At 48.1% G+C, this 141,006-nt stretch overlaps 4 protein-coding genes and 1 long non-coding RNA gene across 17 annotated transcripts in view; 2 read left to right on the top strand and 3 right to left on the bottom strand.

Moving 5' to 3' along the window:
- Window positions 1-1,280: 1,280 nt before the first annotated feature.
- Window positions 1,281-21,855, bottom strand: Cacnb1 (calcium voltage-gated channel auxiliary subunit beta 1). Of its 5 annotated transcripts, none has more exons than XM_016007343.3 (14): window positions 21,571-21,855; window positions 18,922-19,008; window positions 15,842-15,961; window positions 13,850-13,972; window positions 13,188-13,324; window positions 12,900-12,976; window positions 11,712-11,731; window positions 11,372-11,452; window positions 10,888-10,946; window positions 10,603-10,712; window positions 10,303-10,454; window positions 5,446-5,541; window positions 4,860-5,045; window positions 1,281-3,114 (listed from the first exon to the last, which is right to left on the bottom strand). In XM_016007343.3, exons 1-14 carry the CDS (start codon window positions 21,652-21,654, stop codon window positions 2,653-2,655), a joined length of 1,794 nt encoding a protein of 597 aa, XP_015862829.1. In that variant the 5' UTR covers window positions 21,655-21,855; the 3' UTR covers window positions 1,281-2,652. The 5 variants fall into 5 exon arrangements, with proteins under 5 accessions (XP_015862829.1, XP_006971916.2, XP_076399402.1 ...); XM_006971854.4 differs by lacking the exon at window positions 11,712-11,731 and adding an exon at window positions 12,371-12,525 and having other exon boundaries at window positions 21,571-21,823; XM_076543287.1 differs by lacking the exons at window positions 11,712-11,731; window positions 21,571-21,855 and adding exons at window positions 12,371-12,525; window positions 19,186-19,286.
- Window positions 21,856-25,589: 3,734 nt separating this feature from the next.
- Rpl19 (ribosomal protein L19) lies at window positions 25,590-29,035 on the top strand. The gene is made up of 6 exons (XM_076543289.1): window positions 25,590-25,858; window positions 26,696-26,802; window positions 27,272-27,394; window positions 28,011-28,131; window positions 28,462-28,572; window positions 28,831-29,035. Exons 1-6 carry the CDS (start codon window positions 25,854-25,856, stop codon window positions 28,952-28,954), a joined length of 591 nt encoding a protein of 196 aa, XP_076399404.1. The 5' UTR covers window positions 25,590-25,853; the 3' UTR covers window positions 28,955-29,035.
- A 7,997-nt stretch (window positions 29,036-37,032) lies between these two features.
- Window positions 37,033-56,881, bottom strand: Stac2 (SH3 and cysteine rich domain 2). 6 transcript variants are annotated; one of them, XM_076543292.1, is made up of 12 exons: window positions 53,971-54,380; window positions 53,580-53,811; window positions 43,189-43,495; window positions 42,613-42,710; window positions 42,388-42,478; window positions 41,689-41,804; window positions 41,533-41,605; window positions 41,381-41,442; window positions 40,525-40,622; window positions 40,165-40,216; window positions 39,697-39,834; window positions 37,033-38,477 (listed from the first exon to the last, which is right to left on the bottom strand). In XM_076543292.1, the coding sequence occupies exons 2-12, from the start codon at window positions 53,616-53,618 to the stop codon at window positions 38,373-38,375; spliced, it is 1,179 nt and encodes a 392-aa protein (XP_076399407.1). In that variant the 5' UTR covers window positions 53,619-53,811; window positions 53,971-54,380; the 3' UTR covers window positions 37,033-38,372. The 6 variants fall into 6 exon arrangements, with proteins under 6 accessions (XP_076399407.1, XP_076399406.1, XP_076399405.1 ...); XM_076543291.1 differs by having other exon boundaries at window positions 53,580-53,895; XM_076543290.1 differs by having other exon boundaries at window positions 53,580-53,898.
- LOC143267006 (uncharacterized) lies at window positions 54,339-58,401 on the top strand. The gene is made up of 2 exons (XR_013041897.1): window positions 54,339-54,974; window positions 55,677-58,401. It is a non-coding gene; the product is annotated as an uncharacterized LOC143267006 (long non-coding RNA).
- Window positions 58,402-96,499: 38,098 nt separating this feature from the next.
- Fbxl20 (F-box and leucine rich repeat protein 20) overlaps window positions 96,500-141,006 on the bottom strand; it is a 68,401-nt gene continuing 23,894 nt past the window's right edge. For 3 of the 4 annotated variants that reach the window (XM_016007304.3, XM_016007329.3, XM_076543295.1), the window contains exons 2-15: window positions 139,242-139,303; window positions 128,018-128,072; window positions 125,346-125,420; window positions 123,365-123,459; window positions 122,055-122,123; window positions 113,420-113,515; window positions 110,365-110,491; window positions 108,842-108,916; window positions 107,350-107,480; window positions 105,368-105,428; window positions 104,010-104,054; window positions 102,973-103,029; window positions 101,488-101,700; window positions 98,186-100,191 (exon numbers count right to left, since the gene is read on the bottom strand). In XM_016007304.3, coding sequence (XP_015862790.1) covers window positions 100,084-100,191; window positions 101,488-101,700; window positions 102,973-103,029; window positions 104,010-104,054; window positions 105,368-105,428; window positions 107,350-107,480; window positions 108,842-108,916; window positions 110,365-110,491; window positions 113,420-113,515; window positions 122,055-122,123; window positions 123,365-123,459; window positions 125,346-125,420; window positions 128,018-128,072; window positions 139,242-139,303 — 1,269 coding nt within the window. In that variant the 3' untranslated portion in view covers window positions 98,186-100,083. Of the gene's footprint in view, window positions 100,192-101,487; window positions 101,701-102,972; window positions 103,030-104,009; window positions 104,055-105,367; window positions 105,429-107,349; window positions 107,481-108,841; window positions 108,917-110,364; window positions 110,492-113,419; window positions 113,516-122,054; window positions 122,124-123,364; window positions 123,460-125,345; window positions 125,421-128,017; window positions 128,073-139,241; window positions 139,304-141,006 lie in introns of all 4 variants that reach the window. The other variant, XM_006971849.4, reaches the window with a different exon arrangement.

The raw sequence follows: 141,006 nt of genomic DNA on the forward strand, positions 1-141,006 counted from the left end.
CGTTCAAGTCCTCTAGAGCCATCATCACCTCAGAAACAAGACCCAGCCGGGTGAGGAAGCTTGCAGGTGCTGCGTGAAGCAGGATACGGGTGAGAGGCCACATCCTGCCACCTGCTTGGTGTGTTCTCTTCACATGTCTCGGGGGGCTGGTCTCTACCACCTCTTCATATAAGCGGATAAGCTCCTCAGCCCTGAAGCTGGTTCTCAGAACCCACGTGGTGGCACATCTGTAACCCTGTGATCCCAGCACTCAGGAGGCCAAGGCAGGAGAATTGCTGAGTTTGAGTCCCACCTCAACTACATGAGTTCCAGGTCAGTCAGGGCTACATAGCAATCTCTGTCCCAAAATAAAATGTTCTGGCATGGTGGCTCACACACACCTGGGACCCCAGCATCTGGGGAAGCTGAAGCGTGTCCAGGCCAGCTGGAGACACAAGGTGAACTCCAGGTGAGCCTTGTCTACACTGTGAGACCCTGACTGGGAGGGTGGAGGGGATCCAAAACCCAAAAACTGGTTGCTGAGGGCAAGGTGATCTATGCCTTTAAACTCAGCACTCGGGAGGCAAGGCAGACAAGCCTCGGTGAGTTCCAGTTGAAAAGTAAAAAGAATCCCAGAGCAGCTGAAGGTCACCCCTCCCTGGTGAGGTGAGTTACTAGGGTACTGGGAGATTAAAGCAGAAAGGGGGAAAAAAAAAAAAGAGTGCATGTGTCTTTAAGATGTGAACCAGGCAGTGGTGGCGCACGCCTTGAATGCCTTTAATCCCAGCACTCGGGAGGCAGAGCCAGGAGGATCTCTGTGAGTTCAAGTCCAGCCTGGTCTACAGAGCAAGATCCAGGACAGGCAGCAAAACTACATAGAGAAATCCTGTCTCGGAAAAACAAAAATAAATAAATAAATAAATAAATAAATAAATAAATAAATAAATAAATAAATAAATAAATAAAAATAAATAAAAATAAATAAAATATGTGAACCTGTGGGTCTGGAGCCCACCCAGTGAGCAATATCCCACTCAGCATCACCCCCACCCACTTCTGCAGGGAAGAAACAGATTAAGATATGAGCTTGTAGCTGAATGAAGAACCCTTGTAGGGAATTCAGAACCAGCAAAACAAAGCGCCAGCTCTCCTTTGCCCCAAGAGCTGGGGCACAGCTTTTTCCTGCGTCCCCCTTTGCTCCCCGACAGGTCCTCAGCTCCCACTACTGAGAGCCAGTGAGGCTGCTAAGCTGACTACGCGTGGTGCAACCAAAGAACCAGGCTCAGGAAGTGGCCGCAAAGGACGGGGCTGCGGTTTTATATGTGGCAAAATATCTCTCCTAGAGGAGTACAGACAAATAGACAGACAGGTGGGCACGGGACAAGACAGGGAGCGAAAGGTCGGGCAGTGGTATCTTCTAACCGTTAAGTGGAAGCTGCACCCCGCCCCCAGGTGGGGGTGGGACATTGGCACAGGTGGCGGGCGAGACAGGCGTGAGGTGCCCATCCCTGAGGCGGGCAGCTGGGCAGGGCCCAGTCCTCGTTGGCACAATCGGCTCTCTCTGGACCAGCTGTGATGCTGGGGAGGGGCAGGGCTGCTGGACTACAGGGATGCTGAGGCTAAGGATGCCCCAAGGGAGAGGGGCTACCAAGGCCTCTCTTGGGGAAAGTGGACACTGGGAAAGGACAGGACCACAAGAGGCAGATACAGAGAAGCAGCAGCAACCAAGACCCCTAGGGGAGACCCAAGGTTCTCAGGCAGCCCCTGGATGATGGTCACCTCTTGGGCACCAACCCACAGAGCCTCTCCCCTGGGGCCTCAGGGTGACGGCGAAGGAGCAGTTTTTTTTTGGTTTAGAATGAGGTGGACCAAAATAGTCATGGTCTCCACACCCAGGTGGCACGGAGATGTGGGGCTCAGATGCAGAGAGCCCCTCTCTTTGATGGCAGCAGGCAGGGGAGGCTGTGGACAAAGCTCATTCCTGGGGGAGGCAAGGGCGAGGGTACGGGGGCGGGGTAGGGCAGCATCTTGATTTGCTCACTCCTCAAGGTTCTCGGCCCTGGGCTCTTGCCATGGCCATAGAGAGGGTACAACTGATGCCTGTCAGCTTCCACCCGGCCCTACTCCCCAGGGCCAGCTCCACACAGGGTTCCAAGCTGTGGCTTCCACCCACCAGAGAATGCTGCTAGGAAACAAGGTTATGAGATGGACATGGTGGGGGACCCTGGGTCTGGGGTTTGGGGAAGATTCAGCGGCCTCTCTCTTCAGGAAAAGCACCCAACCTTTCCCAAATACCTCTATGTTGGTAAAAGAAGCCCCACCCCCACCCCTATTAGGACCTTCCCGTTCAGCCCCGAGTAGAAAGAGTTGAGGAAGTGCACCTTTTCTCTGGGAGGGAGAGAGCCCCCTAAGATGGGGAAAGGGGGGCACTTCAGAAAGTAGGTATTCCCCCATCCACCCACAGCAGTTAGGGAAGAACCTAGAGCTGGGGATTTAGGGCCTCCCAGGAGTTGGGATGATAACCACCAAAGAAACCCCCGTCTTTGAGCAAAGGCATCTGAAAGTGAGGGACACAGCGCCCCCTAGAGGCAAGACACATCTCGGGTGGTGCGCCCCTCTTCTCTCCCCTCCCCGGGCTCAGAGCCTTTCCTCTCCCGACGCTGCCCCTGCCTCTCAGCGGATGTAGACGCCTTGTCCCCAGCCCTCCAGCTCATTCTTATTGCGCCCCAGAACCGGCCCACCACCCTCCGCACAGTAGCGGGCCTTATTCCGGCCCCGGTTCCGGTTGTCGGTCATCTCCTCCTCATAGTCTTCTTCGTCTTCCCAGGAACCCTGCCGGGCTGGTGGTGTGCCTCCCCCTGCAGGGTCTCCAGGCCCTGGGCCCTCTGAGGGGTCTGTCTCCATGTCCACACACGAGTCTCCCGGCTCCGTGTAGGCAGAGTTTCGGCTGCCGGGGGTATCAGCATCAAACGTGTCTTGGCGGGACAGTGCCCGCAGGGTGCCTGCCCGGCCAGGTGGGTGGTTGCTGGGGTAAGGGCCCCGGGGCTGGCCCAGCTCCCCGGGGTACTCGTGCACGCTGGCATGCTCCCCAGCGGCCCGGTCCAGCGGCTGGTCCCCGGAAGCAAGGTAGGGTCCCTGGTTAGCAGACAGACGGCACGCACCATGCAGATCAGGCAGGGGTGAGAAAAACACAACAAAGCAAGGCAGGTTAGTGATGGTGCCAAGACACCAGCCTGGCTCCTGGAGGGCTCTGACTCTAGGGGAGGGGCACCCAGGACCAGGGCCATCGGCTCTAGAGCTGAGGGCAGGCCACAGGACATTTGCTCGGGCCATCTGCTCCTCTAGCAGCCTGAGGGCACCCAACTTCATCTGAGCATGAACTCGCTCTCCTGGTAACCATGGTAAGGAGCCCTGAATAATTAGTCACAGGTTCCTCAGTGCATGTTATTAATGCTTTCCTGGGTTAATCATCGTTAACAGCTCATTAGTATTGCCATTCATTAGCGGTTGCTTGGGTTAGTCAATCCTCCAATTTTCCAAATACACTGAGATTTCAGCTCCAACTCACTGACCCCAGCTTCCTCTGCCCACACTAGACCTCAGTCACAGGCTTCCAGAATCCCACACTTCTCCCATTCCTTAGACAAACGAGTCTCCAAGGTTGATGGGATTTCTCTCCTGCCCCCTCGAAAGCACTCAGAGCAGCCTATTTAAAGACAGCTAATGATTCCATGTCTCCGCCCCTCAACTCTCCACCCACAGCTGGAGACCATGAGGTGGCCCAAGGCCCTGGTCACCGGGGGCTGACAGCTCCTGCCATCTCGAGCTGTGTGGCTAAGCAAATGGTACCCTCCTCTGTGGCACCGTGTCCTGGTTAGGGTGTGATGGGAAAGAGACTACAGCACCAGTTTCCAAATTGCTTCCTGGAGCTGCTCTATGGCAGTGTGGGGAGAGCAAAGAAGTGTCTCTGGGGTCCCCGGGCAGGGAAGGAAGGGCCGGGCCCCCAGCTCCCCTTGAGTAGACCCAGGATGGCCCAGCTTCGCCAAACAAGCGGGCTCTGTTGCTGAAAACACAGAGATGCAGGAGTCTAGAATGACTTCATGGTGTTCTGGCTCTAACCCAGACCATCCACTTAATGGTGTGGGCTCGGAGATGGGCTGAGGCTCCGTGGGAGGAGAGCCTTTCCTGCACTCTGTTTCCCTGGGAGACGGTGGAAGGCACAGCTTAGCACATAGATGCTGCAGCTTGGGTCCCTCAAGGATGGCTGGGGAGGGGCAAGTTCTCTGGATTCGATGGCCCCCACTCTGTCAGCTCTAAAGCGGGTGTGGAGCTGAAAGCTGTAGCATTAGCTTGTAATTCCAGCATCCAGGAGGCAGGAGGATTGCCTCCAGTTCGAAGCCAGTCTGGAACACTGGGAATTCCAGGCCAGCTACTGCCAGAAAGAAACTGTGTTTCCAAAAATCAACAACAACAACATCAACAAAAGAAAAGGGTGTGGAGTCCAATGCACAAGCCTATCCGTCTTCCTCAGATTTTCTTCCTAGTCCTGGGACTCACAAGGGTTCCCATCAGGCCTCAGATCCAACGGGCAGCAGATGCAGTTCTAAGGGACCAGTCCCAGGGAGGCAGCACCAGCCAGCCCCCAGTCCCACCAAAAACCACAGACACCAGACGCTGCCGCTCACCACGTTTTTTACAAAATAAAAGCTCTTCCCTTCCTTCCCCATGTTCCCTGCACTCCAGGGTGGGAGGGAAGACCGCAGAGACACCGGCTACATGGCGTGCTCCTGTGGCTGGGCCACCGCGTCGCCTCCCTGCGGTGAGGCCTCCAGCCCGCCCCAGAAGCTGAGATTTCTCCTGAGCGAGGTGAGCACCTGTACCTGGAGGTTGGAGACGGGGGCAGGGCTGGCGGCCAGAGCTGCGGAAGCCATGGTGCGGTTCAGCAGCGGATTGGGTGGCGTGCTGCTGGGCGGGTGTGTGGCCTTCCAGTAGGCTTCCAAGTACTCGGCCAGGTGCTCGCAGGCATCTTCCAATTGGTTCTCGTCCAGGATTATGTCAAACATTTCCTGTGGAGGTGGGGTTAGGGGCGGGGCTGGGATGAGCGGGGGCGTGACCAAGGGTTGAAGGTGTGGCCTGGGTGCAGTGGGTGGAGTCAAGGGGTTGAAGGACAAGGTTAAAAGGCCTCTGGATGTGGAGCAAGGAAAGGACACTCAGACCTACAAAGGACGGAACTGCAGATCTCAGCCCAACTCCCTCAAATTCTAGGAATAAGGAAATCAGGGCTTGGCTCCGCACTAAGGAGTGTTCGAGCCATTTGCAACGAGCCAACCCTCTTTATCCAAGGACCAGTCTGTACCCAAAGACCTGTCCCAGATGCTGTCTTCTATGCGGGCTGAACGGAAGAGGAGAACCCAAACGCATACCCTCTCTTCCCTCCCCTCCCCCACCCCGGGTCTGAGCACTCACGGGGGGACACTGTGCCAGTTTCTCCGAGGCTGCTATTTGGACATTGAGGTGTTTGGATTGAGACTTCCCTCGAGATTTGATGAGCCTCTGCAGTACCTGGTCGGGGGAAAGAGAGAGAGAGAGCTAGAAGGCCACAGGCAAGTTTAAAAGGCAGATTCTGCTGGGAGCCGGTGGGAAATCAGAGTCAGATCGGTGGAATGTTCCATGATTCTCTGCCCTGAGCACCTCTGCCAGAATGATCTCACAAGCTCTATGTCCACTACGTAAGGCTCAGGCTCACGGCTACATGCAAGACACACACACACACACACACACACACACACACACACCTACAAGTTTTATTCTCATCCTCCAGTCCCACTTCCTCTTCCCCATGTGAACAACAGTAGTCATCCTTCATGGAGGAACTCCTGACTGGATACCAGCACAGTTCTGACTTTGTTTTTGAGATGAGGGCCTGCTTTGTCGCCCACGCTGACATCCAACAGGTCCTGGGTACCGTTGATCTGCTGCCTCTTGCCTAGTCTCCTGAGGGGCTGGCACATGCCACACTCTACCTGGTTGTTCTGTGCTTCTTTACATGATCAATTTAGTCCTCCCAATACTAAATCCAGCCGTGGAGGAACATCAGACTCCAGCTGAGAGATGGTCTACAACATGATTGGCCTATACTATTGCAAATGTCACTGTCATAAAAATCTAAAGAAAGCTGGTGGCGGAAGACTACCTGCACCAGGCAGTGGTGGCGCACACCTTTAATCCCAGCACTTGGGAGGCAGAAGCAAATGGATCTCTGTGAGTTCGAGGCCAGCCTGGTCTACAGAGTGAATTCTAGAACAGCCAGTGCTACATAGAGAAACTCTGTTTAGAAAAACAAAAAATAAACAAACAAAAAACTACATGCAGTGTGATCCTGGGTGGACTCCTGGGTTATGGAAAATGGTATCATTATGGAGAGTGCTGGGACAATTGAAGAAAGCTAAATATGGGCTACAGACCTAGAACTCAATATGAAGACCAGCTGGCCTTGAACTCACAGAGATCCACCTACTTCTGCCTCCTGAGTGCTGGGATTAAAGGTGTGCACCACACTTTTAGATAACATATGGTATGGGGTGGGCACTGAGACAAGCTCAGGCTGGCCTTGAACTTACAACGTAGCTGCAGCTGACCTAAACTTCTGATCTCCCTGCCTCACCCTCCCAAAAATCTTGTGGTTTTAAGAAACACATGCTGAAGTAAATAGGATGAAGGCATAAGGTTTTTTGTTAAGTATGATCTGAGAACTGAATTCAGGGGCTCATACATACCAAGCTTATAATCTATTAAAAAAAAAAATTGAAATGCCAGGGTAGTGGTGAATGCCTTTAGTCCCAGCACTCAGGAGGCAAAGGTAGGGGGATCTCTGTAGTTCAAAGCCAACCTGATCTACATAGTGAGTTCCAGGCTACATAGTGTGAAACCTCATCTCATACAAAATAAAAACAAAAATAAAATAAAATTGGAGCTTGGCAGGATGGCACAGGCCTGTCATCCCAGTACTCAGGAATCCAATGCAGGAGGCTCTGGGGATTGAGGCCAGACTTATCCTCATAATGAAAATGAGAACAAAGATTAATTAATTGAAATAAAATAAAATTGGACTAGAGGTATAGCCTGGTGGCATAGCACTTGCTTCACACTTACAAGATTCTGGGTTTGATCCCTAGCAGGGAAAAAATGAAATGAATTGAAATGGCAAGAGGTGGAATCAGTCAGATCAAAAGTCCAAGACCAGGCCGGTAGCTCAGTTGGTAAAGTGCTTGCCCCAAGACTAAAGATCTGTGTTCAATCCCCAGGACCAACATAAAACATTGGGCATGGTGGTGTGGGCTTATAATTCTAGTGGTGAGAAAGTAGAGACAAGGGGATCCCGGGGCCAGTCAGCCTCGCCTACCAGATCAGGGACAGAGCCTTTATCAAAAACTGTGGATGGCACCTGAGGAATGACATGGGAAGTTGTCCTCTGGCCTACCACACACACACCAACACACACACACCAACACACACACACACACACACACACACACTCACACAGCTGCATATACACAAAAAGTTCAGTGTCATCAATGTGAACATACACAGTGAGTTCAAGGCTAGCCTGGGATACCCCATCTCAAAACAAACAAACAAACACCAAAACAAAACAAAAAGCCAGAGCATGGTAATACATGCCAGCATGTGCCTAAAATCCTAAGCACTTAGGAAACAGAGTCAAGAGGATCAGTGAATTTGAAGCCAGAACGGACTACATGAGATCCTGTCTCAAAGACTGAAAACAAAGTGAACAGAAAGAATATGGCACCTTCATGGGTAGCAGGCTTTTTGTATAATTAATCCATTTACTAAGTTTTCACAATAATCACTGAAGTGTGACTAGGTAGAAAGTAGGGCACAGAGGCGTTGGAAGACTTGCCAGGAGAACACAGTAATGCTAAGTAGGAAGCACTCGGAGCCCACGCCCATAACCTCAACAGAGGAAATGGAATCTCTGTTACATCCATGACCTCATTTGATCTCTTCAACCTCTCCACCCTCAAGTATGTAAATCTCCTCACGCCAGTTATTCCATTAAGAACTGGGGACTTGCCGGATCCGCCTTTAATCCCAGCACTCGGGAGGCAGAGCCAGGCGGATCTCTGTGAATTTGAGGCCAGCCTGGGCTACCAAATGAGTTCCAGGAAAGGCGCAAAGCTACACAGAGAAACGCTGTCTCGAAAAACAAACAAACAAACAAAAGAACTGAGGACTGAGAAAGGTTAAGAAAATGACACAGGGTTCTTAGCTCACAGGACAGTCCTAACTACCACAGCTGCCTTCATCAACTGGACTGTGCAATGGGCCTTTAAATGCCAGGTGTGGTGGCCTACCCCTGCCACCCAGCCATGGAGAGGCTGAGGCAGGAGGATCATAAGCTCAAGGCCAGCGTAAGCTATGTGTGACCGTGCCTCAGAATTAATGAAGTTGAAAATTTAGAACAAGCTGGGCGGTGGCGGCACACGACTTTAATCCCAGCACTTGGGAGGCAGAGGCAGGCGGATCTCTGTGAGTTCGGCCAGCCTGGTCTACAGATCGAGTTCCAGGACAGCCAGGGCTACACAAAGGAACCCTGTCTCGAAAAACAAAACCAAATACATAAATAAATAAAAATTTAGAACAAAACCTTTGCTGGGCACTGGTGGCACACGCCTTTAACATCAGCACTCAGGAGGTAGAGGTAGGCGGCGGATCTCTGTGAGTTCAAGGCCAGCCTGGTCTACAGCGTGAGTTCCAGGACAGCCAGAGCTACACAGAGAAACCTTGTCTCAAACCAAAACCCAGATCAAAACCAAACAAAATCTTCACCTAAATTCCTCTTCCATGTTTCTCAGATCCCCACTAATATCTGACGGGGAAGTTCGTGGCGCCAAGGGTGATGTCACCTGTACTGGTCCCAGCATTTGGTAGGCTGAAGCAGAGGCAAGTTTAAGCTACACAGGGAGACCCTGTAGTGGGTAGCTGTTCCTGTTTTGACCTTGAAGCACCGCCCCCAGTGAGGCAGCCGGTAACGGCCACGCCCACCTATGCCCTGCCCCTGGGGCGTGGCGGAGATGGGAGCCCTTAAGACCCGAGATTGATTGAGGCCCTCTTGGCTCCTCGTGATCCTGGATGCTGCATTGCAGATCAAGTCCAAGTTCTCCAGAGAACCACTGGACTGAACCTCACCTCTCCCGGATCCTGCAACCAACCCCTTTACTGGATGTAAGTTACCCCAAAATAAACCTCCTTTTAACTACCAGATTAACTACGTGGAGTTGCCTTGTTAAATCCCTGCATCATCCTGTCTTGAAAAAGATTGGAGAGATGGCTCAGTGGTTAAGAGCAGTCAGTAGGCCGGGCGGTGGTGGCGCACGCCTTTAATCCCAGCACTTGGGAGGCAGAGCCAGGCGGATCTCTGTGAGTTCGAGGCCAGCCTGGTCTACCAAGTGAGCTCCAGGAAAGGCGCAAAGCTACACAGAGAAACCCTGTCTCGAAAAAATCAAAAAAAAAAAAAAAAAAGAGCAGTCAGTACTGCACCGGGTGGTGGCGAATACATTTGATCCCAGCTCTTGGGAGGCAGAGGCAAGTGCATCTCTGTGAGTTCAAGGCCGGCCTGGTCTACAGAACTAGTTCCAAAACAGCCAGGGCTACTCAGAGAAACTAACTACCTTTAAAAATTAAGTAAAAATTTGAACAAAGATCATGCCCTGCACTTGCAGAGGACTCAGGTTTGATTTCTGGCATCCATGTGGGACAACTCACAACCACCTGAGACTCCAGCTCCAGAGAGAGCCTATGCCTCTGGCCTCCAGGGCATATATAGATACATGATTAAAGAGGAAAAATTTAAAGGAGGAAGGAGAAAGTTCACAGTCACAACATGATGAAAATGAAACCAGCCTCCCCGCCAATGTCCTCATGACAACAGAACAGTGAAAAAGGCCTGACCTTAGAAGATTCAGAACTTCCCAACGGCCACACAGCTGGGTGAGACCAGAACAAACTACACCAGAGGCACGTGCTGATCCAATGATGGAGCAAAAGAGTGGAGATGAGTCTGAACTCCGTAACCCTAATACAATTTATAACACTGACTACCCAGAAGGTACAGACTCTTTCCCGACCACTTTCCATCCACATTAGATTGTGTAGTCCCAATATCCACATTGAGTCATACAGAGAAGGGAACTAAGGCTGGGGGTAGGCGGGAGGAAGTCAGTAGAAAGGAACCATGCAGCCCCGCTCCGGAACATTCTTTGTAGACCATGTCTACCATTAGAACCAGTCTCCTGCACTCACCTTGGGAGATGTGATCTTGATGTAAACAATGATGGGGGCCAGCGAAGTTTTAGAGAGCTGGGCTGGATGGTTGATGGTGTCAGCGTCCAGGGCGACCAGCTGCAAGGTCCGGGCCAGCTCGAAGATCCGCTCAATCTCGCTCTGTACCTCAGCTGGGGCATGGAGTCAAGGGAGGGATGATCGTCAAGTACCCCCGCCCAGGAGGGAGTGGAGAGAGGGAATGCTTCTGGAGAATTCCCAGCATTTCACATCCTACCCACCCTGACAGGCCGAGAGGGAGAGAGTAGACGGGCAGCTCACCCAGGCTGGAGCGTGTGTTGGAGCGCTCGATGATAATGTGTTTGCTGGGGTTGTTGAGGACAGAGCGCTTGGCCAGGGAAATGTCGGCCGTGACCCGAGTGATGGAAATCCTGGAGGACCAGGCAGGCAGGCAGGAAGTCAGGGTTTGGGTGGGCAAGAACACACTGTCCACTCACAGGTTTCAGGCCCGCCACCCTTGTCTCTGCCTGAGAGTCCCAAAGTGGTCCTTCCAGACATCTTGTTCATCCCCAAGCGGAAGTGGGGAGCCATCTCTCAGGGTCTCACCTGCCATCAAAGCGATGCTTCAGGAAGTCAAACAATGCTTTCTGCATCATGTCTGTTACCTGTCATTGCGAGGGAGGGTGGGGGAGGGGGGGTTGGAAGGGAGAGGAGAAGTCAGGCTCTGAAAACCCCCAGGAGGTCAGCTGGCTGGGCATCTGGACCCCCCCACCCCCACCCCTCTTTCTACCTTCTTTCAAAACTCTTGAGATGAAGGGGCCTCTAGAGGGGTGGGATCCTCCTCAGGGTCTGGGGCCTCCAATGCAGCCCGATTCCCACTGGCCTCTTATGTGGCATCTCTAAGAGAGTTCTTAAGAGTTTCCCTTGGGAGACTGGGCCCTCCTGAGTGAACTTCTCATGGGTCAGGCCCCTCTGGGAGTCTTCTCTAAAGGGGTGTGGGCTTTGGGGATACAGGATCTTTGGGAGATTTTTCTAAGCATACTCTGGAGGTCTGGGCCCATCTAGGTGCACAGCCTTTTAGAGCTCCTACCTCATAGCCCTTGAGCGATGGTCCCACCAGGATGATGGGCCTCATGGAAGGCACCACGTCGTAGGGGGGCACATGCTCTGTCTGGGAGGGAAGCAGGGAAGGGAAACCCCAGGTAGAGATGGCATCGGCCCCTCTCCCCACGCCTCCAGGCTCCCACATGCAGCCTTTCCTCCTCCCTTTGACCCCAAAGCCCAGATGTGGGTGTCAGGGGATGAGGGGAAAGGGATGGCTGGGAAGGACCAGGAAGGGAGGGTAAAGGGAGGAAGATATGGGGATGGGCGTTAGAAGGTCCCCCAGCTCATCCCAGCATGGGACAGACACAGAAAGCTGTTATACTCACCGACTTCTGCTTCTGTTTGGCTGGGTCCAGAGATTGCCAGGAGGGGGTAGGGAAGGAGGAGGGGAAGGTACCAGGCAGGGGTAGAAGGCCAGGGGGGAGCCAGGACAGGAGAAGGGGCAAGAAGGGTAGACGAGGAAAAATAACAGGCATGCGTGTTAGTGACAGACAGAGCCAGAGAGGGGATGGGCCCCGGGCCAAAGGGGAGCCAGAGGTGGCCTTGGAGGCAGGACTGGCAATCATCCAGTGGACCTGAGAACAGGGGGACATGCCTCCCGTCCCTTCAGTCTAGCTCCGGAAAGAGCTAGAGAAATTGGAAGCCCCCAATTCAGAGCCCACCCTCTGCTCCGTTGGATATCTGCCCGGGTATTTTAAGGGTTCCCCTGAGGATCTGCTCTGCATCCAGTAGACCCCTTCATATATCCACTCATAGAATAGGATGGAATGAACGTCATTCCATCCTTTACAACCCTGGGAGTGGGCTTTTATACAGAGAGGGATGGTCCCACCCCATCTGGTCCCACCCCCACCCCCATATATCCAGCTAGGCAGAAAGCCCCAAGGCTTGAGGTAAAGACTGGACCACATCTGGACCACTCCAGCCCCTTTCTTTGCCAAGAGCTGGGTCCTGACTCCCCTCACAAGAAATCAGACAGAAGTACCTTCTTAAAGAAGGGGATGCGCTTGCCGTGGGGTGGCGGCGTGGTGACGCTGCTCACACTAGTCTTGGCGGAGCCAATCTGCTCCCCCAGCTCTGCCTCCTCATCCTCTAACTCTAGGGGGTCTAGCTCAAAGGCTAAGTTAGTCATTTCGTTACCTGGACCAGTCGGGAAGGAGGTGAAGGGAGAGGAAGTGAGATGAGCATGGAGACACAGTGCAGGACACAAGGATGGGGTGGGGGGAGAAAGAGAGAAGAGGTGAATGGAACAGGGCTAGGAGAATGGATGGATGGGGGGATGGAGGGCAGGGGGGAAGGCAGAGAGATGGAGCTACCACAGAGGGGGGACAGGAGAGGCACAACAGGCTCAGCTTGTAGGACAGCCTATCCTCGAGGGAGAGGTACCACCGTATGTGTGTGGGGGACTCGGAACTGGGGTACCTCCTATGGCGCGGGGAGAGGGGCCACCTTGTGGAGAGACCACCCCACCCAGCAAAAGCTCTCTCTGCCCCCGGGTTGCAGGCAGCGCTTACCACTGGCAGGGGGCGTGGGGCGGCGGGTGCCAGTCACCACGTCTCCCAGACTGGAACTGGAGTTGTCCCCCGACTTGCTGTGTGGGTGGGGAAGCAAAGGAACTGGTGGTGAGCACAGGCGGGCGGGCGGGCGTGGGGCTGCAGGACTTCAGTTGGGACGTACGTGCGTGCGTGCCTTGTAGTTCCGCCCCCCGCCCCCACCTCCACACACCCCCACCCCGTAAGGCCACGGGCAGCTCCGGGGGCCCCTCCAAAGATAGCGATGCCCCACCCCCTGCAGGCAGACACCTGGAGCTGAGGCGGTTCTGGCGCAGGGTCTGTTCCTGCAGCAGGCGAAGGCTATCCAGTTTGACGGGGCTCGGGATGAAGCCGACCTCGCAGCCTTCCTTCACCAGCCGCCCAATCCACCAGTCATTGTTGTACTTCTGTGAACAAGAGACCCAGAGGGAGACTGCAGGTGGGAGGCACAGCCACCCTCCCGGGAGACCTCCAGGCGGCCAGCCCTGCCAGCAGATGGCTCCCTCAGACCACCCCCACGCCTGGCTTCAGTCTCTGATGAAAGCCCCCCAACTTCCAAGACAATGCCAAGACCCTCAGCTAGAGAGGAGGGAAGACCGCTCCGGCCTCCCCGAGACCCATACTACAGGACACCAGCAGCGGGCATGAAAGTTGACCCCTCCATGCACCAGGTCCACTGTCACTCTACCACAGGACTCAACAAACCCTCTCAACATCTTTGTGACCTCGGCCTTGCCATCCATGGACCAACGAAAACTCAGGGGCTCAGAGAGGTACGGAGATTTGCCTAAGGTTGCACAGCAGATTCAGCCCAGCTGTGCTCGGCTCAGCAGCTTTTTCCCACTAGACTTCCAGATACCCCTGGCACCGCTACCCATACACCCCTAATTTCCCACCCCCACCTCCCTCCGGATGCCAAGTGTTCAGCCCACCTCCTTGATGTGAAGGAAGTCTTTGGGCTCAAAGGTGATGGCCACTCCCTGCACAGGCACCTCGTCCCCGGGAGATGGGTTGTAGCCAACATTTGTCCGAACAGCAAAAGCCACTGGTTTGGTCTAGAGGAGACACAGGAGGTGGATGAAGCTAGAGGGCCGAGGCCAAGCTGCACCTTGCTTGACTGGGATAGTGACTATGTGGTTTGCTTTATAAATTATTCATTAAAGTGTATACTGAATGGACGATGTGGTTTTCTGTAACTTTAACAATAAAAAGGCGGGGGGGGGGGGCACTGGGGAGATGGCTCATCAGATAATGGCATTTACTGTACGAGAGAGAGAGAGACAGAAAGAGAAAAAAGAAACACAAACTGGAATCCAGGGCTGGAGAGATGGCTTAGTAGGTAAAGGTACCTGCCACCTGCCACCAAGTTTGGCAGACAATCTGAGTTCGATCCCCAGGACTGATATGGTGGAAGGAGAGACCCACCTCCCACAAGTTGTCCCCTGACCTCCACACGCACACCACAACATGCAACACAGACATACAAAAACAAGATAAATTTTAAAGCATTTGAAAATGGGATCTAGCCCCATCACGGTGGAGGGGGGTCTTGGGGAACGACGGGGGGGGGGGGGGGGGGGGGATGGGACGGGACGGGACAGGGATGGTATAGCTGCTGCTCACTGTGGCAGTGTAACTGGTCTCACCAGCGCTTCCTCATTTCGTCACAAAATTCCAGGATTTTGTGGAGAATTGTTATTATCTCCACTTTGTTTTATTTAGTTTATTTATTTCGAGATGCCAGGGCTCAGGGCTGTCATCAAGCTCTCAGGAGGCTGAAGCAGGAGGCTGTCTCTGAGTTCAGGTTAGTCTAAGCTATATAATGAGTTCCAGGCCGGCCTGGATTACAGGAAATGCCTCATAAATGTTTTTTAAGATGTTCGCTGTTATTGTTTTGTTTTGCAGGACTGGGGATTGAACCAAGGCTTTGCATGCAAGGCAAGTGCTCCAATACTGAGCCTATTAGATCTCACTACAATTTATGTTGATTTCTAGCTTTTATTTTATTTTTGATTTGGTTTAATTTTTAAAATTTGTGTGTGTGTGTGTGTGTGTATGAGTGTGTAGGTGTGTGTGCCGGAGTGTGATGACGCACATCTCTAATCCCAGCACTTGGGCAGCAGAGACAGGGGGATCTCTATGAGTTTGAGGCCAGCCTGGTCTATACAGTGAGTTCCAGGTCAGCCAAAGCTACATAATGAGACACTGTCTCAAAAACAAATAAGTAAAGCAATCTTTTAAAAGAACCTAGACTTTGATATTTAACATTGTTGGTCCTTCCAAGAGCATCAGATATGTTGTTTTGTGCATATTATGGTGTCATGGGAAGTTGACAAAAAGCCACCATCATGGCTGTGAGATGGTTCAGTAGGTAAAGTGCTTGTGCCGTGTGTGTGTGTGTGTGTGTGTGTGTGTGTGTGTGTAGGTGTGTGTGTGTGTGTGTGTAGGTGTGTGTGTGTGTGGAGGGGGAATCAGGATTAGAAGCTGGGTGTATTCTGAAGACTGAAACAGAAACATCGAAGTTCAAGGCAAGAATGGGCCACCTAGGGAGACTCAGCCTCTAGAATGAACAACAACCAAGGCTGGGTGGGATTCCGACTCAGGATGTCTGATTCCTGGTGGTGCTGAGGACTGAACCCAGGACCTTGTGCAAGCTAAACAAGCACTCTGCTATTGAGCTGCCTCCCTGGCCCAGGAAGAAACAATTTCATCCCCTATCAAGCTCTGTGGAAACAGCATCAGAGACTCTGAATGCTGTCTGAGGAGGAAGAAGATAGCACGGCTCATATTCTCTTCACAGACCTCTGCAAGTAACTGGTCCAAACCTCGACCCTGGGTCCTGCCCAGGCTCTCTCGGGATGGGGGTAAGGCAGGGGGTGAGGACGACGCCCACAAGCTCCCTTCTCCTCATCTATCTGCCTCACCTTGGCTTTCTCCAGCTGGGCCAAGGCCTGGCGCTCTGCCTCCTTCCTTAATGCTTCCCGGTCCTCCTCCAGAGACACATCAGAGTCCGAAGGGCGGCTGGTGTAGGACTCGGCCGAGCCCTGAAAGCAGAGGGGGTCGGCTCAGGGCAGCATGGAGGTGCTACCCATCTTAAAGACCTAAAGCTCCACCAGTCCAGCACAATGCCACAAGGCCTAGAAAAAGGGATTATTAGGGAGAAGAGTCCAGGGATCCAGGTTTGCAGGCCCATGGGATGAGTGTGACCCCAGGAAAGGTGAAAACTGCAAGCTGGGGGGTGAAGGCAAGTCCAAAGACAGCTGCTTGGGGCTTGGGAGGGGGTGGGAACCCGATAGGGCACAGCCCACGGGAGGAGTGCCAGGGGATGAATCCAGCTCCCGGCTCCTCCTCCTTCCCCACCCTGCCCCCTCAGTGGCTGAGTGAGAAGGCACAGCAGAAGCTCAACACCATCCTTTCCGGGGACCATAGTCACCTTCTTAGGCCTGAATCCTCACTGTTGCCCATGGGTGGCCTGTTGGAATGACAGGGCCACCAAAACTATTGCTTGAGGATCCAGGGAGCAAGACGCCTACTTCCCCTCCCCCTCTGGTTGGGAATTTCTGAATAGAAGTCACCCAGAGCCAACCCCAGACTCTCCTAGGATTGTCAGGGCAGAGCAGACAGGAGACACAGTGCAGAGCAGAACATGGAATAGCCTCTGCCCCCCAGACTAGGCTGCCAGAATGCCAGGGTAAAGTCAGGTTATGAAGACCGAGTGTGCCAGGAAGCCAACTTGTACCGTAGTCACCATCCCAGAGTGCAAAGGACTCTAGCAGAGAGACATCTACACGTATGAGACACATGGAACCTGTACAGATGTCACGGCGCTGGTCAGGAATGTGCAGACATGTGTGTGTGTGTTTTGGAAATACAAAATGAGTGCTTGAAAAGATGTACTCCATAGTGTGTGTGAGGTGTGAACAACCCAGGCACCAAGGGCGGCCCAGAGGTCTGTGTCCCTGACGGCAGGAGACAAAGGGTGGCAGAGGATGTGGGGATTTGTTGTGACTTCTAGGGTGATGGCAGACAAGTGTGGGAGGGAGTATGGGGAAGATGTGGGATTACAGGAATGGGAGGGATCTCTTCTGAGGGCAGGGAAGAGACACTTGGCTGGGATTGTCCATTAGTTTGGCATGGAGAGAGGAGGCCAAGACTTACCTCTCCCCAAACACCCCTGGCCATCACTTGGTACAGGCATTACCTTCCTAGGGAAAATCTGAGAATGGGGGGTTCACTGGAGGAGGGTTAGGCTAGGGACTTGAGTCACTAAATTAAACCTGGAAAAGAGACACAAAGCTAGGGGAGGGAGAAGCAAAAGAAACCCCATTCTCCCCTGTTACACAGCCCCCCAAAACAGGAATACAGATGGCCAGACAGACAGAGAGACAAGCAGAGGTAGACAGGCAGAGAGGCACCCACTGACCCCAACAGTACACATATGCACACACGCACGCACATACACACAATCAGAAATGGGAGACAGGAAAGAGTCAGGAAGCAAGGAGATGGGCTGGAGACAGGCCCTCCACAGCAATTCGAGGGGTTGCTCCCCCCACCCACCACCTGCCCCATCCCCAGCTCACCACTACCAGGGTCCGGCTGAGCACCTCCATCCCGGCGCCCTCAGTGCCCGGCCCTGCTGGCCTAGGGGTGGCCCCCGCAGCCCGTTCCCCCAGGAGCTCAGGTTACAAGCAGAGTTGCTACATGTGCAAACTGCTAGGGTATATTTAGCTCAGAGATGTGGCAAGGTCTGCCCCCCACTCCCGCCACCTACTGGGGGTGGGACTTGGGGAGCTAAGAGGAGCAAGAATGGGAGGCTGTGGGGTCTGACCCCCCGTGGCTGGCGAAGGGGGAAACCGAAGGCTCTTCCTGCCACGAGTAACAACAAAAGCATGCCATCTCGCTGTCTAGAGCGGGCCTTGGCCCAGTTCTGGAACAGGAGGGCTGGAGCACTGATTAAAGGAAGGGCTTCTGCTCTGTTTGTGTATTCTGAACACACGCAGATCAAGGCCTCCCTTCCGTCTCTGGAGCTAGGCCTGGGATCACCTGTGCAACCTAGAGCTAGAAGAATCAAAAGGAAAGTCCTCACTCCGGTCAGTGATGGTTCTGCCTGCTACTACCTTCTCTCTCTCTCTCTCTCTCTCTCTCTCTCTCTCTCTCTCTCTCTCTCTCTCTCTCTCGGGGATACTGGGGCTCCCCCCAGGGGCCTCTCCCACTGGCGACCCCTTTGCCCTCCCATGCTCTGACTAGTATCTCCTTAACACACGCCTTTCCTCGTCTGATCCCAAGACCCTCTTGCCTTTTTTGGGTACCAGGCTTTGTTGAGATGCTCAGTAGTCATAGCAACCACATTGCCTCCTCACTGCTTCTCCCCAGCCTAAGATGGCCTGGGGTTGAGGGAAGAGAGGAAAGTGGCAGTTTTCCCAGCTCAGCATGAGGGCCCAGTGAGATACTGTCAGCACCCACTTCAGCTAGGGATGCAGGCTGCAGCTCTCTGAAGCGAAACACCTCTTCTCCCATACCTTGCTCTCTGTACATAGTGAAGAGTGGTATTTGGAAGTGGGAGGACCATGTGTTCCTGACCCATACCGAACCAGGGCCCGGTGTGTCTCAGCTTATTTCCAAGCACCTGCCTCAGCCCCACCCTGTCACAGATTCTGGGGGAGGACATGGAAGCCGACAGCCGGCAGGGGGAGTGGGTGACAGCCCGAAGCAAGCCAGGAGGAGGCAGGCCAGGCTGTCCCTGAATGAGATGACGCAGGCAGGCAGGCAGGCAGGCAGCAGGGGCTGGTAGCTGGTGCTGGAGGAGGGGCTGGCGGGGGCGGGGGCTGAGGCAGTGGGTACAGCTGACAGAACATCCAGGAGAGGTCACGGGGTGTCAGAGAGTTGTGGTGGCTCCGGGCAGGTGACAAATGATATGAGAAAGGGTGGGGTGCCTGGAGAAAGTCGCAGGCCAGCCTGCACCAACCAGCTGCAGCTCCCTCCCAAGCCACCATCCCGTTACCTGGCGGACAAAGCTGTTGGATGTCGTATCCGAGGATGTGCTCCCATCTGATCGTTTGAATCGCCCTTTCCTCTTGCTGTATTTGCCCTAGAGGGGTGGGGGAAGGAGCAAGAGTGAAATCAGGAAGACCCTTTCCCAGTTCACCTCCTAACGGGGCCGGGGCTGCAGCCTACCCCCAGGACTGTCTGCCCAGCCCCACCCCTGTCTTCAGCTGCTCCTTCTAGAGGTGGCCAGCCTGATAGGAAAGAGGGTCTTCCACCTCACCCAGACAACAGCCACCATGAGGAACCGTGCCAGAGAGCCTGGGATGCACACACAGGGATCCCCAAATCAAGCCGAAGGCTGGGAAGCAGAGGGACAGAGGAATGGGAGGTTCATTAGGCAGCAAAGCTAATTAAGATGCTGGGCAGGCTGCAGCAGCCCCGGGGGAAGGGAGAGGCTGCCTGCAGTGCTGGGGGGCGGGCGGAGGAAGAGAGGGGGATGTCCCCTCCCCTGCATCTGGAGCTGAGGGGGCAGAGTATGCTGTGCCCCCAGAGAGAGGAGGGCTGGCAACCCAGGGCCAGGATCGGTTTCTCCCCTGAGCCCAACTCTGGTGCTTCCTGCTTTCCAGAGTAGGGAGGGTACAGCACTCAGCTCTTGAGGACCCAAAGCCACATTTCTGGTGAAGGAAAAGAGGGAGGAGGCACAGAACCGTGTCTGGAAAGTAAACATCCAACCTGTGGCCTGGTGCCTGGGAGGAGATTCTGCTTCCCACTCTCACCTCCGCCCTACCAGGACCTCCCTCCTCCTAACCAGTGTTTTTATTCCTCCCCAAGGTAGGATCCACCCTACTCCCACCCCAGCCACTACCGCCCAGGCCCCCTCCCCACAGTACTAACCCTGCTCCATCAATCTGAAGGCCCTTTTGGCCCCCACCCCAAGCTGAGACTAGGACCTAGTCCCGCCGGTCCCAGGTAAGATGGCATCAATCTTCTATCTTACTGGACTCTTAACTGGGGTGGGGGTTCCTGCCTGACCTCTCAGATGCCAAAGGTATGGGCCAAGGCTTCAAGCATCTCTATGCTTCCTACAAGAGATCTGCTTCTTTGCTCTCTCTCTCGATTCCCCCCTACACACACACACACACACACACACACACACACACACACACACACACACACACACACTTGGCCCTTGCCCAGTACAGAATGGGCAAAATGCCCAAAAGCCCTGCCCTCAGCCTCTGTCTCAGACTTTCTCTGATCAAAGAACCTACGTGAGCCTGAACCACACTGCAGGCTCTGGCTCCTGAGACCTGGTAACAAGGAGGCTGGATAGTCAGGCATAGTAACCCCCAGACTGTAATCTCAACACTTCCAAGGTAGAGGCAGGAGGATCAGGAGTTCAAGGCCAGCCTAAACTCCTAACACACACACACACACACACACACACACACACACACACCATGTACACATGAATAATAGGACTCTTCCATGATCCTCTTTTCTTCTTTCAAATTGGACACACAGCTAAACTAGTTTTGAGGTTCCCTCTGCAGATCCTGCAGTGAACCTGGGACTCTTTCACATCACCACCCCAACCCAGCTGAGCAAAGGGAGTGGCATTCAGAGGGACAGGGGACAGCTGAAAGGAAGGCATCAGTCAGCTGCCTTCCAGGCTCCAAGGGGCCTGGGGTGGAGGAATGAGGTATTTTTAGGTCTGACCTGACCACCCCCCCATACACACCCATCAACCACATCTTGGTGCTTACAGTTGCTCCAGGCTGACCACAGCAATGCAAGAGTTAATGCTATCCTTGGAGAAGGACGAGTCCGTGAGAAATCCCCTGGCATGGCCACCACATAACCCTGATGGTCATTCTTTGGGGACTTTCTATGCCCAAGAAGGCCCCTACCGGGAGGTAACCCAGGGACATAGAAAAAGTGAGAGTGGGAGGAGGCAGAGCCCCTCCCCCAGGTAAAACAGCTTCCTCCCCTCCAAGACAGTGAGTTGGCACCCGTCCAACTTTCCAAACTTTGGAGGCTCCCACCCCTTGGGGCAGGGGGGAGGGGTAAGCCAATGTGGGTGTTGAGGGGAAGGAAACATCCAAGCGAGAGATGGGGACCAGGTGACTAGGGGAGGGCCTCCCAGGGCTGAGCCCTTCCCCACCTTCGAAAGCCAGCGTCTGAGCCTTCGAAGGCCTGTTGGCAACGCCCTCTGACCATCCTCTCTGCCGTCTCCCAGTACTACCCCCACCCCACCCACACCCGCTAGCGCCCCCAAACGTGCTCTGCGTCGCCCCCCTCGCCGGATTCGCTCGCCGGCCTCCCTCCAACTCCTCTTCTCAAGGCCTGGATTTCCCCCAGCCCCCATCAGCAGCCCCGCTGTCAGCCCGCTGGAGCCTGTACCCCAGCAGCAGGGACCTGGACGCGGGGGAGACCTGGAGGCGAGGCTGACAGGCATTCCACCCGCCCCCATCTCCGCTCCGCAGGACCGCAGCCCAACTCCAATAGTCCACCGATCATTAACCCTCGAGAATAGGGGGGTCGCGCAGACACCCCTCTCCCATCCACGCCGGGCATATAACCCTTTCCTTCCCGGGGCTTCCCGAGCCAAGCCCAAGGTCCGCAGGAGCGGTCCCTTTCCCTCGAGCCCGGCACCTCCCCTCACCTGTGGGCTGGGGTCGAAGACCTCCATGGGGATCTCCTGGGAAGGTGGGTAAGGGCCCCGGGACATGCCGCTCTTCTGGACCATGGAGAAGATCCTCCCGTCCGGCCGCCCGCCCGGCCCAGCCGGGCGCTCTCAGCGCATGGGAGAGGCCGTCCGAGCCGAGAGCAGCGCGGCGTCGCGCAGCCAGCACCGGGTGCAGTCGCCCAGCCCGACCTCGGGCTGCACGCTCGCCGCCTTGCCGCCCTCCCGGCTCGCGCTCCCGTCTCTGCGGCCGCCGCCGCCGCCGCCGCCTCCGCCCCTGAAGGCTCAGCATCTCCCCCCGCCCCTCCCTCGCTCCCGCCCCGCGCCGCGGCCCCGCCCCTCGAGCCCCTCCGCGGGGTGCGCGCAGACAATGGCCGGGTGGCGGAGCCCGCTGGCCTCCCGATCCCAGAGGGGCTTGACCGCTGTCCTCCGATTATCCTAGGGTGAGGGCATCTGCAGAGGACCAAGAGAAAACCGGCCTTGAGGCTGGGGTGGAGGTTGGGGTGGGGGGGCGTTTACCAGTGAGTGCCAAGCGCTGAAGCGCAGGTTGGCACCGCTGGCACTGCCTCCCTCTCTGTCCTAAACTACTCTCCCAGCGGGTCTCCCTGACCGACTCCGGCTTGGGCCACCGGAACTTCCCGGTCCCTGTAATCCTGGGACCTGGCTTTAACTCCTTTCTCCCCAGTGTGGGGCCCAGGCCGCCATGAAACCGGCAGGGTGAAGCTCCCTCTCCAGCCTGGCTCTAGGGCTGTTGGCTGGGGGCTGAGGAGGGGGTGAGTGTCCAAAGGGAGAGGCCAGCAGGGACAGCAGGACGCTGTCCAGGGAGTGCTCCTGCCTTATCAGTTACTAAGGTCCCCCAGGCCCTTCCGAAGGACCAGGAGTCAGGCTTGGCGAAGTCCCTGTTGCCTAGAACAGAAAGGAAATAGAAGGATTTACGAAGATGAGAGAAAGTGAAAGGCTATTCAAAATCAGATGCCATGACAGTTTACCTAGGATTGTCCTTCCTCTATCCTTGACTGGGAAACACACGTCTCAGGCCTCTGGGGAGGAGTAGGATCCTAGCAACTCCATGCTAATCGGGCTCAGGCTCTTTGTGGTCATGGGGTGTAGCATGCATTTAGTCCCGCACTGGGGAGGCAGAGGCAGGAGGATTTCTTCGAGTCTGATCGAGGCCAGCCTGGTCTACATAGTGAGCTCCAGGACAGCCAGGACTACATAGAGACTCTGTCTCAAACAAACAAGTCATTCTCTGTGCTTCAGGTTCCTTCCTATAAACGGTGTTGCTGGTACTATGGCGCCTTTGCCTCCTGTAATTATTGGCAAGATCAGAGAATGAAAAGAAGTCTGGAAGCTGGGTGTGATGTGTACAGTAGCAATGTCAGTACTCATCACGAGGCAGGATGATCGGGGATAGAGGCCAGCCTCGACCACATACTGAGTTTGAGGCCAGCCTCAGCTACACAGAGAGACCGGTTACAAAGCATCAATGAATGAACAAAAGTGCCCCACGATGAAAAGATTCTGAGGTTCTGGAGGTGCTGTGAGGAGCGGTGTAGGGGTGGTTCCTGGCGAGAGGACTGTTTCCTCCCTTCTCTACCCTGTTCTTTGCTCCACAGAGAGCGGAGAGTTGAGAGGCCAAAGGCAGCCTTGTCAAGGAGAAATGCTCCTAAAATAAAGACAGCTTTCTGTGTTCTGTTTGATGGGAGACCGTGGGCTTTTTGGACTCATCCTCACTCTGGATTCTGATAGGCGAATGCTCATTCTCTGGTCACATCATCTTGTGATAAGGACTGTGAGCAGTGATGAAACTTTGTACCCTTCCACGAACATCTCCAACACTGGCAGGGTTCCCAGCTGCACACAGAGGACAACCGAGCCTGCCATGAGAGGGAAGCATGGACTTCCCCAGCTAGACATCATGGCAGAGGCCTTTAATCCCGGCACTTAGGAGGCAGAGGCAGGCAGACCTCTTTGAGTACTAGGCCAGTCTGGTCTATACAGGAAGTTCAGGCCAGGTAAGGGCTACAGACTCTGTCTCAAAAAGCAGCAGCGGAAAAAGAAGAGGGGGAAGAAGATGAGGAGGAGGAGGGAAAAGAAAGACCTGTGTTCTGGCTCTATTACTTAAGTTGTAAAATGAAGTGGGGTTTTTTGTTTGTTTTGTTTATTTGATTGATTGTTTTGAGCCATGTAGCCATGTCTGGCCTTGAACTCCCTCTGTAGACCAGGCTGGCTTTGAACTCACAGAGCTCTGCCTTGCATCTGCCTCTCAAATGCTGGAATTGAAGGCCTGCATCACCACCAAAATGAAGATTTTTAAAAAGTTGCATTTTTGTGAGGTAGTACATAAATATGGTCCCTCTCCCTCCTTTCTTTTTAAACTCTCAGCTCTTTTAACTGCCTAGCTGGGCAGTGGTGGTGCACAATTTTAATCCCAGCACTCAAGAGACAGAGGCAAGCGGATCTTCGTGAGTTCAAGGCCAGCCTGGTCTGCAGAGTGAGTTGAGTTCCAGGACAGCCAGAACTACACAGAGAAGCCCTGTCTCGAAAAAGGGAAAAAAAGAAAGAGAGAGAGAGAGAGAGAGAGAGAGAGAGAGAGAGAGAGAGAGAGAGAGAAAAGCAAGAGAGCACAGACCTGTACCTGCAATTCTAGCACTTGAGAGAAGGTAGCGGTGGGAAGATAGAGTTGAGGCCATCCTGAACTGCATAACAGGACTCAAAACAAGGAGAAAAAAGAGAAAGGCTCCTGAGCCAAGTAAGAATGAGGGCCAGAACTCTGATCTAGAACTTTTGTTTTATTTTGTTTTTCTGTTTGTTTTTTGTTTTTGAGACAAGATCTCTCTGTTATGTAATTCTGGTTGTCCTGGAACTCTCTATACAGGCTGGCCTCGAACTCACAGAGATCTGCCTGCCTCTGTCTCCTGTGTGCTGGGATTAAAGGTGTGCGCCACCACACCTGGCTCCTGATCTTAGACTTTTTAAAAAAGAGGTTTGCTTTTATTTATGTGTGTGTGTTTATGTGCATGCATGCCTAACGTATATGGGTGCAAGAGGTGGTTAGAAGATAGCAAGAGATCCCAAGGAACTGGAGTAACAGGCAGTTGTGAACCACCAGATATGGGTGTTGGAAACCCAACTATATTTTTCTGGTGGAGCAGCCAGTGCTCAATCCTGGCCATCTCAGCCTTTTTTTTTTTTAAGTCAGGACTTCTAGGCTGGCCTTGAACTCCATATGGAGCTGAGGATAACCTTCAACTTGTGATCCTCCTGCCTCCCAAGTACTGGAAGTTCAGGTGTGTACCACCATGCTTGGCCAGATTATTATAATTTTTTTTTTTTTTTAAAGGGAGGGTCTCATTCTGTAGCTCAAACTGCACGGGATCCTTTGGCTATCTTGCTACCTCGATCTCATCTCCTGACTGCTAGAATTAAGGGAGGGAGCGGGCTGCTCTGCTCCAGATCTCCAGATGCTTTAATTCTTGAACCCTAGAACATTCTCCTCGGGTTATCGCTCAGGGGTATCCAAAGCCGTTGGACTTTTTGGTTTAGACCATTCATTTACTCATGTGCTTGCTACCGTGAGCCAAACATCGGTTCCGCTTGCTCGTGCTAATGCCTTCCTTTGTAAAAAGCAGATGCATATGATTTTCACAAGTGGATGACAGAAATATTAGGATTAGGTTCAATCCACGATGGAGGCAGCATCCAGAGATTAGGGATTTGCAGTGGCGCCGAGATAAACCTCTTGGTGGCTTAGCTTGCATACCTACTCTATGAGGGCGAATGCGAGGCTGCGTTTGCTTGCTTTCTGCCGTCATTATTCTCTAACGCTTCGTTCGCTAATTTCCTCCCAGCTAAAATAACAACCTTCCCTTGATGACCGGCCCTCCGTGAGGACTAGGCCATTCCGGCCAAACCTTCCTCACTCCGCCTGCGCGATTCAGCGTGACTTCCGGCCACCCAAACACCCACGTGATCAAATGCCCTCACTGCGCATGCCTGCCGCGAAGTTGGGCTGAACCACTTTGCCCGACGAAAGGGGGTTTACCGTCTGTGTTTTAACGTTTAAAACCGATTCTCGACCCTAAGCATCCATGATCACAAATTTTTAGGAAGAACGTGAGTGAGCCTGAGACGGGAGAAGGTGAGAGAGCCAAGCGGAAAGGCGGACGAACGTGGAGCGGGGCTTGGGCTCTCCCCTTCGCAGATAGTGGGAGGAGCCGGCCACCAGCAAGCTCTTTCCTTTCGCCGCTGCGTCCGCAGCCATGAGGTGAGCGCGCGCGGCTCTCGGTTCTCGGCCGATGGCGCCGGCGGGGCTTGGCGGGGATCAGGGCCGCGACCCGGGCTGGCAAAGAGGAGAGGGAGGGAGGCAGGCGCGCTGCGGCCGCGGCGGGAGCGCGGGGAGGGCGCGAGCTCGCGCGGCCTGGGCCCGGGGAGGGTGGGGTGCGGGGCGCCGAGGCCTCCCCACGGGCGCTGCTCGCCGCCCGGCTCGCGTCGCGGGCCACCACGCGGGTAGAGCGGCGGCAGCCGGGCATGAGTGGCTCCCTGGCGCCCCTGGAGCCTAGCGGACCTCGGCCATGTGACGTGGGACAAGTCTCGGGCAAGCCCCGGCCTCCGCCTGCCGAGGGTGAGGCGCCGGGCTGGCTTGCACTCGGACAGCTGTAGCAAACTGCAAGGACTGCTGGGCGGCGTTCGTTACCGTGACAAAGAGCCCAGAAGGCCGAGGGCCGCGCCTGTCCTGAGTCACAGGCCTGATCCTTAACACTAAACTCCGAACTACATCCAAATACTTGAAAAGGCTTAAGGCCCCTCTTAGACCCCCTAATGGCTGAGGACTTAAGTTTTCTTACATCTGCATGCACTGCCCACAGCTTCAACAGTGATCGTGATTTGGAAATGGTTAACAGGGAACACGAAGGGATGGCAAAAATGTTGGGACTGGGAAGTGGATTCAGCCTTAAACAGTAACGATGTGTAGATATTAGTGCGTGTTTTGTCCACTTTCTAAAACAATATTCAGACTTTGGAGAGAAGATTTTGCCTTGAGTGTTTGTCATTGTCCAGAAGTGGCTTCCAGGGCCTCACAGCGCTTTCTGTGTTTCCCCAGTATGCTCAGGCTGCAGAAGAGGCTTGCCTCTAGCGTCCTCCGCTGTGGTAAGAAGAAGGTCTGGTTGGACCCCAATGAGACCAATGAAATCGCCAATGCCAACTCCCGTGAGTATGGTCCTTTACCCTCACCTTCTAAGAAAGCTCACAGTCTAGGGGAGCTAGCTGTAAAACAAAACAAAACAGATCCTTTTATTGGCATTTGCTGAGAAAGGAAATTACTGCGACCATCCAGTGTTACATTAATGAACTGTGCACAGTGAATACTTGATGGAGGTTGTGAGAAGAGATTTGAGGACTAGAAGGATGTTGGATGAAGCTTCAAGACATGAGCAGAGGTCTGTTAGTATATTGTTTTCATGGCCAATGAGTAGATGGCAGATGGCTTCAAGTCATCCTGTGTTACAGCCGCATTTTGGGTACACTATGCTGTGAATATTTAAAAGGTAGAAATGCTTTATGACAAGTTCACCACGATTTCAGCTCCTTTGAGAATGTTGGATCAAAGATGTAAGCAATGTCTCTGAGTTTGTGGCTAGGCCTTTGCTAACTAAATAGGTGCCTTTTGCTTTCTCAGGTCAGCAGATCCGGAAGCTGATCAAGGATGGGCTGATCATCCGGAAGCCTGTGACCGTCCATTCCCGGGCTCGATGCCGGAAAAACACCTTGGCTCGACGGAAGGGCAGGCATATGGGCATAGGTGAGGCTGGTCTTCCCTTTTCCCCACTCTTAAATGATGGATACAGAGATCTAGTTTAGTGGTAGAGCAGTCGCCTAACACGTTTAAGGGCCTGGGTTCAGTTCCAGTCCTTGTCAAAGACTCTTGAGGTCTGCACAAACACTGGTGATCTTTTTCTCATCTCATGTGCCATTATTTTACTGCTTTACATTACTTTTTTTTCTCTCTCATGGATACATGGATACAAGTTGGCACTGGGTTGTGTTTATTCTTGAGAAAGATGTTAATATTATTAACTCTGTATATTATACTGGATGTTCTAAACCTGGGGGGTGGAGAGGTGGCTCAGAAATTGGCGACACTTACTGCTTGTGCAGAGGATTCGAGGTTTGGTTCTCAGCACTCACCAGGTGACTCACACACGCCTGGACATAGGTGTGCATGTCTCATTGTTTGGGAAAAACACTCTTCTGGGGCCCTTGTCACACTGCATCCAAAGCCACCATGTCATACTACCTTTCTTCCTGTCATAGCCACATGCTTATAGGATAAGAGAACAATAATTTCCTTGTATCTAGTAACCGACTTAAAACAAATCCTTGAAGCTTGCATAGTCTGATTCCTAATTCTCGCACAGGGAAGCGGAAGGGTACTGCCAACGCTCGGATGCCTGAGAAGGTGACCTGGATGAGAAGGATGCGGATCCTGCGCCGACTTCTCAGGAGATACCGTGAATCCAAGAAGATTGACCGCCATATGTAAGCCTACCTTCTGCCACTTTGGGCTTTATCTTTTCATAGATCTCTGTCTCACTGGCTTTGAGTAGAGAATCCTGCCAAGGGAGTAGTCTGATTCTAGGAGAGTTGTTTTCTTCTTGGTTTCCCCTGTGCCATCAGAGTAGCCCAGAAATTGAATTTACCAGGCAGCTTCTAGGTAGGAACTGCCCAAGGAGTCTGGCTGTGGGAACAGTCGTCCCTGTAGTAATGGGAAGGAAACTGAACAGGCTTAGTGACCCGGGGAGAGGAAGAGCCCACAGTACCAGCCCCCGGTCCCATAGCTAACCAGAGCTGTGTTCCTTGACCCTGCAGGTATCACAGCCTGTATCTGAAGGTCAAGGGGAATGTCTTCAAAAACAAGCGGATTCTCATGGAACACATCCACAAGCTGAAGGCAGACAAGGCCCGCAAGAAGCTCCTGGCGTAAGTGTCTTAGAGTTCCCCTAGGGGCAGCGCTGGCCTTGATTATAACAGTACTGAAAAAGGGCCTGGTGCTGCTTGATGAGAGGTTCCTGCTCCTTTGCCCTGCACATTGCCACACCACCTGCCCATTTACACTGGGCTGGGTGAGTGAGACAGAGCTGCCCTTCCTCGGGGTGACGAAGCTCTGGGGGTGTGCTTCTGTCTCCTTAGCTGCTCGCCTGTCCCCAAAATGACCATCGTTTTTCTTCCTTCTACTAGTGACCAGGCTGAGGCTCGCAGGTCTAAGACCAAGGAAGCCCGAAAGCGCCGGGAGGAGCGTCTCCAGGCCAAGAAGGAGGAGATCATCAAGACGCTGTCCAAGGAGGAAGAGACCAAGAAATAAAGCTTCCCTCCTGTCTGTACATAGTGGGCACCTGTGGCCTCAGGTGGATCAGTCATTAAAATAAAACAAGCCTTGTCTGTTGCCCTCTTTTTTCCTATCGATTTGGCTGCTGCGTCTTAATGATTCCAGGTCCCCGGCTGGCCACATGAGCCCTGGATGTCAGCCATTTCTTTAAGTCTAGTGCACCGTTCCGGGGTTCGGGGTGTTTTTAACCTTGTTTTTGGAGGGTGTGGGCCAACTTAGAAGGGGTATGAGGAATAGTTTCTACCCTTGCCTCAAAATACTTTGAGAACTGCCCCTTAAGGATTTGTGATTTGATGTTTGTGGTTCTAGCTCTTGACCATGAGTTAAAGAAGTTCAAGGCCACCCTGGCCTCTAGCTTAGAGCCAAGTAGAAGCTGTCTCAAGCATGCCCACTTGTCAGAAGGGGGGCAGGGTTACATGGCTTACAGGGTGAGACCCTGCCACCCCCTCCAAGGTGGTGAGTGGGGAAGTAGGCTGGAGATGACTTTGTGGGTAATGGTACTTGATACCAATCCTGAGGATAAGATGGAAAAGCCAGAAACCATCATATACAGCAGCTCAGAAGTAGCACCTAGGAGTTGGTTTCATGGTGTTAGGGGACTAATGAGCTCACCTGTCCAATCACAGGCTTCCATTCTTCAGAGTGGCTGAGACTTGGGCATGTGTCAAGTAGCCTGGCCAAAGGGTCCTAGTCACAATAGCGGTATGCCTGTGTTCACTCAACTGCTTGAAACCTGCCCAGGACCTCAGGACAGGCCAGTGTGGTGCTTAATTTAAGTCTATTTAAATGTGGGTCTGTTCTTAAACAGGAAGTGGCATTTATTTTCCCACTTAGCTGTAGTAGTGGCTGCCGGTAGGGTTTTCAATAATCGCTGTGACCCAAGTACCACTTTACATGGATTTACATTGATTCTTTAATCTTCACAATATAATGAAGTAGGGTCAGCTGCCTCTTCCATTTTGCAGATGAGAGGTGAGAGACTTCAGCCTGTACTGATGAGTGACGTTAACCGGACTTTGGTACCACAGGCCATGGCAGCTGAGCCTGATTGCCAGGGCTTGGCTTCCAAACCTTAGAAGAAAAGCAATGGGGTGGGACTGAGTAGCAAAAGGGTTACGGAGGCACCAGTGGTGATTAGAGAAGGAGGTCCAGTGGTAGGTCTGTGAGAACTCTGGATCATGCTGGGAAACGTGGGCTGTCCGTTTCTAGGGTGGCTGCTCGGCAGCAGAGCCTTTCATGGAAGCTACGAGTGACAGTGAAGAGGAGACACTGGGACCATTAGACCATACAGCTGGACCTCAGTTCTGAGCAGGGGAGGGGATGGTGGACCCCACCATGCGCAGGGCTTGGCACAAAGGGACACTGACTTCTGGGCTCAGGTCCACGGTAGCAAGCTGCAATTGCTACCTTGGGCTCTAGCTTTAACTTCCCAAGGCCGGGAAGTGGGGTGGCTTTGACCAAGTTCAGCTGAGCACGGACACATCATTTCCGGCCCAACTCAGGGAGAAAGTGTTGGAGACACCCCATGCCAACCACTCCATGGTAGAGACGATCACCGGAGGGGAGGGGAACACGATCAAAGCATACCTGTGCCCTGAGCCCTCTCCACAGGCACTGGTTCCACTCCAGGCCAGAAGGTGGTGCTGTCCGCTCACTGGTGGCTGCTGTATGTGTAGGCTCAGGCCTCACTGGGGCTTTCTGTTGATTGGTTGACATTGGGTTGTTTGGAAAGGTTATGATGGTTGGTTTTAACGTCCACCTGCCACAAATTAGGGTCTACCGAGTAGGGAGCCTCAGCCGAAGAATTCTAATGGCCTTAATAGATGTTAGGAAGACGCACCCCAAATTTGGTTAGCACCTTCTAGAAATGATCCAGATAAAAAAGGGTCACCGCAGAAGGGAGGTTAGTCTCCTTTTCCCTGCTTGGTCTTCCCTCGTCCCCAAGTTAATCCACCCTCTACTGTAGCTGCCCTCGCTGACACCAGAACCAGTGTTCTCAGGCTTCCATCGTTGACTAAGGACCAGTGGCTCTCTAAGAACCTTCCAGGTTTTCAGTGCTAAATTGGGACTGCTGGGGTGCCAACCGCCAGTGAGCAGCATTTCCCCACGGTCTCTGCCTCCGTGCCTACCTCCAGGTTCCTGCCTTGAGTTACTCCCTGGCCTCCCTTGGTGACGGGCTGTCATCTGTAAGCTGAACAGACCCTTTCCGCCCCCGTGGTCTTTGGTCACTACATCACAGCAACAGAGCTGCTGACTGAGTGGAGGTGGGTCCAGGAGTCCACCTCCCAGGAAAGCCTGTTCCACTGTCGTGTTCATTCATGACAGACGATGTCTCTGCTCCTGAGCGACACTCCACCCCTGTGTCATTCCTTCCTGAAAGTCACCCAGGCCTAGAAGGTACATCCCATGAGCTATGACAACCTTTACAGGAAAATACACGGAGGGAGTCTAATTTTCAGGGAGCCTCAATCATTAAGAACTCCTAAATAACCATTGAATCCATCCCAGGTCCTGGAAATCCAATCTATTTAGCACTGAGGGTATAGTTCTACAGTACGGTATGTACTTAGCATACACTCCACCTCCACCCACTCAGCCCCTAAAGATATGACCTTTCATTCAAGAGTATAAGACTTGGGTGCTGGAGAGATGCTTAGCAGTTTAGAGTGTTTGCTGCTCTTCTAGAGGGCGCGAGTTCAATTCCCAGGCCCACATTGGACAGCTCACAGCCACCTGTAACTCCAGCTCCAGTGCTTCTGATGCCCACATACATGGGCATGCACACACATGTAAGAGAGACAGAGAGGGAGAGAGAGAGAGAGACAGAGAAAGAAACACATTAAAAAAATCTTTTAAAAGTATGTGACAAGCCGGGCGTGGTGGCGCACGCCTTTAAGCCCAGCACTCGGGAGGCAGAGCCAGGCGGATCTTTGTGAGTTCGAGGCCAGCCTGGGCTACCAAGTGAGCTCCAGGAAAGGCACAAAGCTACACAGAGAAACCCTGTCTCGAAAAAACCAAAAAAAAAAAAAGAAAAGTATGTGACAATCATTAACTGAAGAATGGATTAAGAAAATGTGGTAGGCCCGGTGGTGGTGGCACACGCCTTTAATCCCAGCACTGCGGAGGCAGAGCCAGGCGGATCTCTGTGAGTTCGAGGCCAGCTTGGTCTACAGAGGGAGATCCAGGACAGGTACCAAAACTACACAGAGAAACCCTGTCTCAGAAAAAGAAAAAGAAAAGAAAGAAAAGAAAAAAGAAATGTACATATACACAATGGAGTACTACTCAGCAGCAAGAAAAACATGAAATTTGCAGGCAAATAGATGGAACTAGAAAATATCATCCTGAGTGAGGTAACCCAGACTCAGAAGGACAAACATGGTATGTACTCACTCATAAGTGGATTCTAGATATAAAGCAAAGAACAATCAGACTGCAACCCACAGAACCAGGGAGGCTACCTAGCAGGGGGGACCCTAGGATGACTGTGGCTTATAATAAGTTTTGGTTTTGACCAATAACTGGGCAAGATTTAGTGAAACATTTCACTATTAGGATAAGAATTTGTACTGTATCAAGCTGATGAAAGGAAATGCTGAACATACTTTCAGGAGGGGAGGCTAAAATCTTTTTAGATTATGGATTAGTCTATAGAAAAATGTTTGCCGTATATCAAGCAGTGAAGGGGAAGATGAGTAGGAATCTCACACAGCTTAAGTAAAACAGAGCTCTCTGAACAGATGAAGATAGGTCTCTTCTCTATCCCAGAATCTAATCAATATTTACATGTATAATTCAGCTATTATTTGGCTTCAAAGGGCTTATTGGGAAATGTTATCATTTTTACTATTTTCTATAGAGAAAATATTTTCCAGCTTCAAATAACTCTGGACTTTGGAATTATAACCTGTTTTTATGTTAAAAAACAAAACAAAAAAAAAAAAAAAAAACACACTTAAGTGGAAAATGCTGAAGGACCACTGAACTCGATGTTGTATTTACATATCTATATCTGTATAAAATAATGATTAGAGGGGCTGGAGAGATGGCTCAGCAGTTAAGAGCACTGGCTGTTCTTGAGTTCAATTCCCAGCAACCACATGATGACTCCCAACCATCTGTAATGAGATCTGGCGCCCTCTTCTGGCATGCAGGCAGAACACTGTATACATAATAAATAAATCTTAAAAAAAAATGATTAGAGGGGCTGGAGAGATGGCTCGGAGGTTAAGAGCACTGACTGTTCTTCCAAAGGTCCTGAGTTCAATTCCCAGCGACCACATGGTGGCTCACAACCATCTGTAATGAGATCTGGTGCCCTCTTCTGGCCTGCAGTCATACATGCTGTATACATAATAAATAAATAAATCTTAAAAAAAAAAAAAAATGATTAGAAATGTTTGTTTAAAAAGGTGAAGTGCAAATGTGAATTTAACAAGAAGTTGTAGATTTTCAACACTGCACATAAATATTTATGCTACTTAAAAAAAAAAAGTATATGACAAGCCAGGCATGGTGGTTCATGTAATCCCCGCACCCAGGAGCCTCATTGCTCCTAGTTTGAGGCCAGCCTGGGATATACAGCAAACAGAACAAAAGCTTGGAACTGTTCCCATCTTATAACTTTATACATCTTTCCAAGGGGCTCACTGTCTCCCAGGTAAACACCCTGAGCAAACCCAGCTCATTTTCTTTTCTTCCTTCCTTTCTTCCTTCCTTCCTTCATTCCTCCCTTCCTTCCTTCCTTTTTTCTTTAAAAAAAATATTTAACTTTATTTTATGTGCATTAGTATGAAGGTATCAGATCCCCTGGGACTGAGTGAGTTACGGACAGCTGTGAGCTGCCATGTGGGTGCTGGAAATTGAACTGGTTCTCTGGAAGAGCAGTCAGTGCTCTTAACCATTGATCTTTTCTTTTTTTCTTCCTTTCTTTTTTGTTTTTTGTTTTGGTTTTTTTGTTTGTTTGTTTTCAAGACAGGGTTTCTCTGTGTAGTTTTGGTGCCTGTCCTGGATCTTGCTCTATAGATCAGGTTGGCCTCGAACTCACAAAGGTCCACCTGGCTCTGCCTCCTGAGTGCTGGGATCAAAGGCGTGCGCCACCACTGCCTGGCTTCTTTCTTTCTTTTCTTTTCTTTTCTTTTCTTTTCTTTTCTTTTCTTTTCTTTTCTTTTCTTTTCTTTTCTTTTCTTTTCTTTTTTCTTCCTTCCTTCCTTCCTTCCTTCCTTTCTCTCTCTCTCTCTCTCTCTCTCTCTCTCTCTCTCTCTCTCTCTCTCTGTCTTTTTGTTGTTGTTAATGTAGAACAGGTGAACTCAGAGATCTGCCTGCCTCTGCCTCCTGAGTGCTGGGATTAAAACGCATGAGCCACCACTGCCTGACTACCCAACGTACTCTCTAGATAAAGAAACTGAGGCCCAGTGACTTCCCAGAACCTCAGATTGTCTAGTTACTAGTCTGGCACTGGGTCCCGCTATTGGTTTGATTCATAGTACCCCGTGCATAGACACAGAGCAGGGCCCCTGTTGTAGGCTGGGAGCTGGAAAAGGGCCGGGTAAGCGGGACTGGCTTTGGCATCACTGAAGCTGAGACGGGGGCAAGCTAGGCCATCTCCTATAAAGCACAAGAGACTGAGTCTAGACATGCACAGGTGCCTTCCTGGAGTGTCTCAGCAGGTCCCTAGGAGGTCCAAGCCCTAGGAAGCTGGGGGAGGCAGAAGGCTGACGAGAAGGGAATGGACCAGCAGTGTGGTGGGATTACACAGGCAACCTCCCCGTCTGAGTCTTCCCCATCTCCAGCATCTACTCCCTTGTCCCTTTAGGCCTCCTCCCTGTCCCTGGCTCCTAGATTTCTCTTTCTGCGTCTCTCTTGAGCCCAGGTGGGGTGTATCAAGTGGGCTCAGGAAGAAGGTCGTGTGTAGGTCAGAGATGGTACTGGTAGCAGATTTCTGGGGATTCCCGGGCCAGTAGTGTTGCTGGTCCAGCCAGATCCCCAAGAACAGGCAAAGAGGAGAGCAGAGGCCATCGTGGGGCCGGCAGTAGCTGTCCCCAGCCCCTAGGCTGTGCGCCTGCTGTCAGAGGCTCAGCCACCCGAAAAGGCTGCTGTGCTCAGCAGCCATGCAGACAGACTGGGGGAGGGGGCTGGTGCAGGCCAGCTGCTGGCTGGTGGCAGACGCTGGGTATGCACAAGGCTTGAATTCAGCATTCCCACTCGTCTCCAGCGAGGTGGGAGCATCTATTTCTGGAGCCCCTGGCCCGGCATCAGGCTGTCCTCCAGCCCAGTGGCTTAAGGCACTGAGCGACACAGGGCAGGATGGTAAGATGCCTGGGCCACTGAGTGCTTGATAATCAGGACAAATGATTAGCCTTCTCCAGGCATTAGTTTTCCCGAGTGCAAAAGGGACAGTTTGTGCTGTGTAAAGTGTGTGACCTTCGTCGGTGAGCCACCCAGCATCTCTACCACAGTGTCCTCGTCTGTCAGAGGGTTCAGTCTGGTTTGGGTCAGTGAGAGGACCAAAGAGCATGAAGTTCCCGGCGTGCTCCGTGGGTCGAACCAGGGGCTTAATTAGGTGAACTCTCCTCAAGGCAGCCATGGCATTGCACACCTGTAATCTCAGCTACTGGGGGGCGGGGGGGATGGCCTGCCCGGGTTACAGAATTCTCGCTGTAGCCTTCAGAGCCAGGCATGGTGTTTCCTACCTGCAATCCCAGCACTCGGGAGGCCGTAGCAGGGCGATTACTAAATTCAAAACAAGGTCCTATTTCAAAGAAAAGAAAGCCTTCAGATTGGGGGTGAAACTCCCTTCCAGTTCCAGGGCGAGGATTCTAGGAGAGGGCTGCTCAAGCTCTGTGGTGTAACACGGATTCCTAAATGGTCTTATAAAGAACCCAGAGCCAAATATTGGTGTGACTGTTGAAAGACCAGAGACACAAAGGAACAAGCCCCCTCTTACCTCTAGGTTCCTCAGCCTTGAAAAGCCCTCTAGTTCCTGTCTCCTTACGCCTTATACACCTTTCTCTGCCCAGCCATCACTTCCTGGGATTAAAGTCACGTGTGCTTCCCAAGCAAAGGCATGAGATCTCAAGTGCTGGGGTTAAAGGTGTGTGCCACCATTGCCTGGCTCTGTTTCTCTCCTAGACTGAGTCAATCTCATGTAATATAGGGTGGCTTTGAACTCACAGAAATCCAGACAAATCTCTGCCACCAGAATGCTAGGATTAAAAGTGTGTGCCACCAACCCCAGGCATCTGTGTTTAATCCAGTGGCTCTGATCCTCAGACAAATTTTATTAGGGTACACAATGTATCACCACACTATGGCTTTTACTGGATGAAGGGGCCCAAAGGATGCTCAAGGAGGAAGCACCACAGTCTGGTCCCACCTCGCCTACCTAGCTCAGAAGGCGGAGGCGGGACCCAGACTTGGATGAACGGAGAGGGTACTTGTCAAAAGAGGCAGATTCCCACCTTCTGTGCCCTGTCACCCCCGCAGCAGCCTCGGGCTCTCTTGCTCCCCCCGCCCGTGCCTATAAATAGCCCAGGACACGCGAGGAGCCGCTCGAGTGACGCGGCTGGGCAGGCTCGGGAAGGCGGTCGCTTGGCTGGAGCAGGTGGGCGGCAGAGGGGCGCGCGAGCCCTCCCCTCCCGCCGCCAGGCACCAGATGACGGACGCTGCTGAGTCATCCCAAGGCCTCAGCGTCCACCTCTCTTCGCTCCACCATCTTTGAATGTGGGGCTTGGGGGCTGCAGGGAGAGGCTGATCCCCAGGCTATACAGCACCCTCCGGAGCACGCGGGTCTGCGTCAACAACTGTGGGTCCGCCCCCTGCGCGACTACGGTGCGCCAGGCACCCAGAAGTGACCTCAGCCCCACCTCCCCCGCCGGGACTCCGGTCCTTCCCGCATCTTTCTGCGGTACCCATGCTAGCTCATCCCACTCCGACGACGCCCCTCCTCTCAGAGGTCAATGACCCCTTCTACCCTCTACCCTTCTACCCTCGGCCCCCGCCCCATCTCGCTGCCCGCTTTTTCTATTCCAATCAGATACACAGAGCAGACAAGCTGAGACAAGAAACATTTAATTATGGGCCTGGGGGCTCAGCAACTCCCCCGCAGACCCGTCATGCAGCCTCATGTACAGTGGGCATTGGGGGCCCCCCGACCGCGGGGGTTTTGCTGGTGGGGGGCCTCATGGCAGCAAACAGGGCAGTGTGGCTTTAATCCCCTCTCAGGGGGAAAAGTGGGGCAAGGTGTGTTGGGCTGGAGAATCTGTGTCTTCTCACTGTATGGAGGGCATGACTGTGCCCAGAACTCGGGGTGGCATTGGCTGACATGATCAGGGTGCAAAAAGGAGGCTCTGAGCTTGGAGGGAGGGGGCTGGCACCAGGAAAAAAAAAGCAGCCTTTGAGGGAGAGGTCCTTTGTCCTGCCCACGAGGGCCAGGGTTTCCTAGATCATCACTTCCTGATGGCCAAAACAAACATTCCATAGCCATCCTCTATCTCTCAAGGTATTCGTCCCGGGGAGGGGCCCTGTAGAGCCTGGGGAGAAGGATAAGTTTGGGCAGAGCTTTTAGAGAGATCAGAACTCACAACCACAGACTACCCTGGCTGGCTGCTTCTGGTGATAGGGATTTCTAGAGACCTAACAGTGAAATGTGTTGACCAGACAGGGGCCAGCGTCTTGTTCTCAGCTGGGTCTGTGTCCAGGCCGCTTTTGGACACCAATTTCTAGTAGACAAAGGTAAGATGAGGCTGCTGGGTGGGGACGGTCCTTAGCGGAACACTCTCTCACATGTCACATCCCCTCCAGACCTCAGTCCTGCCCCTGCTCTGTCCCTAGGGGTTTCAAGTAATGGAAAAGATTCCTGAACTTTCCTGAGAATTGAAGGAGTGTCAGTGGTGAATTCAGGGTTCTGTCACAGTCCCCAGTCCCCTCTCAATCCAGAGTGGAGGGCTGAGGAACACCGAAAGGCCCTCTCACAAGGCTCCAGTTGCAAAGGGGTGGACACACAGACCCAAGCAAAGGCTGTGGGCAGAGGAGTCAGGCATGCAGAGGCAGTATGGGTAAAGTCTCTGAGGACAGCAGGAGACTCCCTAGGGTGGGACTCATTGTGGCAACCCGACTAGGTGGTACCTGGGCACTGGGTGGGCCTACCTGTAGCTTCCTCATTTCTTCCCACTTTGGACTCCCTTCCACAAGTCCCAGAAGATCACCCCATTCAGGATACCCCACCCAAGAAATAAAACCTTCCTCAGTGCAGAAGGCTCCCAAGTGGGGGTGGGTGATGCTTAGGAGAGAGACGGGGAGAGGAAGGGTGTGGCCAGGATGCCGGCTTCCTTCTCAGGCCAGAAGCAAGGGCCAGGCATGGGCAGGGGTAGCGTCAGGGTTGTCTTGGTTCCTGTCAGATCTCGGCCAGGGAGTCGGCTGGCACCAAGCCTCGCTTCTTGCCACTGCTGACGCGGATGAAGCCGTCAGCATCCCTGCTTCTGCCCACGCCTACACAGATCTGAGGAGAGAGGTGAGACCTGGAATGAGCGTTGCTGGTGGCTCCGGAGGACATGCCCCAGGGGAGGGTGGGGATAGGGTATCTGGTGTGGATGGAGCTGATGCAAGCAGATCTTAGGAGGGATCAACGGCATGACCAGGACCCAGGGCATAGCAAACAGGACATCAGCATCAGAGCTGAACCTGGTGGTCAGTTAAACCAATGCCCCTCCTAATCCCAATTCACAGAGGGAGACACAGAGAGAAAAGGGCTTGTGTGAGGGCTGAAAGACAGTACTTAAATCTAGTCAGGGCACCCTACATCCTAGCACTTGAGAGGCAAAGGTAGGCAAATGTCTGAGTTCAAGGCCCGCCTGGCCTACCTAGTGAGTTCCAGGCCATCTAGGGCTAGGGCTACATAGTAAAACACTGTCTAATAAAAAAAAAAAAAAAAAAAAAAAACCTGGCCGTGGTGGTGCACACCTTTAATCCCAGCACTCGGGAGGCAGAGACAGGGGAATCTCTGAGTGTTTGAGGCCAGCCTGATCTACAGAGCGAGTTCCAGGACAGCCAGGGCTGTTACACAGAGAAACCTTGTCTTGAAAAACCAAAAAAAACCCAACCAACCAACCAAAACAAAACAAAAAAGCAGGGGCTGGAGAGACAGCTCCGTGGTTAAGAGCACTGGCTGCTCTTCCAGAGGACTTGGTTTCAATTCTCACCACCCACATCGGCTCACAACCATCTGTGACTCCAGTCTCAAGGGATCCAACAACCTCTCCTGGCTTCTGTGGGCACCAGGCACGCACATGGTGCACAGAAATACATGCAGACAAAACACCCATGCACATAAAATAAATAAAACAAACAAACAGAAGACAGCGGAGCCTCCAGATCCGTGATTCCGTGCTCCTGTTTTCCTCAAGCTGCCTCTGACATCAAGCTGCCTTTTGTCGGCCGCCAGCTCAAGGCCCCTGGGAGGTCCTTTCTGTCCTATCCCTTTGTTTGTTTGGTTTTGTCTTTTTGAGACTGGGTCTCAATACATCGCCTTGGCACTTGCTGTATAGGCTTAAGCCCAGGACAATCCTCCTGCCTCAGCGAGGTTACAGGTATATGCCATCCACATCCAGTTTACGTACTGCTGGGGATGGGGCCCAAAGCGAACAGGCCACCAACTCAGCTCCAGCTCTAAGGGCTTCGTGTACAGCGTGCTTGAGCCCCAGCAGGGCCCCGGAACCCACCTGGTTCTCCTTGAGGCTCATGTAACCCTGCTCCTTGTTCCCAGAGAAGGGCTGGCAGCAGCGCCAAACGCTCTCCCCCGGCCTCACGCGCTGCACGAAATTGGCTGGGAAGAAGCCAACCCGGTCGCCAATCTTGCCCTGGGGATGAGGTTGGCAGTGAGCCTGAGCACCGGCTTCACCCCCCACTTTTTCTCTAGACCCAGTTCCTACGCAGAGCCGGTACCATCGTCCTCCAGACCTTGGGCTCTCATTATGCCAGCCCCCAGATGGAGGTGGCTTCTGGCTTTGGGAGGCCGTGAGGTGGGCAGAAGGAGCTGATGGAGGGAGGGTGAAATTGATGGGGCCCACGGATTGGCTCTGGGCTTGGCCTGGGCAAGCCACGGGAGGAAGGGAGGTCTTTGGGGCCCCCGAAGGGAAGGTGGGACGGTACCTATCAGTGCCCCCTCAGACCCCATCCTGCCAAGTCACCTTCCACCAGTCTTCATTAGAGTCGTCCACCAGCATGATTCGATCTCCGGGCCTGGGAAAGAGAGAGCTGGGGCAGCATGTGGGTACCAAGGTGCCCAGCATGCCCCTCTCAGCCGGTGGGAGAGGATTCTCAGTGCTCTTTGAGGCCCTTGAGACCACAGATACAGCAGGTTCCCTGGGATAGCCCAGAACTGGGGCAGAAGACAGGATACTACACCCATCACCCTGGGCAACTCTGGCCTCTCTGTGGACATAGTATATTCAAATGTGCAAGAAGAAAAGGTTCTCATCACCCTATGTTCCAAGGTCAGTAGGGGTTAGGCAGGACCAGTGAGGCTAGACCACAGACAGGGGACTCACTGGAGAGCCAGGTCATTGTTCTCCTGGGGCAGGAACTTGTAGAGTGCAACGTAGGAGTACATAGGCCCCACATCCTTCCGCAGAGACAGGTTTGGGGCCTGTAGGAAGAGTTCCGGGTCAGTGATGGTGGGTCACCGCCCTGGTCCACCCACCGTCCCCCCACTGTCAGTGTGCTTGCCCTGGGGCAGGACAAGGACACTGTGGATCTCTGGTCAGCAATAGGGCCTAGTGTGTATCTTCCTAATCATGGGGTGGGGGTGGCGCTGATATAGAGAGGGAGGACACCCTTTGTCTGCTGAGTTCGGAACTGCCTGCCCCCGGGAGAGCTGGAATGGAGCAATAGACAGTGGGGACCCCTCCCACCTTCTGTGCCTCTCATCTTGACTGTTGCTTCTCCCGGGGGGGACTGAGGACACACGAGGGAAGAAGCGGTGAGTGCCCGTATACACTGTGCTTTTTTCGAGACAGGGTTTCTCTGTGTAGCTTTGGACCCTGTCCTGGGACTTGTAGACCCAGGCTGGCCTCGAACTCACAGAGATCCCCCTGCCTCTGCCTCCAGAGTGCTGGGATTAAAGGTGTGCACCACCACGCCTGGCTTTGCTGTGCTCTTATGTACATAGTGATCAATGGCAAGAAGTGGCCTGTGGGCTGGGCGGTGGTAGCGCATGCCTTTAATCCCAGCACTCGGGAGGCAGAGGCAGGCGGATCTCTGTGAGTTCGAGGCCAGCCTGGACTACCAAGTGAGTCCCAGGAAAGGCGCAAAGCTACACAGAGAAACCCTGTCTTGAAAAACCAAAAAAAAAAAAAAAAAAAAAGAAGAAGTGGCCTGTGGGCTCCAAGCTAACTCCAGGCTCACCTGCTGTCCAGGGCTCTTCTCCTCTGGTCCTGATCCTTCACTCTCCGCTGGTGCTGTGAATACTGGGGACACCAAGGGGAGAGCAGAGTGTGAAGCTTCAAGCAGTGCCTTCCCCACCCTCTCCCTGGGCCTGGGGAGTCTCTCTGGCTCACCACTGTCACCGGGCCCCTCTTCTGAGCTGCGGATGCTGCCTTCCCCGTCTTGTGTTAGCTCATCCCGCTCACTCTGGGGAGAGACAGGAGGAGGATCAGCCACAGTCATCCTCAGAGGCCCTCCCTCTGAGGGCTCCCCTTCTATGCCCAGCATACCAGGCTCCGTGTGGGGGACTCAGACGTGCTGCTGAAGCTGGAGCGGTTCATCAGTGCTAGGGAGGTGCCATAGCGCAGGGTCTCATAGACTGGGTCCACCTTCCCGATGGTCCCTGCTAAGCATCCACCTTCAGTGCCTGGCACCTGATTGCCAGCCTGGATTCACTCCGAAGCTCAACCATGTGGGGCCCAGGGCTAGAACTCAGACCGTCAGGTTTGGTGGCAAGTGCCTTTTCCTGATGAGCTGACCTAACCCTGACCAGCTCTATGCATTTGTTATTATTATTTGGTTTATAAGACAGTGTCTCACTTAGCCCAGGATGGTACCCACTTGCCAGCCTGAATTCACCCTAGACTCCCATGATGGCTTTGACTGTTTATCCCCTTCCTCTGCCTTCTGTGTGCTGGAATGCCTGGCATGGAGCACCATACCCAACTCAATCCCACCTTCCTCAGCGCTGTCTCTCAATGTCTGGCACTGTGCCCCAAGCTAAGTAGATACTCTATAAATTGCCAGTCGAGAGACCAATGAACAAATGAATAAATGGAGCCTACATTCAGGACAGGAGCATCCCGGAAGGGAAGTAGGGAGTACCAGGAAGAGGCAGTACCAGTGTGACTCGGGCGTGGAACTGAAGTATGTGGGATTTCTTACAGGAAATCCTCGGAGACAGGGGCCCTGGGGTGTAGGGCACTTACCAGTAGGTGGGGACTCTTTGCTCATGGCACAGGCTGGTGGTGGCTCATGCACCAGGAGTGGGGAACTGAAGTTGCGTCGAAAAGAGGTGGACTGGGGTAAAAGGAGGTGCAGAGAGAACACAGAGATATAATAACCCATGGAGGGGTTGGCCTTGCCCAAGCCCGGGGCCACCCCACAGGAGGAGCCAGCCTTGAGGGGTCTGACGCATGCCAACTCCCACTCACTGTCTTGCCCGGGCATTGCTGGTGGGAGATCTCCTCGGAGCACCAGAGGTGGACGCTGACTTTGCATGTTTTACATCGCAAGCCCTGCTTGGAGTTTCCTAGGAGAGATTCGGGTTCAGCAGAGGAAATGGCCAAGAAAGGACACACCCATGCCAAGGAACAGCAACAACAGGAAGCCCGGTGGCGCACGCCTTTAATCCCAGCACTCTGGAGGCAGAGGCGGGCGGATCTCTGAGTACTAAGCCAGCCTGGTCTACAGAGCGAGTTTCAAGACAACCAGGGCTACACAGAGAGACCCTGTCTCAAAACCAAAGAGTAAAAAACCGCCCATGACTCTATCGTTCTTCGCAGAGTTGGTAATATAGAATCCAAGGTCTCATTCGCGGTAGGCAAGTACTCTAGCAACGAACTAAAGCCCAGACTCACTCAACGCTCATCTGCCTCCCCAGGGAACGAGGAGGCACAGTTAGACGTGTGAGACTGTGTTGCAGTTCCCCAGTATCAGGCAATGCCATGGCTTCTTCCCAGGCGCCCACCAGCCCTTCCTCTGGCCTGCCACGGGGTCCAGGCACCTACCTACGATGAGCTGACGGCACAGCTCGCAAGGGCTGGCTCTCTTGAAGACGTGTTCCTGGAAGCTGTGCAGCCGTACTGGTTTGAGTGGTGCCAAGGGGCGTGGGACTGGGCACGGCGAGGGTGCCGGGGTGGGTAGACCCCCATCTGTGGATGCAGGTGGTGGAGACGGAGGAGGCAATGGGGTGGGCGGAGTCAGCAGCACCTCTGTTGGGCACTTCAGCTCTGAGCCTGAGCGGAGGAAGAAGTTCTCCACGCTCTTACTTCGAAGGATGGTTTTGAGGGAGAGGGTGCGTTTAAACCGCTGGAGCTGGGAGAAGAAGGAGGAAGAAGCTGTGAGTGCAAGGCTGGAGGGCTTCCTGTGTCTCCTGTGGAGAGGCAGCCCCGGAGCTGAGGACCAGAGCCAACAGAAAGAACTACCAGAGACTCCTGCTCTGGCCATCCTGCCTCCCAGAATCCCACAGAGAACTAGCAGGGAATTTTAAGGGCATTCTAGCCGGGCAGGCACATGCTTAGAAGTAGTGGAGACTGTGGAAACCAAGTGGTCAAGGAGGCGCTGCTGGTCTACTCCAGCCAGTTAAGGTTGACTGGGTGAAGCCAGATCCCCTCCCCTCCACACACTTTAAAAATACAAAAAAAAAAAAAAAAAAAAAAACAACCTAGGCTGGATATGGTGGCATCCTTTTGTAATACCAGCACTCAGGAAATAGAGACAGGAGGGTCAGAAGTTCCAGGCCAGCCTGGGTTGCAGAGCAAGATCTAGTCTCCAACAAACAATAAAACTAGACTTTTGCAGGGTGTGATGATGCAAGGCTTTAATCCCAGCACTCAGGAGGGAGAGGCAGGTGGATCTCTGTTGAGTTGAGGCCGCCAGGGCTTCATAGTAAAACCAGTCTCAATACAGAATGGAGAATAAAACTAGATTTTTTTTTATTTTATTCTTGAGATAGTGTCTCATGTATCTCCGACTGGCTTCAAATTCTGCAGCCAAGGAAGAAGACTTTGAACTTCTGACCCTTCTGCCTCTATTTTCTTAAGTGCTGGGATCACAGGCATGCAATAATCCTCTCCCTTATTCAGAGCTGGAGATCACACTCAGGGCTTCACACATGCTAGGCAAACACTCTAGTAATTGAGCTACAACCCTAGCCTCCCAAACTAGACTTGTATGAAATTATATGGAGATGATTTTAAAATATTTCCTTTTTCTTTGAAAAAAAAATGCAGTATGCTTTTTGTTTTTTCCCAGCCCCCCACCTTCCCCACCCCTTTAGCAGTAAATCATGGAAGGCATCCTGTACACACAGTGAGGTCCATCAGTCTTTTTTAGGGCACACACCAGCGATTGCGCTGTTGTCCTAGTTACTCGGTAGATGTCGCTCGGTCGGCAGAGTGCTTGTCTGGCATGCAAGCAGCTCTGGATCCAATCCCCAGCATTACATAAAACTGGACCCGCTGGCACACATCTGTAATCCCAGCACTCTGAAGTGCTAGGTAGAGGTAGGAGGATCAGACATTCAAGGTCATCTTTGACTACGTTGTGAGTTTGAGGCCAGACTGGGCTACAGAAAACCCTGCATTATTTGAAGGGGGTGGAGCAGGCTCCCAGGACTTGGGAGGCAAAGGCAGGAAGGCTGTCTTGGTATGAGGCCAATAGGCTACATAGCAAGATCCTGTCACAAACAAATAAACAGAAATACAACAACCTCTGGGCCCAAACAAAACACAACAGAGGGGCTGGAGAATTGGCTCAGTAGTTAAGAACACTTACTGTTCTTGAGGAGGACCTGGGTTCGAGTCTCAGCACTCATAGGGCAACTCACAGCTGTCTGTACTCACAGCTGTCTATTACTCTAGTCCCGAGAGATACGGTGCCCTCTCCTGGCTTCTCTGAGCACCAGAAATGAACATGGTGCACAGATAAATGGGAAGGCCAATCACTCATACAAAACACCAGAACTTTTTGGTTTGTTACCAATAAGATAAGAAGGCAGAGGCAGGAAGGTCAGAAGTTCAAGGTCGTCTTCCTTGGATACATGAGTTTGAAGCCAGTCTGAGATCACAAGACACCATCTCAAGAACTAAAAAGAAGTTTTCCTTTTATTCTCTGTTTTGTATTGACAGGGTCTCATTCTGTAGCCCTGGCTGGCCTCAAACTCATAGAGATTCACTTGTCTCTACCTCCTAAGTGCTAGAGGTGCTAGAATTAAAGGCATGCTCCATTACACCCTGTAAAAACCTAGTTTTATCGTTGGTTTGAGACAAAATATTGGCGTGTTCTCTAACAGGTGGGATGCAGGGCAGGAAAGTTGTCCTGTAACCTCAAGGCTGATTCTCTCCCCAGGTCACATCTCCAGTCCATACCCTGCAGCCACCCACCTCATTACCATCATTGTCTTGTCTTAGTTCAGGCCTGCTATCCAAAGCCTGGTTCAGCACCATATTCCCTGGCGGAGATCCCAGGCCATGACCCCTGACCTTGCCAAGAAACTTTTTCTGTGGCTGGAAGAGATAGCTCAGTGGTTAAGAGCATGTGCTGCTCTTACAGAGGACCAGAGTTCAGTTCCCAGCACCCATGGAGGACGGGGGCTCACAATCCCCTATAACTCCAGCTTCAGAGGACCTCACACCTCCTTTTTCTGGCCTCTGTGGGGCACCTGAACTCCCATGTACACACCCACACACATATACATAATTAAAAAACAAATAAAATCTATCCTAAAGAAACCTCGGCCAGGTGGTGGTGGCGCACGCCTTTAACCCCAGCATTCGGGAGGCAGAGCCAGGCAGATCTCTGCGAGTTTAAGGCCAGCCTGGTCTACAGAGTGAGTTCCAGGATAGCCAGGGCTGTTACACAGAGAAACCCTGTCTGGAAGAAAAAAAAGAAGAAGAAGAAGAAGAAGAAGAAGAAGAAGAAGAAGAAGAAGAAGAAGAAGAAGAAGAAAGAAAAGAAACCTCTCCTGACTCCTCAGGAGATAGCCCAATTTCAATGGAGAGAATCCCTGGTAAGGAGATAGAAGCTGTCTGTCTGTCCTTCCCACCTGTGTCTTCCTGCAGCCCAGACACCAGGAATCCAAACTTACCCATGCTTTTATGCCTGGGAGCGTTAATGTTCATACCCTTTACTCTGCCTTTTACACCTCCAGAGGCCCTCCCTGCCTGAGAAGAGCCTTTCCCACAGAAGTTCATGTAATTGGACTTTTCCTTGGGCCGCCAGCTCACAAATAATGACACAGAGACTTATTATTAATTATGAAAGCTCAGCCTTAGCTTAAGCTCGACCCACTAGCTCTTATAACTTAAATTAACCTGCTTCCTCCAACTCCCTCAGCGTCTTATTGGCATCTCCCGCACACACACCTAGTTCCTCCTCCACTTCCTTTCTCTCCCCAGAAATTCCACCTATGTCTAGCTATTGGCCGTTCAGCTTTTTATTACACCAATCCCAGCAATACATTTTCACACAGTGTGCAAATATCCCACAACATTTCCCCATTTTTGTCTAAATAAAAAGGAAAAGTTTTAACTCTAATATAAAATTATATACAATAAAAACAATTATCATGTAAGAATTACATTCACGCCTTTAATCCCAGCACTTGGGAGGCAAAGCCAGGCAGATCTCTGTGAGTTTAAAGCCAGCTTGGTCTACAAAGTGCATTATAGGAAAGGCGTAAAGCTACACAGAGAAACCCTATCTCAAAAAGCCAAAAAAAAAAAAAAAATTACATTCATAATGCCCAGTCCATTTGTATTTGTTAAACTATTCTATTATCTATCTTATCTTGATGAGTCCAAAGTTTTATACCTAAACCATTTTCTATCATAACTTGTATTAGCATCCTAAAAATATATTTGTGCACATTAAAACATCTTCTTAGATAAACAAATTAAACTTTTATGTTTCTCAACCTTATAAACTTTACATCTCTTATGTATGTTTCTTTTTTAATTTGTTAACAAGGAAAATGGTAAAACTATAACTATCTAGTCTTTAACCTCATCAAAGACCCAAGAAGGATATAATACTACCTGAGTAAACAGGAAGTGTAGAGCAAACAACTTCCAAAACTATAGAAACAACAGAGAAGTTGGCTGCCTGGACAGTTACCCAAGGTTCCTCTGCAATACTGGGGCATCCATTTTCAGCCTGTGGGCCTAGAATGTCTGATAGGCTTTTTGTGACGCAAGAATTTTAAAGGACTATACTACCTTGTCTTGGCCAAGTTCAGCAGTTGCTTTCTTTTGTGTCCTGCTTGTCTAGTTTGGACAGCATACTGTCAGCAGTCAAGGCAAGGGCAGCTTCTTGACCAGTGGCTAGCTTTGCCACAATAAAAGCAAACTCCATATGGTTTCTTAATGCCCATCATCCTTTTTTGAAACAAATTGGTGCTACCAGAAGCAGATGTACCTTACTGTCATGAAAAGCCTTAGATTATTAAAGCATCTTAAATGCCATATTCTGTAGGTCTCTGAAGTATTTGAAGACCACCTATCCAAAATATCTCTGTTTTACCTTGAAAACATACCTAACATGAATACAGGTTTGATTATTATAAATGACTAACTATTAATCTAAGTTTTTTTTAGTTTAAAAGTAGATTCAATAGTCTACCCCTGTATTCTGTCATTTCTACATTTATATTCTCCTTTTTAATATTCAGAAAGAGATCCCTGAATCTAATTTCCTTTGTTTAGCTTTTTTTTCTGACCATGACCAATAACAACTTGTAACCAACCTCCCAAACAATGACAAACATCCATAATCCGCTGAATGACCAAAAACCACCCATTCTCCATCTTGGGAATGTGGGTGTCATGTTCTCTAGACTGCTTCCTGTTGTCTGGGGACCCTGAGAAAATTGAGATAATGGTCAAGTCCTGGGAGAGCTAACTGTAACATTTGTTGTCCAGTCTCTGTGTAATGGGAAAGTACAGGGCTTATCTGAAGTCCTGGCTGGATAGTCTGTGAGGCTGGATCATCTCAACTAGCAGCTCTGAAGTTGTTCTGGATGCAGAATTTTGTGGAAACTGCAACAGAGGCATTTTTGAGGCTGGATCACCTGAGCTACTTGTCTTTATTGGTGTCTGGTCCTTTTTTTCTGAAAACACATAAACTTTTACAGGTAACATATATGTCTGCATTAACATAAACATGGAATGCGTGGTGTGCACAAGTCAGCTAAAGATGCTTTTTTGTTCTGTGTTTGAGCAGGTAAAAGGAATCTGTTAACTTTATAAGTTCATTTGTACTATATAACCAAATTGTAATATAAATCTATCCATTCATATGAAAGGATGGTATGTAATAATAAGTCATGAAGACTCGGTAGCCAACAAGATTTATCATGTCTCATCCAGTCTCAGAGCGGATCCAATAGTAAAGGAATCGGCATATATATCACCTGTCCTGTAGTCTTCCTTGGTTACTTTTTTCATGTCTGTAGCCAAGGTTTCCAGGAGGTCTCCCCCAATTAAATCTGATCTTTATTAATTTTGAAGAGAACTATAACTTTTTGTTTCCCATGGAAACTAAAGCATAATCTCTCCCCAATGCAACGTATTTTCTGACTTCTATTTTGAAGTTAAAAGATTCTTAAAATATATAGGTTGGTTTAATTTAGCAGTTTCCATTGTCTCTCAGCAGCTACTGGTTTCTTGTACATTAGCATTTAAAAATTTAAAGTCAACAAGGCACCATACAGGATCCAGATGCCTGTATGTATTTCCCATCTTTATGTGGCTTTTTTTATATTACTTTACTCTCTCTCTCTATTTTTATTTATTTTTTCTATGACTGTCTATATCTATTTTCTTTTCTTTTTTCAGCATTTATGCACATTTTTTTTCAAGACAGGGTTTCTTTGTATAGTTTTGGTGCCTATCCTGGATCTCCCTTTGTAGACCAGGCTGGCCTCGAACTCACAGAGATCTGCCTGGTTCTGTCTCCCTAGTGCTGGGATTAAAGACATACACCACCACTGTCCGGCCCATCTTAGCACATTTTAAACATACTGTACCTTTTAGCTGGGCAGGGGTGGCACATGCCTTTAATACCAGCACTGGGGCAGCAGAGAAAGGCAGATCTTTGTAAGTTCAAGGCCAGCCTGGTATACAGAGTGAGTTCCAGGACAGCCAGGGCTACACAGAGAAACCCGTCTCAAAAACAAAACAAAACAAAACAAAACAAAACAAAACAAAACAAAACAAACAAAAAAAACCCATACTGTACCTTTTTAGAGGTCTTCTGTGTCTGGACCTGGCTTTACTAGGTGCCTTCAGTGTTCTCTGATCTCTCCTGAGACAAATCTTAAACTGTCGTGTCAGCCACCATGTGCCTCAGCTTAGTGCATGGTGCTGACACATGGTGCTGGCTGGCTCAAACCTGCAGACAATGTCGAGGAGCTGCATCTCTGTACGCTGGCCACTGGCCTGCCCGAGAGACTGCAGGACTAGAAACCCACACCTGGATCCCTGTCCAGAACTTTATTTTTAGCTTTTCCAGGCCCTATATTTGGATATTCAAGCCTCCACGCTGGACAGCATATGTAGTTGGATTTTTCTTTGGGCCACCAGCTCACAAATAATGACATAGAGACTTATTATTATGAAAGCTTGGCCTTCACTTAGGCTTGACCCACCCACTAGCTCTTTTTTTTTTTTTGTTTTTTTGTTTTTTGTTTTTTGTTTTTCAAGACAGGGTTCCTCTGTGTAGCTTTGCGCCTCTCCTGGGACTCACTTGGTAGTCCAGGCTGGCCTCGAACTCACAGAGATCCACCTGGCTCTGCCTCCCGAGTGCTGGGATTAAAGGCGTGCGCCACCACCGCCCGGCCCCCACTAGCTCTTATAACTTAAATTGACCTGCTTTTATTAATCTACACTTGACCATGCGGCTTCTTACTTTTCTTTCATTCTGTTTGTTTGACTCCCTCTGTGTCTCGTTGGCATCTCCCGCACACCTAGATTTCTCCTCCTCTTCCTTTCTCTCTCCAGAAATCCCACCTATGTCTAGCTATTGGCCACTCAGCCTTTTATTACACCGATCCCAGCAATACATTTTCATACAGTGTGCAAATATCCCACAAGTTCAATAGATCCATTTCCTCCTCTGAAACTCGTGGAATATTTGTACACTGTGTGAAGATAAGTTGCTGGGATCGGTGTAATAAAGAGCTGAATGGCCAATGGCTAGGCGGGAGGTATAAGTGGGACTTCCAGGGACAGAGAGGACTCTGGGAAGAAGAAAAGTGGAGATGCCAGGAGACACAGAGCAAATAGGATGTACAGGAAGAAAGGTAACAGCCACAAGCCATGTGGCAGAAGGCAGATCAGTATAAATGGGTTAATTTAAATTATAAAAACTAGTTAGAATAAGCCTAAGCTGTAGGTCAAGCTTTCATAATTAATAAGAAGTCTCTGTGTCATTTTTTGGGGAGCTGGCAGGACAGAGAAAGACTTGTTACAGGTACTCCCTGGGCCTGCCCTAGGACAGAACTGCATCAGCTCAGGTTCCTCTTTTTTTAATATATACAATTTATTTATTTTTATTTTATGTGCATTGGTGTTTTGCCTGCATGTATGTCTGTGTAAGGGTGTCAGGTCCCCTGGAACTGGAGTTACAGAAAGTTGTGAGCTGCCATGTGGGTGCTGGGAATTGAACCCAGGACCTCTGGAAGAGCAATCAGTGCTCTTAACCTCTGAGCCATCTCTCCAGCCCCAAGCTCAGGTTACTCCTGTCAACTTCTTTTTTGTTTTGTTTTGTTTTCAAGATAGAGTTTCTCTGGGTAGCCTCAGCTATCCTGGAATTCACTCTATAGACCAGGCTGGCCTGGAACTCACAGAGATGCACCCGCCCCTGCCTCCCCAGTGCTGGGATTAAAGGCGTGCGCCACCACCATCACCTCACTTCTCTTGTCAATTTCTAACTCCTCCTGAGACTGAAACAGAGGCCATTCACCTCCAGTTCCAACACACAGTGGGTACTCAGTCACTGTGCCTCTGACAAACACATCACCGGCTTTGTGGAGCCAGGGCCAGTTCTGCTCGGAGGCTGGAGTTCTTTGCAGCACCCCTCCCTCAAATACACCCTCACTGAGTCTGAGGAGAGCAAGGTATGGCGACTTCCTTATCCAGAGCGTTGCCCCTCTCTCTTCCTGTGGAGAGTTACCTTATTCCTGCCCACTCCTTTCCACCAGCAACAGAAAGAGGGGCCTGAGCCAGGCTCCAGACAGGGAGTCTTGGCCAGGGTGCCCAGCTGGCATGCCAGGCAGCCTGTGTGCTGTGGCTGTCTGCCTAGCACCTGTGTATGCCAAAGGGATGGAAGTCGTGGCCCCTCCAGCCTCCCAGAGGCCAGCAGGCAGCAAGACGGAGGGGAAGCAGAGGGGATGTTTGGGCACAAGGTGGGTTCTGGTGTGCCAGCTGGGAGGCCAGAGCTCTAGGGTGTCTGGCACACTCAGTTGTTCATTTCCTTCCAAACTCGGCTTCCTGGACAGCACTGTGGGCTGCTTTGTACATCTATGGGAAGCGAGGCCCGGGGCCCCAGATGCCTGTGCGCAGGAGCAGAGGGGCCAAGCCAGAAAAGACAAGGAAGAACTCGACTCCACATACCAACCAGCTTGGGTCAGGCTGTGGCTGTCAGTGCCAAAGAGAGCTGTAGGGCTTTGTTGGGGTCCAAGAGGAAAATGAACACCACCGCCACCCTTCCTGACCCCAGTTCCTGCCACCCATGTTCGGCTGGGGGGGGGGGGACTCAAGGTACAGAGCACACAGGAGGTAAAATTAGAGATGTGCTGGGGGCAGGGCAAAATTAACCTGTTATCTGAGTGCAAATCACTGTGCTTCCTCTCTCCAAGCCTCAGTTTCCCCACATCCAAGAAGAAGGAGGCATCACTGGCTACTCTCCAGGCAATACAAAGCTCTAGATCCCAACAGATCAGCCAACCAGGCTCCGTAAAGGGTTCTCAGCATTAGAACACTGGATCTGGGCTAACATCTGACACTGTCTGCCACAGGCTCCAGGGAGACCCTCTGGGGGAGATCGTCATTGTCCCATGGTTCAGATGAGGAATGAATGCTAAAGGAGTTTAATCACGCCTGCTCTGAGTCCTTAGCTGGCAAGTTCCAACGTCAGGGCCTGAATGGGTAGCTCAGACTGCTCAGATCAGACAACCAGGAATATCTTCCTGCCATGGCCCCTGCCTTGACCCCTCCCTTCCCTCAACTGTTCCACAGACTTGTCCATTGTGTTGATCAGGGAATTCAGCGTTAGAAGGGACCAGAAAGACTAGACACCTAAATCAGTCTCCACCCCATCCCACCGCTGCTGTGGTCACACCATCTCTGAATGAATGGCTCTTGGTCTCCTCTCAGGATGGGAAGCTCACTCCCTCATGGGACAGTCCTTCCATCTTTGGGCGGCTGCAGTTGCTAGGGAATGCTTCCCTATACAGCGCTGGAACCTGCCTCCCCATGACTTCTGCCTATCAGCCCCCATCACTCGCTTGGCTCTGACTAGACTATTCCCGCCTAGCCACACCAGACATTCCAATTATGTGAAGGCATCAGTCATGTTCCCCCTCCCGAGGCCATTACTTCCAGAGTGATCGATCCCTGTGAATCTAACCCCGTCCCCACGCCAAGTCTAACTGCACGCTTTATTGGTGTACCCCTCCCTGGAATTCAGTGCCAACAGCCACCTCTGCAAGGGTACCAAGGGCGTCTGAAACACAATGTTCCCTGGCACCAGGGCAGCCTCCACTCTGCCTGCTGATTTCCTAACTCAGCTGTGGGCCCCACATTCCAGGAGAGCAGAAAAGAGTTTGGAGAAAAAATGGAATTTCCACCTAGGTGACTGGCAGATGACAAGGGCTTTGGCCAGAGGGCAGGATAGGACAGCTCAAATGGCTTGATGCCAGGCCAGGCGGTGGTGGCACACGCCTTTAATCCCAGCACTCGGGAGGCAGAGGCAGGCGGATCTCTGAGAGTTCGAGGCCAGCCTGGTCTACAGAGCGAGATCCAGGATAGGCACCAAAGCTACAACAGAGAAACCCTGTCTTTAAAAACAAAATGCTCCCCCTAGACTCACAGGGAGTGGCATTACTGGAGGTGTGGCTTTGTTGGAGGAGGTGTGTCATGGGGGAGGGCTTTGAGGTTTCAGAAGCTCAAGCCAGGCCCAGTGTCACTCTCTCCTCCTGCCGCCTGCCAATCCAGATGTGGAACTCCCAGCTCCTTCTCCAGCACCACGTCTGCCTGCGTGCCGCCATGTTTCTCCTCAAGATGATAACGGACTGCACCTCAGTTGAAATGGCATGTTTGCCTTTAAAAGAGTTGCCGCGGTCATGGTGACTCTTCACAGCAATAGAACACTAAGACACCTGGTAAGCATTTCACCAAACCTGACCAGCGGTCTCAGTGTCCCCACGGCAGGGATCCATTTCTGGTATGCTCCTTAGTAAGCCGTTTCGCTTGGGTCCGGATCCCTGCCAGTGCACCTGCAGACTGTCTGGCGTGTGGCCCAGGTCACCAGGCCTCTTCTGAACTCCTCAGAGAAGGAGCCCAACCTGCCAGGATTCTGTCCCTTGAAGCTCCCTGGAGGCTCCTTTTTTCCTCAGTTTCCCATGCCATCTCCTGAAACAGTACCAGGCAGCTGGCAGTGGGTGGTGTCGGATATGGTGAAGAATGACTCAGATGGCAAAGCAGCCATGGTGGGGTCTTCTGGGATGACACCAAAGGGGGGGATAAGTAACATCATAGGATGAACAGGACCCTAAGAGAAAGCGGACCTACCTAGAAGATCGCTGCGTAGGCTGGGCAGAGAGGGCTGAGGCTAAGCAGGAAACTGGGTTCATACGGGCAAGAAATGCCTGGGGGCACCAAGCTGATGACTAAGAACAGAATGTTGGCTTCTGGGCACCCGGCCCTTGTTGAACCTGCCTCACACTGCGTTGGGTGGGTAGCACCCTTCTTTTCTGTCTTCCCTTCCTCGGAGTCTAGAGGTACAGGCCTCTTTGGAGAAGGGCTGGAAGGGGCTGACCAAAACCCTGAGTTCCCAGCTGGAAGGGGGCTGTGAAATGACCTCACAGACAGCCCCTTGACATACCCCAGTCCTGTCTGTGAGGTCATTGCAGAGTCCTTCACAGGGACGAAGGGGGCAAGGCTGGGGGCCCAAACAGCCGGGCACAGAGCGGGCCAGCTGTGGCATCCCCTCCTCTACTCCTCCAGACCTTCTGTGGCTCAGAGCCAGAGCAGATGACATTGGAGGGCCCTTGGGTTGAAGGGAGATGCAGCCCTGCCCTAGGTCTGACCCCCCCACACACACACACACACAGCTGAGCATGCATCCTTGAGGTTGCTGAGACAGCGGGCTCCAGACTCCTGCTTGCCTTGGGGAACTCCCAAGGAGGGGTAGGAGCAGACAGGTTTTCATGCGGCAGGCATTGGGAGCCCCTCCGTTCTCTAGGAAGACGACAGGGAGACGGTGTGTCTGCCCGGGTTGACAACAGAGCGGTGAAGAGGTTGAACTGGAACTCAGCGTGAGGCCCAGCTCCCAGGATCCCCTTTGTATGTCGGATAACCCAAGCGTTATCCTCCCATTTCATTCCTTTCCAGAAGAGATTTGGCACCCTAAGGGGGTCTGAAATGTGGCACACATTTTTTTAAAAGAAGGCAGAAGGCCACGCGTGCACTGAATCCTGGACGTGAGGGACCCGGGTAAAGCGGTTCACAGCTGCAATTTTAGCTCTCGGGAGGTAGAGGATGTCTAAAAGTCTGAGGCTAGCCTGGAATACACAGTGAGTTCTACGCCAGCCAAGGATACTTAGCAAGACCTCGTCTCAAAACACTAAGAGACTTGGACTTGGGAGAGGGGCAGGGTCCCTAGGTGCAGGCGCGGGGTAGCTACCTGGAGAGCTTCAGGCAGACTCCACCCTCCCCGTTCAAGTCCCTGTGCTCGCTGCCGTAATGACCTTGACCTTGAATTAACCTCACATTCTGAGGGGTCGTCCAGATGGACCGAGGTGGAAGAGGGTCTTGGGAAGAGCTGTGTAGGAGCTTGTGACCCCAGGGAGCCCCAAGACACCACCCATTTTTGGTTCTCACCACACCTCTCCTGGTCACAGGACCAGGATGGTAACAAACACCAGGGTAGAAGGGAAGGGAGTCTTGGCCTGAAGTCTAGGGAGGGGTAAGGTTCCTTCCTACAGTCCCTTCTCTTCCCATTCCGGGCCGCTCAGGTAGCTTCCCACAGAACTTCATGAGCACCTAGAAGTTGGGGAGGGGGGTAAACACATTAGGCTTGGGAGGTGGAATGTGAGCATCGGCCTCCCCCACCCCTTTCAGTTCCCGCAGTCTGGGCTCCGCCTGCCTTCACAGGAGAATAATTTATTCATTGTGACTCCCACAAGAGTAACAATCATACATAATTAGGGTTAATTATGACATTCATTAATTACGATGACTTCTTTTGATTCTGCCCTCTCTCCTCCCCTCTCCAGGCTCTCCGAGTGGGGGGTGGGGCCGCCTCTGGCTCAGGAGCCGCAACACTCCGGGTCCCCGCCCGCCACCGACGGCCGGTGCTGCCGCAGCCCCCAGCACCGGCTGGAAAGCAGCGCTCCGGGGGCCGCGGCCTCCAGGGCTCCCAGCCTAACCCGTCCCCGAGGTGGATGCCAGGCTGCTGTGGGTCAGAGAGGGACGCCGGAGACACACAGAGAAGCACGTAGGGAAGCGGAGAGAACCGGAGAGACGCACGCCCAGAGAGAGGGGACGGTTGTGGATAGGCATTCAGAGAGGCAGGAGAGAGGGGGACCGGGGAGCCGCAGACACCGATCTGGCGGCCACGGGAGGGGTGCGCCTCGCACGCACACGCGCGCGTACACCGGCCCACACCCGCTACACACGGCCACACACGCCCCGCGCCTCCGCTGCGCCGATTCCCTCCAACAAAGCCGAGTTACAACCGCCCAGGAGGGAGCCGGAGCGCGTCGGCTCCTCGCGCGTACCGGAGGGTCGTGGTCGTGTGATCGGCTGCTTGGGTCCCCTCATCGCGAACCCTCTCCTCCCTCCCCGGCATGGCGCGTAGCCTTAGGAATCACGCGGGCCCCGTTCAGCTTCCGTGACCCCAAGGGGACCCCGGCACTGTGACCAGAGCTCCGAGCCAGAGGTGCCCGGGCGGGGCCAGGCCTCTGCCCCCCGACTTACCTTGGTTTCTTGGAGGGTGGAGACGGTCCCCGGGGGGGTATGGGTGGCCGCGTCATCCGGCTCATTCTCCTTCTCACTCATTTCGGTCATGGTTGGGGTATAAAGGAAGAGAGGGTGCGGAGACCCGACGGCAGGCCCGCCGGGGGCAGGCTGTGGGTGGCGGGCGTCTCTTTGGGACTCTCAAGCCTTTTTCCAGTGGCTGCTCTCCAGTGACCCTCAGGAGAAACCCTCCAAAGGCAAAGCAGCCCCCTAACCCCAGGCACCAGAAGAGAAAGTTGTCCGGGTGGCGGGAGAGAGGGAGGCAATTACCACGAGCCGCGGGAGCGGGACGACCCGGGGCGTGAGGACCAAGGGTCTGCAGAGGATGCTGCGCTCTGCGAGAGGAGGAGGGAAGTGGGGATGCGCGGATGAGCAGAGCGAGGGAGCGACGGAGCTGTCCGAGTTCGGCCGGCTCCGCCGTCCTCTGCGCCCGCCCCCCATCTCCCTCCCCCTCCCCGCGCCGGCCCCAGCCTTGCACCCGGCGGCCCCTCCGCCCAGTCCTAGCCTCCCAACTTTGATTTAGGAGGTCGCCTGGTCCCTCCCCCTTCCCTCCGCCGCGCCCCCGCGCAGCTATGCAAATCAAGGTATTCAGCTATTGGCTGCGGAGGTGGCTAGGAGGGACAGCTGGGTGGAGTCTTGGGGGGCTCGGCCAGATGGGGAGGGGTTTGGAGGGTAAATAAGTGGAGGAGTTGTTTGACACTGAAAAAAACCCGAGATGGAAGGGGGTGCGGAACAAAATTGAAGGGCTGGGCCGAGCATAGTGGCGTCTGGAAATACGAATAATTTGGGGCTGCCGCAGAACAGCCGAGAGGAAAAAGTTACAGCGTTCTGTTAGTGCAGATTAGAAGATGCTGCAACCTGGCAGAGAAAAAGACAGGACCCGTTCACCCATTCACTTAATGCCTTTCTGCCCAGCAAAGGGTCTCACCAAATATACACAACGCTACTAGACTCACAGGCCCTTCCTAAAGCAGAGAGCAGGCTGTTGTTTGGTGTGTGTATATGATCCACACGCGTGTACATCTGAGTGTGTGCATGTGTGGTACACGAGTGGCACGTGTGTTGAGTGTCGTTGCCGGAGGTCAACTTTGGGGATCATTCCTCAGAAGCCATCCACCATGAAGTCTGAGTCAGGGTCACTAATATGGCTAGACTGGCCCTAGAGCTCCCCCCCCCCCTTAGTGTGGTGGGTTTGGCCTTTTCTAATAGATGCTGGGGATCAAAGTCAGGCCCTCGAATGACAGGTGCTTTCTCAGCAGTCCCTGTTTCATTATTTTTGAGACAGGGTCTTTCTAAGTAGCCCAGACTGGTCTGGAATTTACTATGTAGCCCAGGCTGGCCTGAAACTCATCCTCTTCCTGACTCAACTTACTTCCCTAATATTGGGATCACAGACTGAAGACACCATTTTAAAAAAAAAATTTTTTTTTCATGTGCATTGGTATTTTGCCTGCATGTATGTCTGTGAGGGTGTTGGATTTCCTGGAACTAAAGTTACAGACAGTTGTGAGCTGCCATGTGGGTGCCGGGAATTGAACCCGAGTTCTTTTTTTTTTTTTTTTTCCGAGATGGGGTTTCTCTGTGTAGCTTTGCGCCTTTCCTGGAACTCGCTTTGGAGACCAGACTGACCTCGAACTCACAGAGATCCGCCTGCCTCTGCCGCCTGAGTGCTGGGATTAAAGGTGTGCGCCGCCGCCGCCGCCGCCGCCGCCGCCGCCGCCGCCGCCGCCGCCGCCACCACCACCACCCGGCGAATCCGGCTTCTTTAGTCAGTATTCTTCACCCATGAGCCATCTCTCCAGCCCCATATTAAAGACACCTTAATGGGTCAAAACTCAAGCCAAACCAGGCATGGTGGGGTGTTCCTATAGCCAGAGGAAGGCATGTCTCAGTGAGTTCAAGTCCCGTTTCATCTACATAGTAAGTTCAAACCAGCCAGGTCTTACATAGTGAGACCCTGTCTCAAAAAAATAAAAAATAAAACTCAAACCAAATAAAAAGCCAAGGCAGACAGTTCTTCCTTGTAGATAAAAAGCAGGAAGCTAAGATCCTTTCCAGTCTTCCTGTTTAGATTCAGCAGAGATGGACTTCATCCTCATTCAGGAAACCTCCAAGCCTCTCTAAGATAGGCCCTTCTAAAATCCTTCAATAACTGCAGTTTGGTCAAGCGCAGGGCCTAGGGTTCTCCCCCCACCCAATCTGAAGTGCTGCTTCTAATGTGCGGCCGTAAACTGGGACTGATTTCCCCAAGCCTTTTCTCCAGCACCCTGAGTCTAACTCCATCTCTTGGCCTGATCAAGGAAAGGGAGATGCTACGTGTGGACGGAGAGACTTCTGGGTGTATGCGTGTCCCCTCCTCTGCCGTGGGTGGTGGCACTCAAGGACCCAGGTGATGACAGCATCCAGCTTCATGTGAGGCTTGAAGGGCAGAGCGGCTAGCCTCTCAAGGATGAGCTCACCCTTGGAGCACTGCTCAGGTTATTGTGCCCAGGAATAGAGATCTGCTTGTCACTGGCAGAAACAGGACAAGGGCAGGTATGAAGGTTCATTGTCGTGGGGGCTTGATCCCCTTCCCCTCCAACTCTACTGCATTGGCGGGATTCCTCTGGCTCCTGACTCCCCTGGAAGGAGCCAAAGTGGATACCGAGCTCAGCCCTCAAATCTGTCTCCCTAAAGGCACACTCAATATCAGCCCCTGAAGACCCTCCTGTTGCTCTGAGGAGGGCAACTCCATTGCCCCTTCAATTTCCCTTCCCTAGGCAGCTCCGACCTCTGATGCTCAGAACGTTCTGCGTGTCATCAGGCTCCCCACCAGCCCAGGGCTAGACTAAACTTGAGGGTGCATAGCTGTAATTCCAGCTCTTCAGGACACTGACAAGTTCAAGACCTGCCTGTGTTAAAGAGTCTAAGGCTCTCCTCAACAAGTTATTGAGACACTCAATTCTTTAATGAAAATTGGAAACTAGGGATGGTTGTGGGTTTCAATTTTCAAATCCGGGCAGCAGTGGTGCACACCTTTGATCCCAGCACTCGGGAGGCAGAGCCAGGCGGATCTCTGTGAGTTCAAGGCCAGCCTGGTCTACAGAGCAAGATCCAGGATAGGCACCAAAACTACACAGAGAAACCCTGTCTTGAAAAACAAAAAACAAAACAAACAAAAAAACCTAGGGATGGGCTGTAGTTTGGTAGTAGAGGACTTGCTTAGCACACACAAAGCTAGAGTTCATTTCCCAGCAACACAAAACATGAACATGTTTCCTTTTTTAGAATAAACAGAGACCTCTTCTGTCTGGAGACTTCTGGGGTGAGGTATCCCTGTTTCATAAGAGCTGGGGTTGGAGTTCATATATATATTAATTTGAGATTGGATCTTTCTATATAGTCTTGGCCAGCATGGAACTCAATATGTAGACCAGGCTGGCCTCAAACTCAGATCTGCCTGCCTCAGCCTCCTGAGGACTGGGATTGAAGGTACATACTACCAGCCCTGTTTTTGATTTTTTAAAGTTATTTTTATTTTATATGTATGAATATTTTGTGTGTATGTATGTATGTGTACCATGTGCACGCCTGTGGAAGCCTGAAGCTGGGAATCAAACCTGACGCTCTGCAAGAATAGCCACTTCTTCTAACTACTGAGCCAGTTCTCCAGACCCTTAAAAATCTTTCTGTTTGATTCTATGTGTATGGATGCTTTGCCTGCCTGCGTATATACCTGTGTACCATGTGTGTGTCTGGTGCCTGTAGAGGCCAGAAGAGGGCATTGGATCCCTTGGGACTTGAGTTACAGATATTTGTGAGCCACCATGTGGGTGCTGGAAATCAAACCTGGGTCCTCTGGAAAGCAGCCAGTGCTCTTAACCACTGAGCCATCTCTCCAGCACCAGTATGGGAGGTCTAGAGAGTCTGTTACCTTTATAGTTAATAACTAATGGGAAGACCTTGGGCATGCAACTAAGTCTTATAGTTCATTGATTTCTTCACCTGGGAGATGGTAACTGTGGGCTGGGTATGTAGCTTAATTGATAAGAGTATCCGGTTGGCTTGTAGGAAGATCAGTAGTATCACATAAACAGGGAATGTTGGCACATGCCTGTAATACCACCCCTTGAGAGGTAGATGCAAGATGATCAGGAGTCCAAAGTCATCCCTCCTTACATATTGAGTCCATCCTGTGCTACATGAGACTCTGACTCAAAAGAGGGGAGAGGTTGGATGGGGAAGGGGACCGGTGAGATAACTCAGCTAATAAAGACACTTGCCTCCAATCTGATGACTTGAATTTGATTCTTAGGTCTTACATGGTGGGAGGAGAGAATGGACTCCAAAAAACTGAACTCAAGTCGAGTGGTGGTGGCACACACCTTTAGTCCCAGCACTTGGGAGGCAGAGGCAAGCAGATCTTTGAGTTCGAGACATGCCTGGTCTACAGAGTGAGATCCAGGACAGCCAGGGCTACACAGAGAAACCCTGTCTTGGGAAAAAAAAGAAAGAAAGAAGAAAGAGAATAGAGAAAAAGAAAAACCGAAAATTGACCTCTGACCCTCTGACCTCCACATACCAGGGCACACATGTGCACATGCATATACACAAAGCACATACACACAAATACATAAATAATGAAAGACGGTGACTGCCACTGTCTGCCGCTCTACACTGCTGTTGGAGAAGGTAAGAGTGACCAGAATACCACTCAGAATAGGGAAATCCAGCGAGGAAGGCTTGCTCACTTTTTCCCTCTCTCTCCTTTCTTTGGGGAGATCTGTGCTTTTCCAGTACTTTCCCCAAGGGAAAGGGAAGAATGCCGTCTCCTTGGCCGTTTGAAGCCTGATATTCTAGTCTGTGGGGAAAGTGACCAAGAAGCAGCTATCCATAGGCAGAAATTCTGACTAACCATAGGGAAGGATTCCCAGGGGAGCAGGTGGTACTACTCACCAACAAAAACCCAGGGAGTCTGGAAGTCAATGGGCACCCCCACCCCCAGGACGCTTCTGGTCTAGGCATTTGTGGGGCCATAGTGGAGGAGGCAGGGGGCTGGATCCCATGACCTCTGGATGTCCTTCCTGGCTGCAGCTTTTGTATTTCAGAGCAGTCTTTCATGAACTAAGTGTGAGTCATTGCTTTCGGAGCTGACTACTCCCACTGCAGTAGCTCAGGGACGGAACTGAAGCAGGCGCGTCTGCTTCTCCTCGGGAGGACCACTGTCCCCTCTCAGCTGCAGGCTAGGAGCAGCGAGAGCCAGGTGCCTGGAAGGGTAACCAGCAGTTCACACTTGAAGGACCCCCCTCAGGACGGGGGAGGGGATTGATGACTGCTTTTTAGGGGAGCAGAGCTGTCCGAGTGGCAGAAAGACTTGGGAGACCTGAGACACGGGAGGTGGGGCCTAACCAGATCCACATAAGGATGTAACAACATCCGGCACACCGAGAGACCCATTCTGATTCCAGTCTGACCTTTGTCCCTGCTTATGACCAAACAGAGCCTTAATTTGGGAGCAACTGCCGTTTTCTTTCTAGAATGGCTGAACTGGATTTGATTCGGTTGGAATGAGCTGGGTTAAAATAGGGGTAATAAACTGGGGGTGGTGGTCCACACTTGCAATCCCAGGACTCTGGAGGGGAAGCAGAGGCAGGAGGACTGCTCCAAGTTTGAGTCTAGCCTAGGTTACTGTGAGGTCTAACCTTTGCTGCCAGCTTGACACACGTGGAAAGAGGGAACCTCAACTGAGGAACTGCCTCCTTCAGATTGGCCTATGGGCATGTCTGTACAGCATTTTCCTGATTGCTGATGGATAGGGCAGGGTCTAGCCCACTGTGGGCAGTGCCACCCCTGGGCACATGGTCCAGGGTTGGAGGGGGGAAGCTGGCTGAAAGAAGCAGGGAGCAAGCCAGTCAGTAATGCTTCTCCATCTTCTCTACTTCAGTTCCCGCCTTGAGTTCCTTCCATGACGGGCTGCAAAGTGTAAGGTGAAATAAACCCTGTCCTCCTCAAGTTCCTTTTGGTCGTGGTGTTTATCACAGCAACAAGAAGCAGACTAAAATGGTTATAGAGTGAGCTCCAGGACCGCCCAGGCTACACAGAGTAAGACCTTGTCTCAGTCTTCCCCTCACACACACAAAAGATAAAATAGGGGGTGATAATGTGTATCTTGGCATTCTTTTAAGACTTTTTTTTTTTTTTTTTTTTTTTTGAGACAGGTTTTATATTGTAGCCGGGCCTAGCTCAAGCTAATACCATAGCCCAGTCAGGCCCCTAACTTGTGACAACCCTCTTGCCTCATTCCCCCAGGTCCTGAGATTATAGATGTGTACTGCCAATGACTGGTGCGCGCGCACACACACACACACACACACACACACACACACACACACACACACACTCACGTGGCAGAACAAACATGGCAGAGGTCAGAAGACACCTTTTGGAAGTTGAGTCTCTGTTTCTCTCCTCCTACCAGGTGGAACCTAGGGACTGAACTCAGGTCTTTTTTTTTTTTTTTTTTTTTTTTTTTTGGTTTTTTCGAGACAGGGTTTCTCTTGTGTAGCTTTGTGCCTTTCCTGGAGCTCACTTGGTAGCCCAGGCTGGCCTCGAACTCACAGAGATCCGCCTGCCTCTGCCTCCCGAGTGCTGGGATTAAAGGCGTGCGCCACCACCGCCCGGCCTGAACTCAGGTCTTAAGGCTTGATAGACAGTTATCCACTGAGTCCTCTGCCCACTCCCCACATCTTGATGGAATGAGTAAAAAGCTGGCTAGGGGAAGGACATGATCAGTGGGTATTATTGTTGTCCTTGGGAACCCTTAGCCTTGAATCTATGGTTGAGCTCTGGGGTGTCTGTGAACCCCTTGAAGCTGGGTAAGGTTTTTGGAACTAATAAACATTGTCTGTTAGAAGGAACACAAAATAGAGAGCATGTGGTCTGCCTGCTCCTCAGAGAATCTGAGATCCTTAAAAGACTAAGAATCACTAGGTGGGGGCTGGAGAGATGGCTCATCAATTAAGTGCACTGGCTGCTCTTCCAGAGGACCTGAGTTCAATTCCCAGCAACCACATGGTGGCTCACAACCACCTGTATTGAGATCTGGTGCCCTCTTCTGGCCTGCAGGCATACATGCAGGCAGAATACTGTATACATAATAAATAAATCTTTAAAAAAAAAAAAAAAAGAATCACTAGGCGGGAGCCAATTGTGGTGGCACATGCCTTTAATTCCAGCATTTGAGAGGTACAGGCAAGTAAATCTTTGTGAGTTCAAGACCAGCCTGGTCTACAGAGCAAGTACCAGGCTAACCAGAGCAAATAGGGTGATTCTGTCTCAAAAAAAAAAAAAGGCCCTGGGGAGGATGATGGCTATACCTCCATTTCCAGTGTTTGAGACGCCTTGATCTGAAGAATGACTTCTCACAAAGGGGCCTCTGAACCTTGTGGCCAAAGACAGCGCAAGTGGAAAACAGGATCATCTGGTCTTCTCCTCTAGCTTTTGAATGGGCTGTCTAAGCTGGAGGAATCCATCCTAGCTGGAGTAGAGCCTGAACTCGAATCTCCCAGCTCGGAAGAAGGCTGTGCTATGTAGAGGGGACTGAGACAGGCTGGGGCCTCACCCCAATGTCCCCTACTTCCCCTACCAGCTGGTCTAGGACCCCAGAGGCAGATAGCACTATCATGAGCTAAGGCCCATGGCAGGCAGCGGTAATTATGATTTTGTGGAAACACAGAAGGCTCTTACGCAAGTACCTGACACACTTCCCGGCTGTGGCATCTGGGACAGCCAGGTCCCCAGGGGCTGGAGGAGGGCCCCTGCCAGCCCCTGCTGCCACCAGCCTCTGGCACTTGGGATGCTGGCTCAGAACTGCCTTCCTACTGCCTGTGGCACTGTCCCTGACCCGGTGTGAGTGAGCTGTCTGTGGGCCCCGTTAGCCCCAGGCATCTGACATGAGCTCCTGTGTGCAATCCCCCCCATCCTCCTTCCTGCTGCCCCCACACTCGCTGTAACCCCAGGAGACACATTCTGTGTGAGGGGACATGGAGGTGGGGACGTTTCCTCCTCAAGGAAGCAACCCCCTCTCTCCCAACTCCTGCTGTTTCTTTTCTCCTGAGGCTGGGGATACAGACTGACGCAGCTGTGTGGGGTCATTGTCCCAGCAGCCCTCCCCTGGCCCTGCGCTAGGGTGCTACCCTGTTCACTGTGCCTCCAAGTGTCTCTCGGACCACAGCCTTCTTTCTCCGTTTCCCCCACCCACCCACAAAGCATCTGTTACCAAGGTAACAGCAATGTCATCAGTCTGGGGGTAGTGAGGGAGCAGAGTCCTGTGCAAGGGAAGAACAAGGGGTTAGAATTTGGGGTGACAAGCACTGTGAGCCCCCTAAATCTTTGAGGATAATCTGGTGCCGAAGCGGGCCTTGGCCCAGACTGGGTTGGGGGCCCTCACTTCAAGTGGACCAAGAGAAAGGAGGGTGATGTGTGGGCGCAGACAGGCTGTGCGTCAGGGGTGAGGGGGTCTCCAGCCAAGTGTGGGGGAGAAGCGTGAGCATCATGAAGCTGAGATGTTGAGACAGAGGTGCGGCTTGTCTTCAGCTCCTCCCTCCCTCGGGCTGCCTCCGAAGGAAGGGTTCCAGGCACGGCTGGCAGAGTCTCAGCCCAGCTGCAGCCCCCCAGTGCTGAGACCAGTGGGACTCACCGCTCAGCCAAGCAACGCTGGACATCTAAGCTAGGAGGTCCTGCCTACCAAATGGAGAGGCCGTGGTAGTGGGTGATGAATTATATCATAGAGCAAATGGTGCTGAGTGACTGGAGGCCACGGTGGGGTCTCTTTAGTGGAGTGATGTGGGCAGTCGTTATGACCTCGGACAAGATGAAGACCTGTTTGTCCTAGCTCACTGATTGGTTGAAAATATACAGTGGGTCTGGGCTTCTCCCAAGACTGTATAAGCTGACACTCTCAGGGCTCCCTGCTCCCCATACCCCCTCCCCCAATGCCTCCCCTTCCCACATGCTGCCCCATCCGCCCATCCCGCCCACCCATCCCGAGGGAGCTCCCGGGTAAGCAGCAGCCCCATCCAGCCACTAGGAAAATATGCAAATCTGGCTCCCTGCGTCATCATCGTCATCATCATCTACCTGGCCACAGCAGCCAGCCACTACCCTCTATCCTGCATTACTCACTACTAGGGCTCACAGCCCAGGAGCAAAATGCCAATATTTCACCCCCATTTTGCAGCTGGAGAGGCTGATGCGTGGCGGGTTCCCCAGGGGCTGTCATCATTGGGTCTGGTGGTTCTTTATGAATTTTTGAATGAATGAGTGACTGAGGGAGTGAGTTAAGGGAGTGAGAGTAGATGAGTGAATGAGTGAATGAGGGAGGGAGGGAGTGATTGAGGGAAGAAGTAAAAGAGTGAATGAGTGAGGGAGTGGATGAATGAGGGAGTGAATGAGTGAGGGAGGGAAGAGGGAGGAAAGGAGGAAGTGTGAGTGAGCCAGTGAGTGCCTGGGAAGGGCTCTCCTCTCTCTAGCCCTTCAGGTTGGCACATTGCCTGGCTTCAAAGCCCCACTTGTAATTGCCTATCAGAGTTGGGCTTAGGGAAGTGACCAGGAGCAGGGACTGTAATTCAAATCTTGTTTCCTTCTAACTATATGACCTTGAGCTAGCTACTTCCTAGAGCCTCAGTTTCCTCCTTTGTGGAATGGGGCTTTAACTGAATAAGGAGGAAAAAAAGCATCTGTCACATGAGACAGAATGTTTGAAAAGTGCTCTGAAGTCCTATGGAATGACCAGGGAGGACTTGCTTATTATCCAGATAGACCCTTGAAGGATGACTGTTAAGAAACACACACACACACACACACACACACACACACACACACACACACACACATTCTTGAAAGTAGGTCTTTTTACGTAGCAGAGGCTAGCCTTAAACTGAGGATCCTTCTGCCTTTACCTCCTGAGTGTAAATCTATATATGAACACACACACACACACACACACACACACACACACACACACACGTACACACACACACTTTTATGTGCATTGGTATACATCTGTGTGAGAGTGTCTGATCCTCTGGAACACTTATGAGCTAACACTTATGAACGGTCATGAACCCTCAAACTTATGTTTTTAAGTGTTAATAATTCTATGATGGGGCTGGAGAGACAGCCCAGCAGTTAAGAGCACTGGCTGCTCTTCCAGAGTACCTGGGTTCAATTCCCAGCAACCACATGGAAGCTCACAACGCTCTGTAACTCCAGTTCCAGGGGATCCAACACCCTCACACAGAAACAAATGTAGGCAAACACCAATGCAAATAAATAAGTCATTTTTTAAAATTCTGTGATGTACCAGGTTCTGAATACAGTGGATAAAAAGAGAACGCAAAGGTGCAAGGCAGAGATGGAGGATCTCTGTGAGTTCGAGGCCAACCTGGTTTACACAGTGAGTTCCAGGACAGCCAGGACTACACAGTGGTAGTCTATCCCAGAAAAATAAAAACAGCCAGGCAGTGGTGGCGTACGCCTTTTAATCCCAGCACTTGGGAGGTAGAGCCAGGCAGATCTCTGTGAGTTCAAGGCCAGCCTGGTTTACAGAGCGAGATCCAGGACAGGCACTAAAACTACACAGAGAAACCCTGCCTCAAAAAACCAAAAACCAAACCAAACCAAAACAAAACAAAAAGCCCACATGGAGGGTTGTGGTGGTAATCTAATTGTATTGAAATATTATTTTGATTTGTACTGAAATATTAATTTGATTGTATGTTAATAAATAAAGTTGTCTGGGGGTCAGAGCTATTAGAGCCATAGCAAGAGTGTGGCGGTGGTGGCACACGCCTTTAATCCCATAGATATCTGTGTGTTCAGGGTCAGAGCTATTAGAGCCATAGCAAGAGTGTGGCGGTGGCGGCACACGCCTTTAATCCCATAAGATCTCTGTGTGTTCAGGGATACAGCCAGCATTGGAGACATATGCCTTTAAGACCTAGGGGGCTGTACATTCAGACAGTGACGAGGCAGTCATGTGTTTGGGTTTACAACCAATGAGAAGGCAGAACAACATACTTTAAAAATACGAACGGACAGGAAGTAGGTCTCTTTTCGAGAAGCTGGGACAGCAGGAGGAAGGGTGAGATTTTAGCTCTGAGCTCTGACTTCTCGGCTTTCTCTTTTACATTGTTTCTGTGTTTCTTATTTAATAAGACGGTTAGTTACATCTACATCTGGCGCCCAACGTGACAAGAATCCATTAAAAACTGCTTGGCTTGGCGGCAGGTCCGCTTTCCCGCAAGGGCGGCAGGCGGCCCGCGGCGGCGGCGGTGGCGGCAGCGGCGGCACACGGCGGCCGGCGGCGATCGGCTTCTTAGTCCGAGCTGCTGGCGTCCTAGTCCGGGTAGCAACTTCTAGCCCGGGCCTAGGTCTGTGAGCAGCTTGCCTAAAGCCGGTGCTACAAACAACTCAGACCTGCCCTGCCGAACAGGGCCCTGCCTGTAAAGCCAACGCACGTGGTCGGAGCTTAAGGAAGCCAGACCCAAGCCTTGACTCGGCACAAGAGGGAACACGTGGCTGCATTTAAGCTTTAGCCGGCTACGCTTTCTTGTGCGTTCTCTCTTTCCTCTCTCTCTCTCTCTCTCTCTCTCTCTCTCTCTCTCACTCTCTCTCTCTCTCTCTCTCTCTCTGGATTTACACCTGGGACACTAGGTGGCTGCTTTGAAAATCCCCTCGGATTTCTACTGTTCTATGCAGATTTGGTAAGTCATAATATATCAGATATTTTAAAGGAAACTATCTAAAAGAGAATTTTTTCCACATTAAAAAACAAATGGGTTTTATGTGTACATTGGAAGAAAATTGGTTTTTGTTCGAAATTTTAGGCAGTCTGGCAATGGAACAACTATATAATATTAGTATTGGTGGAATTATGCACCTTATCACTATAATAATCCACATTTTAATATTTAAAAAGATAGTCAATTTAAGTGCCAGGATAACAGCTTTAGAAGAACTTGTTAAACCTGTAAAAATTCAGACAGAAGAAATTAACAGTGAAGTTGTTTCAAGTCGGGATCATAAGGTTGCAGAAAGAAAGCCTGTTTTCACACAGTCACCCTTAATTTATCCTGTAACAGTACAGCAGATGCCTGATCAAATGGCTACACAAAATACTTGGGCTCCAATTGAAATGTTGGATTTAAAAAGGTTTAAGGAGGCAATAGTATCTTATGGCATGCATTCCCCATATGTAAAGCAAATGTTAAACACTTGGTCAACATATAATAGGATAGTACCACAGGACTGGCGGGACCTCGCACAAGGTGTTCTGGAACCCAGCCAGAGACTTCAATTTCTGACTTGGTTTAAGGAGGAGGCTAAAAACATAGAAAAACAATGGAGGGATAAAGGAGTACAAGTTTGCCAGGATCAGCTTATGGGCGAAGGCCAATATGCTTCAGCACAAGCACAATGTTTATATGATGTCCAAACCCTAATTCTATGTCGAACGGCAGCCTTGAATGCATGGGACAAAGTTGAGGAACCAGGAAAAAAATCTGAGTCATTTACAAAGGTGAAGCAAGGCCCAAAAGAGTCTTTTACAGATTTTTTACAAAGACTGGCTTCAGCAGTAAAGAGAACGGTCTCGGATTCAGAAGCTGGTAAGGCAATAATTGAATCTTTGGCCTTTGAGAATGCGAATGCAGCATGCAAAAGAATAATCAGGCCATTAAGGGCAAGATCTGCACCTATGGAAGATTGGATTAGAGAAACAATTAATGTTGAAGCTGATGAGCATGATGATACATGGGTAGGAGAAGTAATTTCAAAAGGTTTGAGGAGTGTTAGATGTTTTGGATGTGGAAAGCAAGGACATTTGAAAAGGGACTGTAGACAGGTCATTTCCAGAAACAATGTTTCTTCAAGGAACAATGGCAACAGAATGCCCCTTCCTTCTGGAGTATGCAGAAGGTGTGGTAAGGGAAAACACTGGACCAACGAATGTAGATCAACAAAGGACAGACAGGGTAATCCTTTGCCTCAGTCTTCGGGAAACTCCCAGAGGGGCCTCAGGCAGGCCCCCAGTGCAAATCCAGTTCAAACCTTTCCGGCAGCCATAGAGGAAATGCCTGCTCTGGAGAGCGATTAAATAACCAAATGCCTATTGGAATAAATCATGCTGGTCAGAATGATGAAACAGAGAGAATAGAAAATTCAGGAGAAAACATAAAGAAAATTTTTTGGCAAACTTCTATTAATGAACAAAGACCAAAATGAACAATAAAAATAAATGGTGTTTTGTTGTCTGGTCTGGTAGACACAGGTGCGGACGTTACCATAATTGCACCAGAATTTTGGCATCCAACTTGGCCTCTTCAGGAGGTAAACGTTCAACTGTTAGGAATTGGGACATTATCTCAGGTGAAACAGAGTGCAAGATGGCTCGAATGTATAGGTCCAGAAGGACAGAGAGGAAAATTAAAACCATATGTGGCTAACATAACTATGAACCTGTGGGGTCGAGACTTGTTGCAACAATGGAATACTCAGATTAACATCCCTCCAATCTCAGAAACAAATCATAAACTAGCACATGCTACTGAGAGAAATATTAGAAGATATTGTTCTAATGAGTGGTCACCAGCCATCCATATTATACAAGAACAGGGCACAATAACTGATGATCTTCCAAAGACACCAACAGCTCTACCTTTAAAATGGTTAACAGACAAGCCTGTATGGGTCCAGCAATGGCCTTTAACAACAGAGAAACTCCAGGCTTTAGAAGAGCTGGTAGAAGAACAGTTAAATGCTCAGCATATTGAAGAATCAACCAGCCCTTGGAATTCTCCTGTATTTGTTATTAAAAAGAAATCTGGTAAATGGAGAATGGTAACAGACCTTAGGGCAATTAACAAAGTAATTCAGCCAATGGGTTCTCTACAATCTGGGATGCCTTTGCCTACTCTGTTACCAAAAGGATGGCCTCTCATAGTTATTGATTTAAAAGACTGTTTCTTTTCAATACCCTTACAAGAAAAAGACAGAGAAAGATTTGCTTTTACAGTGCCTACTTATAATAATTCTCAACCGGTTAAAAGATTTCAATGGAGGGTCCTCCCACAGGGAATGTTGAATAGCCCAACTCTGTGCCAATATTTTGTACAACAGCCATTGGAAGTGATACGTAAAAAATTTCCTAAATCTATAATTTATCATTATATGGACGATATTTTACTAGCTGACTCAAATGCAGATACTTTAGAAATAATGTTTGAAGAAGTAAAGAAAATTTTGCCTCGCTGGGGATTACAAATTGCTCCTGAAAAGATACAAAGAGGAGATTCTATTAATTATTTAGGATATAAAATAGAGCTACAAAAAATTAGACCCCAAAAGGTGCAAATTCGGAGAGATAGACTACAGACTCTTAATGACTTTCAAAGATTATTTGGAGATATTTCTCATCTACGAACTATTGTTGGAGTAAAAAATGATGAACTGACTAATTTGTTCAAAACCTTAGAAGGTGACAAGGACTTAAATAGTCCAAGAGAATTATCACCTGAAGCTGAGAAAGAATTAGCCTTGGTAGAAAAGAAAGTGCATGAAGGACACGTGAATCGTATTGATCCAAAGCTGGATTGCATTTTGGTTATCTTACCTTCTAGGCGTTCTCCTACTGGAATATTAATGCAGAGGGAAGATATTATATTGGAATGGATATTTTTACCAAATAAACCAAATAAAAAATTAAAAACTTATGTGGAAAAAATCTCTGACTTGATTTACAAAGGAAAATTGAGACTTCGTCAATTAGCAGGCATAGACCCAGCAGAAATTGTCGTACCATTAACTAAGGAGGACATTGAAAAATTATGGACAGAAAGTGAACCTTGGCAAAGAGCTTGCAGTAATTTTTTGGGAGAAATTAACAGCAAATATCCCAAAAGCAATAGAATTGATCTTATAAAGAGAGCTGAATGGATCTTGCCTCGAATTGTACGGCAAAAACCCATATCTGGAGTTCGTACATTTTATACAGATGCCAACAAAGAAGGAAAGGCAGGTTACAAATCAGAAAATTTAAGTAAAGTGGTTCAAAGTCCGTATAATTCAGTTCAAAAATCAGAATTGTATGCTATTCTGTTGGTATTAATGGATTTTTCAGAACCTCTCAACATAGTAACTGACTCTCAGTATGCTGAAAGAGTGGTGTTACATATTGAGACTGCAGAATTTATCCCTGATGCTTCAGAATTAACTTCACTATTTATTCAATTACAAGATACAATCAGGAAAAGGAATCATCCTTTATATATAACTCACATTCGATCCCATACTGGTCTGCCAGGCCCTCTAGCACAAGGCAATGAAGAGATTGCTAAATTATTGATAGGAAATGTGCTGGAGGCCTCAGAATTTCATAAAAAACATCACGTCAATAGTAAAGGTTTAAAAAAGGATTTTTCCATAACCTGGCAACAAGCCAAAGAAATAGTAAAGAAATGTCCTACTTGTTCCTTCTACAATCAAACGCCATTACCAGCAGGATGTAACCCAAAGGGTACTCAGAGAAATGAAATCTGGCAGATGGACGTGTTTCACTTTGCAGAATTTGGAAAATTGAAATATGTACACCATACTATCGATACTTATTCAGGATTTCAGTGGGCAACTGCTTTGAGTTCTGAAAAAGCTGATTCTGTAATCACTCATTTGCTAGAAGTTATGGCCATCATGGGTATACCTGCACAAATCAAAACTGACAATGCTCCATCATATGTCTCTGTTAAAATGAAACAGTTTTTTGCTTATTACAATATAAAGCATATTACAGGCATACCACATAATCCTACAGGTCAAGCAGTTATAGAAAGATCAAACAGAACTCTAAAGGATATGCTAAATAAACAGAAATGGGTAACAAAAACCCCCAGAAATAGACTGCATAATGCTCTTCTAACTTTGAATTTTCTGAATGCCAATGAGAAAGGAACAACAGCTGCAGAGAGACATTGGATAATAGAAAAAACTACAGAATTAAATCAGCCTATATACTTTAAGGATGTGCTGACCTCAGAATGGAAACCAGGGTATGTATTGCATTGGGGACGTGGTTTTGCTTTTGTTTCTACAGGAGAAGATAAGCTGTGGGTACCATCAAAATTGATAAAGGTTCGATTTGAACAAGAGAGACCTCTTAATTAGAGGAGGTGATAGTTCATCAACCAGCATGAACATCCAATTTAAACTAACTTGTATCAATAAAACATGCCTTTTCATTTCATCAGATAATAACTTGCCAAAAAGGAACATCCCCAAAATTAGTCTTGGGGAAAGGTTTTTGTTTTTGTCTTTTAGGAGAATGAAGGTTAAGGAATCTGAAGAACATTGGACAAATGAGACAACTGAAGAAAAGGGACAAATCATCTATCCCAAGAAACAGAGTGAAACGGTGTATGGGTATATATTATCTAAAAAAATTTTATGTCTTCCTAAATGTTTGTTTCTGCTTTTCTCTAAAGATTTAACACTCTTGGTTTTCTAATAGTCCCAGTTCAATTAAAATTTAAAGCTGACTTTGGAGTTGGAGAATGGCTCTCTCCTTCTTTAAAATCAAGCATGTTGTTAAAAGGAAAATGCAAACTCCCTGTATCATGCCAGAATAAGAGCCATCTTCTGCTATGGTACAGGACAAAAGCAAAATTAATTAAGGGACTATTCTATTACTAATCTCAACTCTTTGATTCTATTCTGATTATTTAAACTTTTCTCAAAGTATAAATTTTATATCAAAATTTACAAGATTAATATATATATATACATTTTAAACTTTGTTAAGATATGAATGGTCACATAGAGTACTAACTAATTCTAGAAAAAAGGCTAGCTGCATATATATGTTTTTGTGTTCGAGTCTCTTATCAGTTTTCTGCAGGAAATCATGGCCAGGCCTAACATCAACTGAAGTCTCCAGAAAGAAGATGGGGCCCCACAACAACAACAATTCCACGTGGACAATAATAATATCATTAAGCTGACAAACATCATCCACAGATCAGCTTTGAACTACAAGGTGCTCAGAGCAATTTTGAGATGACTAGCTGAGATGATCCAGTCTCAAAGACTACTTGAATAAGGACTTGAGATAAACCCTGAACTTTGGCATTATACACAGACTGGATAGTGAAGGATATAGTTACCTCTCTTAGAATTTGACAATTAACCTAAAATTTTTCTTTCAGGATAAAGAAAACTTCGCCCATACCCAGCAGGAAGCAATTTTAAGAATACGACGCCCACATTCCCAAAGAGGTGGTGTGGGGCGGGTGGTTTTTTGGTCTTTTTAATGGGTTTTGGGTCTGGGATAATTTTCAGTATTTAGGGGGGTTGGTTACAAGTTATTGTCAAGGGATAGGAAAAAGGCTAAGCAAAGGAGATTAGATTTAAGGTTCTTGTTAAAAAAAAAAAAAAAGAAAGAAAGAAAGAAAGAAAGAAAGAAAAAAAAAAAGAAAGAAAAGAGAAAGACAATTACTAGTTTTAAATACTTTACATTGGATTGAATTGTTTTATATTGTACACAAATTTGAAACTGATATTGTTAGAAAATGCTATATGTATATTTCTAATTGTATTTATTCCATCCATTTAACAATGTAATGCAAATTTCTGATCCTTGAATGTTATTATTATCAACTATTAGGATATAAATAAATGAAAGCTAGTAGTTAGACATTATCATAGAACTTGTAGTCATATTAGATATGTTTTAAAAATTGAGCAGAGATGTTTTAGACAGGTCATCTTCAAACCCTTCAGAGATCTACAGAATATGGCATTTAAAATGTTTTAATAACTTAGAAAATTTTTCTTTTTTGAGACATGTCGGCTCCTGGCAGTACCAATCTACTTTAGAGAAAATATGGGCATTGAAGAAACTGCATATGGAGTCAACTTTCAATCTGGCAAAAGTTAGCCACTGGACAACAAAGTATCCTCGAATCAACAGGACAAAATGGACAGACAGATCACGAAACAAGGGACTACTGATTCTTGCCAAAACAAGTGTGGTTATGGCTTTATCAAAAGGCATCTTCTGAGGCCAGGACAATATGGCCCCATCCCTGAAGTGGCCTTCGCATCCGGAAAAGGTACGGTGCCCTTTTCTTCGAAGGCAGCTTAACAGGCAGAGGGCCGATGGATTCTGTTGTACAATGGAACAGCAGCTGAAAGCTCATGCCTCTCAAAAGTAGACTGGCATTTAATAGAGGGATGTGGAGAAGAAGGGGATGCTGAGATGAAGCCATATATACACAGCCAAGAAGAATGGACAGCTGAATTAAAAAACTGTCAACAATTTCCAGAATTTAAAATCCTGAATCATGTCAGGACACTAGTGGAATTCAGGTGTTTCTGGTACGTGGACTGCTCTCACCCAATGTGAGGTTGAACTGTTGACCTTGTGTACATCCTACTTCACAAATGAGTCTGTCAGATACACTAAGCCTATAGGCTGAAGATGATGCCCCAACACTGCGGAGAAACCTCAGGTGACTGCCCAGGCAGCTGGCTGTTTCTGTCAACTCACAAAATTTTTTGGAAGTTGCTTGCATGCACTTCCTGTTTTTATTTTTGTTAGCTACTATTATTCCCTTCTTGGGTCTCTGAGGGAGTTGAAGATTAGTTAGTTATGGTTGAAGATTAGTTAGTTATAGTTGAAAATTAATTAGGATAGAAAGTGCATTAGATACATCTTGGATTTACCAAAATAGGATAGATAATGGAATTATTTTCTCTGATTTGTCAAATACCTGTTTAGGTATTTATTACTTGTATATATTGTATATAGTTATTGTACTTTTGTATATAGTTTTTCTTTTGTTAGTTATAACCTTTTGTTTTCTTTTTCTTTTTATTAAAATAGAAAAGGGGAAATGTGGTGGTAATCTAATTGTATTGAAATATTATTTTGATTTGTACTGAAATATTAATTTGATTGTATGTTAATAAATAAAGTTGTCTGGGGGTCAGAGCTATTAGAGCCATAGCAAGAGTGTGGCGGTGGTGGCACACGCCTTTAATCCCATAGATATCTGTGTGTTCAGGGTCAGAGCTATTAGAGCCATAGCAAGAGTGTGGCGGTGGCGGCACACGCCTTTAATCCCATAAGATCTCTGTGTGTTCAGGGATACAGCCAGCATTGGAGACATATGCCTTTAAGACCTAGGGGGCTGTACATTCAGACAGTGACGAGGCAGTCATGTGTTTGGGTTTACAACCAATGAGAAGGCAGAACAACATACTTTAAAAATACGAACGGACAGGAAGTAGGTCTCTTTTCGAGAAGCTGGGACAGCAGGAGGAAGGGTGAGATTTTAGCTCTGAGCTCTGACTTCTCGGCTTTCTCTTTTACATTGTTTCTGTGTTTCTTATTTAATAAGACGGTTGGTTACATCTACAGAGGGTTCCCTAATGTTTTTGCTATGGTGCTCAGGAAGGCTAAGATACTCCCCCAAGGATCTGTGCTTGAACCATAGTGTGTCATAGAAAGCACAATCTTAGCCCCAACCAACATGCCCCCTCCTCCCTCCTTCCTTCCCTCCCTCCTCTTTTTCTCCCCCCCCTTTTTTTAATGTGGGGTGTATGTGTGTATACATCTTCCTGTGTGCAGAAGTATGTGTGTGGGGGCATGTGCATGTGTGTGTGAGTGTGTGTGCAGTTGGAGTCCAGTGTCTCTTCAACTGCTTTCTACCTTATTTTTGGGGACAAGGTCTTTCCATGAACCTGGAGCTCACCCATTAGCTGAAGCAGCTGGCAAGTGAGCTTCTGGAATCTGCCCGTCTCTGCTCCTGCGGCCTAGGTTCCAGGGCAACACCATGCCGGGCTTCTCTCTGGTCCTGAGGATCCAACCTCGGCTCTTCATGTCTGCATAGCACTTTCCCTGCTGAGCCAACTCCCTGGCCCCAGAGTGCTCCTTTCTTGCTGGGCATGGTGGTATATAACTAGGATCCCAGAACTTGGAAGGCAGAGGCAGGAGGATCTGGAGTTTGAGGCTGCCCTACACTACATAGTCAGTTTGAAGTCAGCTGGGGACACATGAAACTCTATCTCAAAACACACAGCCTAGGGAGATGGCTCATTTGCCTCAAAGGCTGAGGGGCCTGAGTTCAAACCTTGGGAGTCACTTGGTGGAAAGTGAGAGAACCAACTTCTGAAAGTTGCCCTCTGCCCTTCACATCTGCACACAAGCATATACATGCACAGACACACAACTTGAAAACAACTGAAGGAGCAGGAGGCGGTGGCGCACACCTTTAATCCCAGCACTCGGGAGGCAGCGGTAGGCAGATTTCTGTGAATTTGAGGCCAGCCTGGTCTACAGAGTGAGTTCCAGGAAAGGCGCAAAGCTACACAGAGAAACCCTGTCTCGAAAAACAAACAAAACAAAACAAAACAAAAAGAATGCAGGAAGTATGAAAATACAGGCTTTCACGGAGAAGCGTGGCCCCCTCAGTGTGCTCTCTCTCCCTACCTTACATTTACTTATTTATATTTTTTGTGTTTGTGTTATCTGTGTGGGCCTGTGCACATCATGACCTGTTTGTGGAGGTCAGAGGACAACGTGTTGGAGTCTCTTCTCTCCTTCCATGATGCAGGTTCTGGGGAATGAACTCAGTTGTCCAGCTTGGCAGCAAGTACCTTTGGCCCTAACTCCTAAGGGAGTTAAGTTTAAGATAGGGTCTTGCTAAGTTACTCAGGCTGACCTTAAACTTGCCCAAGCAGACCTTGAATTTACATCCCTCCTCTGTTAGCCTCCTGAGTGGCTGGGATTACAGGTCTGTGTCACTGGACCTGTGGAAGCCGCTTTTTAACTTTTTTTGTGGGGGAGTGGGGGTGGGGGAGACAGGTTCTCACTATGTAGCCCTGAAACTTGCTGTGTAGACCAGGGTGGCCCCAAAGCTGCAGCAGGTCCTCCTGCCTCTGCCTCCTTAGAGCTGGAAAGTGTGTGAGCCATGATGCCTGGCTTACATGAGGGTTCTTGAAGGTGTCTTCTGTCATCGGGGACTTAAATCTTGGAACCAGATGCAACCTTAAAAAATTTCCTATAATCCTCATGGCCCCAAGGAGACGGAGGGGGGGGGGGGGAGAGGGGGGCTTGTTCCACTTCACCCACGAGGCCTCATGTCCTCCCTTCCTCAGGCCCTACAACTTCTCTGGGCTTGAGGATGGGTGCACAGCCCCAGCGCTGTGCCCAGGCCAGGATGCATGACACAAGGCAGAGGGAGAAGCTGCAACCTGGCCAGCTCCATCTGCCTCAAGCTGAGCTTTTCCACATTCAACAGAGGCCAAAGATGGGAAAGAGGCGGCAGTGATGGGGAAGGGGACCAGAGAGCTTGAGCCCCTGGTGCTGAGGGGCTGGGGACAGGAAGACAGGATGGTGGCAGCTGGAGAGCCAGGCACAGCCCAAGCCTGTAATCCCAGGACTCGGGAGACAAGGAGAATTGTTGCAAGTCTGAAGGCCGCCTGGGCTGCCCAGGGAAACCCTGCCTATAAGCAAACAAGCAAACAAACGTCCCTGGATCCCTGGACTGGGGTTCCCACTCCCTGCCTGCTCCTGGTGCTCTCCTGGGAGGGTACCCACACCAGCTTTTGCCCTTTCTCTGCCCTCCATACCATAACAAGCCTCTCCATGGGTGCCCATCTCCCTGCCGACCCAGGCAAGGACAAAGCCCTGTAGGGACACCGTCCCTTTCTGCCTGTCCCGTAATCCCGCTGGGTTTGCCCTTAGAGGCTCAAGGTGTCTCTGGAGTCAGATTTGGGCTGACTTACAGAGGGGTCTCAGTGGAGACTCCTTCAGGGACCCCTGGCAGAGAGTTCTACTCCCTCGTGACTGCAACCTCTTTCTTCAGCCTTTAGAAGACAGCTGGGCTGTCCCAAGGGTCCAGGTACCCAGAGATGGAGATGCCGTCCCCGGAGGATGATCCTGTTTCCTCTTCCTGTGATAAGACTTGGTATCTGGGGTCATGTAGAGCAGGCTGTGATTGGAGTGGCGGGGGAGGTGGGCAGAGGCTAGGCTGTCTCTCTACAATGACAACGGGGCTCAGTGTGAGAGGAGAGAGCACTTCCGCAGGCAGGCTGTTTGCCCAAAAATCCAGCAGCTCCATGCCCTAGGGCAGGACATGGCAGAGGCAGAGAGACCACCCCTGTGTGTGGAAGTCCCCTCCCCAGAGTGCCACCCCCTGGGTTGTGTTCTGTAAATTCTAATCCCCAGTCAGTTACCCTCAGTGAAAGGACAGGTGTCCTGCCAGCATCTGCCTTAAGTGTGTGTGTGTGTGTGTGTGTGTGTGTGTGTGTGTGGTTCCCACATAGACAGGATGGGCATTGAGGATCAAAGGTCCTTTGGGGTTCATGTGATTCTGTGTCTCCTTGTTCCGTCTCCTAGAGTGAAGAGGCACTTCCTGGAGGGTCATGGGAGTGCCCCAAGGCCGGGGATGCGCAGAACTCTGTAGGACCTATGGATTTGGTGCCAAATAGATGTCCCTTACTCCTTGGACCTCTTGGGACCACTAGGGGAGTGGGAGATCATCTCCCCTTACAGTCAATGACACCCTGGAGACACCAACTTGGGTTACCCCAGTGGGTCCTCATCTCCAACAAGAGGCCATGCCCCACCCTCTTGCGAGGTTGCTGGTGTCTAAAGGCTAGAAGGAGGTACCGTGGGTCCAGCCTCACCCTGTGCTTGAGCTCTCTTTCAAGGATGTTTTGGTATAAAACCTGTGAGCCAGTCTTGGAGGTCTGTGTGGCTCCCCTCAGCCGCCTGCTCAGGTAAAGCTGGCTGTTCAAGGCCTTGTTTTCAAGCTGAGGGAACAGGCTTCCCTCTCTTGGGCTTTTTTTTGGAAAGTGGTCCAATATTCTTAGAATTTATTAACTCTGGAGTATCTCAAAACACCCTGAACTTTTCCCACTCTCCTGGGTCATTGCTGGACGTGGCTGGGCATTACAAAAAGTCTTTGGAGTTACAAAAGCAGGGAATAAATAGTGAGAGAGCTACAAATTGAGATTAACATTGGAGCTGGAGACCAGAGGAATGGAGGAGGAACCTCTGGCCCTGGTGGCTCCTGGGATGCTGTGATACGAAGCTGCAGGTTCTTTGGGGAAGAAGGCAGAGAAAGACAGAGACCCTCAGAGGATGGGATGGACATGGAGGGAAGAGGTGGTACCCACTCCCTGTCATGGAGCCCCTGCTCTATTTGAAGGAGGAAGAGCTGTCCACAGTTCCTCACGCATGGGGGTTCCAGGGCAGGACACTCAGGGGGGCCATCTTGTCCACAGTTCCTCACGCATGGGGGTTCCAGGACAGGACACTCAGGGGGGCCATGGTGTCCACAGTTTCTCATCCAGTCTCCCTGCCCAGTGCACAGTATGTGCTTATGTGCAGTCATCTGGCTTGCCCTGAATAGACCCTCACCTTCCTGAACCAGGCTAAGCTGTACTGGGGGAGGGGAAGAAGACCTGAATTTGGGGAAGGGGCTCAGGATGTGCAGGAAGGGACCTGCCACTGCGCCTCTCAGCATGGAGCTCACGATCACTTCATCTCTCCCAGGTCAGTCCTACCACTCAGAGTTGGGTGATGCCACTCAGTGCCCCCATCTGCTGTAGGTGGCACCCCCTCCCTAGAGCTGGCAGAGGCTGAGTATGACTGTTCCTCTGGGCAGGAAGCCAATGTCATCACTGTGATGTCATTGGGAAGTAGAACTCTCTGGAGTCCAGTATTTAATTTGACCCTCCCTGTACTCAGAACTGGGTGGGCGGGTGGGGACTGTTAAGGAAACAGGCCCAGGAACGTTGAGGGTTTTCTCAAGGACACAGAGTCTTCCTGAGTCAGTCCTGAGATTGGAAATCTGCTGACACGGGGTTATTCTCATGCAGGAGCTCTGCTCAACAGATGACCTAGTTAGTGGCCATTGTGTGTCATACCCATTGTTCTGTGACTGAGGGACTGGGTTGTAAAGAAGTAGGAAGTTAGCCCAGGTGGTGGTGGCACACACCTTTAATCCCAGAACTCCGGAGGCAGAGGCAGGTGGATCTCTGTGAGTTCGAGGCCAGCCTGGTCTCCAGAGCGAGATCCAGGTCAGGCACCCAAACTACACAGAGAAACCCTGTCTCGGAAAAAAAGAAGAAGAAGAAGAAGAAGAAGAAGAAGAAGAAGAAGAAGAAGAAGAAGAAGAAGAAGAAGAAGAAGAAGTAGGAAGTTCCGTCCTCAGGAGGCCTGCTCTCTATAAAGCTGGAGGAGTAATCACATGAATTGGATGCAGGGACAGGAGTGGGCCACGGTGCAAAGAAAGAGACAGGATACTAGTGTGAGAGGATGTCAACACCTCCATTTGACAGGGGACAAGGACACTGGGGGGGGTCCAGGTTACACCCCCAGGGTCACAGCTCATATCTAAACACGGACATGAGGATTCTTAGTGTCAATATTAGTGACAGGGCCAGTGGGCGGTGGGGCGTGGGAATTTGGTCTAACAGACATGGAAAGTGTTCTCAGGTGCCCTGGCACCCGTCCCATCCCCCTCAGGCCACTCCCTCCTGCACCTGGAGAACATGGTGCATGTGGTTCTCCTTGACAGAAGCTTGCAGCATTGGCTGTGGGTGGAGGTGGTGCCGCTATGCGACCTTACCCTGGACGTCAGTCAAGAGGGCCCATCTTGTTTACCGGCTTGCAAACCTTTGTGGACAGGGAGGGCTTGGCACATGCCTTTAATCCCAGCACTCGGGAGGCAGAGGCAGGCGGATCTCTGTGAGTTCGAGGCCGGTCTGGTCTACAGAGCAAGATCCAGGACAGACACCAAAACTACATAGAGGAACCCTGTCTTGGGGGAAAAAAAAAAGGCTGGGTGGTGTGGTGTGGAAAGCCTGTATTTCTTTATTTTATTTTATTTTATTTATTTATATTTGGAGCTGAGGACCAAACCACTGAGCTAAATCCCCAACCCCAAAAGCCTGTACTTCCAGCACTCCGGAGTCAGAGGCAGGGGGATAGCTGCCAGTTTGATGCCAGCTTGGACTACACAGTGAGTTTCATGTCAAACCGGGTTAAATAACAAGATCCTGTCTCAAAAACAAGCAAACAGACAGACAGACAGACAAAAAGGCATGTGCCATCACTGCCTGGCTCAGTGACTCTGTCTTAAAAAAAAAAAAATTAAGCCAGGCAGTGGTGGCACACACCTTTAATCCCAGCACTCGGGAGGCAGAGGCAGGTGGATCTCTGTGAGTTCGAGGCCAGCCTGGTCTACAGAGGGAGATCCAGGACAGGCACCAAAGCTACACAGAGAAACTGTCTCAAAAAAAACAATATATATCATGAGACCTGGGGAATGGCACTGGAAGCTGACCTCTAACCTCTACATACACGCATACACACTCACACGTGCAGGAACACATACAAAAGACCTGGCTCTGAAAGCTGGGAATGGTGGTCCACACCTGTAACTGCTGCCGCTTGGAGGCTAAGGGAGGAAGATTGCATCAGTTTGAGGCCAGGCTAGTGTAGACTGAGATCCTGTCCCCAGATCCCCTCTCCCCAAGTCCTGGAAGCCAGAGGCAGTGGCTCACGCCTGTAATCCCAGCGTGTGGGAGGCTGAGTTCAAGGCCTGCTTGGGTTACCTAGTGAGAAGGAGTCTTCTCCAAAAGCTAAGGGTGGGGCTGAAGGGATGGCTCAGCAGTTAGAGCGCTTGCTGCTCGTGCAGAGGACCTGAGCTGGGTTCCTAGCACCCACATGGTGGCTCACAAACACCTGTAACTCTAGTTCCAGGGTATCTGATGCCCTCCTCTGACCGCTTCAGGAACCAGGTACTCACATGATACCCATACATACATGCAGGCAAAATACTCATACACATAAAAGAATAATAAATCTATTAAAAAATAAACTACAATAAGAACAAGAAGCCACCACAGGCTGAGGATATAGCTCAGTGAGTGCTTGGCTAGAGTTCAGGAGGCCCTGGTCTTGGTTTACTACACAGTGGGGGCTGGGGAGGAGGGAAGAGGTTAATTACAGGGTTAAGCCTGGGCGGTGGTGGCGCACGCCCTTAATCTCAGCACTTTGGGAGGCAAAGGCAGGTGGATCTCTGTGAGTTCGAGGCCAACCTGGTCTACAGAGTGAGTTCCAGGACAGCCACAACTGGTACATGGAGAAACCCTGTCTCAAAAGAAAAATAGGAAAAGAAAAAAGGAAAATTGCAGGGTTAAATGGCAGGTAACAATAAGGTTGGAGAAGAATTCCTCAAATGAGGTGGACCTGGAACTACCTGCTTTTCCTCTGCCTTAAGTTCACCTTGAAAGGAAGGAGGAGAAAGGAGTTCCGTTTTGCCTCCAGACAGACACTTCAAGGCCAGAGGCAAGGGCCGTCTACTCGAGCGCCTGCGTGCTGCTGCTGCTGCTGCTGCTTTATCGAGACATCTGGGGCATAGGCAACAGTGGGCCCCTCTTTCTCCATGCACGCTGTCTCCCTGCCTTGCTGGCTGTGGAGGCTCTAGCCATGCCTCGGTGCAGACACTGGCCTGCTGCTGCAAGATGCTTGGTCCTGGGGTTTGTCCTGTTTCTTAGTGCCCATCCAATAGAGGCCGCTAAGGAGAAGGTGGGCAGGCCCAGCAGGCACCTTTAAAACTTCATCACTCTCTTGGATCCCAAAGGAGCTGACTAAACCTGGAGAGGTTTGGGAAATAGCCCCTGCCTGAGAGACAAATATCAGACAGACTCGGTCTTCTTAGAGGTGTCCCCCGTGGGGGACCAGCCCCCACTTTTATGACCAGGGTACTCATGATCAGGGAGAAGTGGGAAATATTTAGATTGAAAGAGATACCTAGACAATAAGAGGAAAGACAGAAACACAGGATAACCTCGGGAGGGCCTGGTTCAAAACCCACCAGCCCAGAACTTTATTCAAAAGGGTCTTTTTTTTTTTTTTTCCGAGACAGGGTTTCTCTGTGTAGTTTTGGTGCCTGTCCTGGATCTCGCTCTGGAAACCAGGCTGGCCTCGAACTCATGGAGATCCGCCCCTTGCTAGATAAAGCCAGGTGCAGACCCCTTCAAACACCTGGTACCCAGGCCCGTGGCCCAGCCATCCTCTATGCAGTCCTGCTGGGTAAAGCCACTGGGAAACCTCGGTGGGCTCCAACAGTCCCCACTGCAAGAGCAGGACAAAGGCCCCATCTGACACTGAGGCCCTAAGGCCTGGGTCTGCCAGAGGACTCTTCAGTCTTTATGATTCCTCCCACACCACCCTACCCTTCATCCATGGCTGCACTGTTCCTGCAGAGGATAGTCAGGATTCTATTTCCCAAGGTTTCCAGCAGCTGAGCCTTCAGGTGGTCACTCCAGTCCTGTGCCCGGCCACTCCAGCCCTGTGCCCGGTCACCCAGTCCTGTGCCCGGCCACTCCAGTCCTGTGCCCGGCCACTCCAGCTCTGTGCCCGGCCACTCCAGCTCTGTGCCCGGCCACTCCAGTCCTGTGCCCGGCCACTCCAGTCCTGTGCCCGGCCACTCCAGCTCTGTGCCCGGCCACTCCAGCTCTGTGCCCGGCCACTCCAGTCCTGTGCCCGGCCACTCCAGTCCTGTGCCCGGCCACTCCAGCTCTGTGCCCGGCCACTCCAGCTCTGTGCCGGGCCACTCCAGCTCTGTGCCCGGCCACTCCAGCTCTGTGCCGGGCCACTCCAGCTCTGTGCCCGGCCACTCCAGCTCTGTGCCGGGCCACTCCAGTCCTGTGCCCGGCCACTCCAGTTCTGTGCCCGGTCACCCAATCCTGTGCCCGGCCACCCACTCTCTGCCTGCTCTCACTTCTCGGTTCCCTCCTTCACCCCTAGACCTGTAACAGGTCGACTTTTCCTGCTGAACTTTGACCTCATCAATGCCTTTCTTCCAAGCAAGGACCTAACCTGGCCCCTTGAGTCCTTAATGGACCCCACTGCCGCCTTGAAAAGCCCAGGCTCTCCCTGCTTTTTGCCCCCCACCCCCTTTCTGTGGCCGTAAAGCCCACTGCAGGCTCCGCCTGCCTCTGGGCCCTCTTGCTCTGACTTACAAGCTCCTGGCCCTAGAGAGGTGAGGTGGGATGTACCTGGGATAGCCCCTGGGGTGTGAGAATGGAGGCTAGCATAGGGGAGGCCTGAGGAGCCAGGGGTGCCTTGGGGACCTGGCTGACCACACTACTCCACAGAACCCCTGAGACTCAGCTCCCTTTCACTGGCTCTGTTCTTCAGAGATTCACTTGGAGCCTTGGGGTGTGTGGTCCAGTTGAACAGAGTCTTTGCTGTTTTCCAGACCCTTGCCTAAAGCCTCCGGGCTTCTCATTTTCCAGAACAGGTTGTCTCTGCCCCCTGGTGGCCAAATACGGTACAGCCACAGACTGTACCAAATGGCAAGGGTCCGGGGCAGGATTCAGCATGCCTCTCAGGATCAGTGTCCTGCCCAAAGTCATCATTAATCCCTGGGCTCCTGGGTGACCTCAGTGGTCTTCATGCTTCGGGACCCGGACTCCAGGGACTCCGTTTTAGAGACAAAGCTGTGACTGCCTCAGCGCTGCTTCCTTAGCTACCGTGGGATGCTGGCCAACTTTACAGGTGGGGCTGGCATCCGGCGGGGACCAGAACTATAAGCAACTGAGTGTCCTTCAGCCAACCTTTCCTGAGGACCAAGAGCTACTTAGCACCACTGTGCCCAGCCTTCTCCGCGCGTGTTTGGGGACCCAGCAGTGCCAACTAACTCGCTCAAGGACATACAGCTAAAAGTGGTGGACCCTGGGCTTGGGTCTCCATCTCACTCCCACGTCTGGCCGTGTTAGGGATGTCTGTGGGCTAATGGACTGTCTCGTGCCTCTGCAGCCCCAGGCTCATTCCCCCAACCTTGCCCTGTCTGACCCCGCAGGCACTGATCTGTTGAAGGTCCTCACTTGTCAGGACCTTAGCCAGATGTGTGGCAGTGCTGGTGGGACCCCCCTTTTCGAAACTGTTAGAGCCAGGAGCTGGGCACTGCCCACCGAGGTCTCCTTCCCCCTGCAGTGGCCATGCCATCTAGGTATTTCATAAAATGTTTGAGCCTGAGGTACCTTACTGACCTCTTAAGAGTCATGCCCCTGTCTCCCTGACAGAGTCTCAGGTAGCCTAGGCTGGCCTCAGATTCACTGTGTAGACATGGATGGCTTTGAACTCCCAATCCTCCTATTTCCCTCTCCCTAGTCTTTGGATTATAGTATTAAAAGCTTTCTGCTTTGTCTTTCTAAAGGAAGAAACTTGGGCCCAAGGCCAGGAGCCAGTCCAAAGCTACAGAGCAAGGCCGGCAGGGATGGGGTGAAAACTTAGCGTGGGGCTCTGTATTCCGTTCAGGAGCAAAGTGTATGCTCAGCACATTCCTGAGGCCCAGGGTTTGATCCTCAACACAACGTAAAAGGATCCTACGACTTCTCCTTTTCTGAAGGCACACCACTGGCATCACTCAAGGATGGGTTTTTATTTTTCCTACACCCCAGGCCCAGCATTCACCAAGTACCCGAGAAACCACTCAGTAAGCTCCTTCCCTGTGATCTGGGAGGCAAGGTCTCTCTTAGGGATGTCATCTGAGAAGTGGGTGGAGTCTTTCAGTTTTGAAGGGATGATGGGCTTTTTCTGGCCCACACCTGCCTGAGAATTGCTGGCTTTCTCTGCAGCCTTGGAGGCCCTTCAGCAAGAGAACGGACTCCAAAGACTCCCAGCCCAGGGGAGCTTTTCATCTCTTGACAGGAGGCAGTCAGGTGAGGCTTCTAGAATCATCTTCTGGGCTGGAAAGAAGCAGATGACCTGCCCTTCCTGACACTAAGTTACCTCCCTCCACCCCCACCCCGGTCCTCATCTCCTTGGTCCTCTGTCCTCCCCAAAGTTTCTTGGGTTCATTCCACTGTGACAGACGTCCCTACTCCCGTCTGCTTAGATGAGAACAGCACAATCTCACTGTGCCAGGGTTTCTGTTACCCGTCATCATTCAGAGGGAAGAGTCCTATCTCTTTAACCTGGGGGCTTGCCATCAAGTGTTCTGTTCTTTTTCTCATTTGTCCCTTCACTTCCCCTTTACTCCATGAGGTGGTCACCGTGACACCCCCTCCAGGGACAACCATCCTCTGGCAGACCCCTTCCCTGCCTCCTGGGCTGCCCATCCCCCAGGCTTCTATCAACAAGAGGTCTTTCTGGATGAACTCAGTGCTGTAGAACTGATTGGGAAACTGGCCGAGCGCCTGGCCCTCCTAGCCAACCAGAGCTGCTGCCTTTTTGACCAGGGCCCTAGGGGCGTCCTCGTTCTCAGCCAGCAGGTCAAAGGGCAGGTGGCAGCTACAATGTTCCCAAGGAGGTCCTGATCAGACACGGCTTCCGTTCTCCCTCGGACTCCATTTGGCTCCCAAGACAGGTGTGGCTCCTTGCCTCTTCCCTCTTTCAGGTGTTCCCGATCCTCAAAGATGAATCTTACTTGTGGCTGTGGTAAAGGAAGATGGCCCTTCGACAGGCCCGATTCCAGCGCACACTTGGCTGGACCCTGAGCTCAAGGCCAGCCTGGGTTGCACAGTGAGAGTGTTTTGAAAACGAAATAAATAGATTGTAGAAGGAGAGGCATCGGCCTAGAGAGAGTGACAGCCATTTAGGCCACCTTCTGCCTCTTGGATGACCCAGGGGAGGATGAGGCCGGGCCCCTCCAGCCCCTCTACAGCGCTCATCGCTAGCCGTTGCTGGCAGTGCGGCTGGAAGGCTGTCACCAACCTGACTGTGAAGAACCCTCCTGCTAGGCCAGCACAGCACAGATGAGGGAGGTCAGGCTGATGTAGCTCTGCAAAAACATCTGGTTGCGGAGAGCACCAGGCTCTGTCCCAGGTAGTGTGAGTGTGGACGGTGGAGTGCTATTTTTAGTGTACAATTCAGATGACTAGTACTGGATTCTGACCTAAATCCAGGATTGCTGCCAGCCTGGCTCTGTGTACCAGAAGCCATGTCCAGCTGACCCCCAGATACCAGGTACAGAGCACTCTATACTTTAATCCTAGAGAAGAAACAAAGTGTCTATAGTTTCCTTTTGCTTTCAGTACAGGTCTGCTGAAGGCTGGACACCGCTCCATGGCTACTTCCTCCCTCTGGCCGGCCAAGCTGAACAGGCGAGAACCCCCTGAAAATCCAGACGGCATTTGACATGAGCGGTGTCGGTTGCCCAACACTGTATTAACTAAACATTATACTTACTCCTTCCTTGTAAAAAGTTTTGAATTAAAAACTAACTTTTCACAGCACTCGGGAGGCCGAGGCAGGCGGATCTCTGTGAGTTCCAGAGCCAGCCTGGTCTACAGAGCAAGTTCCAGGAAAGGCACAAAGCTACGCAGAGAAACCCTGTCTTGAAAAACCAAAAACAAACAAACAAACAAACAAACAAACAAACAAAAAAAAAAACCTCCTAACTTTTTAGCTGGATGTGGTGGTGCTCTCCTTTAAATCCCAATTAATAGAGGTAAGAGACTCTCTGAATTCCAGGCCAGCCTGGTCTACATAATGAGTCCCAGGACAGCTGGAGCTATGTAGCAAAAACTGTCTCAAAAAACAAACCCATAAAATGAAACTTGGAAAGATTTTTTAAATGTCTGTGCTCCACATGCAGGCCTGTGCCAAAGGAGACCAGGTGTCGGATGCCGTGGAATCAGTTGTTGCCAGTTGTGCGCCACCATGTGGGTGCTGGGAACTGAACCTGGATCTTCTGAAAGAGCAGCAAGTGCTCTTAATCACCGAGCCATCTCTCCAGCCCAGCAAGGTAACTTTGAACAGACATTTGTTGTTCAGTTATACTGGCTTTAGAATTTCTAAGTAGAAACACTCTTTAAACTCTGCAGGGAATGGGATGTGGCCTGGCACAAAATAAATCAATCTGGTTGGATTCCGACCCCTCCAGTTGGTTTGGGCAAAAAACAAGTTCTACAGCCTCCAAAAGACTACTACTCAACATTCAGACCTCTTGGATCGACTTAAAGCTGCCTCTTGAGATCTGAGGACTAACGTGGCCGTCCTCTGGCATTGAGACCACGAGGCAGTGCCGGGGAGAAAGCCCAGGGCTTTGCACCCGCAACCACTGCACCTGCCTTTGATGACACTGAAGGTGTTACATTTGGTAAGGGCTTAAGCAATCTTAGTTTCTGTTTGGTTGGTTGGTTTTGATTTTGGGTTTTTGAGACAGGGTTTCTCTCTGTAGCTTTGGTGGCTGTCCTGGATCTCACTCTGTAGACCAGGCTGGCCTCGAACTCACAGAGATCTGCCTGCCTCTGCCTCCCGAGTGCTGGGATTAAAGGCATGCGCCACCACCACCCCATCAAAAGGTTTTTCTTTTCTTTTTGGTTTTAATCCCAAGTGCTGGGATTGAAGGCTTGTGCCACCACTGCCTGGCTTAAGCAATCTTTCTCCACATTAAGGCCATACATTTAGAATAGTTTCTGATGAGTCTTTCTCTTTGTGGTTCTGAAGACTGAATGCAGCCTTGGAGATGCTCTACCACTGAGCTACACACTTGGCCTTATGCATTTTTTTGCAATTAAAAAATTTAAATTACAGTAGGGCAGTGTTTAGGGAGCCACTATTCAAAGATGGCACTGGCTTCCTGGTAGCCTAGCTGTAAACAACTCCATATTTGGCTATGATGCACGAGTATGGTAATTGGCTTATGTCCTCAGCCTATCCCGTGGCTCCCCGTGCTAGCATTCTGGCGGGACCCAATCACAGTACGGCACGTTTGCCTGATTCCCTATATAAGCAGCTGCAGTTTAGTCCTGGGGGGGGGGGCCCTCACCTCCCGCTCTCCCTTAATCAAGAGGCACTCCAATAAAGTGTGATCTGAGAAGAATCCTCGCGTGGTGGTCGTTCTTCCTCGCTGGTCGAGGAGCGTGCCGCAGCAGTGGTGGCGCACGCCTTTGATCCCAGCACTCGGGAGGCAGAGGCAGGTGGATCTCTGTGAGTTCGAGGTCAGCCTGGTCTACAGAGCGAGATCCAGGACAGGCTCCCAAACTACACAGAGAAACCCTGTCTTGAAAAACAAAAACAAACAATTTAAATTACACTTAGTGGATTGGGTGCACACATGCGAGTGTGGAGGTCAGAGCTGGTCCTCTCCTTCCATCATGGAACTCAGGGTGGCAGGGCTGGCCACAGGCGCCTTTGCCCCTCAGAGATCCCAGCAGCCATCCTCCGAAACGTTTCTTCAGGGCTCAAAACGGGTTTCATCAGGACATTTTCTTGGCTCAATTGAATCTTAAACCTGACGGGCTCTGGTGAGGGCAAGTGAGTGGGCGGACAAGTGGATGGACTGGGTTCACAGAGGGGAAGGGAAGCTGGCCTGTCTAGAGAGCCAGGTGGCGTCTCCTTCAGAAAGGTAACAGCTAGGCCGCCACCTCTGCTCACATCCCTCACAGGGCCTCTGAGGCCCACAGATGACTAATTCAGACATCATCTGCAATTTATACAGCAGGTGTGTACAGGTATCACCCACCTGTAATTCCACCAGTCAGCCTGCCCAGTCACAAGGATTCCATTCTGACTCTCCTGGGATACATGACAAACCGCCTTTCAAAGTTTGTGTATGTGTGTTGGGGGGTGGCGAGGATGTCAAGTGGGATTTATGATTTCATAGGCTCCAAGGGTTTTTTCCTAGTACTGTAGATAATGTTTTTTTTTTTTTAAACCAGACAGAGTTCCTCTGTGTAGCCCTGGCTGGCCTCAAACTGAGAGATCCACCTGCCTCTGCCTATGCTGGAATTAAAGGTGTGCCTCACCATGCCCAGTTTTTTTTTTTTGTTTTTTTTTTTGTTTTTTTTAATGATGCTGTTTATTGAACCAAGTGTATTGCATTTCATGTGTTCGGTAAGTGCTCTGCCTCCTTAGACTTTTTTTCTTTTGGTTTGAAACAGGGTGTCATGTAGCCCAGGCTCACCTCAAATTTGTCACATAGCCAAGGATGACCTGATCCTTCTGCCTCCGCTTGAACTTGTTTTTTTTTTTTTTTTTTTTTTTTTTTTTAAGATTTATTATGTATACAATGCTCTGCCTACATGCCATAAGAGGGCAACAGATCTCATTATAGGCTGCTGGGAATTAAACTTAGGACCTCTGGAAGAACAGCCAGTGCTCTTAACCTCTAAGCCACCTCTCCAGCCTTTTTAAAATGTTAACTTTTGTCTTCTGTGTGTGAGTCCTTGCATGTATACTTGTGCACCACGAACCTGCTGTCAGCAGCGGCCATGGGGGCTCTGGGCTGCTGGAGGTGGCGGTGGCGGTGGCTGAAGCTCCAGGTGGCTGTGAGCCACTTGATGTGGGTGCTGGGAACCAAACTGGTGGCTTGAAAGAAGGTGGCACTACTGGGAGGTGTGGTCTTGCTGGAGGAAGTGTGTCACCTTGGGGGCGGGCTTTGAGGTCTCTTTTGCTCAAACTTCCCTCAGTGTGAGCCAGTCAACTTCCTGTTGTCTGCAAGACGTGTAGGAATCTCAGCTCCAGCACCACGTCTGCCTACACCCCACCATGCTCATCATCATGATGATAATGAACGGAACCTCTGTAAATGTATGAGAGCCACCAATTAAATGTTTCCTTTATAAGAGTTTCTGTGGGGGTTGGGGATTTAGCTCAGTGGTAGAGCACTTGCCTAGCAAGCGCAAGGCCCTGGGTTGGTCCTCAGCTCCGGGGGGGTGGGGGGATAGGGGTGGGTGGAGGAGTTTCTGTGGTCATGGTGTCTCTTTGCAGGAATAGTCAACCCTAAGAAACAAACCCAGGTCCTCATCAAGATTAACAAGTGCTCTTAACCACGGAGTCAGCTCTCCAGCTCCCAGTCCCCTTGTTGTTTAAATCAGGGTCTCACTAGACAGCTCAAGCTAGCCTTGGGGTTCAAACTGCCTCCACCTTTCAAGTGTTGGGGATTAGAGGAATGCATCACTGTACCAAGCAATGAACAAATTTGACTCTTGCTCATTTCTACCAAAGGGACACAAGGACCTGCTATATTTACCTTAGTGTATCCCTTAGATCTTTTTTTAAAAAATAATTTGCATTGGTATTTTGTCTGCATGTATGTCTGTGTGAGGGTGTCAGATCTTGGAGCTACAGTTGTTAGCAGCCATGTGAGTGCAGGGAATTGAACCCTGGTCCTCTGGAAGAGCAGTCAGTGCTCCCCAACCCCAGACAGGGTTTCTCTGTGTAGTTTTGGTGCCTGTCCTGGATCTCACTCTGTAGACCAGGCTGGCCTTGAACTCAGAGATCCACCTGGCTCTGCCTCCCAAGTGCTGGGATTAAAGGTGTGCTCCACCACCGCCCAGCGGCTTCAGGTTTCAATTAGAGATTTAAGGCCCAGGCACGGTGGCACATATCTTCAATTTTGGAACTCAGAGGGCAGAGGTAGGCAAATCTTTTGGGTGAAGGCAGCCTGGCCTGCATATTAAGTTCCAGGCCAGCCAAAGCTACATAGCAAGACTGTGTCAAAAAGAGGGTGGGGTGGGCGGAAAGATGGTTCTGAGGTTAGGAGCACTTGGTGCGTTTGCAGCTTCCAGCACCCACATCCGGCTTACAACAATCCAGAACAAGACATGCACACATGCCTGCAGAGGGTGTCACACCCCCGGAACTGGAGCTAACAGGCAGTTGTGAGCTGCCATGTAGGTGCTGTGAATGATCCCTGGCCCTTTGCAAGGGTGGCCAGTGCTCTGAACTGCTGAGCCCTTGGGTGAACCTAGTTAAGGCAGCTCTTACACCATGCCCTTCATGTTTCTTTCTTTCTTTTTTTTTTTTTTTTTTTTTTTTGGTTTTTTCGAGACAGGGTTTCTCTGCGTAGCTTTGCGCCTTTCCTGGAGCTCACTTGGTAGCCCAGGCTGGCCTCGAACTCACAGAGATCCGCCTGGCTCTGCCTCCCGAGTGCTGGGATTAAAGGCCTGTGTCACCACTGCCCAGCGCCCTTCATGTTTCTTAAAGTTTCACGGAATTGGGGTATTAGGCAATAGTTATTAGATATTAGAAGAGTACTGACTAAGGCTATGAAGTGAATGAAGAGATTTAAATAAAGATGGTAAGGAGTATTTAAAAAGCAATGATACCACCCCAAAAGTTTCTTCATTCAGCCCCAAGAGCCTTTGCAGTCCTAGGGGCCACATTAGGAGTCACAGATCAGAGTCAGCTGTTCCCACAGGAAAATGAAAAGTCTTCACAGCTTATTTCCTTTAATTACATCATAAAACAAAATTAGAACATACAGGAAACAATAATAGTTACATAACAATTTACTTTATATATTTATATATATATATATAAAAAACATTTCTTTAGTCCAAAGATTTTAAAGCAAAAAGAATTGTCTACTGCCTCCTTGGATTTTATTTATTTAAAACAATCCTCCCCACGCCCACATCCTTGGGTGTTGGAAGTATTGTACACAGTCACTTAGCTAATGGAACTTGTGAGTCCCCACTGGGGACTGTGCGGGGCCCAGGGAGTGGCTGAGTGTTGGCGCAGGCCTGGGGAGAAACGAGCAAGCAGCAGCTCCCACACAGCAAAGTCCAGGTCAGGCTCAGCAGCTGGGGCATGGGGTTCTCAACCACGTGACTGCCCCTCATGAGGCTACCCCTCAGGGAGTCGGCGGGAGCAGGGGTGCGGGAGTGAAGACGACAGAGTTCCTCAGACAGCACCAGGTACCCATCGATCTCTGTCCCTGAGCAGTCTGGCAGGAAGGGGCAGTCAGTCCTCACAGTGCTCTGAGCTCTGCACAGGCCCCGACCACTCGGGGCTGTGCTCTCAGGGGCACTGGAAGGTGGGTGAGTTGAGCAGAACCACCAGGAAATAGTAACTGGAACTAATGCCTGGGAGGAAAAAGGCGGTGGCCAGAGGGGGTCAAACAGGAATGGGTGGGGGAGACGGGCAGGTTGAAGCCTTTTCCAGACACCCTCTGATGTAGTGATCACTGATCCTAGGGGTCAGTTCTGCAGCCACATCATGGGGAGGAAGAGCTGACGAAGCTTCTTGGACATGTGTCAACAGGATCTAGAAGTTAGTGCATTATGGGTGGGTGTGGGAAGGAGGGGCATCAAAGGTATCAGGCTCCCCTTTTCCTGTATGCGATAGAAAGTAACAGTCATCCGAAACGGAGAAATGATCCTTTGTGTACAAGGCGACAAACCTATGTAAACCTGGAGAGCACAGCACAGGTCCACTTATCCAAGTCCTGTTGCAGGACTGGGGGGGTCATGTGTCTCTCAGGAGAGCAATAAACCAACGGGTCAGACCACTCAGTCAATTTCAAGTAGATTTTCTAAGACCTTAGAAGTCCTCCTTCTTTAGTGACACTGAAAATGAGTGGATGAATGTTCTCAGGGGCTGAGAAATGTTAGGCTGAGGGAGAAACACATACAAGCAGCAACTCAGCGGATCTGAGTTAACACAGGTAGTTAGTGGAGCAGAGAGACAATACTTCAAAGATCTTAGATCTCCCGGTTCTGGGGGTTTGGTGGGAGACACCCCTCTCCCACTACCTCCTCCTGGGGTGAAGACTGTTATTCGCTGTCCCACACTCCTGTCCTGGCACCAAAGCCGCACCCAGAAGCAGCAGGAAAGCCCTTCTTGCCACCAAAGGGGCATGGAGTTGATGAGATGAAGACACACAGTGACTCACATGGGAAGCAGCAGTCCTGAGCTCAGGACAGACTCTCTTCCTGAGGCAAAGCATCCCAGTTCTAGAATGATCCTCTCCCCTGAGCCCTGCCTATCATTTCTGACTGCCAACTCAAGAGAAGATGCTGGAAAACAAATACTAGAAAGAGGGCACCAGGTTTCTGCTTGCTCCTGGCTCTAGGCACCACTCTGGCTGAGATGCACCCACACTCATGTGCAAACTCAACTCCACAAAGTCTTAAGACCAAACCCTCACAGGGCAGAGATCGAAGATTTGCAGATGAATGTTCTACAGATCACATCGGGGGAATGTTGACCCCCCCCCATGTGATCTGTAGAACAAAAGCTTTTCCTCCTGAATATTACACGTAACTTTCTTCAACTTCCAAGATTCACTCAGACTAAAGTGAGAGGCTAATGAACTGACTTTCCTAAGAGCCTACGGGATCAAAGCCGCCAGAGATGTAGGAGTCAAAATGGACAACACAGGCAGACTTGGCTTGAACAGGAAGCTGCAGAAGCCCTTCATATATAAAAACTCACCTGCCTCCTGGGGTAGTTTCCGGCAGGTTAAAAAAAAAAAAAACAAAAACAAAAAGTAGGGTTAAGCAGCCAGTGCTTAAAGAGTGTATATTCTCTGCTGGAGAATGAAGATGTGAAGTCGGAACATTTGGATATAGCATTTACAGCCAAATTTTATTCTCAAACCAGCAGGGCTAATCACACCCTATTGACACACGGCTTTCTGCATCTTCCAATGCAAATCTAAGATAAAAATAAAGGTGACGAAGTGAGATTCTTACTCCCCCTCATCCTTCTGATTTAGAATTTTTTGTCCTCAGGTCATTTAAGGGTTTCTGCTTCAAGACCTCCAACCAAACATCCTCTAGCTCCTCCCATCCAAGGCTGGGTTCATCCCTGGCCTCTCAGCAGGACCCACAGGACAGAAACCCATCCAACAGGGCTCTTTCCTTGTCCATCCTCTCACTGACAACAACTAGATGAGCTGCCTGACTTGAAGAGAATTAAGTCTTATTTTTTAAGCATTTTATTTATTGCCAGGTGGTGGTGGCGGCGGCGGCAATTTAATCTCAGCACCCGGGAGGCAGAGGCAGGCAGATAAATCTCTGAGTTCGAGGCCAGCCTGGTATACAGAATGAATTTCAGTCCAGTCAGGGCTACACAGAGAAACCCTGCCTCAAAAAGCAAACAAAAAAGCATTTGATTTATTATTACAGCATGTGTGCACATGTGTGTGCATTCCATGGTGTCTATCACCAAGTCAGAGGACAACCTTCAGCAGCCAGTTCTGTCTTTTCACTGTCAGAACTCAGGTGCCAGGCATGTCCAGGACACACAGTGACCTGCTGAGCCATCTCAACGAAGATCAATGAAGTCTCAACACTGTCACCTAAGGGGCTGGCCACACAGACAGACAGGAAGTCACTCTCCTCTTTCCAGGGACAACTCTCACCCTTCCTAACCATATCAGGTCAAGGCGTGCTCCAAACACAGTTTACAAGATAACTAAAAAACCAACCAAACAACAACAACAACAACAACAACAACAAAAAACCAAATGGAATTCAGTGCCTCACAGCTACAAACAGCCCTGCCTGGACTTCAGTGGCCCAAGCATTCATTCACAATGAATGAATCACAACAAACGTTCTCAACAGCACAGAATGCCCCAAATAGAACATGGGAAGTTATTCACCAAGTTTCCCTTGAAAATGATTAAAATACCGTTTTTGACTTACATCTGCTAAATTAACCTAGTAGACATAGAAATCTGACCAGAAACTACAAAAACTATCTGAGGGATACTTTTACATCCAGAAGAGGTGTAAAGGTCAGAGTAGGAAAAATAAAATGCATTTTTAAAACATTAAGCACGCTGTGCTTTCATATACCAAATACTAACAGAAGTTAGGTCCCTTTACTCTTTCAAAGCCATCAGTCTGACCTCAAATTTAACTCAAAGCCAAAAATCAAACATCCAGGACCATCAAGTAAGAAATGACTTGAGCCACTTCCGCTTCACAGGTCCTAGATTCAGTGCTGCCCTTGACAGGCTGCTTTGAACAGGGGAAGGGATCCCAAGATGCTAGACTGGATACATCCTCTGATAGAGGGGTTCAGACAGAGGCCCAAGGCAGGTGCTGGAGGACTGGGAAGAGACCCCCTTAGTAGGGCTGAGAGACGCAGCAGTGATTGGTGGCGGAATAAGACAGATGACGTGGGGATGCTGCTCACAAATAAAGATTATCTGTGTAGTCAAGAACTTCTTCCAGACAATTCCTCCTGGCCACGCTCAGGCTTTGGGCAACATCTTTGAGGGTGCCTTATTCTTTTTACTTAGCATGTTGAAAAAGAATGTCACTATGCAGCTGAGGCTGACCTCAAACTCTGAGATCATGGGTGTCATCTTAATTAGGCCCATTTAATTCTAGATCTTTCTGCCGTTCACTTTTTTTTTTTCATGATAAAAGGCATATTCTGGAGTGGGTATAAAATCAGACAAATGGACCCACAGGCTTCTTTGTCCTTTCAGAGGCAGTCTCGAGCTATGCATCTCAACCTGGCCTGGCTCTTGCAGGAATCCTGCTTCTGCTTCTTTCGTGCTGGGATTACAGACACACACCACCACACCTGGCTCCCAGAGCTTTTATTTTCTTCCTAATTATGTTTTTATTGTGCGAGTGCAGGCACATGCGTGCCAGCTTGAGTGGAGGTCTAAGGACAACTTTCTGGAGTCACTCCCCCTCCACATCCTCTCGAGGCAAGGTCTCTCTCGTTTCTGCCCGTGCTATGTGCTCCAGGACGGCTGGCCCTCAAGCCTCTGTTACAGGAGTGCTGGAATCATGGATGCACATTACATCCTGCTCTTTTATGTGGGTTCTGAGGTCAAACTCCATTATCAGGATTGCATGGCAAGCGCTTTGCCCTTCCGAGTCATCTTGGCAACCCCCAACAGGCTTTTCCAAAGGGGAATTTCTCATTTTACTAGGGGCTGGAACTACAGCGCAGTGGTAGAGAACATACATGCAAGGGCTCTGGGTTCCATCCATGGCCCCGAAAACAACCCCAAACCCAAGCCACCACACCAAAACCCTACTGAATTCTTAGAAGTATTCTGCACATGTAGACAGGAAGCATTTATATTCAGATGTCAGGGCTCTTTCCACCCGATTGAAACTTACCACAGAGTCTTAGTGTAATAAGCTGGTGTAGGATTCAAATCAACATTTAAAGCATTTCTTTTCCTCCAAGCATGATGGGCCTGATGTTATTTGAGAAAGGAACATGTCTCCTGCCTGGCCATATGCAGCCAGAGCAGCACAGCCATAGGCCTTCTCCTTTTGTTTATGTTCTTGGCCCAGAAAGGTTGGAATCTGCCTTAACAGCAAAGGTCACCAAGACAAATCCGATGAACCTGCATGTGGCTACACTCTGAGAAGAAAAACAGCATTTCCAAGACCTCTGACACACTGGTGAATAGCCGACTCGTTCAACGTGCTTGAAAGGCTTCGACTCGGGCAATTCAAATGTACGTCTACTAACCGTTAGTGTTCAGGGGTTACTGTCAACTCGTCAGGCACTTAGGGGACAAAATCAAACAACACAGTTTAGGACTGATAGCTTTGTTTGAGAGACTTAGGGATCTAAATCTAAGTACATTTGGAAGTGTGGATACATCTATGTGTGCACTGAGTCAAACTTGAAAAGTACAATGAGTCTGATACGGTGGCTCGCACTGTATCTTAGCATTTGGGAGGCTGAGGCAGGAAGATAACCACAAATTCCAGGCCAGCCAGGGTTACAGAGTAAGACTTTGTCTTGGTGGTGGAGGTGTGCAAAATATTCCTGCCAGGTAAAGCAGTATGAGCCACTGCAGTCCCATTCACTCAGTATGCTGGCTGAGGGGGAGGGGAACTGGAGCCCAGGAGCTAAGACCAGTTGGCTTGGCAACACAACAAATGGTCTCATAGGAAAAAAGAAATTTCTTGCAAGGTAATTTGAACATAAGGGGGAGAAGGAATAAAAAAACACAAGTAATTTAGCTTTCAAAAGAGCATAATAAAATAAGATTTTAAATACATTTAATATGATAAATAAATCTGGTAGTATAGAATTCTAGGACCTTTCCATCTGATTGTTTTCTACATTAATGGAGAAATAAATCAGACTTTATTCTTATATATTCTGGTAGAACCAGTACCTATAGCATTAAAACAACCCTTTTAACATCTTGGGATCATATTGGCTTGCACATCCACATCCTAAAAAGCCTTTCCCCCAACACCCTATTAAACACCACACAAGGCCTCTAACACTGGAGTTTAGAAATATGCTTCAGAAACTCATTTAACTTCTCTCATTTTCTGTGAGTCTTTTTTGGAAGAGGCTTCTTCTGGACTCTGAGCCATAGGTACTAGGTACTAAACCCCTCTCCTCAGCTTGGGGGGCCAGGTCCCAGGCTTGGTATAGACACTGAGCCTCTCACTCCCTCTCAAGGTTCTCTGGCGGCCCCAATGCCCCTGCCTGGCTGCCTTCATATCCCACTCAGAGGAAGTCTGCAGCGGGCAGGAGAGAGCGGGCTGCACGCTTGGGTCTTCTGAGGCGTCACCGTTCCACACAACCCTGCTGCTACCCCTGACCCAGGCAGCTGGCTGGTACAGAGCTCTTCCAGTATCCCTGGTGGGGTTAAACAGGGGAAAGCTCCAGAAACCAACTGTAACCAGCCAACCCCCACACTGCGGCAAAGCAAGTGACTCAAGTAACTGCAGACAGGCAGAGATCGCACCATGTTCCTGTCAGCACAGGACAACATCGGCCATTTGTGCTTGAGCTCGGGTAGTGGGCACATCCGGGCTTTGTTTGGGGATTTGCCATCCACTTCATACTAATGACCACTTCTCCTTTCTTACTAAGCTCACCAAGTTTGGAAGAGGGAAATGTGCTGGACACTGAGAACACCGTGCAAATGAGTGGACAGCAGAAAATACAACAGAAACCAAAAGGCCAGTTGCCTTTCATCCAAACAGTCAACTCTTTCTTTTCCTAACTTTCCTGCTCCCGTTAAGTTTTCCTTCCAGACTGGCAAAGACTCAGGCAGGGTCCCCTAATGGTAAAATTTAGATTAAAAAAATATTTATTGATGTTTCTTTTAAAAATGTTTGGTAACCCCAACTAATCATCCCAAATGCAAACTGTAAACACAACAGCAAAGGAGTAACAACTGAGTGAGCAGCAGACCGTGACTGGAGCAGACTGAGCCCTAGTGCGGCGGTGAGCAGAGCAGAGGGGGGTGCACAGTGACAGGGGCAGACCGAGCAGCTAAGGAGAAGGAATCATACTTGGACCCCAGCAATTTCAATACAGCTGCTAAGGAAACCTCTGGGCCAAATACTAAAACACCAGATGAGTGGACGAGCCTTCTTTGTGAGCATGCTCAGCATGTTGGCATGGAAACAAGGAAGCGCAGACGTTTCGTAAGCATCTCCCAATGGATGGCTACCATTTCTAGGATGCAAAGAAATTTTCTTTCTGGTCCCTGGATTCATCAGATATTGTTTTCCATGCTACCTTTCACCCTGGAAGATTGCAGTTACTGTTTCGAAATCCCCACAGAAACCCTTTAATAAAATAAAGAAACCACAGTAGCAGTAACACTGGGTTTTGCTGGAATGTCCCCTCCCTCTACCATGGCCTAAGATTTCTTCTGGGCACATCCAATAGGAATGGCTAAGTTTTACCAATCCACTTGGTACAGCCAGTACGAACTTCAGTGCCATGGTCACGGACTGCAGCGGACGGGGTGAGGGCATGTGCCTGTGTATGTGTGGCTCTGGGGATCTGGACGCTGCCCTCGCTTTTGTAACCCTTGCCCAGAATCCTGGGTTCGCGTCCACTGGAGAGACTCCATGGCAAGTCTAGAGGTGTCATTAAACACTCAGTCCACCGAGCTGACCACTCCATCGTCATAGGATGATGCAGCACCTGCAGAAGCGCTGTCTGCTGCCCCCTACTGACGGGGGCGGAGTGACAGGGGCGAAGTAGGCGTGGACTTTAATGTTGGGTAAGTGGGTCTGAAACAAGACAGAAACATTAACAAGAGAGCGCTTAGACAGGAGCGATGTTGTTTCTCAGAGAAGCCAAGGGGCTGAAGGACGGGAGCGCAGGGCTGGCTAAGCCCTACTTAGGATGTGAGGAGGCCTGGGTTCTACTCTGTTCTACGGAGGGGATGGGAACGGAAACAATTCTCATTTTCCATCTTGTCCCGAAGGGCTTCACAGTTAGACTCCCATAGCTGGAGGAAGCTAGACAAATTTAAAATGATTACTTTTTTAATTAAAACATGTTTCTAGGGGTTGGAGATTTAGCTCAGTGGTAGAGCGCTTGCCTAGCAAGCGCAAGGTCCTGGGTTCCATCCTCAGCTCTAAAAAAAAACATGTTTCTAGTCTTTACTATGTCTGAATACTTACTAGGTTTAAGGCAGTGTGCTCCTTATGGAGAGGAAACAAAAATGGGGAACCACATCTTTCAGGACCTTACCGTCTCTACACACATCCTCAGCTCAGTAAACAGGAAAACTGCTACATAACTTGAACAAATCAGTCTCCTGAAGAATCAGAGAGGGCGTCTCCTGGTGGTCAGGTCCAGGCACCACATAGTATGCTATATCAGAGGCTCTAAGCCACGCTGGGGGTGCATACCTGTAACCTTAGCACTTCAGAGGAGGAGGCAGGAAAATTATGAGTCCAAGGTCATCTTTTCCACTACACATTGAATTCGCAGCCAACCTGGGCTCCATGACACTGTCTCAAAATACCAGGAAACCCTGCTCTAGCTGGCCTGCAACTGTCTGCCTGTGGATGCAAGGTTTCCACTATTCCAGGAGCCCCTTTTCTCTGTTGAGAGAAGCTGTGGTCACCACAGTGTTTTTCCTGAGGCAAGGGCGGAGATGTACCATCTCCCGTATCTGTCTCCCCCTCTTGCTCCATGCCACCTCTCCCTCTACAGGCTAGGCAAACGCTCTACCCCTAAATTACATTCTCACAGGGTCTCACTAAACAGCCCATGTGGATGCTGAGCTCACTCTACAGCCCAGCCCAGCCCAGCGCTGCACTTAGGATTCTCCTCTTAGCCCTCTGACCACCAGGATACACACCAGGCCCCGCCAGATATTTTCTTGGCCATTCCTCCCTTTCCTTTAGGATCAAATTCTAGCATGGGGTCTTTTTTAGTTGTTAGTTTTTTTCCTCCCTTGCTAAATAGCCAAGGAAACTAAAAGAAAGAACTCATGAGAGTCTCAATCTGGAAAAGAAGAGACAAGAACAGGAGAGATGAGGGCGGGGTGGGGCTGAGGAGTGGTGCAGCTTTACCCTGAGTCTCTTGATTCCAGCCCTCGTGATTTGCTGGCAGTCATAGAGTTCTATCCGCTCAAGGCTGTGACAGCTCTTCAAGTGTTCCAGGGACGCGTCGGTGATGAGCGGGCAGTTGTCCAGCTCAATCACCTCCAGCTGGTCATGGGCACAGGCCCCATTCCCTAGGTGACGAATCCCATCATCTGTGATCAGCTCACAGTGTGAAAGACTCTGCAACCGAGAGCAAAGATGGACAACAAGTATCGTCTGACGTTCCTCCTGCCACGGGCTTAAGTCAAAATCCAACACAGACCCTCTGGTTGATCCTGGTGACTAGAGTGCCATCTGGAGCCAGGCATGATGAAATAAGAATGCAGACCAAAGCTGATGGTCTCTGCTTTCAGCATGTACGACTGCCTTTTTCCTTTTCCCCGTCAGTATAATTCTAAATTTATTTTGTGAATTCATGGAATGACTGTGAACTACTTCACAAAGTAGGACAGCTTTAAAAATCACCCACCCCTACCAGGTATGGTGGTACACCCCCCTTTAATTCCAGCAGAGGCAGGAGGATCTCTGTGAGTTCAAGGCCAGCTTGGTCTACATAGGAAGTTCCAGGACAGCCAGGGCTACATAGTGAGACCAGTGTCTCAAAAAAAAAAAAAAGTCCACTCCTCAAATTAACACTTTTCTTACCTGTAGGGAAAGACAGGGCTCAAGCTTTTCATACTCAACATTTTAGGAAATTGGAACTAAATATGGACTATCTCATTCAGGGGAACAAATGAACAACTAGCTGACAATGACTTTTACAGCCATCAGGTGCTAGTATCATACATAATGTGACCAATTTTCCTTAAACTCTAGTTCTGGGAAACTCAGAACACCCAACCCAATTCTGGATAGCACTGGCTCACCAAATACATGAAGTGTTCTGTATTCTGTTTTGACCTTGTCCTGGAAAGCATTGGTTGATTCTGGGTTTTTGTTATGCAAATGCACATTACAATATAACCCTGGGTGGACTTAAACTCTAGGTTATCCTCCTGCCTCAGCCTCCTGAGTGCTGGGATTATGCGCACACAGCACCACACCAGGTTAGCAATGTAACTGATTAGACATAACAACACATAAAACACTCTAAGGTGGGATTGTGGGATGGCTCTGAGGGTAGAAGAATTTGCCTCTAAGCCTGGTGACCCGACCTCGCTCCCCAGAAGTCATGCAGAGTTGGCAGGAGGGAATTGACTCCAGAAAGTTTTTCTCTGACCTCCACATGTACATCATGGCAGAGGTGCACACAATAAGATATTAAATGGAGCCCAGCACCCACACGATAGCTTACAACCATCTGTAACCCCAGTTCCAGGAGATACAACAGGAACAAATGTAAGTAAGTGGTGTGTGCAGGCAAAACACCCAGACACATAGAGTAAAGTAAATAAATCTAATTTTTAAATAAATAAATAAATTAATTAATTAAAAATACAAAGTCAAACTCACCAATACTTGAAGCCGAGGACAGTGTATAGAAAGCTGGATTAATGTGCTATCTGTGATCTAAAAAAAACAATAAGTTTGATGTAGGTAAAATTCTATAACACACACACATACCACACAACCCCCAAACTCCAAGGGCATTTGATGCTAGCTAGTATGGGGGTAGTCTCTTTAGGATCTACTTCAGACATTCCCCCCACTTATTAAAGGTGTGTGCCACCGCCTCCCGGCCTCAGACATCTCCTTTTTGCTTTTGAAAAAATGATTTCCCTAAGCTTTGCCTAAACTGCCAGACTTCCAAGAACCTTTTCAGGGTTTTAAGCCTTCATTATTTAAAACTGTTACTTTTTTTTAAAAATTGTGTTAAAATTTAATTAAATTAGCCATCTCTCCATTTTTACTAAATATTTTAAATTAAATAAAAACTTTAGAACATCGGTCCACTAGACCTTACTTAATGCTATCCTTTCTTTGAACCAGTAGAGGGAAAAACCTGAGCATATATATGATCCACGAAAAATTAATGTCAAAACACCCTTAAAATTTTAGGCATCTGCCCCACCTCCACCTCCATAAGGCAAACCACCACATAGGACAATTGGAGGCACTTTTGGAACCTGGGTGGCATATGAATACCATAGGGGAAAATGTTTCAGAGTGATCCTAGGACTAGAAATAAACGGTAAGTTTGCCTCTGTTCCAGCTCCTCTCCAACCTTTATTTCTCTTAGACACAGCTCTGAGAACTGGTGAGTGTAGAGGGCAGGTTATTGTTCAGAGGGACTGGCATGGTGAAGACACAGAGGGCACTCAGGCAGGCACGGAAGGCGAGGGATGGGGGTTCATGTCCTAACAAACAGTGGCTGTCATGCACTGTCTGCTCAAACACCACTCCCTGTGGGCCTGGAAGATACCCCAGGGAGTGGAAAATCAGGGACATGGTCAAGTACTCCAGTGTCCTACCTAAGGGAGAGGTTCAGGCATTCTGCAAGACCATACTGTTTCTATCACAATGCTCCGGTGAACAAAGCGCATGCTTACCTGGACACATTCTTCTAGGTCCATCTTTTCAAGCTCGTGGCAGTTCTAGGAAGTACAATGCCATAAAATTCAGTACAAACTTTAAAACATTGGCAAATTACAAAAGCCAAAAAAACTAGGAGACTATCCTCAAACCCATGATCCACCTGCCTCAGCTTCCCATGGGCTATGACTAATTATAAATGTATATCATCATCCCTGAATAAATAATAAATTTAAGAAGACTTTGACCACAGTAAAATGTCTCAATTATTTTACGCTTAAATACTGAACATTTTATAAGTTCAAAGGAATAATTTTACCAAAAATTAATACTAGGCTAACAACGAGATTTATTTTTTTCCAAGGCAAGGTTTCTCTGTGTAACAGCCCTGACTATTTTGGAACTCATTCTGTAGATCAGGCTGACCTCAAACTCACAGAGATCCACCTATGCCTGCCTCTGCCTCCTGAGTACTGGGATTAAAGGCATGCACCACCACACCGGGCCAAAGAGATCTTTTTTAAATAAATAAAAAAAATAGCTCAGCAAATTACATTCCCCTTATTCTTTAATACTGATCGAAGACAATACAATTGAAAATGTAGTTATTGAGCCACGCAGATCTGGGTTTAAGGCCAGCCTGATTTGCAGAGAGAGTTCCAGGACGGTCAGGGTGTTACACAGGGAAACCCTGTCTCAACAAAGAAACAAACTAACTAACACAACAACAAAAAAGGAAATGCTGTTATTCTACAGTGTTTTATATAAACCACTCTAAGTAAAAATCCCCTGGAAGTACAGAACAGTTTCTAGTGACTGGTATATTATTAACCAGGCTTGTATCTCCTTGAAAGCTCTTCTTGCTCAATCACATACCAAGTCAGAGGTTGGTTGGTTTGTTTAGGTTTTTTTGAGACAGGGTTTCTCTGTGTAGTTTTGGTGCCTGTCCTGGAATTCTCTCTGTAGACCAGGCTGGCCTCGAACTCACAGAGATCCGCCTGCCTCTGCCTCCCGAGTGCTGGGATTAAAGGCGTCCACCACCACCGCCTGGCTGTGAATCAGAGTTTTATAAAGTACCAGAAGCCTCTGCTTAGCTTAATTCACCATTTTAATAAAACTGCAGAGAACTCAAAGTCTCCCCAAACAGAGCTCTCCAACTTGTCTGCACTTCCAGAACCGGCTGCCTTTTCTGTGGGCATCAGGTCTATAGCTCTCACAAGAAGGCTCAGCCAGCCACAGAGGAGGTCCCCCTGTCTCACACCTACTTCTGCTGCCATGCTAAGTTTCTCTTTTTGCTGCTTCCCTCTGAAATAACACTCTCCCCCAACCCTAAAAACCTATGGACGCCAACTATAGAACCTGGAGAAACACTTACCCTGGCCAGAGTAGTGAAGCCCACATCTGTTAACTGGGAACATCTGGCCACTTCTAGTATTCTATTAAAAGAACAAAGTGAAAAGAAAGTTAGGTCTTTGTTCATGAAGCCTGGTTTTACTAAAACAGCAAGAATTTAAGAAAGCAATCTTTTATTCTCTAACATTTATAGAGTGACTTTAATAACTGAACAAGGTTGTATGCAGATCTTGCTGTTTGTTCTCATGTAGTTATCATAAAGAGGTCCTTGTCAATACCACATTGTCAGGGGGATGTAATCAAATACAGAGGAATATAACTGAAGCTTGTAGTTAATGACAAATTGCATTAAAAGCCTTCTTGATGACATATTGCTTACCCAAAGAGGGCAGCCTGCTCCTAGAAAACAAAGGAAATGGAGATAAATACTCTGTTTTAGTTCATCTGTCACTGAAGTAAACTATTTTCTGTCTTTCATGTAGGGTCTCTGCAGATTTCAACAGCTTTAAAAACTCGATGAGAGGACAGGTCTAGCCCAGGTATGAAGCCCTGGGGCGTGCAGAAGGAAGCCAGGATGGCAGCCACTCTCCTATTCAGCACCTGCTAACCACTGACCTCACACTACCCACAGGACTGCGAGATCAAAAGTTGCTCTTTCCTGTGTAAAGTCTGGTAACATCTGTGCTATGTGATGGCACCAAAGATCATGTCCCCCTAAGCACCCTCACAACCAAAGTCAAAAGGTAAAGTCAAAGCACAATAAATCCTCATCAACTAAAAAGAAATGGATGCTGTAAGGAGAACACAGAGCAGAGCCTTGGCACTCTCGCAACTTAACAGACCCAGGAGGGTGGAGCTGAGAGCCCTGGCTCTAAAGTAGAGAAGTCTTAACCCCAATTGTTTTCTGGAGGTTTGGTTATTTCTCAGCCCCTGAGAAGAACTCTACTCTAGGCTGAAGGTACTATAAACCAGGAAGAAACCTCCATACTGTCAGCAACTATAGTTAGGCCATCACTAGGCAATCATCAAAAAAGTCTTTAGATTTGTTGCTCTATAATTGTTACTATGTGTAAGAAAGTGCCTTCGTGGGCTCTGGTAACAGAGGCCTGTCTTGGAATCCTTGCTCATGCACTTACTGGCTGTGGACTTTCACAGGTCACTTCACCCCCTGGACTCTGGCTTTCTCTTCTAGGATATGAAGATAGAAACGGTGCTTATGTTAAAAATCAGTATTTGTAAAGCACCTAAAACAGCACCTAACTATCACTGTAAGTCACCGGGGACATCCACACTCAATACAAAGCAGCATTGTGCACGCTCTTCCAGAATACCACTATGGTTTGATACTATGTGCATCCTAACAGAAAACTCTGGGTAAACACCCAGACACTCCCATATTCAAGCAGAAGACCTACAGAGTAACAAAGCTATTCTAAAAGATGATAAACATGGTCAGGCATGGCGGTACTCGCCTTTGATCCCAGCACTCAGGAAGCAGAGGCAAGTGGATCTCTGAGCTTGAGGCCACTTGCTTTACATAGTGAGTCCTAGGATAGCCAGAGATACATAATAGAGAGACCCTGCCTCAAAATAAATACATACATACATAAAAGAGGATAGACGCAAAAAGTTCTCCTGCAGAACTAAGTTTAAAACATTTTTCTTCCATGGATTACAACAAAATAAGTAGCCTCAGGATGGGCTTTTAAAAAGTGGAGAAAGGAATCTCTGAGCAAGTTCCAGGAAAGCTAAGGCTACACAGAGAAACCTATCTTGAAAAACCAAAAAAGCGGAGAAAGGAATTTTAAGAAAGTACTGATTTTTTCTATTATGACCAGATAGACCAATTCCTTATTCACGACACTAACAAAGCCAGTAGGTAGTCAGCTGGGAGGGTAGTGTCAGTGCAGTGCCTTAAAGTTGGAAAATTCCAAGGGAAAAACATGGAGAAAGGCAGCTTCTTCATCCCATGATTTTTTTTAAAGCTAAATAAACCATGTTTACCTAAGCCGAGGGCAGTTCTGACCTAGCGCGTTCAGGATGGCATCTGTGATATTGGAGCACCCAGAAGCACAGAGGGATTGCAGCTTATGACACCCTCTGCATATGGTGATGAGACCTTCGTCTGTGATTTGCTATAACAAACAGAAAAGTGAGAAAAGTCAATATACATTATTTATATATATAAAAAAAAATACTTCGGCCGGGCGGTGGTGGCGCACGCCTTTAATCCCAGCACTCGGGAGGCAGAGCCAGGTAGATCTCTGTGAGTTCCAGGCCAGCCTGGGCTACAGTGCGAGTTCCAGGAAAGGCGCAAAGCTACACAGAGAAACCCTGTCTCGAAAAACCAAAAAAAAAAAAAAAAAAAAAAAATACTTCTGTGGAAGCAGCAACCCTGAGGAGTCTAGGCGGCCTGGACATCTACCAGATACCCAAACCTAGGGACAACAGTCGCTCCTAGTTCCTGCCGGCTCTGCAGCTGGGTTCACTCTGTCTGAAGAGAGGGGTTAGACTCTTTTCAACCTAAGGGTACTGGGAACAGCTTGGGGCATGTCATGGTGAGGGCTTATTTAAAACGCTATAAAACCTGAGAACAGTTAAAAACATCAGTCTTCTTTTTCTTTTATGAAACAGGGTTTTTCTGTGTAGCTCTGGCTGTCACTCTGTTGACTTTGTTGGCCTTGAACTCACAGAGATCCGCCTGCCTCTGCCTCCCGAGTGCTGGGATTAATGGTGTGCGCCACTGTGCCATTAGAATAGCAGTCTTTGAAGAGTATAAACATATTTGCAAGCATAGCTGAAAATTATTAATGAAAAAGTAAATTGTAAACTGGGCGGTGGTGGCACACGCCTTTAATCCCAGCACTCGGGAGGCAGAGCCAGGTGGATCTCTGAGTTTAAGGCCAGCCTGGCTACAGAGCGAGATCCAGGACAGCCAGGGCTACACAGAGAAACCCTGTCTCAAAAAAACAAAGAAACAAACAAACAAACAATTATTAAGTAAAATGTCGGAGTGCATGTATGAGCAAACACCGATAACCCTAACACTGGAAGGACCGAGGCAGGAGGATAAATTCAAGGCCATCCTGGGCTACATAATCAGACTATGTTCAAAATAAAAAAATACACAAAGGAAAGGATATATAAACATTTGTGTGGGTCTCACTATGTAACTCAGCTTGCTTTGAGTTCATGGCAATTCTTCTGCTTCAGGTGATCAACTGCTGGGATCACAGGAGTGAGTCACTGTGCCTGTTCTGTCTTTGAAACAGGGTTTCACTATGCAGCAGCCTAGTCTGGTCTAGAGCTTGCTACATAACGAATGCTGGCCTTCTACTCATGAGTCTCTTGTCCCAATCTGCTCAGTGCTGGGGTTTCAGTCCAGGGATTATAGGTGTGTGTCATTATGACTGTAAGCTACTGTTTTTGATAAAACTTTTGAAATGTTACTAGGAGGAATTACTAACACAGAAGCATTATGGGAAGGGATGCTTACTAAGCAAGTCTGCAGGTTCAAAGTCACCAGCTCAGGACAGTGTGCACCTATGTACTTGAGAGCTTCATCTTCCAGCTGAAAAGATTAAAGCATAAGAGATAACTGATGTTTTAAAGGAGAAAGAGACTATACACATTCATCAATACATTCTCAATATAGCTAACCAAGTTGCAAAGGAACACTGAACTATATACACATTAAAAAAAAAGACCCCAAAAACAAAAAACATGATCACATCTCATTCCTAGTAGTAATAGTTACCAGGATTTTTTGAAGTCACTTCTTGTCATACCAAATTCTTATTATTAATATCAAATCCAGAAAAAGGTTAAGGTTCGGATTCTCTCTCTCTCTCTTTTGTGAAAGGATCCTAGTTATGTAGTTCTAGCTATTCTGGACTCCCCATGTAGACCAGGTTGGCCTTGACCTGTATTCCTGTGTCTGCCTCCCAGAGCTGGAATTACAAGCTTGAGTCATCATGTCTGAATATGTATTTTATTTCTAACAAATTAAATATTCATGGTAAGTTGTGGAAAGATTACAAAGGCAAAATAATTTTCACACTTCTACAACCCATAGAGAGTTTTTATTGTCTTTTTAGCCAAGCTTTGGGGGAAGGAGCTGAGAATGAAGCCCAGTGTTTATCTGCTACTGAAGAGCAGTACAAGCTTACAGAGCTGGGGACAGATGGGCGGAATTGATCATAGCGATGCATGCCAATCAATATTTTTCAGGATTCCACAAATCACCAGAAGCTCAAGCTGTTGTTTTAAAGCAATCATATATCCAAAGTTCTGCTTCAAACAAAAGAACTCTTCCCATCATGGCAAAACAGTGAGGGCACTTGGAATGGGGTCCATCGTACTACTTTAGCAGTCCCCAGAAAAATGTCAGGCACATGCAACTCCATTACTCTCCGATCAGTTCTTTCTAATGCTACCTCATTAGATTTATTTATTTGTTTGTTTTGGCTTTTTTTGGAAACAGAGTCTTATGATATAGCTTAGGCTGGCTTTGAACTCACAAGGATCCTCCTGTCTCAGCTTCCCATATTCTAGGATTGCAGGGATGTACCTCCATGCCTGGGTTTGAGAATTCTTTAATGAAGTGTCACACTTGTGGCATTACAGCAGGAGGTAAAAATGAGACCTTTAAAATGCAGTTTCTGTAGACTTGGCACATCCATGAACAATTCCTGCTGGTTATACGAGTATAAATTGCCAGGATTGCCTCTTTTGCCTATTCGTCTCAGAGTAACAAAGGAATAAAGAAACTTTCTTTCTAGTACAGACAAATGACACTACATGAGTGTCTCTCCACCTTGTCCCTTCTCCCCCATTTACACTTTGGTCAGATATTAATCTTCCCATGCTTCAATTCTGAGAGAAACACTAAGTTTTGGTAAGCACATGTCTTCACAGTCAGCGGCATCTACAAGTCCCACTTTCTTTAGGACAGACATCTTGGGATCCCTCCAAAGAGCTCACAGCTCCTCACTCTCACGAGCACTCCACGGAGCATACCTGTGTGCAGCCTTTTAAGAACAAGGCCTTGAGACCCCCACAGCCTCTCACTAGTGCTTGAATGCCATCCTTGGTTACTTGGTCACACCAGGAAATGTTCAACTGCTCCAACAGTGGACACCCCTCACTTAGGATAAAACAGAACAGACAAGCATGTCACTACCTCCAGCAGTCCCAGAGCCACCGGCCTCTCTCTGTGATGTTCACGGGGTGGGACTGGGTCACTAGGCAGGGAATTTTAAATCCAGTTTACCAACAAGCACAGAGCACATACTGTTTTTCAGATACAGGTTGGAAATGGAAATTAAATGGCTAGTATAACTTTACAGAGTAACCAATGACAGTTCAGATTCAAGCTCAGATTCTCCACTAAGGAATTTTAGTAGTAGCAAAGTTCTAGTGAATTTTTATTTAAAAAAAAAAAAAAATCACAAAGGCTCTATGTATTTTTTTATCTGGGACATTTCTAGAGTACTTTTTCTGCAGGCCAAAGTGAGGCTAGATCATGTTCACCCTTTATCTACACTAGCTTCTCCACTGACTCTGCCTGTTCTGATCAGTGTAGTCCCATGCGGAACACTGAAGGCTCTAAGCCTTCTTGTATCATTGCGAACACTGACTGAATGGCTCTAAGTACCCTGCTTATTTATAGGAAAGCCCTTAAAGAAAGCCAGGAGATCTAGGTTTAAGCTCATCTTCAATATAAACAATCTGACTCCAGGCAAGTCACTTTAAGAAGTTTGTCTGAACCTCTCAGTGCAAGGTTAGCCACATCCGGTCCCAGGTTTGCATGAACTGAGACACCCACTCCTATCACCAGCTAGTGTAGCAACACAATATATGCTTATAAGTCTTTTTCATCTCTAGGCTCTGTGGGACTGATGAGCACAACATCTTAGACACATATCATGGCTGCTTCAGTAGTACCCAGAACCTTACAACCTTTTAGATTTTTAAAAAAATCTGTAAATGCTGCATAAATAAATAAAGAGATCATATGTGTGAAAGTGTCTTATAAATGTTAAGTGTCACCGTACTCATGGCCTTACATGTCAAGCAGTTTTAGACACATTGTGTAGTCACAAGGGAGTTCCAAAAGGAGCCATGTTTTATCTCATTTACACTCTCTCATTCTTCCTCTCTCTGAGATAGGGTCTTGCTATGTAGCCCAGGATGGGCTTGAACATGCCTCAGCCTCAGCCTCCTTCACGCTGGGATTATAGGTTAGCAGCACCATAATATACAGAGTTTGGTTAACAGCTTTCTTTTTTTTTTATTTTTCTACACAGGGTTTCTCTGTGTAGCCTTCAATGTCCTGGAATTCACTCTGTAGACCAGGCTGGCCTCAAACTCACAGATCTGCCTGCCTTTGCCTCCCAAGTGCTAGGATTAAAGGTGTGTACCACCACTGCCCTGCCCCAGCTTAATTCTTAATGTGTGTAAGCAGAACCAAACCCATAGCACCCTCATTACTTAGGAAAGTCTAGAGTAGATTTCCAAAGGAAATAAGTATTTCACTCTTTTTTTTTTTTTTTTTTTTTTTTTTTTTTTTTTTTTTTTAGTTTTTTTGATACAGGGTTTCTCTGTGTAGCTTTGGAGCCTTTCCTGGATCTCACTCTGTAGCCTAGGCTGACCTCACTCAAACTCCCCAGTGCTGGGATTAAGGCATGCGCCACCACCCAGCCACTCTTCCTTTAAAATACATTTTATTTGGGAACTGAAGGCAAGAGTTTCAGAAGTTCAAGGCCAGCCTGGAATATGTGACATGCTGTCTTAAATTTTTTTTTTCTAAGTCAGGTCTGGTAGCACTCTGTAATCCCAGATAGTTCAGAGGCTGAGGCAGAAGGATCATAAATTCAAAGCCTTCCTGAACTATAGAGTGAATTCAAGGTCAGTCTGGTCTATATAGTGAGACACCATCTGAAAATTAAAAGGCAAAATCAAACAAAAAAACCTCAAGAGACCTCTGGAGGCAGAGACAGGTTGATCTCTGAGTTCAAGGCCAGCTTGGTCTACATAATGAGTTAGAGGGATACAAAATGAGACCCTGTCTTAAAACAAACAAACAAATAGACAGACAGAAAACCACAACAAACAAAAATGGAAAAGGGAGGAAAAGAGAGGCTGGGGGTTGGGCTTGCTGAAAGCACCTGCTTTGTACACGTAAAACCCGGGTTCAACTGTAAGAAAACAAAAACCTTTCCCAAACACTGTCTTCCAGAGTCTCTGTCACTCAGCAGGAGAATGTCTCATTGTGAAGTCCAGACTGGCCTTGAACTAATGATCCTCTTGCCCTAGCCTTCCCAGTACTGGGTGGAATTCTTGGTGTAAACAACACCCAGCTTTACTCTACTTAGAAACTATGAGAATACTGAAATGATGAACACTTGTTACCACATGCCAGACAGCTTTTAAAGCACTTTATACATGCCAGGTGGAAGTACATGAAGATCTCTTCTACCCCAAACTATTTAATACAGGCACAATCTTCTACAGTGCAGGCTGATAGTATCTCATGGAATTCTAGGAACAATGCTCCAAGATTACAAAGAGAAGGACAACCTGGCTCCAGACTCCATTTTAACCACTAAGGTGTAACAACACATGCCATTTTCTCTTCTTTTTATTTTTTATTATTTATTTACTTGTTTTTTCAAGACAGGGTTTCTCTGTGTAGCTTTGGAGCCTGTCCTGAAACTCACACTAGCCCAGGCTGGCCTTGAACTCACAGAGATCTGCCTGCCTCTGCCTCCCAAGTGCTGGGATTAAAGGTGTGCACCACCACCACCTGGCTTTTTTTTCTTTTTAAAAAAGCAGTCCTCTATGAACATTTACTCACTCACTAATGGATAAGGCACATTGCTCTGTTTCAAAATTCCTAGTTATCTCTGGACATGTCATATTAATGTCCCTGTGATTTGAATGTCAGCAGGAGCAAGAGAAAGGTCTTCTGGGAAGCACAGCACATACCCATAAAACAATACTGTCTACTCCAACTGTATTAGTTATTTTTTCCAAGTATATATTAACAGGCATACTATTATAGGAAATTTACCTCAGAGCTTTGAGAGACATGTTTGTTATTGATGTACAGGAAGCCAAGTCGAGGTGCCTGAGTTTGGAGCAGAACTTGCTAAGGCTAGTACAGGTACTGCAAATAGAGAAAAAGAAAATAATGAATACACATGTAAGATAAGAACACACCTGGGCGGAGATGTCTTAGTGGGTAAAAGTGTTTGCCATACAATCTGAACAGTTGGGTTCAGAAGACCCTCCCAGAAGTTGTCCTCTGACCTCACACTCATGCTATAACAATTGTGTGGCTGCACTCCCAGTCACATAAAAATAATAAACAAAATTTCCAGAAACAGCTGAAAGATAGCACCAAAGCTCTATTTCTGTTTTCACTCAATTTTCTATTCAAAAAACTTTCTGCAGCAATGAAAGAACCTGACTTTTTTTTGTTTTTGTTTGTTTGTTTTCAAGACAGGGTTTCTCTGTGTAGCTTTTGGAACCTGTCCTGGAACTCACTCTGTAGACCAGGCTGGCCTTGAACTCACAGAGATCCACCTGCCTCTGCCTCGTGAATGCTGTGACTAAAGGCGTCCGCCACCACTGCCTGGCCTCTGTCCAATGTTTTATGATTTGTGTGTATGTACAGTGCTGGGGGTCAACCCCTGGATCTTACACATGCTAAACAAGCCCTCCACTACTGGGTCATACCCAATACCCTATATGAATACATTTAATTTTAAGATTTTCACATATATATGATGTATATGTGTATGTATACATGTATCAAAGCATACCCTACAGCCCTTATGGAGAGGTCAGAGGACAACTTTTAGGAGTTGTTTTTCTGCTTCCACCATGGTTTCTGGGGATCAAACTCCAATCATCGGGCTTGCGCAGCCATGATGAGCCCACAAATACTTTAAAGGATATATAAGCTTGTAACTAGAGACATGAATCAGCAGTTAAAAGCACCGGTTGTGGGGCTGGAGAGATAGCTCGGTGGACAAGAGCAGTAGCTGCTCTTCTCCCAGAGGACCTGGGTTCAGATCCCTGCACCCACACGGCAGCTCAGTGCTGTCTGTAACTCCAGTTCCAGGGGATCCGACACCCTCACACAGTCATATATGCAGGCAAAACACCAATGCACATGAAATAAAAATAAATGTATATATGTAGTACTGGTTGCTCTTCTAGAGGACCTGGGTTTAATGTGGTTCACAACCATCTGTAACCCCAGTTCTAGGGGATCTGATGCCCTCTTCTGGCCTCCACAGGCACCAGCTCCAATGCGGTGCACAGACATATACACACAAGCTCATGACTTTGTCTTCTTCATAAAACTGGTGTAGAACTGGGTCCAACGCTTGCCAGATCTCCTGCTGGATTAACATAGGCCTCACACAGCTGCAGCTTTAACTTTTCTGTGGAAACAGGCTCAGTCTGGGGCCTGCTGTATTTCTTGTAGAAAGGCATGTGGGTCTTAGGAGTATTTCACCATGTTGGCAGGTGCACTATCAGCACAGAAAGAAAGGTGGGCCAGAAATGGAAACAGAGAAAACTTTTTTTGAGGCAAGGTCTTACACTGTAGTTCAGGTTGGCCTTCAACTAACATACTCCTCCTGTCTCAGCCTGCCAAGTGCCACATGCCCTCAGGGTACCCAGAAACGAAGTTCTCATCAGTCTCCAATATTCTATTATTATTATTTCCATCTCCCTTTTTGGCCTCAGGCTTCGTTATTTGTTTGCTTTGCATTTTTGAGACAGTGTTTCCAACCGGATGTGCAGAGTCTGCCTCCCTTGCAGGGACCACTGTCATGTTTAGAATGAGACATCACTGGGGAGCTAACTTCTCTGAGGGCTTCACTTAACAGTTTTATATATTGTGTGCCCATAAAAGTTTAAATTAGTTAGTTTTAAAAAAGAAAAGTAAGTCAGCCAGGCGGTGGTGGCACAAGCTTTTAATCGCAGCACTCAGGAGGCAGAGGCAGGCAAATCTCTGTGAGTTTAAGGCCAGCCTGGTCTACAGAGTGAGTTCCATCCAGGACTAGGACTACACAGAGAAACCAAAACAAAAAAAGAAAAACAAAAAGAAGAAAGCCTGCTGAGGTTTTGTGGGAACTGCATGGACTCTATAAGCGAATTCCTCCATTTTAAGTTCTTTACTTGCTCTTAGCAAGGTTTGCAAGTTTTCAGTGTAGAGAGCTTGTACATCCTTCACTGCATTTATTTGTAGACACTCATTCCTTTTTAAGAGAAATCTTGGTGAGTTTGCCTTTGTGTGTGTGCCCACGCACAGATGTGGTGGCCACGGGACTTTGGGTGCTGTTCTTTAGTCACCTTTCTTGACAAGATTTCTCAGTGGCCAAGAGCTCACCCAGGAGACTAGGCTGCCGGACACTGAGTCCCAGGAATCTGTCTCTTCTTCCACAAGTGTGTGCCACCACTTCCAGCTTTATAAAGTGGGTTTTAGAGAACCGAACTCAGGTATCAGTACTGTTCTGACTGATCCATCTCTCCAAGCTCCAAGCCTTGTTTGTTTTTGCTTAAGACAGCAGGGTCTCAAGTAGCACAGGCTGGCCTCAAACTCACTATGTCACCAAGGATAGTCTTAATTTGCTAATCTCATCTCCAACCTCCTAAGTGCCAAGATTACAAGCATGTTTCATGCTTCCTAACTTGAAACTTTTTTCTTAAATTTCATTTTTTCATTTTATCACTAATGTATAAAAACATAATTTTTTGAATATTGATCTTCTATCTAGAGAATTATTATTATTGTTGTTGTTGTTGTTTGTTTTTTGAGACAGGGTTTCTTTGTATAGGTTTAGTTGTCCTGGAACTGGATCTGTAGACCAGGCTGGCCTCAGACTCATAGAGTTCTCCTGCCTCTGTCTCCTGAGTGCTGGGACTAAATGCTAAAGATATTATTATTATTTGCATAATTATTGAGTGTGGGCACAGATGTGCTTTGGTATGTCTGGATGTCACAGGCCAGCTTTGGGCCCCAGGGGTTGAACCCAGGTCCTTAGGTTTGCACAGCAGTGCTGCTGTACCCCACAAGTCAACTCACTGGCAATAAGGAGCTTTTCAAACTTGTTCATGAACAGTAGCATTCTTTTGGTGGTTTATGATTTTTAAAATCATTCATTTATTTTTTTAGTTTCTTCAAGACAGGTTTCTCTGTGTAGCCCTTGCTGTCTTGAAACTCACTATGTAGACCAGGTTGGCCTCAAATTTAGATATCCATCTGCCTGGACTTCCATGCTGGGGTTAAAGACATGAATCACCACACCCACCCACCACAGTAACTTTATCATCTCACATACCTGAGGCTAGCCTTGAACTCCTGATCTTTTGGTTATAGGTATACACAGCCACCTCTGAATTGCCTATGACTGTCTTGAAGTTTCAAAACCGTGTGTGTGTGTGTGTGTGTGTGTGTGTGTGTGTGTGTGTGTGTGTGTGTGTGGCATCGGATCTCCTCGAGTTGAATGTGGTGCCAGACGCAGCGCTGGAACAGCGGCACCCTCTCTTCCCTGCTGAGCCATCTCTCCTGGCCCGAGTTTATGATTCTGCATGAACAGATTTGTAGGATTATTACCCATAAATAAGGTTTTTTACTTCACTGTTTCTATTTGCTCACTTATTTTCCATCTGTCCAGATGTATTAAAAAACAAAACCTCTAGCCAGGCATGGTGGCACACGTTTTTAATTGCAGTACTCAGGAGGCAGAGGCAGGTGGATCTCTGAGTTTGAATCCAGCCTGGGCTACAGCAAGAGTTCCAGGACAGCCAGGGCTACACAGAGAAACCCTGTGTACACAAAACCAAAAAAAAAATTAATACCCCCAAACTCCCTGCATTGGCCAGATGCTCCAGTGCAGTGTGGACTAGAAACAGAGTGGGTTGGGAGTTTCCCCCAGTGACAAGGGTGCTTATTGAATGTACTTCAGAACCTGGGTTTAATACCTGTTGTATTCTACCTGTCCTACCCCAGCCCATAGAGGGGAAAAAGTCTTTCACCATTAAGTAAAATGTTACAGCAGGGTGTGGTGGCACACAGCCACCATCTAGACTTTGGGAAGGCTATGCAGAAGGGCTCAGGCTAGACTGGGTTACAGAGAGGGAACACAACAGCACATTTGTCTTTTCTTTCATAGAACTGGGGGTTAAACTGAAGGCCTCACAGTGCTAGGGTAGGGTTCCATCATTGATTTATGTCTCTCATATCTCTAGGTATTTTATTTTTTTGTGACTGGGTATTGAGTTACCCAAGCTGACCTTGACCTGACCTCACTCTGTGCCTAAGTAAAACCTGAACTGTCCTTCCTCTGTCTCAGCCTCCTATGTAGGTATGTTTGGATTATGTAGCCTGGGCCAGCCTGGTACTTGCTATGGAGCCCAGAGCACCTTAATTCTTCCACCTCAACCCCCCGAGTGCTGAGATTAAGGTGTGGGCTCCCTTGTCAGGCACATATCAAACAAGGAAAATTCCCCTAAAATTATTCGCTTAAAATAGTATTTTAACAGAATGCCTTGTTGTAGTCTCCTAAGACTGCACACAAATTAAGAATGGTTTCATGGTTTTTGTTGTTGCTCGTGGGTTTTTTGTTTTTTGGTTTTTTTGGTTTTTTTTGTTGTGTTTTGTTTTACAGGATTTCTCTACATATCCCTGGCTGTCTTGGAACTCGCTCTGTAGACTAGACTGGCCTTAAAATCAGAGATCTGCCTGCCTCTGCCTCCCAAGCGCTGGGATAAAGGCATGGACTACGATGCCTGGCTTGGTTTTGTTTTTATGCTTATTCAGTTAAAAGAAAATTCCCCTTTTATGATATGTGAAATTGTATTTAGTTTCTTTTTTGTTTTGTTCTTTTTTGAGATAGAGTTTCATGGACAAGTTGTGTAATCACTGTAGCCCAAGCTGGTATGAAATGCAAGGCAATGCTCCTGCCTCAGCCTCTCAAGTGCAGAGATGACAGGTATGAATCATCATGCCTGGCTAGCTATTTCCATTCAGCTCAAAAGACTTAAGAATTTTTTTGTCTTTGAATTTCTGGGTTTAGATGTATATTGCTTAATTTTTAAATTCTTGGTATTTTCTCAGATTTTCTTCTGTTGAAGATCTCTACTTTAGCTCTCTAGTTATAGAAAGAGAACATCTGCTGATTGTTTTAATCTTAACTTATTAAGCTTGTTTAGTCCTCGGACTATGGTCCATTCAGGACTATGGTCTAAGTGTGCTAGAAAACAATGTGTACTCTGCAATCATGGGCCGATCTGCATAACTGGGTAGAATGTTCTGTTTGAACAGACAACATTTTACATTCTCTTATTTATGTATATTTTGGGGGGTGACAGGGTCTTACTCTGTAGCCCTTCAGGGGTCGCATAAGATCTTGCTATATAGACCAGGCTGGACTCTAGCTCACAAAGATCGGCCTGCTTCTGCCTGAGTGCTGGGATTAAAGCATTAACAACCATGCCTAGCCACCCATCTTTATATTTTTTAGCATACTTGAGTGTTTCTTTGTTTGTGTGTGGCCAGAGATTGAGTCCAGGGATTCATACATGCTGGTCACTCCAGCAACGAGCTGCATACCAAGTCCTCTTTTGTGTTTTTGATAAAGGGTCAAAGTAGTCTTGCTGGCCTTAACCTCCAGAACCCCTCACCTCTCTCCCTCCCGAAGTGCTGGGGTTAGAGCACATCCTCTTAAATAATTTCCACCTGCTGACTGGATTCTATTTTTCCCAAGGGAGTTTCATTATTTATTTGTCTAGTATAGTCTGGAGGCTTTAAGTGAAGTCTGTTTCATCCAGAGCCTTGAGGCTGCTGGTGTTTCTACTCTGTTTTTTGTTTCCTGACTTCCTTACTTCTTTGTCCTAAGTGTCCTGTCCCTGTGAGTACAGCTTCTATGCTATGCAGACAGCACACATGTGGGCCAGAGAGGACATTCAAAGTGCAGGCTCTTTCCACGTATCCCTGTTTTCCTTGTATTCTTTTACGTTTGCCTAAGCTCTACCAACCAGGAATACACGGTTACCTTGTGTTCATTCTGATCTCAGCTACCCATGAACATAGCCTCTGGCCAAATAAAGGTATGAGGGTTTTTCTTCTTTTTTTAAATTTATTTGTTTTTATCTTATGTGTCTGCCTGAATGTAAGTGCACTGGGTGCATGTCTATTCCTCTACAGAGCTAGAAGAGGGTGCCAGATCCCGGGAACTGGAGTTATTCAAGGTTGCAAGCCACAAGTGAGTGTGCTAAATTGAGTCTGGGTCCTCTACAAGAGCATCTCTCCAGCCCAGGGAGCATGGCCCTGAGGCTGCCTCCCTGCCTGTTCCATCCTGAACTTTACTCACCCACAGCTTCAAGCTAAAAAACCCGTGGCTCTCCTTATTGTCACTTTAATTGATAATGTTCCAATCGGGTGAGCCCACCTACGCAGCAACTCCAAACCTGCTGGTTTTTATAATCTACCTTGTTTAGTAACTACTTAGAGCTTCTCACAGAACTGGTGGGCCAGGAGCCCCAGGCAAGTATTTCAGACTCAGAGTCAGGGTTTTAGCTCAATGGTAGAGCTTGCCTAACATGCACAAGGCTTTGGGTTAGATCTAAAGACAATAAAAAGGCCTTGATCTTTAAGATGTAAATCTAATTTAAAATATTTATAGATTAAATACCTTGTCTAGGACTTTTTTTTTACTTTCAAGTAATGACAAAATCATAGAGGATAAATCAGTAGGAGGGGTCAATGAGATGGATAAGAATGGCCACCACAAGAGTTAACAGCTGAAGCTGGTGATGGGCTCTCAGTGTTTGTAGCACATGACCAGCACACTAGGCCATGGGTTCTACCACCAGCACTGAACAAAAGAAAAGTCAGTAGAGGTAATTTCTTTCTGAGTTACGGCATTTGCTTTCAGTTTCCATGGACAGCTTTGAGACCTGTCCCTCTTCCACCCCATTTTTGTTTTGTTTGAGACAGAATCTCATTGTAGTTCAGGCTGGCATGGAACTCACTATGTAGCAGAGGTTGCTTTTGAACTCATGATCCACCTTCTACCTCCCAAACACGTAGCACTGGGGTTATAGACACATATAACATTCTTCCTATATTGCTTTTGTTTTTGAGACAGGGTTTCATATTTCAAAAGCTGGCCTTAAACTGGAGATTATTCTTGCCTCTGCCTCTCAAATCCTGGGATTACAGCATATGTTACTACACCTTGATACAGTCAAATAGATATATAAATATATCAATAAAAGTAAACCTTAAGGGGGCTGGAGAGATGGCTCAGGGGTTAAGAGCACTGGCTGCTCTTCCAGAGGTCCTGAGTTCAATTCCCGGCAACCACATGGTGGCTCACAATCATCTGTAATGGGATCTTTCTTCTGGCCAGCAGGCAAAACATAATAAATAAATTAATCTTTAAAAATCCTTACAAGCCTGTGGTGGCACACGCCTTTATTCCCAGCACTGGGGAGGCAGAGCCAGGCAGATCTCTGTGAGTTCGAGGTCAGCCTGGGCTACAGAGTGGCACCAAAACTACACAGAGAAACCCTGTCTACAAAACAAAACAAAACAAAACAAAACAAAACAAAACAAAACAAAACAAAAAACCTTACAAAAAGTTTTCTGAAAAACCCTAATCAGTTTAGAAATACTTATTAATAGAACTCAGTGCTAGGGCTCAAACCCAAGACCTGAGGCATGCAGCACATACCTTACCACTGAGCTGTGTGGTTTTTTTAAATTTTATTTTATATACCTGGTGCTCTCACCCGCGAGCCATTTCTCCAGTGCCCCCCGCCCCCAGCTATATTCTTAGCCCTGTAATTTTTCTCTTGTTTTTGGTGGTGCTAGAGATCAAACTCAAGGCCTTACACATATCCTAGGCAAGTCTCTTATATTTCAGTCTTTTTTTTTTCATGTTTTTGAGACAAGGTCTCACTGTAGCCTGGTTGGCCTCAACCTCAAACTAGTCCTCTTGTTTCAGTCTTGTGTGGAAGTTTTTCATGTCAACTTGTGCATCTCTTGTTGACTGGAAGATTCTCAAAGATGAAGGATTATGTTAACTTTTTTTAAAAAAGGCACAGTCATTTTCTTTTAATGATATTATCTGTTTAGGTCTGTGTTTACAGTTTTAATCTTTTTATAGAATTACCTATTATGTGGCTTTTGATAATTAGCCCTACAGTATCTACATTAACTGCAGTTTTAAGTTGTACTTTAAGTATCAAAGATGAGTTCAAAAATAAGCTTCCTATTCCCTTTCTTTTTTTTTCTTTTTTTTTGGTTTCTGACAGGGTTTCTCTGTGTAACAGTCCTGGTTGGCTGTCCTGAAAGTTGCTTTGTAACCCAGGCTGGCCTCGAACTCAGAGATACGCCTGCCTCTACCTCCCAAGTGCTGGGATTAAAGGCGTGAGCCATCACCACCCAGCTCCTATTCCACTTCTACTTTCATTTTTTCTTTTTAAAATTCTTCTTCTAGGACTAGAGATGTAGCTTAGTGGTAACACTGCAAGGCCCTGGCTTCATCCCTGGCATCATAAGCCCAACAAAAACTTGTTCAAAATCAAGAAAACTTAATTCAATGTGTTCACTAGCCTACAGTCACAGCTGGAGTAGGACAGACTATGGACTATGAAATATCCTCCTAAAACTCAATACTTACGCATCTGTTGTCTTTGTACACCCATTTAGATTCAGTACTTCAATATTCCTACAATTTTGTGCAAAAGTCCTGTATGGGGAAAGAAAAGTTAAAGGTTATAAATAAGGTGGACAAAATTCTAGATATAAAGAGGCATTACCATTGGTACTTCTGGTTGTTGGCATCTATGATACCATAATATGCAAAATACATACTTGGTTTTTACTCCTAGTTACTAGGACAGAGATCCTCAGACCCTTGTAATTTCCTTAGTGACAGGTCAGAGGAGCAGCATTTGTTCTCATATTTGGTCTTTATGTCTTTATAATAATACAACCTCCATAAAACCACTAAACAATGGGACCAGAGCCTCTGGGTTAGTGTGAGGGGAGGGTGGCAGGCCCCAACTCCCCAAGGACAGGTGCCCCTGTGCTCCAGTCCCTTCTAAAGCTTGCCCTGGGCGGCACTTCCTCTGGCTACTCATTTACGCGCTCTCTAACGGACTGTTACTAGTACCTAAGGTGCTTTCCTGAACTGTAGGACTCATTGTAGCCAAGTCGACAATCTGAGAAGAGTCACGGTAACACTGATTTGTGCAGAGTAATGTGGGGCTTGCAACTGGCATCTCAAGTAGAGGCTGACTCCTGGCACTGAGCTGGCAGCCTGCGGACAGTTGGTGTCAGCAGTGAATGGAAATAGCCAGCCAGGATCTGCAAAATCCAAGAACTGGCTGTTGGGTGGAGGAAAAACAAACCAACTTAGGGACTTGGTGTGTGAGGTATGAATATGAGCTCAACAGCTGGTGGGTGGAAAGAAATGGATTTCCCACCACACACTGTTCTTTAAAGCTGTGAACAGTTTCTTCTTCCAGGGTTCTCAGAAGGGTCTTACTGCACAGCCCAGGCTGACCTTGAACTTGCAATCCTTCCGCCTTAACTTCTTAATTTTTGGGGCTAAATGTTGATCTTTGTGTTAATAAAAGCTAAATAATTTTATCTTTGAGTTAACAAAAGCCTAAAAAAAAAATTTATTCAAGGTCCCCAAAGAACTATTTTAATGTGGAACACTTTTCTATTCTGCGGGCTATGTAGCCCAGGCGGACTCAAACTTAGCCTCCTCCTCAAACACGCTAACCTGGGATTATCACAGTATGCCACAACACCCCAGCCCCCACTTCCTATTAGATATTTTTGTTACAACCAATGTCTGTGCTTACATTTTTAACAGCTTAGGAATTTAAAATCTACTTTAGCCTTTTCTGAGTGAGTAGGTGCTGTCTTGATTTCAATCTAAGAGGTCAAAGTTATTTTTACACAGATTTATTTTCTTACCTTAATGCATTGTCTCCCACTCCAAGACACCCACGAAGACTTAACTTTCGTAAAAAGCCTCCACATCGTTTTGAAATATTTTCTACTACTCGGCCCTATAAAGAGACAGTTAAGCAAAAAGACGGCCTACGTTACTTCTTTTGACGAGAACACATCCTTGTTGTTTTGTTTTAAATCAATTTATAAACAAAGAGAAAAGCTTCTAAATAAAACCTCTTCCTGTGAAAATGTCACCTTATTCTGAGAAAGTCTTTCTGATTAATCTCTCTGCTCAGAACACAACTGCGGTCTGTCTTCTTTGGTCAAAGGCAGGGCAGCCTGTATTTGAGGACCGGTGCTGTCTGGTTCTGGCAGAGTTTCTATGCACGTAGATGGGTCGCTTGGGTTCAAACCCAGATACGGAAGGACATAACCTTCCACGCTGACTTCTGTGTCCTTTAAAACACTTACTATGGCAGATAGCAGGAACTCCATGAGCAATTACCATCTTGCCAAATGATTCTGTGGGTCATGTTTTTTAAGTATATATATGCATAAAGAGAATTGTGAAGTAAATGCAGCATAATGGTATAACGTTAGTGTTTTTGTTTGTTTGTTTGTTTGAATTGTATGTGTATGGATTCTAGTTGCACGTATGACTGTGCATCACATGTATGCAGTACCTGTGGAAGCCAGAAGAGGGAGCCTGATTCCCTGAAACTGGAGTTAAAGAGGGTTGTTTGTGAACTGCCATGTGGACGCTGGGACTCAAACCTAGAAGAGCTGCCAGTGCTCTTCTTAACTGCTGAGCCATCTTTTCAGCCTGATTTTCGTTGATTCTGAGACACATCTCCTCTACTCAAGGCTAGTATGGTTACTACGTAGCTGAGGATGAACTTGAACTTTGTGTGGTGCATGCATATGTGTGCAGGAGCACTTGCCTGTGCAGGTCGGGATGTCTTCTCTAATTGCTTCTTCATTTTATTTTTTGAAATAAGCTTCCCCTGAACCTGGAGCTTCCACACTGGTAGAGTAGCCGGCCAGCCAGCTCCTCGGATGCATCTGTCTTTGCTTCCACCCCCTCAGTCTGGTGTACCTCTACTCCTGACTTGTACACAGATGCTGGAGAGCTGAGCTCAGGTCCTCATATGCTTGGATGGCAAGGACTTTATCAACTGAGCCATCTCTCACCCCGACCTTGAACAACATCTTTCTGAGCTTTGGGGCTCTGTCTCTAAGTGCTGGGATTATAGCATGTGCATGCCTGGATGCTGTTACACTTTTTTATTTAGAGGTAACAAGCTATACTAAAAGTATACTAAAATGGGGGGAGAAAGACCCCACACACACACACAAGAAAATCATCCCTCATTAGTAAAAACAATTTAATAATTTTAGTTTTACCCACTTTTCATTTTCCATAAAAAAACTATCTCCATTTTTGTTCCTCCAATAACCAAAATACACATCAAGAACAAACACAACTATCATCCAAAACCTCCTGACCATTCAATAAATTAATGTAAAATAACCTGCTTTACATGAGCAAACACAAAACTACAAAACAAACCCTTTCGGTCTCCGTTCAGAACGAATGTTATTAAAGTCCGCTTATCCTCAAAAAACTGAAGGGAATTAGGGGTAAAAAAAACAAGCCAGTGGCAGGGTGTGGCCTGTCACACATGAGGCCCTAGGTTCAAATCCTCGTACTCTCTTCCCCAACCTGAATAAACACTTTTTGTTGTTGTTTTGTTTTGAGACACAGTCTCACTGTGCAGCCAGGCTGGCCTCCAGCTCATATTGATCTGCCTGACTCTGCTGAAATTCAAGGCCTGTGTCATCACGTCCACCTAAGAAAATCTTCTTGAGGACACGGAGGGCTTCAACAAGTTTAGCTGTATCAAAAATAATTTCTTCAGAGGAAAAGTGAAGATTCCTATGTCTAGGATTAGAGTTGTAACTACTAATGAAAGAAATGGGGCCACACACCACGTAATTATACCTCAATATCCCTCTGGAAATCAAACAGGTCAATTCGCTGCCAGTTACTGCCGTCCAGAGCCAGGACATTCCAAGCCTATTTTGAATAAGAAGAGATAGAATGAGCAGCGGTTAAAATGAAAACAGAAACTAGCAATATTTAAATTCCTAATTCAACTAACAAGTAGTTGAGAACGACCTGAACCTTCCTCAGTCCCTCCCAACAGGATCTCCAAGCACCCCACCTGGCGGTGCAGCACTGGGGAGGCGGGAGGCGGGCAGGGCGTCTGCTCCACCATCTTTCTCTCTAACTGTGTTTTCCTCGGTCAACGGACTCACTTAGCTGTGCTTTATAATTAACCAGTATTCTGTCCAACCTGACTCTGTCCAACTAGACTCAGTGACAGCTTCATTTTATTGTTTGTCACGCTGGGATCAAATCCAGGGCCTTGTACATTAGACAAGCACTCTACCACTAAGCTGCAGTTTGAATTGTTGGTTCTCGGGAAGGTCTTATTGTGCAGGCCAGCTCGACCTCCAACCCTTAATCTCCTGCTTCAGCCTCACAGCCCTAGGATGCCAGGCCCAGGACTCGGTGATAATTTTAAAGCTGCCAACTTAACACTGTTTAGCTATCTAGTCAATAAACTGGAGGCAGCAAGAAAATTTGTTAGGATTGGGTGAAAAAAGACTTCAGTAGGAGATAATTTGTTGTAGATCATTTGGTATTTTAAAGCCTTTAAAGGCTTCCCCTAATTAAATAATAAAAGCCATGTACTGTTCAGAACGATAAATGTACAAACTATTTGTGTGTGTTTGAGACAAGGTCTCACTATGCAGCCCAGGGGTATCTTCAAACCCAAGACACTCAAGACAGGATTTTGCTGTGTAGCCTAGCCCTGGCTGTCCTGGAACTCACCATGTAGACCAGGCTGGCTTTGAACTCAGAGAAATCTGCCTGTCTCTGCCTCCCTAGTGCTGGGATTAAAGGCGTGCGCTGCTGCCGCCGCCGCCGCTGCCACCACCTAGTATTAGAATATTCTTTATTACAACAAATTTAAGAAGCAATTTAATATAGGTTATACTTATAGCCATTTCTCTGAAAGAATTTTATTTGATACTGAGTCTCACTGTGTAGCCCTGAGTGACCTTGAACTCTTAGAGACCCCTCAGCCTCTGTCTCCCCAGTGCTGGGATTAAGGGCTTGGGTCACCATGTCCCACTTTTCTTCAAAATTTCTAAACAAAATTCTAGATATTCTGAGAAGCCCAGGGGTAATGGTCATACGATCAGTAAGAAACATGTCGGCGAGACGGGAAGCAAGAAGCTATTCTAAAACTAGGTCAGGTTCTCATGTGGTCGATGATACTTTTCTCTTTGTGCCTTCAGATTTTTCCAGTGGTTTGTTTGTTTGTTTTGTTTTGTTCTGTCTTCTAAATAGCTAGCCATAGAAGTAACAAATAAAACTTAAAAACCACATGTTTAGGAGATTCCTGAACTAAATATATCTCTGTGTGGTAGTCCTTGCCAGGTTCTTCAGGGAGAAGGAAGCATGCAGAACTCAGCCTAAAATTAGGAATGACAGGTTCCTCCCTAGAGTCTGCATTAAAAAACAAAACAAAACAAAACAAGAAACCCTCAAAGTGTTGGCAGTGTGGCTCAGTGATAGGTCTAGCCCGGTGCACGCCGGCACTGTAAGAGCCAACACCTCCCTCCCAACACAACCCTTAATTACCGAGACCAACAGACACCAATGCACCAATGGTCCAGATTTAATGACATTTGGCACGGTTCCCTTCCTTCCTTAAATGAAATCCACAATTAAAGCTCACTTGTGAACAGCCCTGGAAGATGATTTCTGCTCACATGGAGTCAGAGAGGGAAATGTGCTCACCTGTAAGAATTGTACTTAAAGACCGTACAGTTCCTGGGACACTAACTACAAAGAGCTCACTACACTGCGGACGGTTTCCAAAATGACAGATGTGCAGACCCAAGTATAGCTTTTCGGGTGGAGAAATTACCTTAGGATTACCATAAAGGGAGATTTCCACATTAAGGTTTTGGGGTTCGTATCCAGTGGCAGCAGGAGTGGTACCTGTGTCATTGACACACGACCGGGACTTCATGGGACTCCGTGAGTGCTGGTCTACTCCAACTTTCCCTCCTCGACTGCCCCCCCCCTCCCAGAGACAGGGTTTCTCTGTGTAGTTTTGGTGCCTGTCCTGGAACTCACTCTGTAGACCAGGCTGACCTCGAACTCACAGAGATCTGCCTGCCTCTGCCTCCCGAGTGCTGGGAATAAAGACGTGCGCCACCACTGCCCAAGAAAGACTATGTGAAGATAACAAGAATTAAACACTCAAGAGTCTTTAAAACATCCATATGCGTGTCTATGTGCTGGTGTAAAATGAACTACAAAACCAGCAAAATATGATTTTGTTATATAATTTGTTGAGTCAAGCTTATTTAATTAGCTGAGTCAATGCTTTCAACTAAAGTACCCCTTGTTTATAGTATGTAAATGTTAGGAACAGTACATAAAACAGAATCCATCCCAGAACCATATGGGATGTATGTCGTACTTGGAGTAAAATATCATCTCTCTGTAAAATACAAGTAGCACCTAAAATTCCCGAGGCTATCCACCTCAGAGCCGGGAAAAGGTCCCTCTAATGTCAACCATCATCTTACCCTGGAGACCTGAGCACAGCGACACAAGGTAACAACATCCAGGAAAGAAAATATCCTAAGAAGAGAAGAGAGGGAACAAACTTGTATCATTTTTCTTATAGTCTGTCTTATACATTTTCTCTCCTGCCCATCCCCATTATGTTGATCAGGATGACCTCCTGCCAAAGCCTCTGGAGTGCTAGGCTTACACGTATACAAACACCACATCTAGTTTTTGTTTTTTTAATTAAAAAGTTGTAGTGTACAAAATAATAGGTTTCCTTGTATTTTATGAATATCATTGTACACTGCTCACAGTCATCCCTCTAGTCCGCTCTTTTGTCCCCTTTCCACCCTTAACAGCTGCTTAAGAAAAGTCTCATGGATTTAACCTACAATAGTGCACACACAATATCATACACACATGAACACCTCCATCATCCAGAGGCAGAAGTTCTTTCAAACAAATACAAACATACCCTGAGCAAACTGCAAAAATAACTCTGTCCACATTGAATGACATGGCAGTTGAGGGCCAACCACTAACCCACCTATGTAAGTGTATAGTTCAAGAGCATTCAACATTGGTTTTTATTAGACAATTACTCTCCATTATTTCTCTCAGCCTTTGACAACCACCATTCTACTTTCTCTCTGGGCAAAGTACTTGCTATGATTTCATCTGTAAGGTTGAATACTCATTCACTTTATATAAATACTGTATTCTATATATCCATCCACAGTTACTTGTGTTACTTATTATGAATTCTGTTCCTATGTACACAAATACCTGTTTGAGTCCCTGATTTCAATTATTTCAGGTACATACTCAGGAGTTGAATTTCTGGACCACTGTTTTGCACAATTGTGATTCTGTTATGTATCAGTTGTACCATTTTAAACATCTATACCAGTGCAAAAAAAGTCCAATTAACTGTTTCATCTTGGTTAACATTTATTATTTCTTGTTTTTTAACAGCCACACTAATGGCTATGAAATAAGAACTGGTATCTCTTTGTGCCTTTGTGGTTGGTGTTTTGGGGCAGACTCTCACTCTGTAGACCAGGTTGCCTTCAAACTCAGGACACTTCTGCCTTGGCTTCCCAGGTACTTCATTCAAGTCACAAGCCAAGCTCTGGAATTTCCTGAGGTGTGTGGCCATCTGCACATTTCCTCTGGAAAACCGCCCATTTAAGTCCTGTAGTAATTTTAAAACCAGGTAGTTTGTGGGTTCTGTGGTTGCACTGTGAAGTTCTTTGTGCATTCAAGACTACAGCCCTTCACTCTACACGGTAAGCATTTGCTTCCATTCTTAGGGTTGCCTTACTATTGCTGGAGCGTCTTCCAATGTGCAGAAAAAGTTACATAGTTTTCTTTCACTTCCCGAGTTTGTGGTGTCATATACAAGGAATCATTGTCAGGTACAATGTTATGAAGCCTTCCCCCTTGTTTTATTCTAAAATTTTTATAATTTTATGTCTTATGCTTAGTTTTTTTTTGGGGGGGGTGTCTATTGGGGTAGACACTGGATATGGTATAAAGTAAGATTCTAACTTCATTTTGTGTGTGTGCTGCTGGGATCAAACACAGGGCCTTGAGCAAGCTTCCCACAAGTCACCTTTGAACTACATTTACATTCTCCAGTTCAATTTCATCCTTTTGCATGTGGCTAATGTTTTCCCAAGGCACCTCTGTCAGAAATCATTGGAAGAGAATGTGTCTATGTGTTGAGAAGTCTGTTTCTGATTCCCTTTTTCACTGGACTTCGTTTAGGATTTTCCGTTCTGATGCCAACATTGTTTTCATGTTCTTTCTTCTGTAGGACAATTTTCACTATGCAGCTAGGCTATCCATGAACTCCTGACCCTTCCACCTCATCTTAGAATGCAGAATTACAAGTATGCACCATATGGACGGTGGTTTGGATTATTCAGTTAGTTTCACTGTGTCAAGAAGAAAAAAGGAGCCGGGCGTGGTGGCGCACGCCTTTAATCCCAGCACTCGGGAGGCAGAGCCAGGTGGATCTCTGTGAGTTCGAGGCCAGCCTGGGCTACCAAGTGAGCTCCAGGAAAGGCGCAAAGCTACACAGAGAAACCCTGTCTCGAAAAAACCAAAAAAAAAAAAAAAAAAAAAAAAAAAAAAAAAAAGAAGAAAAAAGGAAAACTAACAATAGCACTAAATTGTTACAAGAAATGTCCCTTATACAAAGGCTCTGCTTCTGTGTTAATCCACAGCCCTATTTACTACTTTCTGAGACAGGGTCTCAGGTTGACCTTCCCCTCACCCTGTATCCCTAGCAGGCTTGAGTTTGTGATTTTCCTACCTCAGCCTTCCAAGTGTGGGATCACACACCTAATTCAGACTCATCTTGGATTTCTGATACATTTGTGTTTGTTCCACATAAGAGGCTGACAACTGAGTTACAAGGACCAGGAACAACAGGGTGAGTAAACATACCGCTCTAGATCCCGCAATGTCAGCAAAATACCTCAACAGAAGCCCAGGAAACAACGATGATGGGGTAATCCAATGAAAACGGGTGCCACTGGGCCTGGGTGGTAAAGTGAGTGTCCTGCATGCTCAGAGACCTGAGTTTGATCCCCACAACACATACACACCCTTTCCCACTAGCCCCTGAAGAGAGACGAGGATAAAATAAAGTGTAAGCAGCAACAGCAGGCTGGCCTCAAACTGGAGGGCCACTCTCCTGCCTCTGTCTCCTGATGGGGATTACAGGTGTACACCTGGCTGTCTCATGTATTTGTCGTCATTTTCCTAAGACATGGTCTCACTATGTAGCCCAGGCTGGCCTCCAACTCACACAGATCTATCTCTGCCATCTAAGTGCTGGGATTGAAAGTGTGTGCCTCTCCATATCCAGCTCACATGTTTTGTTTCATGGTTTATTTTCTGAGTATGATTGTTTTACCTGAATTAATGTATATGTACATCCTATATTGCCTGGTCCCTACGGGCATCAGAAGAAAGCAAGATATCCTCGGGAATTGAAGTAATGGGTAGCTGGGAGCCACAGTATGGGTGCTGGGAATCAAACCTGGATCCACTGCTAAGCCCACCTCATGTGTGGTTTTCTATCTTTTTTAGGGTGGAGGGAGGTTGAGACAAGGTCTTTCCAAGTAGCCCTGGTCATCCCAGGACTCTATAGACCAAGGTGGTCTTGAAATCACACAGAGACAGGACACTCTTTGCCTCCTGTGTTGGGATTAAAGGTGCATACCACCATGTCCAGCTTTCTCAAGTTTTTTAAATGATCCTCTTTGTCATATATCAAGAGAGGCCATAGCAGCCACCTGATCTTGTTATTAGATACTTTCAGTACCATTATTTGAACCACAATGATATTCAGGAGATATGTAAAAGCCTTATTTAGTTTACACCTGGTAGCCTCACAGAGTACATTAAATTCTTCAGCGTGCACTGTGTAGTGCAGTGCCCTCACTGCACTAAATACCTGACGATCATACAGTTCCTTGGCTGTGCTGTTGTTTAGACCATTGGTGAGCTGATGTGTAACATGAGGGGAATATGTGGTGGCCAGGATTCCACCACTGTCCCCTCAAGGGCACACTCCCAATAACCTGATGTCCTGCCACTAGTGCTCCCCACTCCAACAGAGCCACAGACTAAGGACCAAGGCTTCAATCCACGGGCCTTTGGAAGACATTCAAGATCTAAACGATAGCAACAACTAACAACTTCATTAACTGTATTACAAAGTTGAACTGTCTAGAAAGTAGTTCTTTTTTCTTTTTAAAGATTTATTTATTTATTATGTATACAGTGTTTTGTCTGCACACACCCCTGCACACCAGAAGAGGGCACCAGATCTCATTACAGATGGTTGTGAGCCACCATGTGGTTGCTGGGAATTGAACTCAGGACCTTTGGAAGAACAAGCAGTGTTCTTAACCTCTGAGCCATCCCTCCAGCCCTAGAAAGTAGTTCTACTGCTCTAAATTGAAGCAGAAGGGGCTGAGAGATGGCTCAGGGATTAAGAGCACTTGTTCTTCCAGAGGACTTGGGTTCAACTCCCAGCACCCACATGGTGACTCACAACTATCTTTAACTCCAATTCCAGGGGATCTGCTGAGAACATCAGACATGTACAAGGTGAACATACATACATAAAGGCAAAGCACACATTAAAAAAAAAAAAAAAACTAAAAAAAAAAAAAAAAAAAAAGAGCACTGGTTTGATTCTCAGCACCCATGTGACAGCTCACAACCACCTGTGACTCCAGCCCCAGGGGATGCAATGCCCTCTTCTGGCCTCTGTAATCACTGCACACCTGTACACAGACATAAATGCAGACAAAACACCTATACCCCATAAAGTAAAATAATGTGTTGTAGGGTCCTAATGACAAGTCTCTCTGATCGTATTGGGCAATTAGCAATCCCATTTTCTATGCAAAGGCCACCACAACCAAGCTCTGTGGAAAAGGAATGGCAGCCACTGTGGATGTGTTGGGAAGTAAAACTTTTCTTTTTACACTTACAGGTTCATTATAATGATCACAAAGGACAAAATGAGCAGATCAAAGGCTATAGAACAGGAGAGAAGCAGCGCTCCCATGCCCTTTCCAGGAGCTCTTTCTCAGACTGATCATAGATTCAATTATCAGGAACGCCCCTGGGATTTTTTTTCCCCTTGAGGAAATCCAAAAGTAGGGTGAGCAGCTGGGTGTGGTGTTGCACACCTGTGATCTCAGCACTGGGGAGGTGAGTGGGTCTCTGAGTGTGAGGCCAGCTTGGTCTACAATACTGAGTTCTGGAAGGGCCAGAGCTATACAGTGGGATCATGTCTCAAACAAAACAAAAAAGTAGGATAGTGTTTTACTGAGGTAAAGGCATAGTTATTAGAATTCTTATTTTCCAATAAAAATGATAAATCTATTACTTGTTCACCTGAAAAAAAGAAAATTACCTTTGATCCCCAACTAAAACTAGGACTGTTTTCAGTCCTGGCATCTCAGAGTGTCTAAACCTCCAGTTTGAGGGGATCCCATACCCTCTTCTAGCTTCTGCAGGCACCAGATATGCACATGTACACATATGGATGTAAAAAAAGAAAAACACCCAATACATAAAGTAAAAAATTAGGAGGCAGAGGCAGATGGACTCAAGGAGGTTTTGGTTTTGTGTTTTTGAGACAAGGTCTCTCTACATAGTCCTAGCTGTCCTGATACTCACTCTGTAGACCAGGCTGACCTCAAACTCACAGAGATCCACCTGCCTTTGCCTCCCAAGTACTGAACTAAACACATGTACAACCAACTCTATGAGTTTGAGGCCATCTTGGTCTATATCTTGAGTTCCAGACCAGCCAAGGCTACATAGTGAGATCATATCTCAAAAACAAAACAAAACAAAACAAAAACAAGTAAACAAAAAACCAAACAAGCAAAATAAATATTTATACTCTATAACCGCATAAGAAATAAAGTTTACATCTGTTCTAAAACACACATAGAAATTTAGACTGTAAGCCTGGTACGGCAGTTCATCTTAGCACTCATGAGGCTAAGTCAGAGCCACATTGGTAAAACTCTTTCTCAAAACACCAAACAACAAAAAGTATATAGGTAGTTAGCTCATGAAGTGGATAGATAGTGCTTTTATCAGGAGATAAGGTCCTCATAAAAGAGTGGATGTGCTGGGCACACATGTTTAATCCCAGCACTAGGGAGGCAGAGGCAAGTGGATCTCTGAGTCCAAAGCCAGCCTGATGTACTCAGCGAGTGAGTTTTATGACAGCCAAAGATACACAAGAGAAACCCTGCTTGGAAGAAAAAAAAATGGTTCCCCTTGTCTGTCTGACTGTTACAATGTATTATTGAGAAGGTCATCACCAGAAGCCCTTCTGATTGTTACAATGTATTGAAAAGGTCATAACCAGAAGCCCTTCTTCTGATTGTTACAATGTATTGAGAAGGTCATCACCAGCTGCCCTCTTCTGTCTGATTGTTACAATGTATTGAGAAGGTCATCACCAGCGGCCCTTCTTCTGATTGTTACAATGTATTGAAAAGGTCAACACCAGTGGCACCTCTTTTGTCTTGATCTTGGACTTCCCAGTCTCCAAAACTATTGAGAAACAAACCTCTATTCATTATATATTTTGTCTAGGCCCAGATATTGTCATGCCAACACATGTCTTTGTGCCATCCGAAACCCATCAAAAGGCTGGCAGAGAGAAATGACACTTAGGAGAACCCTAACTGAAGGCGACTCCTGGCCTGTGGCGGCACTCTGATTCGCCAGCATCCACTTTGTTATAGTGACTGGTTCAGGATTAGGCTAATTGGGCTAAGATCTGAGAAAAGACTTTACTAGGGATCAATATTAACTACCTCTGTACCCAGAGCGAACAAGGAAAGAGTAATCCGGTATTTGCTGGCAGCCATTATGTAAGGAAAAGCAGCTCTGGAGCCAGAATGAGGCTAGTTACCACAGAATATAGGAAGAAATTCACTTAAAACTTTGCAGGTCCCTAAACCAATCAGCCTAATAGCCTGGTTTATTTTTGTGTATTACTTTACATGAGATAATCTCAATATTGTTTAGCTCAAGTTAATTACTGGCAGTTGGAAACAGCTTTAGGTCAAATGAACTATCAGAAGCTTGAATGTTTTAGATGCTAGTGTTGTCTTAACTGCTGTATAGGATGCTACAAGGTGTCATAAAAATCTATGATTAAATTTGCTTACAGAACATCATCTGGTAGCTAAGCAAAGCTTTACCTTCAAGCAGTAGTAAAGGCCCTTGCCAATCACTTTGATGACTTGACCTCAATGCCCAGAATTCACATGAAGACCGAAGAAACCAATGCCCAGTTTAGTCCTTAGACTCCCCCCCACACACTGTGGCACATAGTTATCTGCAAGGCCAAACCTCACTATCTTCTAGACATTCCCAGGTACTACTTCCTCCTCCTCCCAGCCTCAGGAACTACCACTCTGCGTTCTTCCTCCATGGATTTGATTACTCAGGACATTTCCTATTATGGGAATAGAGTAACAAGGTCTTTGTGTCTGACTCCTTTCAATTAGCATGTTTTAAAACATACATAGAGGTTGTTATAGAGCATATCCATAATTCATCCTTTAAGGTAAAGTAATAATCCAGTGTATGGACATACTGCATTGTTTACTCTTCAGTTTATAAACAATTGAGTTATTTATACTTTTTGACTATTATTATTAATGCTGCTATAACCATTTCAATTACTTTATCATATTTATGTATTTATTTGGAGGGTCAGAGGGTCCCAGGGATCAAATACAGGTCTTCAGGCTTGGTGGCAAATGCTTTACTCACTGAACCATCCTACCAGTTCTCATTCCAATTATTATTATTATTATTCTAACTATAAAAGTGGGAATGCTAATTATATGATATTTCTAAATTTAGCTTTTTGAGAACTGCCAAGCTGTTTTTTTTCCATAGTTGCTGTACCAGTTTTACATCCCTACCATCAATTTATAAGGGTCAATTTTTCCTCCTTTCCTACATGTTCATAAAACCAGTTTTTTGTTTGTTTGCTTATCTGTAAATAGGTTCTCTATATTTAGTTTAGGCTGGCCTCAAACTCATGATCTCAGGGTCTCAGACTCCTGGATGCTGGGATTACAAGAGGGTGAAGGTATCACCATGTCCAGCAAAAAGGATGAGCTTGGGTTCCACACTGTAATTTTTCTGTAAGTTTGAAAGTAATCAAGAATATTTATCTTATTCATTTTTTTTTTTTCAGACAGAGTATTACTATGTAGCTCTGGCTGTCCTTGAACTCAGAATTGCCAGCTTTTCCTTCCTAAGTGCTGGGATTACAGATGTGTATCACCACACTCTGCCTAACCTGTTCATCCCAATGACTCCTGCCTAGGATGATACTCTAATGAAATAATTCTTCGTTAGAAGACTTTAAAGAAGAAAAAAATCACTTAGCTGTGTTACTATAGCAAATGGGGAAAAACTAAAACCTGACAGCCAGGAACTGATTGTAAAAAAACTGTAGTACAGTCACAAAAAAGACAAAGTAGGCTGGGCGGCGGCAGCGGCGGCATGCACGCCTTTAATCCCAGCACTCAGGCGGATCTCTGAGTTCGAGGCCAGCCTGGGTTACACAGAGAGTTCCAGGACAGGCTCCAAAACTACACAGAGAAACCCTGTCTCGAAAAACAAAAAACAACAACAACAAAAAAAAAGTAAAAATCCTATTTATTTCTCTACCTATAGGTTCATGATATATTAAATGAACAATGCTCTAGATTAATAGATTAACATGCAGATCTGTTAATACTCCTTTTTATTCCATTAAAAAGACACTGCCTTTATAAAGTCAGAAACAAGACAGGAATCACCTTCATTCACCATGACTTGAACATTCTACCTAAAATAATAACAAAGCTGGAGATGGTGGCATAAATCTGGAGGCAGAGGCAGGCAGATCTCTGAGTTCGAGGCCAGCCTGGTCCACAAAGTAAGTTTCAGGATGCCAGAGCTGTTACACAGAGAAACCTTGTTTTGAAAAAACAAAATGATGATGATGATGATGTAAAATTACAAATGACAGATATTTTTTCATAGGTAACAAAACAATGTATACAATGTAAGAAACAACTCAAGTTATCCAGATCTATGATAAGCTAAGTATGGTGGCGTAGCCTATAATCTCAGCACTTGGGAGACTGAAGCAAGGTTGTGCCAGTCTATGCTAAAGGGTCAGATCTTGTTATCACAAAAACAAAAACAGGCTGGCATAGGCCTATAACCCCAGCACATGGGAGGTGGAAGTATAGAGGGAAAGCCTGCACAGTGAGACCCTTTTTCAAAACCAGCAAAAACCAACCAGAGAAACACAGAAAACCACTTCCTGTGATAAAAGATACATAAAAAGCAATAGTAGAAACAAACAAACTCACTTAAAAATTAGAGCAGTAGGGTATGGTAATGCTTGCCTTTTATCTCAGTACTTGGGAGGCAGAGGCAGTTGGATCTGTGACTTTTGAGGATAGCCTGGTCTACATAGTGTATTCCAGGACAGCCAGGGCTACACAGAGACCCTGTCTCAAAACCAACAAACAAAAAGCACCAGAAGCAAATCAGCTCCCTAACGATACACTAGAGACCACTGGACTGGGGCCGTAGCTCACTGTGGAGTGCTCGTCTAAGCATGGTTAAAGCCTCAGGTTTGATTCTTAGTACTGAGCAAGAGGAGCAACGGACAGCAGAGATTTGGATCTTGTTTGTGCAGCGCTGGCTGGCCTGGAATTTGCTAGGGCCATGCCTGCCCGCAACTGAGGCATCTGTTGAGGTAGATCCACACTTTCTCATCCTACTTGTCAGTCCTTCTTCACTCCTTCCTTTCTTCATGGAGACTGAGACAGAAGCGGAAGATAAGTGATATGCTGAGCTCACAACACGGGTGACCATCTCTGGCCTTAAATCTTCTGCACAAAAATATTAGTTTTAGAAGCCTTTTTAAATCTTTTATTTATTGTGAGTGTGGTGGTGGTGGGGGCTGCTGATGTGTGTTTGTGTAGAGGTCAGAGAACAACTTGGTAATCCATTCTCTCTACTTTCCAAGGGTTCTGGAGATCAAACTCAGGTCATTAGGGTATTGTAGTAAGTGCTGAGCTATTGATCTAAGTATGAGAAGCTTTTAAACAGTTCATTAGGAGGATCATGCTTGCCAAATGTGGTGGCTCATGCCTTTCTAATTCCAGGCCTGTGGGGCAGAGTTTCAGGTCAGTCAGGATTATGACCCTGATTCACAAAAAAAAAAAAAAAAAAGCCTTTCATGCTCTGACTGATATTGTTCATTCTAAAATAAGAAAATGGGGGTTGGAGATTTAGCTCAGTGGTAGAGCATTTGCCTATCAAGCACAAGGCCCTGGGTTCGGTACTCAACCCCCCACCCCAAGACAAAAATAATAAAACAAAAATGTTCAACCTCAGATTTTAATTTCATGTTTTGAGAAAGAGTCTTTGGCCCAGGCTGGTCTTGAATTTACTATGTAGCCAAGAACAGCCTTTAATTCCTGATCCTTCCGCCCCTGCCTCCCAGCTGTCATCAGCTCACCTAGACTGATGTTGATTTAGACAAGATCTCTATATAGCCCCGGTTGTCCTGGAACTCGCTCTGAAGACCAGGCTGGCCTTGAACTCACAGAGATCCGCCTGCCTCTGCCTTCCAGCGCTGGGATTAAAGGCGTGTGCCACTAGCACCACCACCACCACCACCACCACCACCACCAGCACCACCACCACCACCACCCTGGCTCTAGGTAATTCTTAAGTCAGACATCTCTAAATTGGAGTCTGAATTTTGTGTCACAGATAGTGCTACAATGTAGTTTCTACAAGATTTAAAGAAAAAGTACTGTAAAATCCCAATCCTAATGTGGTCTAAGGAAGAGAAGAATTGTGTTCACTTTTAAAACAAGGGGCCAGGCCTAGTGGTGCGCGCCTTTACACCCAGCAGTTAAGCAGCGGAGGTGAGAGAATCTCTGCCTTCCAGGCCAGCCTGGTCTATATAGCATGATTCCAGGCCAGCCTGGACTACACGGTGAGACCCTGTCTCAAAGGGGAAATGAAAAAAAAAAAGTAGCCGGGGCGGTGGTGGTGCCCGCCTTTAATCCCAGCACTAGGAAGGCAGAGGCAGGTGGATCTCTGAGTTCAAGGCCAGTCTTGGTCTACAGAGCGAGATCCAGGACAGCCAGGGCTACAGAGAAAACCCTGTCTCTCAAGGGGTAGAGATGTGGTGGTGGGGTATAAGTCTGTTCCACAGAGGGTATACAAAGATGCTTTTTAAATAAGGAGCAATGTTCTTCATACAGGTAACATTTTAATACAAACATAAAAGAGAAGGGATATGGTAAGGCCTAGACTTTCTCTTCAAAGGACTAAAAAATTTCTACCTATCTTACAATAAGGTAAAGGCAAGTTACAAAATCATATGCAAGTCTAATGAGACACTGTTAACAACTTTTTTAAATTGTTACAATAAATTTAAAATTCCAGATAAGATAGACCTGTGAGCTGGCCTCATGCATGATCCTGTGAAGGCTATGAATGCAGCCTAACATCTGTAGATGACAATGTCAAGAAGCTGGTCTCTCCTGACAAACACTGGTAACAGAAAACTAGCAACAAGTTTCTACTTCACACACAAATACGATGTATACCACCAACTGAAATAGAATTAGGGCTCAGACTTACCTTAGTAGGAGTTCTTTGGGAAGTTTTTTATTGATTACAGCTTCATCACTGTTTGAGAACATCTGTAAAAAAAAAAAAATCCATTAACATTTCATCATGTTCACAGTTAGGAGGCAATACCCTCAGGAGAAAGGTTAAAAGAAAAAAAAAAAAATAGCGGAGAGCCAGCAAAATGGTTTAGGAGGGAAATGCTTCAACGCCTGATGACCCGAGTTCAAATCCTGGGAACCACAGGTAGGAGAGAACTGATGCTGAAAGCTGTCCTCTTACCTTCTTTACAAGGGGGAACCACAGCCAGATGTGTCAGGTACAAGGTATGGTGGGGCAACACATCAGCTTCCTAAATTACCACAGCCTTACATCCAATCTAGTGCCTACACTAATCTACTAATCTCTAATCATAGAAGCCTCTCTTGTCCAGTCTGTAAAAGGGACTTTTTTTGTTCTGAGTTCCTATTGGAGCGCCTGTCAGAGATCCACCTGCCTGTCTCCCAGTGCTGGGATTCAGGGCATGCACCACCACCGCCCGGCCACAGGGGCGTTTTGTTTTGTTTTGTTTTGTTGGTTTTTCAAAACAGTGTTTCTCTGTGTAGTTTTGATGCCTTCCTGGAGCTTGCTCTGTAGACCAGGATGGCCTTGAACTCACAGAGATCTGCTTTACTCTGCCTCCAGAGTGCTGGGATTAAAGGCGTGTACCACCACCACCACCACCACCACCACCACCACCACCACCACCACCACCACCACCCCCTAGCCCTTTTCTTAATGGTATTTTGTTGTTGTTAGATTCATGATTTTGGTGTGCTACACAAGAATCATAAAGATTTCCTCCTATACTTTATTCTATGAGCTTTATAGTTTCAGCTCTTACATTTAGGTCTATGATTTAATTTTTGTATACAAGAGGTGAGAACCCACTCATCTACTTGGATATCTACATATCTACACACTAGCAGTTCGCTGTCAGCTATTTGATTTTTCTTTTCCCAGTGAGTCGCCTTGGCACCTTTATTGCAATCACTTGAACCAAAGTGTAGAACAGTTTCTGGATTCTCAATACTGTTCCTTTCAATATATGTAATTTTATATCAATTGCTTATTATTTTGATTATTGTAGCTATATAGTTACATTCTGAAATTAAGATCTGTAAGGGTCTCTGTACATTTTCAAAATAATTTGAGCAATTCTAGACCTTGAATTTCTCTATGAATTTGGGATTAACTTGTCAATTTCTGCAAAACTCATTGCTGAAAACTGACTTGTGAGTGCACCATACACACAGAATTGGAGGACACTGCTGTTTTAACTTAGTAGTTTTTCAAACTAGAATCATGGATTATATCTCCATTTATTTAGAATTACCTTGAATTCTCCCAATAATTTTGAAATTTTGTCCTGGAACTCCCTCTATAGACCAGGCTGTTCTGGAACTCAGAAATCTGCCTGCCTCTGCCTTCAGAGTGCTGGGATTAAAGTCATGTGCCACTATTGCTTGGCTTTAATTCCTTCATTAAAAAAAATTTTTTTCCTAATGGTTGCTCTCACAATTCCAGTATGCACCTTAACTAGCCACAATATACCTCAGATTGCTCATCTCCTATAAAATACAGAAACTATACTACAAGAGAACTCTCCTTTTTCCCTTTTCTTTTTTGTGATTATATGTTAATCTGATAAACCCCAAACTATAGTTCTTAATTATGCAACTGCCTTTCAATTCAGCTAAGATAATAAAAGAACAATTTATTTATAGTTTTATATATT

This window comes from Peromyscus maniculatus, chromosome 8, assembly GCF_049852395.1.
Source record: "Peromyscus maniculatus bairdii isolate BWxNUB_F1_BW_parent chromosome 8, HU_Pman_BW_mat_3.1, whole genome shotgun sequence".
Taxonomy (NCBI): domain Eukaryota; kingdom Metazoa; phylum Chordata; class Mammalia; order Rodentia; family Cricetidae; genus Peromyscus; species Peromyscus maniculatus.

Excerpts from the sequence above, each read along its gene's own strand:
- Stac2 (XM_016007332.3), bottom strand. The coding sequence starts at position 56,469 with ATGACCGAAATGAGTGAGAAGGAGAATGAGCCGGATGACGCGGCCACC. Across the intron at positions 42,479-42,612 it reads AGCAATGCCCGGGCAAGACA|TCCACCTCTTTTCGACGCAA; the intron begins GTGAGTGGGAGT and ends CTTTTACCCCAG. Across the intron at positions 41,606-41,688 it reads AGTCCCCCACACGGAGCCTG|AGTGAGCGGGATGAGCTAAC; the intron begins GTATGCTGGGCA and ends GTCTCTCCCCAG.
- Cacnb1 (XM_006971854.4), bottom strand. The coding sequence starts at position 21,654 with ATGGTCCAGAAGAGCGGCATGTCCCGGGGCCCTTACCCACCTTCCCAG. Across the intron at positions 12,977-13,187 it reads CAGAACCGCCTCAGCTCCAG|CAAGTCGGGGGACAACTCCA; the intron begins GTGTCTGCCTGC and ends CCACCCACACAG. Across the intron at positions 5,542-10,302 it reads TCAAGATCACATCTCCCAAG|GTACTGCAGAGGCTCATCAA; the intron begins GTGAGTGCAGGA and ends TCCCCCGACCAG.
- Rpl19 (XM_076543289.1), top strand. Across the intron at positions 27,395-28,010 it reads GGGCAGGCATATGGGCATAG|GGAAGCGGAAGGGTACTGCC; the intron begins GTGAGGCTGGTC and ends ATTCTCGCACAG. Across the intron at positions 28,573-28,830 it reads GCCCGCAAGAAGCTCCTGGC|TGACCAGGCTGAGGCTCGCA; the intron begins GTAAGTGTCTTA and ends TCCTTCTACTAG.